General features: G+C 39.8%; 2 protein-coding genes across 5 annotated transcripts; one reads left to right on the top strand and one right to left on the bottom strand.

Annotated features, from left to right (window-relative positions):
• The first annotated feature begins 47,950 nt into the window (after positions 1-47,950).
• On the top strand, positions 47,951-88,494 carry VRK2 (VRK serine/threonine kinase 2). Of its 3 annotated transcripts, none has more exons than XM_053938338.1 (14): positions 47,951-47,965; positions 48,105-48,245; positions 57,024-57,079; positions 57,563-57,632; positions 57,989-58,076; positions 58,208-58,316; positions 59,553-59,645; positions 66,045-66,177; positions 79,195-79,315; positions 81,120-81,178; positions 82,342-82,526; positions 85,485-85,658; positions 85,922-86,128; positions 87,954-88,494. In XM_053938338.1, exons 2-14 carry the CDS (start codon positions 48,110-48,112, stop codon positions 88,191-88,193), a joined length of 1,671 nt encoding a protein of 556 aa, XP_053794313.1. In that variant the 5' UTR covers positions 47,951-47,965; positions 48,105-48,109; the 3' UTR covers positions 88,194-88,494. The 3 variants fall into 3 exon arrangements, with proteins under 3 accessions (XP_053794313.1, XP_053794315.1, XP_053794314.1); XM_053938340.1 differs by lacking the exon at positions 47,951-47,965 and adding an exon at positions 86,815-86,906 and having other exon boundaries at positions 48,013-48,245; positions 87,954-88,042; XM_053938339.1 differs by lacking the exon at positions 47,951-47,965 and adding an exon at positions 86,812-86,906 and having other exon boundaries at positions 48,013-48,245; positions 87,954-88,042.
• Positions 87,615-109,283, bottom strand: FANCL (FA complementation group L). Of its 2 annotated transcripts, XM_053938342.1 has the most exons (15): positions 109,177-109,283; positions 107,354-107,407; positions 106,303-106,363; positions 105,778-105,860; positions 105,487-105,543; positions 103,746-103,843; positions 100,147-100,243; positions 97,432-97,500; positions 91,875-92,025; positions 90,180-90,263; positions 90,017-90,062; positions 89,846-89,927; positions 88,969-89,085; positions 88,606-88,677; positions 87,615-88,289 (listed from the first exon to the last, which is right to left on the bottom strand). In XM_053938342.1, the coding sequence occupies exons 1-15, from the start codon at positions 109,273-109,275 to the stop codon at positions 88,254-88,256; spliced, it is 1,206 nt and encodes a 401-aa protein (XP_053794317.1). In that variant the 5' UTR covers positions 109,276-109,283; the 3' UTR covers positions 87,615-88,253. The 2 variants fall into 2 exon arrangements, with proteins under 2 accessions (XP_053794317.1, XP_053794318.1); XM_053938343.1 differs by lacking the exon at positions 105,778-105,860 and having other exon boundaries at positions 107,354-107,412.
• Between the last annotated feature and the right edge of the window lie 34,896 nt (positions 109,284-144,179).

Here is a 144,179-nt window from a genome sequence, read left to right as displayed (position 1 = left end):
GAATAGTGAGAAAATGAATTGACTTAAAGACATGGGTGGGTAAATAAGTAAAGCAAGTAAAGGAAAGGAAATAAGTAAAAACCCCACCCTGAAATTTCTGCTAAGCTGCACTGACACAAGCTACTGACTAGGAGACCTTTATAATCATTCTCTTCCTTCAAACTATGGAAAGCTGTTCTAAAATAAGAAGATTGTCCCTGATTCCCCAAAAGAGGAGGAAGAGTCATATTCCATAAGCCATTGTGGACAAACCCTTGGTCCTGACAAAAAATGACATCATCAGGATGATTTTTTCTGACTGATGAAAGAATTAATGTCTAGGTGATTTCACTCACCTCCCAGAACCCATGAAGCACACACAGCCAGTCAAAGGAAGGGAAAAAACCCAAAACTACAGTGCTTTCTCTGTTCAGAATTCACTGGGGATCCCTCACAACCAAACACACACACAAAACGACCTTGTTTGCCGACACTGGGATCATGAAAAAAGCAACTCATGCCAAAGTACAGAAGTTCCAACCAAGCCTCCCTGCCCTAGAAATTGAGGGTTGCAAACAGGCACTAAAAGCCCCCCTCGGCTGCCTTCCTCCTGCACTTCCCTTCTGAGAGGTGCACCAAAGACTGACTCTGCATGTTTTGCTCAAGTTGGTGATCTAAGAAATAAGCAAATCTGAGTATTTTTAATTTTCTCTCAAAATGTACTTGGGAACTGGTGACCTAGATTTAACCTCTCACTAAAATGAAATATTTCAGCTATTACCACTCAAAGCCACTCAAAGAATTTTAAACTTGGCGGTTCAAAAGAGTGCCAAGATTTTAAGCTACAGTGTATCACATCATGCCAGGGAAGGAGCAAGAGAAGAGAAGGATATAGAAGAGGCAAGAAAAAAAGAGTGTGCAAAACTAGGACTGATAAGAAGCAGAAATAAAGATAGAAGGGCAGAAAATACTACAGTTTTTTCTCCTATATCCCTTTCATGAACCCTGCAGTCCTTATCTTACTTCTGCTTTCTACATTTTTACATGCTTTTTTTTTCCCTCTGGCTGCTTCTTTCTTTCTAGGCATGATCACAGTACTCCTCAGTTTAAAATAGTAGACTCTTATCCTCAAACTGCCTACCTGAGGACACCATCTCGGAGTCTGCATCCCATAGACTTGGCAGAGGCAGGTTCAATACTTTTCATGCAACAGAGGCACTAGTCCCTCCTGCTCTCAGCACTGCAGCACAGGGTATAGAGGGGCTGCTGCTCTGTCTCAGGAAGGAATTTCTTAGGAACTTTTTAGTAATTCCATAGCCCTGTCCCTGCAGCAAGTGACAGTCAAAGCGCTGTTAGCACAGGTAAGGATTCTCAGCACCATAGGATCTGAGTGCCAGGGAGAAGCAAGGGGGGGCTGCTCCCAAAGGCACAGCCTCCCAGCACCCAAAAAAGGTCCTGTGACAGTGACCAGCTCAGTGATTGAGACAGCTCCTGGAGAAACGCTCACATGCATCCAGAAGGGAAGCCAGCAGGTCAGGGACCAGGATCAGCCAAGCACAGGTTCACCTGCAAGGCCTGAGCTTAAAGCAGCTCCTGAGCCCAGAGCAGGCAGCCCCCACAGCACCTTTCACGTGGCTCCTTTCACATCACTCATGTCCAAGGTTACGCAGCTGTGCCGTGGCACAGCCAGCAGTGCTCAGCACAGGCAGCTAAACTTTTACAAGGTTCCTGACACTAGGAGGGAAAATGTTAGTTTAATCAAAAGGATTGCTGCAAATCTCACTTTAATGTCATCCTTAAATAGTCAAACACAATTTTTTGTCTTCCATTCAAGTATCTCATATAATCCAAAGTCACAGGCCAGTTCTGGCAATAGCAAATGGCAGAATGCCTGGCTGTGTGGTCCTTTTGCCCTCAATTTTCTTCACCCTCTTTCTCTCTTTGTAATTCAGAAGGTTCTACTTTTTTTTTTTTTTTTTTTTTTTCCCTGAGTTACCTTTCAAATCGTGATCAGGTTTTTGGAGGAAAGAATACTAAGCTCACATAAATGTATTTGATCATGTAAGTACAGAACTTTTATTTACTTTAAATAAATTATTTTCCATAAATTTATGTTCTGCAAACAACATTTACAGAGTGTGAGAAATGCATATCCCAAAGCATCAGAGTGGCTAAAAAAGCAAAGTATGAGAAAAGATCTCTCAAACTTCTTGTGACATTCTAAATAGCGAGGAGGGAGCATGCATGGCCTCTTTTGTGACATGCAGCTTCTAGACTGTTCAAAAGAGGTATTTGGGCCAATGCTACCCCCCTGAACTGGCAGAGAAGCTGGGCAGATATCAGCTAATGGGTATCTCCTGCCCATTGTGGGGAGAACCCTCAGCATGAGCCACTCTGGACATCTCCTTTTCTCTGCAATCTGGGCTATGCCCTGAAGCTTTCATCCTCCCAGAGTTTTGAGTGTTTGAGTTTGCAGAGTGGCACTGCTTGGCCACTCCCGGAATAAAGTCACCAGCTCAGCTCTAGGATTCCATAAACTCCCTGCAGACTTGCTGGGGGATCCAGATTTTAGAGGCTCCCTGTTTGTTCTCTTTGCAAATACAGCTTTTCCCCCTGTCAGACTGTAGACACCACTGCCTGTTTTGGCACAGTCTGGTCACACAGAGACCAAAATTTAATGTCTTGACCTCACAGCTTAGAAAGGCTGAGACCAACAGCTTAGCAGGACCAACCACCCACCTTCTGGGCCAGATTCCCCATTGTTTTAATTCAGAGTAAACTTCTAAAAATTGAAGTTCTGTCAGTTGATCCTAATTTATCACTAATTGGTTACAGTCCTTTGAGTTAAAGCAGTCAGATTCTACTCCTATTAGCAGGAAAAAACCCAACAAAATTAAATCAATGTGAAACACTTGCTGAACTGCACCAGACAGAGCCCAAGCTGTTAAATCTGGAGAGAGTTTAGAGCTGTAAATACATTTATCTGTACCTCCCATCCACTCCCAGTTCCAGCAACACGACTGGCCACTCCCAGGGCCAGCAGAGCTCAGCTGTGCCCTGTGCCACACAAGCAGTGTCCTCACAGCTCCCTGCACTGGAGGGAAATCACTTCATCTCAGGCCAGACTAAGGACATACCACATTTTACTAATGGCCAGAATGAATTCATTCTTCTGAAGTCCAGAGGTGGATCAGGTAACAACATCAGGCCTTTGTGTGAGACTGGTTTACCTAAGGAGCAGGAGGAAAGTCCAGCAGGTTTGCTCAGAATCTGTCCTAGGGTGATTTGATCTGACAAGTTTGTCTTTTCTGACACTGAGGTTTTTCATTGTTTTGCATCTCATTTAGTCATCAGTAACAGCAGAAAAGGTGCGGGAAATGACTGTCAGTTTTCCTTCACATTTTACATCTACTCTCTGGAAGTGTGAAAGACTGTACAAGGTAGACAGGACTGGGGAAGCAGAATGCCAAAGTCCAGAATGCCGACTTTTACAAAACAGGGTGCTAAGGGGATTGGCTCCTACATGTGGCCTTGCTTTATTTCCAGGGGGAATCTGACTGGGATTTCCTGCACTAGGGATAACAAAGCTTTTGTTACAGCTTCTGTGGCCAAATGCTGCATTCAGGCACTGAGAAAGGTCTCTCTTGAAATCAGTGGGAGTTTTGTTTCTTTGCTGGCCTGCAGAGTTGGTTCCTAGGCAGATATTTAAAAGAAAATCCACTGAATTAAACACAGGTAAATAGCATCATCCTTCTGAGCTAGAGGTGAGGCAGCCAGTCCCATTCCCCCCAGGCAAATGCCCGCTCTGTTCATCTGTTTATCCTGGGGGTTTGAGGGCACTGACAAAGTGAACCCACCAAGAAATCAAAATGAGTGGAAATAAATGAAATTCAACTGAACTAAGGAATAAAATTATTACTATCAGCTCTCCACCTCAGATCTCACATCCCGCAAAGTGACAGCTACACCAATATAGTCAGGAAAACACCAAACGGTAAAAAAAAAAAAAAAAAAAAAAAGAGAAAGAATATATTGAAGATAACTGCTCCATGATCAAACAAAAGGAGAGGAAGTGCCACTACCTCCTTTTTAATTTGAGTTTCTGTAAGTGCTGCCACGTTAATTATTCACTAGCTGAGCTATCTTTTTTTAACCTAGTTAACATCAAGTCGCGGTAGATAATGGAGGTAGTTACCACTTATACTGGGATTTTACAAAACCGTAAGGGAGCTGTTTAAGGGTTCCAGATTACCGGGCTGTGGCTGGAGCTCAGGTCTGAGCGGTCCCAGCCGCGCAGACACTCTGCAAGGGCTCCCTGGTTACAATCTTTCCTCCTGCCGCTAGTCTATGCTGTTGTATAAAGTTCGCTCAGGCTGGGGAAACTCGCTCCAAATGCTGGGATGATCACTTTTGTCTTGTAGTCTTCTGAATTCAATTGCAGAACGGTTGGCTCTATTGTTCTGTTCTGTAAAGTATATTTAGCTTGCTTAATTAACCTATATTTCAGACAAGTCATGCAGGTATTCACCTAACTGTATATGCCTTTGTGATTAAACTTTGATGAAAGGGAGTCTAAAGTAAATTCCTCCATGGTGTGGTTCTGAAAAAGACACATAAAAAAAAATCAAAACATAATACTTCTGTCAGATGAATTATTATTATTATTGTTATTGTTATTAGTCTGAATTTTATCTGCAAAAGAGAAAAGAATATGGATCAGAATGAACACAGGGCTGAGAGGAAAAGGTGTTTCTGATTATGCTTAATAAAGGCTACTTCAACTGAAGATAGGTGCAGAGATGTAAAACTGTTCGATGTGAAATTTGGATGGGGTGCAGAGCACAGGGTTGCTACTCAGCTGTCAGAAGAAAGTTTATATTTCTCTGTGAAATGTGTGAAAACCCACAAAACTGTATATGTGTGCATTTTCTCCTAAACAAATACACAGTAGTGCTATTTCTAAATAAGAAAAAAAATCAATGCCAGGCAGACGAGCACTCATAGGCAGCTTTACAATGGCAAAGCAAAATGTGTCCATGAAGGAAAAAAAAGGGAATAGATAAAAAAAATAGATTTCACTTTCAAGCCTCTAGTGGATTCTTAAAAACAACTGAAGGAAAAGATCATTTTATCCACTGTTGGGAGAAAAATGCTTTGCCCGGTGTCCTTTAAACTTTCAATTAGAGCAACTTGAGGGTCACAAAACAAACATTTTTATGCTCCTCTGTTTTATATTAAAAGATATTTTTCACTAGAATGTGATGAAGGTTGGTCTGATGAAGCACTGGCATTATTATGATTTTAGTATATATTAATGAACTTTTAAAATGCAAATCATTGACCCACTAGGTAGTCTCATGGTCTCATAAATAGCAATCTTTTTCATTCCAGCATCCAAATACCTAGTTAGGAGCTTTCCAGAATGCACATTATAGGTGATACAGACCATAACAAGTACTTTGGCAAGGGAAAAAAAAGCTATTCCAGCCTATTGTGTCAATTAAAATGAAGGGATTTTTATGTTATGAACCATATGTTCAAAGAACATTACATGTAAAATTACATACAATCCTTCTGACTCTGAAGAACAAAATAATCCTGGGACATCAGTGTAATGCTTCTGGTGAAATTTGATACTGGTGATTTTTCCACTTAGCTTGTGTCAAACAATCATTTGGATGGCAGCCATTCCTTCCCCTGTGCTGTGATGCCACCAAAACTCCAGAGCAGGATTAGGGAAGGATTAGCTGGGAAAACAGAGCAGGAAGCAGAGCAGGGGTGAGATCCTTCTGGGACGGATGGTGGTGAGGGTGTGACCACTCCCTTTTAGCCATGAATTCCATTGGTGCTTCAGAGATGGGGTTTAATGACAGGAAAGAGACCCAGGTGGGCACACACAGCCTGAGCCTGACACTGAGCAGAGATGCTCAACGCCGGGGTAGCTGCTGCAGTGGGAGCAGCCACAGTTTTAAGGAAACATTTTGACACAATTAGTGTTAAACTACAGAAATGTTTACTAGTTTGTAAAATTATTAATTTGGTTTTTACTGATCTACTTACCAAATTAAGCCAATATATAAAAACTAATGCCTTCCCTCTCTAATTGTTATTAATAAAGATTGCTTATTTCCCTTAACAAGAATTCATTTTCTCTCCTCAAATTAATAACAGTCTGAGGTAATTCAAGCACCACAGGGCCTGATTCCAGGCTTATTTTCAGTCAAGTTAACCTGGAGTAGCTCCAGAGATTTCATGTAGCAAGAATTACAACTCAGAGGGGAGCAGAATCTATCCCTTCACCTGTAGGCTCTTTCTTGGAAGTTCTTCTAGTCTAAGCTCCACGTCAAATTCTCCCACAGGGAAAATGAAAACCATCAGCAGCACAATCTTAGCTTGTACTTCTGAAGCCCATGCAGCTACATTTGCTGATTTCCACCACGTGAGCATCTAGCTTGTCCATAATCATTAGAAAATTATTCCATGCACTTAAGTAGATGAAGAATTCTCAAGAAAGGGCAGAAACAAAACAAGGCCACCCTGGGAACGCTGTCTACATTTCAGTGGATCTCAGGATGTTCCTTCTGGAGGTTTGTGTGAATGTTCTGGATCCAGCCATAGGGCTGGCCTGGGATCACTGCAGCCCTGGGTGGGACTGGCACAGCACAGCCTGTGAGAGCACAGCAAGGGCAATTCACAACCTGTAGGGAAGGAGAAGCTGCCATCAGCACCTCTGCCTGAAACTACAGCTTTCTGCAGCCCTGGTGGGGACCAGCAAAGGACAGCCTGCGAGAGCAGAGCAAGGGCAATTCACAACCTCTGGGGAAGGGGAAGCTGCCTGAAACCACAGGTTTTCCAGGCACAGAGCAGGGAAAGGCTGGAAAGGCCTGCATCCTGCCTTCCCTTCTGTCACCAGCACAGCATGCCTGGCAAACTGGGCACTGCTGGTGGGGGCCCAGAGGAGTCCTGACTCCCACCAGTCTTTTCACAACTTTCTGCCCCAGTTTGGCAGAAATTGTTTGGCTTCTGTCCATGCCTTTGAGTGGAAGAAAGACTAAGATGAACTGCAAAGGAGCGTGTGCTTGCCATTTTGTTTGGTTGTTTTTCCCTTTCCAAAGCTCTGGCTGTTGCTTTATAAATGCCCTTCTGACACACACTTGTGATCGAGGAGGTCAAGGAACTTTTGCCTCTCAGAAATGTTGTCCTCAGTTTATCCACAACCTCTGTACAGTGAAAGCAGCTGCAATCAAATACCGTCCTGTTACCCAGCATTTAGCACAGCCCTGACCTGATAGTGCCATCCTCTCTAGGGAGGAGAGGTATTTAGACTCCCTGACAGCTTTATTCTGCCCAACTCTGTAGTACTGGATGTTGCCTAATTATATGTGGGCTGTGCTTTACTTTGTGCCTTTTTCCAAATTAAACCTCCCCTCATCATTTGGCATCCCAAAGCTGCATCTATACAGCATCTTCACCCGAGCATCATAAAAAAATGCTAAATGACTTATGTAGGTCTTCTCACTTAAGGTCATTTCAATTATGGCAACATCAACAGATGTATATGTTCATTAATAAAAGTGTGATATGTGTTTGTGTCCCTCTGAAAGTTCAGTCAGAAAATTATAGATTATACTGAGACACTCCAGGAATTGCTGCTCTGTAAGTCAAATGCTCTATTATTAAAAATGTCATCCCATATGAATTTCATAAATAGCAAAGCCAAGAACAGAGTAACCATTTTAAAAAGTCTAGAGGGGATTCCATAACAACATTTAAATGCATTACTACTCAAACTATTTGATTGGATTATAAAATATTTAAAACTGCAGCTGTACTTGCGGTGTTTAATGTTGACTATTTTGATTTTTGGAATATCTTACTTAAGAAGTACAAGTTTACAAAACTAGTTATATAATTAGACTATAAATATATAAGAAAATCTATAATCCATGAAAATACAGAGTTTCAAGACTACTGTGTATAGCTGGATTGTTCTACATACACAAATAGAAGAAAACTGAAAAAAGGACATTAAGCATTAAAGTTCATTTAAGACTTGCCCCTGGAACAAAGCAGGAGCTTATTTTGCCAGAGGTATCCTAATGACTAAAAATAAACACCACAAGAGATGTAGGACAGTGTGTGCTAAATAGATATTGGCCAAATTCTCAGGTGGTGTAAACTGGCACTGATCCATTGTAGTTAATGATTAGAGTGACAAGTTTTGGCTTTAATTTCTTCCTGTGTCCTCTAACATTTTTTCCCCAGGATCTCTCTTACATATGTATTAGGTATGTTTGGGTTTATAATTAAATCTTCATTGACATTTTAAGCAGAAAGGACAATTTAAAAACCTATTTTTCAGGAAAATAGCTACGTATTAATCCACAAATATATACTGATGCCCATATGTTATAGATATCCTTTCATATGCTAACTGTACCCCTTCTGCCAAACTATCTGTCATCTGCGCTGCTTTACCTGGACCAGTGTCAAGACATAATTCATCCACCAAAGTCATGTTATTGGTCACTGAACTTGCACAAAAAGCAGCCTCATTTCAGGAGTACAGTGACTATCCTGAGTCCCTTTAGTAATGGCTGATCTTTTGGCTGGGACTTCCTGGGTTAGGCTGGGGTTAGAAGCCCAAAGCTTTGCAGCTCCAGCTCTGGGATCATTCTGTAGGCAAGTGTTAAAACACACCCACATTCTTTGTGCCTGTACAGGACCTAGTGTGGGGTACCTTGGTTTTGCCACAGCTGTCCAAGGAATGCTCTAATGTGGAAGTTGCCAGAGGGACCTTGTTGCTGGTGTCCACTTGTGTCCTACAGGACAGCCCAGCTCATGAGCTCTGGCAGTGTCCAGCCCTGTCTGTCCTGGCAGCAGAGGACAGCGGACGGGGCCTTCTCCACTTGGCATTGCCGCAGAGGGCTGGGCTGGAGGTGTACACATGCTCACTGAGCATTTAAGCCTGTGCCACAGGGAATACCAAAGCTGTAGGGGTTACTCAGCAGGCTCATCCCAAAATACACTCCTATGGTTTAAACAGCAGCCCCCATTTTTGGCCATAAGAGCACAGCTCACTTCAACTTGAAGAGGCGCAGGGACATCCTCCCACACTCTCCATTCCTTTATATGACTTTCATTTCTCAAGACATTTTGGTTTAGGCTATCTGATCTGCACACATAAAAATTCCAAATGCCCTTCTGAAACTTCTCTAATTGTGCCCACCATCTAGGCTTGGCACAGAAACACCCACACGGCTCAGCAAGCCAAATGACCTTGCAGACCCTGTTTTCCTGAGGGACAGCCACCTGTATTTATTTCTATTAAACAGAAATTAACTTGGACCTCCATATGCAACCTCATTTGGCATAGTTAATTCCAGATTCCAGACTTACCATTAAAACAAAAAGCACTTCTTACCCATTGAAATCAGTGGAAATTAGGCTTCAGTAAAGTGCACAAGGCTATAACAAAGATAATCAAATGGCATAAGGATAATCCACTAATTGTTGAAATGAGGCGGAACATCTCCACGGCTTCTCAACAGCTCGCCCTGGGCTGAGCCGTGTTTGGAGTTCAGGAAGTTTTTATCATTTTAAAGTATGTCAAGCCTGTGCACTTGAGGGCACAGCAGGGAGCAGAGGGAGGGATTTGCCTGCCCTGAGGTTGCAGTTCTACTCAAGGAAATGAAGATCACCCAGTTCCAGGTGAGCAAGGGAATGCTCCTCGTTCCAGATGAGGGCATGCAAATCCACCAGGCCTTCAAACCAGGCCAGTGCCTAACTGGTACACATTCTGCTTCCTCACATGGCCTCTGAAAAACCATCCAGTCTTTAAAAGGACCACAAACTTGAAGTTTCTGTAATTTTCTTGGTTTCTATGTGATACAGAGGCCAAAGGCTACTGAAGCAAATTAGGATCATGCTCTCAGTATACCTTTAAAACTATTTTGTTCTCAGCCTGAAAGCAGAATTTGACATTTAGTAACCTCTGTAAGTCCAAAGAAATACTATTGACTTCACTGCAACTACTATAAATTTACACTCAATAGAAGTGACAGTGGAGCTGTGCCACAGTTTGGTCATTACTCTATGAATTCATATGATACAGAACAAGCCCAGAAATTATTCGTGGTGTTTGTATTTTAAATGCCTGGCTTCTTGGCTCATGGTCATTTTCATGAGTGGTCTCTGCCCTTGATGATTTCAAGTCATGTTTGAAGCATTTGGATCTTAAAGTTCACACTGACTTCTAGGAATATCACCTTTTCTCTGGCTGATTCTGAAGTTAGAGCTGTGCCACTCAAGAGGGAAGTTCAGAACAAGGTGCACCGGAAATTTGTACACAGAACTATGATGTTTTTTGTGAAAACATCACAAAATTCAAGAAAATGTAATACCAACAGAGCTCTTAACTTTTGCCTGCCTTTACTCCTCATGCTCTACCTATGTGTGGTCTTCTTGGGAAAAATAACGAGTTATTTGAAAAATATATAAGCAAACATTTACTTTCAGGTGTAGCATGACGGAACCTGCAATACCTTTCTCCCTTACTACAACTTCTTAGGATGATCTGCCTGCTTGTGGTCACAGGGTGGGCAGTTACACTGGAATAAGGTCAGTGCCCTCCTGTATTTATATAATATTTAGAATATAATGGACAGACATATCTCAACATTATGTACTTAAAAGTCTACTATACTTTTGCAGATGATCCTGTAAATCTAAGTTAGTCCAAAAACTATTTGAGAGACAAAAAGATCAGATGGAAAGGATCAGATATAAAAAGGCCCCAAGCTTCACTTTTCACCATTAAAGACAGGTTTAAGACTCAAGTGTTAGAGTGGAGGGGCTCTATTTTACCTCTGTGGAATTATTCTTGGTTTACACCAGCTTAGAATTAGTCCTCACAACTGGAAAAATCTATTCTACCAGGCTGGTGATGGAGGCATTGATCCCAAACAAATACAATGACCTTCTCCTTCAATTACTTTGGTCTTCACTAATTAAAATAATTTTGCTAATGAAAGCTGCGAAAATATTCACACAATCTCATGCAGTCAGTCTGACCTTCTGCTGATGCTTCTGATGATGGCAAATACTTTACTCACCAGAAAATGTAAAACCTGTGGAGCCTCCTCTACAATGTAAGAAGACAGAAAATCTGAAAATAATTGTTCATTAAATCCTTCAGTATTGGTGGCAGGTTCTGGAGACCTGTGCATGGTGACTTCAAGGTGCCAACACATCCTCCAACCTCACAGTTTCATTATTTCTTCTAACCTATGGATCCAGTCCATGGGTAAGATTTACAAACCACACCTGCAGATCCTCTGCAAATAGAGGTTATTTTTTATTGACAAAGTGTTCCTAGGGATGAAACTACTGACTCAAACAGGCAGTCAGAAATGAGGCAGAATCTCTTCTGAAATCAGAATATTGAAATCAGAGTACGAATGAAAACTGGTTTTTTGAGATATATTAATACAAATATCTGTAATGTATGGCTTAATGCTGGAAAATAATGCCAGTCACATGCTTGTTCACTTTATACTGATAAAATATAGGAGTTTCCACACACTCTTAAGAATTACGAATGTTAAGATCTCTTTTATCAGCACTAGCACAGATTGCAATGATGTTCTAAACACAAGAGAGCATTTTGTTTCACCATTCCATGATGCTGAGCAAGAGGAGCACCGAGATCATTATAGAATTCTCACACTGGTCATTTCAACATCTGTGTTCTACAGGTATCTCATTCCAAGTTCTGAGAAAATATTGTCATACTAAAGAAATTGTGTTAATCAAGCAGCTGCTTCCAATACACAGTTCCCATTATGACTTTTCACGTGTTCTGACACACTGACATGCCACTTTTATTTGTGGTACAACCTAAGGTCCACAGCTTACCCTTAGGGTTCTTCCAAGACAAAGCCAACCAACTGCTGGTTGAGCCATGTACATGGTAGTTCTTCCCAAAGTCAAAGAAAGGAAGACACGATAGAGGGGAATGGATGTGAGGAAGTCTTTGCAACACAGAAACTGCCAATCTCCAAAACACTTTAGATGCTGGAATCAGCAATTAAAAGTGCTTCAAAAATAAAGTTGGAGTTAAAGAGAGGATCATTGAAGGGATCAGCACTGACTCCAAAATTATAAATCCCTTCCTACAGTTTTGGTTACATTTCACATTAATCTGTACCTTCCAAAGATTTAGCTGCATGTTTATCACTATCCAGAATGAAAAATGTGTACTAAATACCCTGTTCCACTTTGAGAATTTCAACCTCTTATTTTGTGCAAATTCAGCAATCACAGTATTGTATTTTAACAAACTTCTTCCCAGAAAAGTTCAGATTCCCCTCAAACTTGGCACCATTGCCTTGCAAACAGGAGCAAGGATCACAGCCTACAAAGTCCCAGGATTTATTACAGAATGCATAGAAATGCATGCATAAAATTCTTGTGGTCAAGAAACAATGACACACGGCCTGGTTGGCAAGGTGGTGATCAGTCAAAGGTTGGACTTGGTGATCTCAGAGGTCTTTTCCAATTTAACTGATTCCGTGATTCTGTAATTTTTATTTTCCATTTACCAAAGTGAAAAAAAATTAAAAATATGTAAGACTGGGCAGATCAAGGGTACTGGCGTATTTAATATTTCCTAATTTTTTATTGACACCAATTTATTATCACCAATTGCTGCAGACAGAGCAGCAGTCAGACCCCTCCCAGGGTGAGCATGCATATTTTCTCCTCAGCCCATGTTAAGTAATGTCTGGCATATACTTTGAAGCAGGATAGTTTATTTCCCTACAAAATTTTTTCCTCCTGTCTTTAAATATTTGCCATTAGAAATCTGGATAGTCTGTTATATTTATATAAATGCCAGTCCTTAGACTTCACTGATATCTTCTGGCAATGAATTATTTATTCTATGAGTGCACTGTATACTCGTTTTTAATGTACAACCCTTCAATTCCATTGCAAGTTCCTTTTGCTCATATTATAAACACTGTGTGGTTGAAAATCAGCAGGGAAGAATCCCAGAAACCCCAATCCTAATAGGTGCAATATTAACTACACATCCCTGAACAAGTATGTGGTTTCATACAGTGATGTGTGTATTTTATCCATATTTACTATTTGTACAGCTGCAGCATGCAGAGAACCACACAACCCTGTGGATCAGGGCGATGTTGTTCCAGGTACTCTGCAAAGAGACTGTCACCTTCTTAAGGGCTTTGGTGCAGTACAGGACAACAGAAAATATAGGAGGGTGGCCAGATGTGTTCCATTTACAGTGCCCCTTCCAATGGCCTTAAGCTGCCATTGCTGTGCAAATTTATATTTTGAGTCTCACTTCTCTCCCTGCAGATGCTGAACTGCTTTCATTCAGTGAGGCAACAGGGCAGCTGGTATTTGGCTAAATTCCCTTTAAACTGGTGTGCAAGGAAGAGGAATGCAGTGAAGGCAGAGGAATGCAGGATGAGCTTCCAGCAAGGCTTCTCTGGTCCTTCCCACTTTCCCAGAAGCCCACCAGGAGCACAAAGGCTGAGGCAGCACCCTCATTTTCCAGGGGTAGGGCTCTCACCCACTCACAGTCAGGTGTTGGGGCTGAGGAGAAGAAAGGAGGTTTTGTTTGGGATACCCTTCCATGTTTTAAATAGCAAAGCACAGGAATTGCTACCTGACTCCAACTGGCTCTGCGTAACCCCACTGTTTCTGTCTTTCTGGCATTTACAAAGGATTGTGTGAGGCTACATCCTCCCTAAGCAAAGCCTTAATCAGTTTTCAGTCAGTCACTTTTTTTCTTCCTGGCAGCAGATATAAGGCCACACAGTCAAATAATGAACTTGTCTTTCATTTGGATATAGTTTATTAATGACAAAAACACTAATCCATTAATCAATTTAAAACAAGTTGGTAAATGAAAAAAATTCTCAGTCTCCTTTAGTTAAGAGGATCACATGCATCTTAAAAGGGGGCCATTATCTCCATGGGTTTCTCAGCTGAACTTAAAAATCTAAAAATTATTTTCATTCATTTCTCATTAATATGCAAAATTATTCAAATTAGATAGTAATTAACCATCTACTCAGTAGAAAACCTTTTCATGATAATTTATGATAAACTCAGTAGCAGCTTTGATTGAGATTGATTTTTGGTGTTGAGAAGCTATCGTGAATACAAAAAAGCACCTGAAAAAATATTTTTAAACACCTAACTTACAGCTCAGCTAATTATATGGGAACCATGTTCACAGATTATTTCAAAGGAAGGCCTATAGGCAAGATACTAATGCTGAATGAAACAGGCAAAACATCCTTTGGAGTTTGTCCTACATTTCATCTTAAAGCTCAGCTTTCTTCACATCTCCCAGCCTAATTCATTTAGAATGTTAAATGTTTAGAGCTGTTTAATTCAGCAAACGGCTACAGTGGAACCAGGGCTTTGCTTGATAAGGCTTACAGGATTGCTTTCAAGATAAAACTGGTTTGAAAATCAAAATGCATTCAAGACAAACTGTTGTTTTACAACACAGTGTTCCTGGGAATACTACAATGATTTGTAAAGAGACTCCAGGTCTGGTTTTGCAGATGGTGATGGGAGGTCAGTGGGTTATGGGGAGAATATGGTTTTGTTCTCAGTAGCAAAGATGAGCTTCAAGACTGGGGACTTGGTAGCTCTAAACACTGGGGACTGGTGTTCAGCAATGTGATTCTCCTGAGGTGGGAACACCAGAGGGAAAGCAGCAGTGACCTTGTGCTGCTGAAGTGGTGTTCAGGGACGGAAAAAGCCCCATTCTATACTTGCTGCTCCTAGTGGGAACTGCTGCGAGCACCCATGCCAAAGAGGCAGGACTACAGAGGCAAGGAGAAAAACTGGTATTTCTAAAGGCTTTTCCTCTGAACTTGATCACAGAACTAATGTAACCAACAACTGACAATCTCATAATTCACGTTTGCGGGATTTTGCGTTATTCAAATAATTACCAACAATATGAGGAGAAATGGGAACCTTGATGCCAAACCTCTTGAACCCTGTCATCAGGGAGAAGCAGGAGGGGAAGGATCAGGTTTCAGTTATGAGCTCTGGGACTGTCCCCGAGGTTTAGCTCCAGCCCAGATCCAGAGCTGTCTGCTTTCCAGGGTGAAATCAAGGCCATGCTTAAGCTGCATCTCACCACGTAAATCTTTCCAGTCCTTAAACCAAAACTCAGAACTGAGTAAACAAGTAACTAGCAGCAATAATAACTAGCTGAAAAAGGAAAGCTTTGAGCAAATTTCCACTTCTTTAAGTACAATGGCATCAGCATCCACACACATTAGGTCTTGGCTGAGTTTCATTTACTGCCCCACTGCAATGCCCAAAATCCTTTTCTTCATCAGTGCACTCTATAAAAGTCCTGGTTCATCAATAATCCCCAGCTGGACTTCTCAGCCCTGCATTATTTTTTACACTGCACTGTATTTGCCATCTCTTGATCTGGTACCTACACAAGCCAAAGCACACTGGATCTGACTGCACTGTTCCTTGTTATCCCTCCTGCCTACAATTGCTTCCAGATGGTCCCGTGCTACAATTACTCTATTCATTCCCCCCTGGAAGGTCAAGTGTGTGGCAATGGACAACCTTTCCCAAGAGCCCTCCTTTCTGCAGGCATGGAAGGGACCATGTTCATCCTGATCACATTCATCCACAGTCATGACATAAGAATGTTTTCAAAGGGTAATAAAAAACTCTGTCAAGAAGTTACTGATGACACCCAAGTTAGTATTTCCTCTTCAAGGGAAACAGTGAGGGTCAGCTCAGATGTGGAACAATGGTTTTAGGATGTTGAAACCAAAATTTCTGCTCAGGTGACATGTCACAGATGGGCCTCAAAAGAAAAAAAAACATTCTGGGAAAGAAAACATCATCGCTCAGCTGACACATTTAACTACTGGATCAAAGTGAGGGGAGTAACACAGGGAAAGATGATAAACAAGAATTTCAGAGGGACTGATGCAGTTAACAGTGCTTTCTGAGACAGCAGAGACTAAATCGCACAAGTTTGTTCCAAACTTCCACATCCATTGCTTTTTAATGACGTATTTTTCCTACATTTTGAGATTCAAATAAATCAAAGGTAGCCATATTTTTGACAAAAGCGGAAATAACAATTCTCTAAGCACTTATAAACCTGCTATTTTATTCCTTTCATTGTAGTGTCTCAGGGGATTTCATAAGTATGAACTTCTCAAGTGCTGAACCACTATTCAGCTTATTTTACTGGTGAGGAAATTGCAGCAAAGGACAGGTTTGGTTATGTGTCCAATCGGTCACACAGGAAGCTTTTGTCAGAAGTAGGAACAGCTCCTTAACATTAACCTTAACATTAACCTAATGCCCTTGGCATTAGTCACTGGGTGTTCTTTGTGGTTAGGAGCCAGCAGAGTTTAGCCAAGTGAGTCTAGAATTAAACAAGCCCTGATAAGCAGTGCTGATAGGCATGGTGAACCACAGGAGCAGTAACATCATACTTTGATGAGATGTGCGTTTTTAATCTGATGGACAAAAGCTGAACGACATCCAGTGGATGGCAGTCAGCTCCTGAGGTCCAGCTGTAAACCAAGTGGGATCTCTCTGATTACTTTGTACCACCTGAAGGAGAACAAAGCTACCCAAGCCAGCAAGGCAAAGCTATCAGACCAAAAAGAATCCAGCTCAGAAAGGTTCTGCCTCCTCAGGAGTGCTGGAACAACCCTTTTCCACAAAATGCCACACAGATCCTGGTGCTCAGTTTACCCGATCAAAGAGGACTCAAAATGAGGTGGGATTGTGCACAGCCCAGCTGTGAAATTGGGCAGCAGGGACACCCCAGTAGTTACACTGGGCGAAATCCCCTCAATGTTAGCCTATTTACTCCTTGTCAGTGAATGAAGCTGTAGCTTTTTTTTGTGGGTTTTCAGTTTCATTTCTTTCTGCTGCTTGTGGAAATGTGAAACAGTTAACAACCTTGTTTCAATAATATGCATTTCTGAGGGAGGAAAAATTGGGACCTAAGGAACCTGGCTTTTTTTCCTACCCTTATTATAAAGTCATTTTTCAAATCACCTTTCTGACACATTTGTCCATATTGATTAGCTGCTTTTAGAATGACATTGTCTGACCTGTCTAAATCCATCAATTGCTCTCCTGCTGATGCTTCATTCCCAGGCTACTTTAGCTTCTAATGGTATGGTATGAATATTATTCATAAAGTCTTTTTGCTGAAAAGATCAATAATCACATACATCTTACGCTTGCATTCTGGGTGTTGTTCAAGAAGCCCTTTAACTGGCCGCAGACTCTTCTATTTCCCTTTTATCACCATAGACTGTAAATGTTTCATTAGTAGCATTTAGAGAGTACATACTTGATACTATATCCCCAGGAGTTTCAAGTGAGTTATTAGGAACTTGTTCAGCATTAGGATTAATGCATATTCCCAGTAGTTTTCACTGCATTTCCATTCTGTGTGCCACAAACTCTACAGTTAAGTATGTTTTGTCCACTTAGAAACTGTTTGGTAGGGAAGGCATGCCTTAATTGTTCCCAAGACATTGGGTAATGCTGTACTGATGGGCCTAAGGTTGAACTAATAGGCAAGTAAGATGCAGTTTAGCTTCAGCAGGTTTTAAAGTACTAATGAGGCACAATATAATGAAGTTAAGAACTTGTCAAGACCGGCAGTTCATATAAAAAGTTGAAATAACATTTACATTTTTTTTCTTTAAAAAAAATTCCAAGATTACCCCAACACTTAGAGGATTTATTCAAGTTAAATATTTTCTGGACTAATAGAACTTCTAGAAAAGACTTTAAAACTCAATGCCCTAGTTGAGCAAGGGGAAAAATGTGTCTGCCTAAATATCAATAGGTCAAATATACTTGCAAAATACAGAGTTTTTTGTTTGAAGAAAGAGTGAGTTGGATATCCTGTATTCCAAACTGCTTTTTATGCAACTGCTTGTCTATATTTAGCAGCTTTGCAGGCTGGGAAATTTTAGAGCTTTAAAAAAACAAATACTGACTAGTCACCATTTTAACTTTATGACATTTTCCTGGAAGCCCTCTCAGAACAAAATCACAACATTCTAGGTATTTTAGTAACTACAGGATTGATTGGAACTTCATTGGATTTTAACTACTGCATGCCAGGCTGTTGTGCTCAGTGACATAAAATATTTCATTTTCATTCTCTGACATAAAATTCTAAGTGTCCTGCTGCTGAGATGTATCAATAAAATCAGAGGTTCAAATAGAATATTATCTTTATGCTGGTATGAGAGGGAAAATGATGCTTTAGTTCCCAGTCAATCAGTATCAAATATCTTCACAGTCACTAACAGACTTCTGCACACACTTGTGCAGAGCCATTACTTCAGGGCTCATAAAGTCGAACACAGCCTTTCTGACAAAGCTGTAGCTTTTTTTTTTTTTTATTTTTAGAACATAAAAATCTTGCTTGCATCAAAAAGGAAAATCCAAACTAATTTTTAGAAAGTCCACTTTAAGACAGGCATTGCAAACAATTAAAGCCCAAGTGTTTTGTGGAGAGAGATATTTCAGAGATGTTTGAAGAACGGTTATAATCTGCCCAAGTCCATTTTTTAATGAAGACCACTGGAGAGCTGCAGCAATGGGTAGGCTACAGGATTTTTTATGTTGTTTTATGTGACCACCTCTCTGGCCATGAAGCACATGATTTTTGTGGATAGGTGGAATGAAGTATTCTCTGCACTTGAAAAGCCTAAACTATTTTAATGCAGAAGGATGAACAAAATTTGTTTAATTAATTAGTATTTTGGCTTATATTACATTTACACCTTAAGTGTGATTTTTCATTCTAGCTTAGCTCACTACTTAAGCTCAGCACAGGCTTTAAAAATTTAATTTAAGACTGTACACCAAGTGTACATCCCCCCATTACCCCTTCTAGTGGCTCACTGAACAGTGGCTCACAGACACTTTTCTTTCATGAGACCTATCCTGCACCATGTTGAATTTCCTCAGTCAGCTGAAATATTCAAATCAAAGTTGCTGCTGCAATTAGAGAAAAAGAGGAGGTTTGGTTGGAGCTTTTTCATGTCTTTTTGGTAGTAAAAGAATAAAAAGCTGACTTAAGTGCTTAAATGTTAGAAAAAGAAAGTATGACCTACAGGTAGAAACCAGATCTGGGAGAAAGAGAAAGAAAAGAACAACTCCAAAAGATGAAGTGCTCAGCCTCCAGGCTAGGCTGCCTGCTGATTTCCCATGACTTGGTGTAGGAATGAGCACACACCAAAAGGCCATCAGACAACCAACTCAAACTTGACTTTTTGCACCTCTCAGCACCAGAATCCTTCAGTTACATGCTGTAGACAAGCAAATCCTCGCTTTCATAGGAATTCAGGATCTTCTTGAGTGACTCTCCCAACACAGGGGAAAAGGATTCAGGCTCAGCACTCTGCTCCTGAATAAAATCAGTCTGGTTTAGCCATTTTCCTGGAGCTCAGTGGGGCACAGGCAACTTTTTGCACCAGGAAGGCACAGAGATAATTTCTGGACATGTATTTGATGCTTCTCCAGGCATAGCACCAGCTCTTCTCTGTCCCTGCATACAGCCAGGCTGGGTAAGATGCTTCAATTTTCACAGACCAGACATCAGAGACTGCTCTGCAGGAAGGCATCGGGGAGCAAACCCTAACAAGTGAAAATGTGCAAATTTTTGGTGGTATCAATTGCTTCTTGTTCCTTAACAAGTTGTCCTTTTCTAAGGCAGATGTGAATCAGAAACTTGAAGAGGCATAAATAAACCTCCCCAGGGCTGGACCCTAATTGTTATTCTGGAGAATATTCCCCTTGGTACCACCAACACGTGAAACATTTCCCTCCCACACACAGAGATAGTAATAATAACACTTCACGTCTGCTGAGCCTTCACAAAATCATCATCTTTGCAGCTTCTCCTACTCACAAGTCAGTTTGAAAGTGCTGCTATTCTGTGCTTAACCTTGACCCAAAGGACAAAAATCACTGCACTGCAAGGAATGCTGCAGCACTTGGGCTCACTTCCTCCTTATTCATTCCTTACTTCTGTCCACCACAACATGGAGCTTTTCTATGAAGTACCAAGGAAGAGAGGGAGAAATCCAAGTAAAGGAATTGTTCTGAAGGGTTGCTGTAATAGAATTTATGATGCCTCCTTAGCAAATAACTGAGTAAGGCTTCATTAAATGTTATTGTCGGGATTTCCACAGTAATATCCTTTATCATCTGAGGTAGATAATATTGACAGTATTGCCAAGTAATTACAGCAACAGAGCAAATATATGGCATCGTGCCCTTACAATTCCTCTTCTGGATGCCCAGCATGCAGCTCAGCAAGCAAGGCTACAGGCCACTGACAGTACAAGAAATTGTTTTATTTCCTAATTGTGAAGCTCCAGGTTACAGAAATGCCACTCAGACTTGCTAAGCTTCCCAAATAAGTAATTCATTATTTCATAGCTCAGCACAGTTACTGTACAAGCTGTAATGCAGAGAGGAACTGGCATTTATTGGCACTTAGAGTATGCTGGCAATCCAGGGGAAGGCAGACTAAATTTGTTTATGTGGTTCCTTCTTTCCCCAACCATTTGATCACAGCAGAGGCTCAGTGTGGTTGTGGGAACTGCCAGTTCAATCAAAACCCACCTGTAGAACACACCAGCACATCCTTTGCAAGATCATCTTGCTCTATCATTGCCAGTAGATTTCTTGGAAATCTCTGGAACTCAGTGAATGTCCCTTCAAACGGTGAACACCTTGTCCCACCTTGAAGGTCAACCAGTCACATATATAAATCTTAGTCCCCAGATTCTATGCAATGTCACTTGGTCAAACCAATTTCCATTTTCATATTGGAAGTACAGTGTTCCTCAACATGAGACACTTTTAAGATGCTCCATCTCAACCAACATGACAATTTACTCTGATTAGAAAAGGTAAGGATTTTTTACTGTTTTTTCTGGAAAAAAAAAAATACAGTTATCTGCTCAGTGGACCAGCTACCTGGGTTATTTCTCCTACATGTGAAAACTGCCAAGTTGACAGCATGGAAGTCTAAATCCCCTATAGGACACACTTGTATAGTAAAGGAAACAGCAAGTTATGTCTCCCCACTGCTGAACCACACTGTTTCAAGCCTCCTTTGGAAGGACAAGCACAAAGAACTAGGATATAAATCCCTACAGTGCCCATTCCATGCCTGGTCTGTGGCTCTCACTGCTAAGCAGTGTCCCTTAGTGTCAGCTGTAGCAGTGGATTTGCACTACAAACATTCTCAGCCAGGAATTGGACTGCAAACCCATCCTCTCATTTCACACTGCAAACCAAAACAGTCATCATGCAGTAATAAATTTTGGTCACTGCTAACCCAGACCCCATCAAAGCAGTGACCTTGAAATGAAAAGGTCTCATCCTCACTCCCCTTCCTTCCATTTCTCCAGCAGAACAGCAACACTAAGAGTTCTTAGGATTGGAAGGAATCCAAATGTAATGAGTATGTCAGTGAACCTTGAGCTCTAAACTGGGAGCCAATGAGAATTTTTCCCTACCATCTCAAGGAAGATTAAAAACAACCCAAAAATCAAACCCTCAAGGATTTTGTTTTCAGCAACAGGTCAGGAGCTGAGCAATACCTATGAAACTCATCATCACTGACCTCAGGACATCTCTCACCACCAGTTGATAACATCCAACATTTCCTTATGGCAACCACCTTTGCTATATTCTGATTTATACGTAGAACATTGCAGATTTTGGAATCAGTCCACCGTAACTGACCACCTAAATTATTTGGTCCTTATTTATTTGAATTATTAGTTCAAATTAATTGAAGAAGTTTGTTCCTGAACCAATGCTGCTCTGTTAGCCCTGTACAGCTTGAGTCAAGTAGTAAGGTTGTTTGGAGTAGCAGAGTTTAGTTTGGGTTTTTTTCATGTCTTAAATTTTTATTTTAAAAAGTTATAAATACTGCATTAACTGGATTATAATATAGATAGTGATCTCTTCAATTTCCACTCCTTATGGTCTGGTTTTTGGTTGGCTTTTTTGGTACAACACTTGCTACCTTTTCACTTTCAGAAAATCAAACCTGAGAATTTAAAGTGAGATCTGTATATAACTATATGTACAGATATGTATAGATGTGCTATAAAAATTACAGCACAAATATCTACATATGCTGTGGGTTTTAAACACATTAATCTAAGGCTCTGAAAATATCCAGTATGTGAGCATTCTACTTTTAGGTCCATGGTATTTAAAATGGCCAAGGCTGGTTTTTGCATTGCACATAAGGCTTTTTTCTGTTAAAAAATAATAACTATAAATCTGTTTTCTCATGCCCAAGTAGTCCTTGATAAAATAATCATAAAATTAGAAACAAAAGAATGAGACAGAACAAAGCTTTTTTTTTTTTTTTTTTTTTTTTTTTTAAGATTCTAAATCACATACAAAACATTTGTTCTGCTCCAGCTCTTTGTGAACTAATTGGCTCTCCTGGAGGGACAGGTAATTGTACTTGACTACACAAGCTGTCCTGAAGCTCCCTTGGAAAGCTCCAGTAAGCTTCCAGTGTTAGCAGCCATCAAGGATTTCACAGGTCAGGCATCGGATCGATACAGCTAAAAGCAGCAGGGACTGTAATGTCGACAGCAGGTTTCAGAAAACGCTGAAAGTGCCAGTTTGTTCCCCTTCATGCAGAAGCTCAAGACAGCTTAATTAACCCTTGGAAAATACAATTTATCCAGAGGCTCTGTAGGTCTGTACTGGGCTTTATCGGTGAGCTGCTAGCAGAGATACTGTAGCTGGCAGCTCTGATTCCCATTTCCCCCTTTAATGCTGTTCAGTTAGGATGCAAACAAGCCGTGATTTTCGGAGGTGCTCGCCCTGTCCTGAGGAGCTGCTGCAGGAGGCCACGGGAGCGGCTGGTTTGTTAGAACTCGCTTGTGATTGCAGCAGGAGCCTGGCCCAGCAGGAGCATTGATCACTCACGTCTTGGGCTGTGTGTGTGTGTGCAAGAAAAAAAAGAGAGAGGGGGAAAGAGTCATCTCCCACAGGTCTAAATGCTTCTTTGCCCTCTTGTAAAGATGTTCCCTTGTTAGTTGTCTACTTTTACTGTCTTTTAATACCACATGGCCGTGAAAAGTACAGACAAGGTAATTTTCCACATCCCAAAACACCTACATTTTAGAAGACAAAGAACTTGCCAGGGGTGACAGACCAGTAAGAAGTTAGCTTGTCTGATGTGATATTCAAATTTGTGTCTCCAATGTCAAGCCAACAGGCTGAAGGGTTTTCCTTCCACAGCTCTTTTCAAGCTAAGGAAATCTTCTAAGACATGCACAGAACAACTATGAAAAAATACTTGAGATTCTGAGGCTCGCCAGTTTTAATACAGAAATCTGCCTGTGAATTCAGTTAAATTATTTATAATATAAACTACTTTAAAACATTAACTATACTTTGATTATTTGTGGTTTTAATGTCTATAATTTCAATTAAATAATGTAAATGTATCTTGTTCAGTTTATATTTACTTCCTTTAATGAATGAAAACTTGCTGCTTTTGTTCTGGAACAGTGAATTCTCACTGGAGAAAACAAGGTAGGCACCACTTTCTGTCTACTGGTTTGTTCCTGTTTCTGATGATAAAATACTCCCTGAATTGAGTAGGATGAGGGAGATAAAATCAAATTAGAAATTTGATTTTTTTACATGAGTGCACACATACATGAGTGCACACATGATCATCACATAGACACACTCAGAGACTTTTGGCATTAACTATGCAACTCTGAATCCATATTTGCCTCTTCAATAACCATTAAAGATATCAGAATTTACAATAAAATACAAAAATGATGAATAACAAGCAACAAAGATTCTAAAAAAAGCCAAAGCAGCCTAGACTATATCCATGATTGTTGTATTAACACCCTCACAAAAATGGCACACTAAAAGCACTTTATAGAATTATTTAATACATCTGTGTCATAGTTCCCCTGTCTAAGAAACTAGATATTAATTTTTCAGGATAGCTTGTGAGAAACCCTCTGTCAGAGGTAGTGAAAGATGCTGCTTGAAGGTCTGCAAGCAAAGGGAAATGACAGATACTTGACACATATCAACCTGGCATATTGCTACCTACTGGGGAGCCAGAAGGTTCTGAGGTGGGCCCACACTCACCCACATTCATATAAATGACAGGCAAGAAAAAATAAACCAGTGCTGGAATGACAAATGAAGGAGTGAGAAAGAGCTGGGCTGTGCCCAACAAAAGCAGAAGATCCATTGCAGAGGAAGAAGTTGGGTTTATTCATGCAAACGGTGGTTTCACATGAGCATCTTAAATACAGGCACACTGTGCTCTCCTCAAGAAGAGGGGATTGCAGAACAATCAGCAACAAAAAAAGATAGAAATAGGTGACAGAAAAGAAGTTTTATGGCTGCTTACACCAGCTGTGAGTCTGTCTCCAGAACTGGAGAAAACATCCATCCTACTGTTTTAAAGTCTTTACTTGCAGTTTGGACTACAACCAGCATGTGCTTGAAAAGACCACAGAATCCAGCTGGCTATCTCTGATTTGTGAGATTGAGCAGGATAAAAAAAGCATTGCTAAACACCTTGCCCCAGTTCTCAGGAAGGCTTGAAACTGGACTGAAAAACATGCAATATTTTGGTAGATAGTACTAGGGGAAGGAAATATGATTACTGCTAGAATATCAATTAAATAAGCGAACCTTTCTGACACTAGAGCACTGGAGTCCATGGAAAGATGCTGAGGTACACAGATAGGAAAAAAAAAAGCTGAATTCTTCTACCTCTGTCACTATTCTCCTTCAGTTTCTGTTTTTCCTGTCACTGTATATTTTTATTTTTATCTATACTTATACTTTTGTATTTACTGGTTTGGGGTTGAGGTTCTTTTGCAATATTACCACTGTAAGGGCCTGATCTGTACTGGAGCTCCTTGGTGGCACCACAACACGCAGCAACATCTGACCAGCTGTGCTGTGTGGGAGAACAAAAACAACATGATGGAAACATTTTCTTCAGGAAATGCAAATGATTTCTGGTGAAACACCATGAAGTGCGTCTTCTGACAGTTCCAGAATATAGGAGGTAAAGATCCTTAAAGAGGGCTCTGCTCTGATATATTCTAAGCAAAGTTATTCATTAGGACCTGGAAGAGCAAAATCTAAATCTGACATAACTTAGGAATTCAATTTTAATAATATCAACAAAGAGCTTTTACATTCCCACAATACAATTTAAAACCAAAATCCTCCTGTTAATTATCAGGGAGTACAGGCTCTCCAAGGTTGAGTACCTATTTCTGTTTAAAGGTCGGCACTTTAAGTGCTCTAAAATCCACACTCTTGCTTAAATTGCCTTGAAATTTGGTGTGTCTCATGGGGAGCCAGGGGAAGGTTAGAGTCATATGCTGAGGGTCATATTTGCCTGGGTTTTTCAAGATATGCTTGAAAAAGCAGCTTTTTCTAAGTGATAAAATTCTGATAAACTGGGGTTTTTTTCTATTCTTGCATATCCTTAGTGGATCAAACCACAGTTCTATACAACATTTAAGTATTTCTAATATTCAACATTTGTCACCCTGAACAGGGAGGTGTCCAACTTCCTGATCCTAAGAGACTATAGAACATCAGCATTCCGAAATCAATGGCTCCCACCTCACTGGCCAACTTCCAAATGAGCTGGAGAGTACAGGAGGATGTCTGATATTAACCTACTCTGTGCCTGGTGGCACTTTGCATTTGGAACTCCAAAGGAATTCTGAAACTAGCTGAGTTGATATGAGTGACAGAAAAATCAAAGACATTTTATCATGTGGGGTAAATACAATTAAAATAGTTTTTTTTTAAAAGCAAGTTACACATATGAATTCTTGGCTTAATGAGACAGGAGAAAAGGCCTAGAAATAGTGACTGGGGAGACTTCAATGTTTTTAGCAAAGTTACAGAAGACAAACTGACTCATTAGTTTTATATGACATATTTAAAATTCCTTTAGCCATCCCATAATTAAAAAAAAAAAAGAAAAAAAGCCCAAATGTTGGGCAATTCGGCATAATTGTGATTTCTCTGTTAGTAAGCAGGAATTTCTGATTACATAAAGCATCTGCTTGCTGATGGTGTTGTGAGGAAAATATGGTTGGAGCTGATGACCATACATTTCGTTATTCCCTGCAACAATTTGGTGAGGGGCTGTCTCAGCTCAGGGCATGTGGTGTCAGCCTCACCAGGAGACAACAAACCTGAGCTTTAGTGCTGTTTAAGCTCAGAAAGTCTTATATTTTATATAAAAGGCAGGCTTTATTCATGCTCCGTGCACTGGGATCTGTTTGTTTTAACTGAGAGCTTTGGAATTGGCAGCTTGGAAGAGGCATTTACAATCCAGTATCTTGGGCCTCTCCCTTCCCTTTCCACTTTAACATGCCTGTAATTTTGGGGGAGGCAATGCTACCACAAAAAAAAAAAAAAAAAAAAAAAAAAAAAACAAACAAACAAACAAACAAAACAAACAAAAAAAACCCCACCACCTTTCAAGACTTTGTACAATTTATGTAGAATAGGACATCTATTTATGTTTTATTGTGTATTAATCAGTAAAATGTTCTGAATAGTAATTGGCTCAATAACAAATGTGGTTTAAAAGATCTCCAACCTGTCAGTGTAGTCAGGGCGAATTAACTTAGAAGTTCAGGTGAAAAGAGTACTTGAAGAGAAAATTCCTATTGTGGTATTTTCCAAGAGGAAACTTGGCTAGCACCAAAAATGGGTTGTTTGAGGTTGTGCTTTCTTATGGTTGGACACTGGCGCAATGCCAGCGTCCCTATAAAAATGTACTTTCTCTAAATAAATGCTGTGAGATGTTATTAGGAACAGAGTAGAGCAGGCTCAAGTTTAATAACAAAGGAAAAAAACTTTATTAAACTACTACTAATACAGAAAACACATAAACTAAATCTAGGATGAAGACTTTTTAAAACACTCCTCTTCTTCCTAATTTTTAATAACACCTAGTTATGAAACTTTACCCGGGATTCCTGATCAAATTACTACCCTTTAGGTAATCTATACTCAAACTATCAAGAGAGAGAGAAGTCTCTCTTGCACTACAGACCCCTCAGGAAACACAGCTGCCCCCCTGTGTTTTCTTGTTACACATGGTAACTGCTTAGAAAAAAAATCTGCTAGTGTGACACTCTCCATTCTATGTTACAGTGCTCTCACCACCGTGCATGGACAGACTGCTCATAGGGCTCCTTTAAGGATGTTTTGCTACGGACTTAAAGATACAACAGTTCAGTTTCTCATCCTGGGACTACAGTCCCCCCCATTTTCTCCTGGGGCCGAGGGGTCTAAAAACAGGACTCATCTTCTTCCTGAAGACAGAGGTTATCACTATTCCCTCTTCAGCTTTCTTCGTTTCTCGCTATTCTTGTGCTGTTCGAAGCTGAAACAGGTCTCCCTGGGTCACTACTGCATCTCCTTAAAATGCAGTCTCTATTGCAGGACACTCTATTGCAGGACATTTTGGTTCAGTCTATGGCTAATAAGAAAAGTCTAGCTAAAAGCTACTTCATCATCTCTTCCTACTTAAATATTTTTTCTTCTAATATCTCAGGTCCTAGACTATCTCTCTTCTACTACAAATCAAAGAAGAGTAATACTTTTAAAAAAGCCCTCATTTCTTAGAAAGAGTTAAACGTTCAAACTCCCTAGACAGCTGATATCTCAGTCTAGTGTTCCGTCTCCCACGCTAGACATTCCCCCCCCTTCTCCTTCTCCTCTGCCGGCAAATTTTCAGGTGCCACCAGGCTCTCTGTCTCTTTCTCTCTTAGGGGGGGGGAGCAAAAGCATCTTTACTTTTTTCCACTCTTCTGTCCACAGAAGCTAGCTCAGTTTTAGACCCTCAGCCTCTCGGCTTACCTAAACAAAGCCGCGTAGCTTCCCCTCCCCCACCCAGCCGATGTCTGGGCAGGGGAGAACCTGCACTCTCTGACGACTGAAACTAAAAAAGAGAGTTCTCCTAAGAGTTCTTACTTTTAACCCCCTGTGTTCTCAAAGGCGTGTCCATACTTTCAGTAGTCACTCCAGGTGCCAATATCTAAACCTGACCACTGATTAGTTTAACCCAACTTCCTAGAAAAAATTCACTTCCATGTCAAACCACGACAGTTTGTACAAAATTTAGTCTAAGAAACTCCTGATAGGGGTATCACTTTATTTTGTGACTTTTTCTGTCACTGTTTTAGAGAACAAACTTTGAAAATCATTCCATAACCTTTTGGATTTGATCTAATTAGATTTTTAGTACTTCATTCATTTATTTCCCTAATGTATCACATAAAAATCATGCAAAATACAAGCTTATCATGTCACAAATTTGTTCCTTTTACTTTTTATCTTTTTTAAGTTTAGTGATTTAACTCCTCTCACCTCTCATCACTATCACCCACATAAGGTCAAGTGATTTTGGAATGCCAAAAGGAAGATCACCAGGGCCATGAAAACTGGCAGCCATTGCTCTATCCCAGAATCAGGAGATATAGAGGAATGGTACAGAATTAGCACAAATTCAGGTCAGGAAAATTCACCCTTCTGCTCCTTTTGCTCACAGAGAAAGAGAGAGAGAAAAGAGTTTTGATACTTTTGAAAGTTAACAACCCTTTGCAGCACTTTAGGAGATCTGGCCTAAACGCTCCAGGTGAACTAACTTTTCAAATTTCACCAAGGTATACCAAGACATTCCTGTGAAATGGAATGGCACAACATAAAGTTGTCTTTAGGCTTCCCTTCATTGCAACAGAGTGGCTCAGGCAGTCTCTGACAGAAGGGTGAAGGAATAAAAAATAATGATAATGAGATGATCAGCAGTTACCTGGAGAAGTCACCAACACATTTCTGTAGGGACAGAAGAGCTCACAAAACCAAAAGTCTCTGCTAACCACAGAAATTTGTTACCCTAGGTAACCACCCACAGGTGAAGTTAGTCCCAGTTCTCTTTTTAGAGGTATTGTGACTCCATTCTCTGACATTTTCAAGGCTGCCCCTGTGAAAGCCATCCTGGGAAACAAGTATATCTAAGAGGGGCTTTTTGCCTTGCTAGAAAGAACATAAGGACCATATGGTTGGAAAGGGACAGGCTTCAGTTTCTTTGTCAGCATGAGGACTGTGCACACTCCAGAACAGAATAAAGCTTCTGAAAGCTGTGGGAGAAAATGGTTACTGTTAGCTATTAACTCTGTAATTTTCTACATGTGCTGGGTAAGGATCCTGTGAAATAGCAGGAGTCTCTCTGTGGTTACAGGGACTATAAAGCAACCCTCAACAACTGTTTAGAGAGGAACCTGTTTTAAATCTTGAAAGCCTGGAATCACTTTATTTAGTCAGCAGTGGGCAAAAGATGGTTTAGAAATAGCTTCCTGGTGTGTCTGGAAAAACATCTGTGTTTCATCATACAATGGAACAAACATGGCATAGTTCAAAAACAGGAATGGGTTATATAGATGATGTGTTCATTATAGGTACAAATTAGGAAGCTCCTTTGGGAAGATCAGTCTATTCTGAAGGTCACTTTCAGGTCAGATTTATTCCAAAGCAGCTTCTTTTTTTACAGAACCTGGAACTAACACACTTCTTTAATAGACTCAGCTTTTGTTCAGCTGAGTTTTTATTTGTGTTTTCCTGTCTAAGTTCAGAAAAGCCCTAAACTTAGGCATAGTGCTACTGTCTTTACAACATGTAAAGCCTTCATGCTGCAGTGTTATACCTGGCGAGAGCCAACACGTGCCAGTGCTGTCACTCTTCTCCTGCTGCTGCTCTGAGGCTCCTAAGCTTGCACTGAATCCTGTATCCCTGCAGCTCTACTCCAGCCACAGGGGACATTTGGGAGCAGAGGAGAAGCAGCACATCTGTCCCCAGCTGGATCTCACAGCACAACAAAGCAGCACCACAACTTACAGAAGAACTAATGCTCAGCATGAGATGGAACTGCAAAGCTTTCCTGCAATGAAGTGAGACTGTGGAATGGTCTAAAAAAGAATAACTGAGAGGCAAGGTGGGGCTTTTCCAAGAAGAGGGGAGTGCAATGGGAAGGGAAAAGCAAGGGAAGCAGAGGGTGAACATGCTGGCAGAAAAACACACATGGAAGGGAAGGTCCATACATTTCTGGCTGTCCATACATATCTGTTGGTCTTTGATACTGGTTTCCTGTGGGACCCTGGAAGAGCATGACTCCCTGTGCACATGGAAAGTGAAGACAGAGATACTTCTGCCCCACAAGAGACTGGCAGGAATTTCAGCTCCTTGGCAGGAAACATTGCTGCTTATGTGGGCACAAACCCCAGTGCTTCTGTGCTAAAAGCAGGGAGTGAAAGTAATGCATGCAAAAGTTCAAATACTTCATTGTGGCAAGCCAGGCTGAGGAAAAATACACAGAATCCTATCTTTCCTTCTCTGAGCAGTTACCCAGAATCTCAGGAGTCTTAAGAGTTTATTCTGTCTAGAACTGGCAATGGAGCTGTGTTCCCCCTCCATGAAATTCTGTTCATCTGCAAAGAGCTCAGGATGCTCCATGTCCATGAAGGTGGCAGGACTCAACAAGAAGCACTATTTTTTCGCAAATTCTTTAAGTCCATAAAATAGGCAGTAAGTTTTATGGCATGGTCACAGAAGATCTTTAGACTGACAAATATAATAAGACATTTGAACATGGCAAGAAACTGTGAATACCTTCAGCCCATGCTTTTGTTAGGATTAGAATTTATGAATTCTGATTTTCAAACCTGCACTTGTGGATGACTGCCTATCATGTGAATGTATAATAAAAAGGTCTTGTTGGCATAAATGCTTGGAAGAATCTTTGAAACCTTTCACAAGAATAAATTGTGCAGGAAAGCTTCCCTTTTTTTAATAAAATAAGCTTTCATAATACTAGAACAGATTCTTTAGATGTTACACAAACCTTAAGTAAAATCCAAATTATTCTAGATATTCTGTTCTATATGTTACAATTTACTCAGTTGGTCTGTTCAGAATTATAGAAAAATGACAAATCATTAATAATTGTAATCCTTACATGACAATTTAACAAGGGGTAAAAACCAGAAACAAAGCAAAATAGTTGAAAGAATTTTCCCTTGATTTTAACAAAAAATTAAACTCTATCTAAAAAGTTGTTTTTTTAGTGGGTTGGAATACTACATATTTGTCTCAGAAGATACACTTCAATGAATTAAGATATAAAAATCTAATATTTAATTATGTTTTAAACATTTTTGTTGTTATCTAGAAATCATCTGATATATCACTACTTTCTTAAGCTACCAACAGCACTGACTATTTCAAAAACACAAAGCAAATGCACTTTAACACAGGCTTCTGGTTTGCTGCTTTTCTTGGAAATCAATGGTTTAATTTAAACAAAACAAAAACCCAACTACAACAACAAAACCCCACACATACAGATGTCCTGTGAAAAAACCGAAATTCTTATGAATGGTTATTATATACCTTGGATAGGCATCTGTGAAACAGATGCAAGGTTCATGAAAATTTAAATACTGATAAAGGTGAGTTTGTTTGGCTCCCTTTGCTACCTCACACTGCCAAATATTCATTAATTATGTCATCAGAGTAATTGTCTCTGGTACCTCAATGAAGCAGAGATCTGAGATGTGTTTGAGTTACACTTAAACCCTGGGAGTAACTTCAATACTGTGATCACACCAGGAACAGCACATGCTTGTACTCCCCTTTTAACTGCTTCCCATGCAAAAGTCCTTTATCAGGATTTTCCCCTCCTTTTTCTGATAATCCATAATCTTCAGCCTGCTGCAGACAAAAGACTTGCACTTCTGTAGTTTGATGCCTAAACTGCAAAGCTTTTGCTTCTTTTGCAAAGCTGCAAAACCTTCAAATTACTTCATATATGAGCATCCTGTGTCACTTGGGACAGTCCATCCCATACCAGTCCATAGCACATTATAACACAGGAGTTGTTTTTTAAAAATCAAAAACCCCGAACTTGAAAGTCTGTTGTGTGCTTTAACAGAAGAATAAAACTCTGAAGAGCAGCAGAAGAATAATGCACTTGGACTTTTCAATGCTTTGCCTACATTTTTGTTTCATCTGCTTGTGTTCCTTGACTCATTCAAATATCAGCAAGAAAATGACACTTATAAACACAGCCCTTTCTTTAAGCATTTATGGGTTTTACTGTGCATTTAGAACAAGCTTTTTGATATTTTCATTTTACAACCAATTAATGAAAGCCCACTCTGAGCTATGAAGAGGAAATAATGCCACATTCTGAAAGATGTTTTGCATGTGTTCTGCATTTATTACAGTGTTTTTACTTTAAAGCTGGAAAGAGAACTGCAAATAAGATTTTATCCACTGCACCTTAAAATACATCTTGGGGAGCCCTCAGGAAAATAAATGAAACATCATCCCAAGACACTGAAAACAAAGTTCCTTGAAGGTACAGAAGTCTTCAACATTCCTGCCCAAAAGGGTATAAGCAGGTAGGTTCTTTCCTGATTCTCTTTTACTTCTCTTTTTACAATGCCTTTAGACCTGTGATGTAAAACATCTATTACCCTTTTTCCACTTACTACACTTGGATGTCGTCCTTTGCCTTCTGTTCCCTGGATTTCACTGCAGGAATCAGGGGGTGGATGGCTGTCACCAAAACCTTCTCCAGAGGCTCAGCCTGTGTCTTTATACCCATGATTATTGCTTGCAATAGACTCATTAAGCTGTTTTGTCCCCAACCACAGAATCCAATTGAAAGGTGGCTTTTATGCTTTCTCTGTTTAGAAATAACCTCTTGTCTAATCCATAAAACTCCTCCTTCCCTCCTCTTCCCTTAAAAGTTCTTTTTTAAAAAAAGCTATTATTATGCCAGTAATTCTTCATTTTCCATCAGGAAAAAGATCTCTCCTTGCTATCACAACAAAACTTTAAAAATCAAGTTACCCTTGAACTTTCCCAAATGGCCTTGTAGAAAACATCCCAGGCTGGCTGATGAAAAGAACATAAATCTTTTAACACTCAGACACTTGAGTTCTGGCTTTCCCAACTGAAATGATAATGACTTTCCCACCATCCTGCCTCAGAGTGCTGCATTACAGTGCCACACACCCGCTGTGTCACAGAGGGCAGCAGGCTCCAGAAGGACAGAGCTCAACTGAGGAAGCCAATTCCTTGGAGAGCTGCAGTGCAGTCCCTGGTGAAGCTCATCAGCAATCCCAGGCACAGATCCATTAAAGCTCTCTGCACTGACAGCAGCTGCTTGCTAAAGGAGATGAGCAAAGCCATGGGAGCAGGAGGGTTTCCACAGGGCAAGGCAACTTCTCTGCTATGGGCTGACACCAAGTTTTTGCTCAGTGCTGCCAAGAGCCTCCAGAGAGGCCGTTCTCAAAAGAGATCAAAGGTGATCTGGGCAGTTACCAAGCATTCACTCTCCTTTAATCAGGAAGGATATACAGGAACACTGATAAAATTAAAGCCTTGCATTAGACAAATACAAAAGCATGACAGTATTGAGGAGTGCTCAGAGAGGATGTTTGGAATTACCTTACTCTTCCTTTTGCCAAAAAATAAGCCTGTAATAGTACAGAATAACTGGGGACAATAAATACCTCACAAGAACTAGAAATGAACTTCACTCCCTTGTGCATTTAGCTATTAAAAAAGAGATTTAAAAGCCACAGTGAAACTCCACTGTGGAGTCAAGGAACAAAGCACATGAGAGCTAGAGAATGACAAGATCATTGATAGCTTGAGGGAAACCTTGAGAACTCAGAAAGAAAGTGAAAATTAAGCAATCCCAATTAATCTAATAGTAGGGAACAAGTACCTTCTGCAGGGCAGCAATGCAAACCGAACTGATTTCTTTTTGGATTATGAAATTATGTTAAACTACAGAGCACAACTGCTGTGAACCCAAAAACAATGCATATTTCTGATTAACAATACAGTGTGTACAGTTGAAAGGCCTAGAAATTTCAGAGAGATGTGAAGGTTATGACAGCCAGTGTGATCATCCGTTCCAATAGTCACAAGCTGTAAAACCCTATAATGTCCACACCCAACTTACTTAATGGGGCCAAATTTGTGGCCTGTCAAAACTTAGTAGGATGGAAGAGCTGACAGGAATTGACTTGAAACAAAGGTTACTTTTATAGTTGGGAAGAAAGACATTCATTTCACAAGACTCCTGCAAATCTTCCATACTTCATATTTGTCGTGGTTTGACATGGAAGTGAATTTTTCCCAGGAAGTTGGGTCAAACCAATCAGTGGTCAGGTTTGGATATTGGCACCTGGAGTGGCCAATGAAAGTATGGACACGCCTCTGAGAACACAGGGGGTTAAAAGCAAGAACTCCCAAGAGAACTGTCTCTTTGGTTCCGGTCGTCAGAGAGTGCAGGCTCTCCCCTGCCCGGCCTCGGGCTGGGTGGGGGAGGGGAAGCCATGCGGCCTTATCCAGATAGGCCGAGGGGGCTGAGGGGCTGGAACCGAGCCAGCTCCTGTGGACGGAAGGGTGGAGAGAAGTAGAGATGCCTTTGCCCCCCCCAAGAGGGAAAGAGACAGAGAGCCTGGCAGCACCTGGAATTTGCCGGCAGAGGAGAAGGAGAAGGGGGGGGAATGCCCAGCGTAGGCGGCGGAACACCGGACCGAGATATCAGCCGTCCAAGGAGTCTGAACATTTAACCCTTTCCAGGAAATGAGGGCTTTTTAAAAGTATTACTCCTCCTTGATTTGTAGTGGAAGAGAGATAGTCCGGGAACTGAGATGTTAGAAGAAGAAATATTTAGGTAAGAAGAGATGATGAAGTAGCTTTTGGCTGGACTTTTCTTGTTAGCCATAGACTGAACCAAAATCTCCTGCAATAGAGACTGCATTTTAGGGGGATGCGGTGGTGACCCAGGGAGACCTGTTTCAGCTTCGAACAGCACCAGAATGGCGAGAAACGAAGAAAGCTGAAGAGGGAATGGTGATACCCTCTGTCTTCGGGAAGAAGATGAATCCTGTTTTTGGACCCCTCAGCCCCAGGGGAAAATGGGGGGGACTGTAGTCCCAGGATGAGAAACTGAACTGTTGTATTTTTGGGTCCGTGGCAAAGCATCCTTAAAGGAGCCCTATGAGCAGTCTGTCCATGCACGGTGGTGAGAGCACTGTGACATGGAATGGAGAGTGTCACACTGGCAGATTTTTTTTTTCTGGGCAGTTGCCATGTGTGACAGGGAAACACAGGGGGGCAGCTGTGTTTCCTGGGGGGTCTGTAGTGCAAGAGAGACTTCTCTCTCCCTTGATAGTTTAAGTATAGACTACCTGAAGAGTAGTAATTTAATCAAGAATCCCAGGTAATGTTTCATAGCTGAGTGTTTTTAGAATTAAGAAGAGAGGTAGTTTAAAAAGTCTTCATCCTAGATTTAGTTTATGTGTTTTCTATATTAGTAGTAGTTTAATAAAGTTTTTTTTCCTTTGTTATTAAGCTTAAGCCTACTCTGCTCTGTTCCTGATAACATCTCACAGCATTTATTTAAAGAAGATACATTTTCATGAAGATGCTAGCATTGCGCCAGTGTCAAACCATGACAATATTTAACAGTCATCACACAAAGCAAGCCAAAATGGTTTCAAGACACTTTAAAGTCACCCCAGTTTTGGAATGCTGAGGTATGGATTTGCTTCCTAGGACTTGAAATTCATCTGGAATGGCCTTCTTTTGGCTGTGCTGCTCCTTATCCATATGTTCCTAGCATACTGCACAGTACACATAGCCTTTCCCTGATGTTAGTACACTGCAAGCTCCTCTGCTGTGAGGGTAGCATTTACCTTGGCTGCATTATTGCTCCTTTACTCGCCTTGGGAACACATTTACAAAGAGCTTCTTTATAGATTTTCTGCCACCTATTAGAATAGGGAATGCAAGTCCATTTTCTTTATGCATATTGTACCTCTTGTTATGAACAGTTTCCAGGTGTTCCCCAGAGACGCGGGCAGGGCTTTCCTAGCTCCCATGGCAACACTAAAAGAAAACTACTAACTCTAGCTAAGTACCGATATTGAAATGCTAATTAGCTAATTGCTCTGTTTGTTTTCTCTAAACTACCTGGCCTCCCACCCCTCCACGCTGCCATTCTGGGACTAACATGCAAATAAAAACCCCTTAGGATCATGGGAGTATTTTTAGGAGATAAAAATGAATATAAATCAAAAACTGAACACAATAGAGGAGTCTAGATAAATGCCCTAGCTGAGGAAGAGGGAAACACATCCCCTGACTGGCTTTTAACCGTCGCCATCACCTAAGAGAGAACAGACTATATTAGGCTCTGAGAAGCAGGGAGATAGAGACAGAGAGCCCTGGTGCTGCCACCACGGAAGGAGCGGGGACAGCTGTTGTTCTGGACTTCAGCAACAGACTCTGCACACCACGCCTCCTCATCCTCGGGCCGCCTTCCTTCTGGCTGCCTGGGAAAGCTACAACCGCGGGGGCGAGCTCTGCGTCGAGCCCCCTGCCCAGCTGATCTTTTTAATAAAGAGCTGAACATGAATAAAGGCATTAGCCCTGTTCATTTCACCTCTCATTTGGATTCAGGTGCCCTTCACTCTGAAAGAGTAGGGTCAGGTCTTTAACACAGAGAAAGTGCAAGCCTGTACTTCTCAATCCAGACTGGATGAGATCTAGGCTGCACCAGGGGAGGTTTCCATTGGATATCGAGGAAAATTTCATCACTGAAAGGACTGTCAAGCACTGAACAGGCTGCCCTGGAACTGGTGGATTCATCATCCCTGGAGGGATTTGAAAGATGCTGTAAATGTGGAGCTCAGGGATGTGGTTTAGCGGTGAACTTGGCAGTGCCATGGGAATGGTCAGACTTGATGATCTTAAAGGTCTTTTCCAACCTAAATGATCCTATGATTCTATTCTGTGTGAAGAAGGGGATGGACTGGGATAGATTATTAGAGCTTAATGACCCCCTGATTAATTTGTTGTTGACATTTACTCAGAGGAAGCAGCAGAACAGAGAAGAGAGCCATAATCAAGGGGAAGAATGTCTCTGGAGACTGTCTGGGGTTTGGTGTGCATAAACAAAGTTAGTACAAGCTTTCAATGGTTACGCTAAACAGCTGTTTCATTATTTATGTAAAAAGTAGTAGCGTATGATGACTCGGATTCTTGGAAGGAAATCTTTTTTCTTTTCCTAAAGACATGCCTCTGGATTCCTGCAAGTGATATTTATATCCTTAAGGGATTTCCTCAAATGCCTTCCCATGGCAATCTACTTTCCATAAAGGCTTGATCTGATGAACCACTCAATTACAGTAGGTCATTGTAGTGATGTAATGACAATGTCAGGCACAGACACTTACATGAGGCAGTTTCAACTCAGACAAGTAGAAAAATTATAGTCATCTCAGCTGAATTTCTAGTTATTTCAGTCACAGTGTTTAATTTTGGAGTCACTTTTATCCTCTTGGTGAAATTTTCTAGGTGGAGCTTGACAGGGTTACAAACAGCGCAGTCAGCACAATGGTCCGTGCACCATTGGTAACACTGCTGGAAAGTTCCCTGCACCACTGAAGAATTCCAAGTTGGTCTAAACAACATCTGCTTCCCAAATTTGTCTGTTCCCAATGTCAGCAGCAAGCCCCTTCCTACCCAACCCACTGTGGGTACCCCCCATATGCTACTCTGCGACCCTGGCTGCAAGGTGAACAACACAAAGCCTTGAACATCTGCTTCTTGTCTCAGCCCCTGCCCAGGAGAGACTTGAGTAATCCACACACTCATGATGATGCCTCTCGTGATTTGCGCATAGTCTGTAAAAACTACAATGAGCTCTCCTTTGCTCCCTTGCTGCCAACTCTCTCCATTCTCATCTAATCTTCGTATCTTTGGGAATGTTGCTGTCACTTGGACTCTCTTCTGAATATCTGACTACTCAAGTCCCCTTTGACCTCACACATCAAACATTTCTACTTCATTCCCACACTTCAGAATATATGGGAGACCTAAAAAAGTATCCAGAGCTGCCAGAATTACAGCCAGAGAGCCACAGAATGGCCATCATGGCTCCTTACTGACCCTCAAACACGTGGCAGTGTTTAAGGAAACATTCAGCCCAACTTTCTCCTACTCAGCAATTCCATTACAAGGTGGCTTCAGAGTTAATAACTGCTTTGCTTTTCCATGGGAGCAAAATTTATTAGCACAAAAAAAAAGACTGTCAGACAAACAGCCCCTCAACACTTACTGCCTCTGGCACTAAATTTTGTAGTTCATTCATTAGAACATAGAGATGAGTCATGAATCCAGAACGTAGAGATTGTCTATGAGGCGCTGCACAAAAAGAGTAAGGGAAAGATGGCTTCTACTACCATGAAACATAGTGATCATATGCCTAGTGATCATAAGCTACATTTCAAAAAGCTGACACTTACACCTCTGTCTTTCTGCCGTGTTTGCTCTAGGAAAGATCCAGCCCTAACAAAGACCTGTGGATGCCACCATAACATACGTCTGTTATTAGTGCAGGTGAAAGCAATTAGGAAAAATGTAAATTGTTATAAAACTGCCAGACATTCAATAACAAACTGTTACAGCATTCAAATGACAGGAAAGCTCTGGCCTTGAGCAATCTGATTGAGCTTTGAAGACTAACAAAGCTTTAGTCCTGCTTTGTGTACTGGTGTTGGAACAGATGACCTCAAGAGATTTTTTTGGCCTAACTTACACAATTTTGTGAAATTGTATTTACCAAAGTGAAATGTAAATAGTCTTGAACTTTTACTCAGTATTAATTTACTCCTTTGAACTGTTACTTGTATATATGATACAATTAATTCCATGAGCAATGTAAAAGCCTTCATTAGATGTGCTGTGTCACAAAAATTTATGTATCATCTAAGGAATCAAATCCCCAATAAACAAATTAATATAGTACATTATACCCTAATGCACAAAGAAATCAGATATTTCATCCAAAATCTTTACAGCCACAGTCTTTTTATCATCACGTGCAATTCACAGACTTTCCTGTCTGGAGATGATGGCTTAATAGTAATTCTTGGATCTGGAGCTGTTCTTGCTTCCCCTTGCTTCCTTCTTAACTAGGGATGCATCTCCACCAGTATTTGGGTTATACCTTCAAAACCAAGCTCCTCATTGTCTCCGCTTATCATTCTTTGGTTTGTGGTACAAACAAGTTGTGGAGCAGTAGAAGTAACTCCATTTGGAGTGAATGAGGCTACGTGAATTTTGGAGTGAATATATCTGGAAAGACATTTCCTGGTGAGTTCTGGAACACTGATGCTGTACAGCTGAGCTGTCTTCAACTCTGCACATCAAGCAGTACTGAAAAATAATCTTGTGATTTACCTAAAGGGTGAGTAAATCTGATCCATATATTACTGAGGGAAGAGAAGCTGAATGTCATGGCGCACCCAGCTAATAGCAGAGCACTGGCAGAGCAGCTGATAGAAAGCCCAACTCCCTTCTCCCCTCCCTCCTTAGGCATGAAGATGGAACCGGAATGTCAGTAAATGACAACTATTGCAAGCTCCTGCTCAGGGGGCCACAAGTTCTCTGAGTGCCCCAGCATGGAAGGAACTGTTTATGGCTTTCTTGCAACCTCTAACACCCTATTTGCAACTGTGAGAGATGACTGCTGTAATTTGTCCTAATACCTGCCCCTGGCTTGCTCAGGAATTCAGTTTCACAGCTGGGTCTATATAATACCTTAAATATTGGCAATCCAGTCTCCATCCAGCAGTTAAAGCAAGTCTGGAGTGTACTGTAGTAAACCAAACAGCTGCACCCTACACAGAACAGTTCAGACCTCCAAATGAAGCACTGAAATGAATCTCCCCAGAGCATCTTTATTGCACAGGGAGATGGCTCCAGGAAGACTCTATACGCAGAAGCATTATTTTTTGATGGAAGGATCGTACCCAGGTTTTAGAAAAGCAGCTCTAACTGGTTTTCCTGTGCTCCACTTGTAAGCACTATGGACCCAGCTGTCCCTCCCACACAGCTTTATGTATCATTCTATGCATTATTTATTCTTGGAAGACGCACAACCACACAAACGTCAGAACTTGTTTTCATTTCAATTATGGAATAAGCTATTGATTCTATTGCAACAAAGGTATTTCTGTTTGTTCCACAGTCCTATGATCCACACACAATGAAAATAAATTTAAAAAAAATAAAAATGAAGTTCCAATTAAAATAGACTTGACATAGTTCCCCCCAAACATATTAGAGTTCTATATTGATTTCATGGCCTGTTACTTTTAAAGTGACTGCTGTTAAAACTTTTGTAAGACAGTTGCCTTAGCATTACAAAAGCACTGCCAAGTGTAGAAGTATGGAATTAGTGTACTTATGTTACAGAAAATGAAGGCAGAATGCTCATCTTCTTAACTTTATGTTTCTTTAACAGACACTCATTCTTCATTTTTTTCTTTCAAATGTAGGAAAGCTTGAAAGACTTAAACCAGGTTTCATTTAATAAAAGAAAATAAGACGCCTGCCACACAGAAAATTACTAAATTACGCTCAGTTTAGGGCTTCTCTTTTGCTTCGGGCTTTTGGGACATTAAGGCCATGATATAAATCCTGGTCAGTGTTTTTTTCTAAGTAGCAGAAACGAGAGTTTATTAGCATCACAGTGGTTGCCTCAATAATGACAAAACAGTTGCTCATTACTGGTCATTAGATTCATATTAGATTCATTTGCAATAGCAATACATCTTCTATTCATACTCGATTGCAAAACAACAGATACGATTTGACACCTGCTGTAGTACAGAATTCATTAGAAAGTAATAATACCAATAGGATTTCAATGGATGGATTTAGTCTTATGTTTCTGATGGGTCTAAAATTTGTCATTTAATGTAGGATTTATATAGGATAAATATCACAGCAGGCAGTCAGCTTCTTCAAATCATGTGCTCCAATAAAATATCACACACAGAAGCAGACAAGCAAAGAACAGATAGACACACAAACAAGCAAATTAACAGTACCATATGCAGGAACAGACATTAACTGTTTCTTTTGATATCCCTAATAGATAAATGTAGTTACTAATTTCTAGAGTCACAGAAAAGTGCAGAAAGCTGCATTTTCATCAAAAGATTAAGTCAACAAGTAAACAAGTTCAATTTTCCCTTGAAAACTTCTGGGATAAAGAACCCAGGATGCTCCTGAAACACTTGTTAAATGCCATTGTCTTAATTTACTTGCATAGTGCAAAACCATTACTGCGTCTCTATGCTTTGGAAGCACCAAACTAATAACAGTGTTTAAATGAGCTGAAATCTCTCCTTTTTCCTAGAAAATCTTATGAGGAAAAGACAAAATTATCTCCAAACATCAGCCCTTGCCTTCTTTTTTTTTCCTGTGCAAGGGATGAAAGTATATGGAAGCAACAGCTCTTCACATCATGAAACAGAGAGAGATAGGTTGATTGCATAATGTAGCCCCTGCATATCATAAAATAATTCACATTATAATACATTCAGCTTCATTATTACCTTTCCTGGTATTTCTGAAGGTACAAAACAAATATCCTGATTCTGTCCCCTGCCCAGTTCTTAATTCAACTATCAAGGTGATTAATTCCCTACTATTTACAGCTTATGCAAAGGAGTGTGCTCCTATCCCTCAGCAAACCTAACATCTGAAAAAACCATAATTTTGCTTACTCTGCCTCTGGAAAGAAACTTCTTCACAACTTCTTATCAAATCTGTTTCTTACAAGAACTGCTTCCCAGCAGATGGGTTCCTCTTCCACTCAATCCAGTCATAATCTAGCTCTGCTCTTCACAGAAAAACTGGGTATGGCCATTGCTCTCTGCATTGTTTGAGATAACTTTCATGATTTAACACTCAAGGACTGTAAAGATGAATTTTCAATGGAAGACTACCAAATAGGTATTCTAAATTTCATAATAAAACACTTGATCTGATACAACCTAGAATCAGACCTGACTTTTCTACACTTCTAAAATCACATTACCAGCCCATGGCCCTCCTGTGCTTCTCCTCTTTTTCCTCTAAACCAGCAGTTTCCAAAGGCACAGACTTATATTTTGTATCCTAAAATTCTGTTTTATTTCTCTAACACCAATACCCCAGTACCTCACAACTTCATATTCTTCAGCAAATTGTTTAAGGACACTTCTCTTTTGGTTTTGTTGCTCATGAAATTTGTAATACTGAATTAAACAGGGCACTGTTTTCTCAGGACCTATAGAAATTGTACAGTACTATTTAAAGGTTATTTCAATGTGTAACCTCTTTTCCCTGCTCCTTATAAAGCAGAATTTATAGAAAATTCACATACAATGACTCTGTGAGGAATATTAAAAACTAACAGACCTTGGTTCAGGCAACCATTAGAACGGAAGTTACTAGCGTAGATTTTCAAGAGTCCTATAAACACAAAAGAGAAGGGGGAGAAATGAATAAAAGTCACACAAGTAGGGCAAAACCTCACTTGAATAAGGCAACTGCTTTTAAAAATCAGCTGTTAAGACAATGACTAGCTTGATTATTGAAATCAGAGCCACAAACCATCAAATGATCCCGTTTCTCCTCCCAGAATGGTGATTCTGCACAAGGAATTGACTGCATGGCAGTGGGAAGTGGAGCACAGTCAGGTTCAGACAGTGCCTCGCTTTCCTGAACATGCTGGAAACACATCCCATCCCTATTTTAATAGATCTTTTATACACTGTTTGCTACTTCATCACTGGTTTTAATTTTTTAATTGAAAAAAACCCAAAATACACCTCAAACGAAGAAACCAAAACAACACCAAATAAAAAGGAATCTCAACAATCAGGAAAGTCAATGGCTCCCTGATTTCTCCTGGGAAAGACGGCATTGGCACCCTGCCTCTTTTTGTCTGGTTGGGATTTGAGAAATAACAATGCAAATATATTAATATTGCATGGTCAGGGCTACTTTCTATTAATATGCCATTAATATAACAACCTTTGCACTACATTTAAAGATCATGAAGATCAATACTTATTCTGAGGTCAGGGAAAAAAAAATCAATCTTGAAGTAAAATGAGTCATATTTAATATATCCTATCAGCATAATTAAGTTTATACATAAAAAGTAGCATTGATATGTGAATTATGAGTGCCATGACGGATGTTTCCCTTCTTGAACCACTTCATGTGGATAATCTCAGAAATGGATAGATTTCCACGGATAAAATGAAACAAATATGAAATTATTCCTGCAAGGTCAAGCAGTGGCCAAACCACGATTAGGATCCCAGGAATTACTCCCATGAGGGGAATCTTCCTGATCCCTTTCTCTACTCTGAGTACTAGACAGTCTGCTCTCCCTGCAAACACAACCCATTCCCACAACACCAATAAACTTACATTACCTCTTCACACATTTCTGAAAGAAAATAAAAATGGATAAGAAAACACTTTTTCTTCAGTGCTCAGCAATAATTGCTTTCTAAAGGCATGAGCAATAAAACCTCTGACATCCAAGAGACGAGGAACATGCCCAGGCTCTCCCCACCTTTGCAGTTATAGTGATAGGAACAGGGAGTAACATCTCATCCCAACAGCCATGAAAGTTATGAGAGAGCAGCATTTTAAAATTAAAATAATTCCTCAGTGAGAAGAATCCTGACCCTGACTGGGCTCATTCAAAAGCCAGGCATTCCTTCTTACCTTTTTCAGGGCTTTTGGGTGCTTTTGTTGCCAGGAAGTTTGCCGTCCTTGTATTAATTTCCTATTCTGGTGAGTTCAGGGCATAGAACTGCCTGCACAACTCCATGGAATGGGTAGCAAGGTGAGTGTTAAAGGAAGATAAGTTCCATAGGCTAAAGTAGCCCCTCTGGAAGTGTGGGAGTCTTTCATTCAGGCTACTTTACACTAAAACAAATGTCACCTATGATCACTGTCACTGTACTTTAACAGCACTTCTCAAATAATTTATTTCAAATGAAAGCTCCCAGATCTCCAATATTTTGTATTTTCTTTAAAGAGAGGATTAATTTCTTCCCTGCCTTTTACAAGTCTCTTCTTCTTTCTTCTGATCTGCTTAACACATAAACACCTCTAATGGATTGAACTTACTGTGAGATGAAAAATACAAGAACTGTCTACATGAAAAGCCTTAATCAGTCATGAGTTTGGTAAATGATGTCTCCAAGCCATCCATATTGAGTGTCCATTACTCCTGGACATAGCACATTAACTGACTCATTAGCTATTTCAAACAATATGGACTTAGCTTTGGGTGGGTTGCTCTGATAATATCCTGAGGTGAACTTCCTAATTATTGTAATTACATGATCTCAATCACAGGGCCAGCCACACAAAATAGAGTCAGGAGGTTCTGAAATGGGTGTCAGTGTACCCAGGCAATGACTGAGCTGAGCAACATGGCCCCTGGATGCTGGAGCTCCCTGGATACTGCAAGAAGTAATTACTCCCAAAGTTCTGAGGAACTGGCAAGGAGCGGCAACAATGGAGCTAGCCTGGTAGGAGCATGAGATCTGCGCAGATGCAGGGACACAAATAGATCTCCCAGCACAAACTGGGAAGCAGTCTGAAACTTGATGCCTTGCTATCAATGCTCTTAATATCGAGATGTTACATCTCCGGAGTAAATTTAGCCATGATATTTTAAGCATCAGTGAGATCTGGAGCAAAGCAGGGGAATTGAATGTGGGACTGTTAAAATGTCAGTGTTAAATACCGCAAAAGCATCACAATGCAATGGTGAGAGAAGCTACAAGTGCTCACCTACTGTAGGAAATTTAAGGGGTTTTGTGCATGTGTCACTGCGAGATTTCATATAATTGACTACAATCTTTTATATTCAAGCTCAGGTTTGAGCAAGGAGAAGAAAAAATTAAAATGAATGGAAGATGGAGTGAATGTTTAATGTACAGTGTTTTAAGACAAAGACAGCTTCAGGACAGGTTTTCTGTCTTATTAAACACTTAAAGAAAGCACAGACTCCCTGAGAATCCCACCACACTTTTTAAATGCAGTCCATGATAAACCAGCACAGCTGATTGTTATTCTCCAGAACATATGCTAGAAAGACATTGATACTGGCAGGATTAGTGCATTTTTGCTCTTACTAGCACATTCACATTTCTCCTATTAGGACTTTTGAATTTGGCAGTAGTGGTAGCTGTACCACCTTGAAGGGAAATTGCTTCCGTCATAATTAGGCTTTCCTGAAAAACCCAAACCATAAAACCGCCCACACATCTGTAGTTATTATGGCCATTCACCCCTTTATCGCCTCCCCAAACTGCTAATTTGTAGCAACTATGAAGAGGACACTCAGCTTTATTTATCCTGACAAAATGGAGAACTGCTTTTTTGGAAGGGTTGCTAATTGGTTGATTATAAGCAGGGAAAAAGAAAAAAACCACACCTCCAGTTCAATCCAACAGGAAAAGAGGATTTCTTAGTCACACCCAGAAAACACATGCATGTGATATTAAGAGGGTCAAAGGCTCTAGAATCAAGTTCTAATCTGCTTAGAGCTTGTCTCAGTAAAGCCTTTGCTTTACCAAAACTTTGCTGGTAACACACACCTTTTTGTGGGCCTGCTAGTTATAGCTGTTTATTAATAAAGATCTGGATTTAAAATAGAAACTCATTCTTCAGGAGTGGCCTGGCATGTGCAGGAACTTTTCTTTCAGGGTTTTTTTTTTTTTTTTATATGAGTCACATGACTAGTTTCTATTACATTCCTGAGTGGTTGTCTTTGAGGATTTTAACTTTTAAGAACTGATAAAAGCTTGAAAATCTTTAACTTTGCATCTATTCTCTCATTAAAAAAAAAAAAAAAAAAAAAAAAAAAAAAACCAAAAAAAACCAACAAAAAAAACCAAAAAAACCAAAACCAAACCACCAAGCAACAACAACAACAACAAAAAAAAATCAAAACAAGAAAAAAAAAACTAGCAAACAAAACAACCAAACAAACCCTCAGGTATTTCTCACAACTTGTAGGATAAATACCTTAAACTATCTTATACCACATGATAACATTAAATTGCACAAGTTGTGACAGAGCTCTAAGTTATTAAGATGGTTCATTATTCTTCAGAACTCTATGAATTATTCATACTTAACCTGTTTGTTTTTTTTTTTTTTTTCCTCTACCTTGTCTGACTTGTTTCACTTTCTTATTCTAGTGAAACTTTGTGGGCAGGGAAAGAGCTTGGAAGCAGGAAGCTCTTTGATAATGCTTTCATTTCAGTTTAATCACGTGGATACCTCTTTGCAACAGCTGAGCAAAGAAGTTTTCTCCTTCATCAGAGGCTTGTCCTTTGATTCCCAGGCAACTATTTCGAGGTAATTTTCTTCTGGAAAGATCCTTTACCCCAGTAACACATAATACTGATAATGGTGGTGGTTTCTTTATGCTGAATTGGGCATCTGTGGTTGCTTTTTTAATAAACCAAACACCACCCTCCTACAGTCTGTTTTGACAATTGTTGTTGACAAAATGCTTTATGGAGATTTTGAATTTGTTCCCTTTATGGAGCTGAGCTTTCTGCTGGTGATTCTTCAGCTGGTCTTCTAAATATCGATAAAACCACAGAGCCTGCAAGACTGATGAAGCCAAAAGGGTTGTTACATAAAGGCTTAATTTACTGATGGCAGTACGGGCTTTGCAGTCATATGTTATTACTTTTAAGTTTACTTGCAAATTATGTGGTTGCTGATGGTTTGGATTTTGATAATTCTTTTACAAAAGGCACAAAATCTTCCTTTAAAAAATATGCTTAAACTTTTAAGTTTTATACCCTCTTTTCTGGAAAAGGACTTGTAGTCATGGTGTGGTGGTTCCCCCTGAGGTCTGCCTAGGTGGTGTGTACCTGGGTGAACAAACCCTATCGATAAAGCAAAGCTTGCACAAAATGGTGGCTCGTGATCAAAGCTATGCCCTGGGATCTTGGCGAATTAAAACTCACCTCACAATGTCCTTTACTGCCAATTTACAAGGGGATGGGGCTGATCGACTCCTGGGTCAGCAACACATCTCCTCTGTCCTTGCCTGGAACCAGCCTGAGGTGGCCATTACCTCCTCCACTGTGCTGTTCTGGAGTGTTTTTGGGTGGAAATGATTACCGTTGACCTCTGCCAGGAAGATCCTGAGGGAAAACCGAAGTGGCCTGAGTGAAGCGTGGCACCATGACAGTTCTGTGACTTCACTGCACCTCCTGAAAGTGCCTGGAATACAGGCTGGTTTTTTGTTTTTTTTTTTTTTTTTTTTTACTCCAAATCCTGTCAGCTGAGATTTCCTTTTTTTTTTACCTCAGGCATGAGACCGTCTGATCTCCTCTATGCACGAAATATTTTTTTTAAAGTTCCTCCCTGGCGAAGCGCAGCCTCAGAAGCGGGAGAGTGGGAACGCCTGGGGCTGATGGCAGCGGACGCCATCTCCCTCATGATCTCCCTGCTCCATCTCCTTCCTCCTCCGTTCCCCTTAATGTCCCTGCTCCTTCGTCTCTCTTCTCCCGGAGCGAGGAGCCGGAACGCCCGGGACACACCGATTTCTCCGGCACCATCTCCGCCCTCCGTGACCCCAAGAGGAGGCGGTGGCACCTCAGGGCGGGGCCGATGGGAGGCGGGAATGGCGCGCGCCCCGCCCCGCCGCGCTGAGGACCATGAGGGGGCGGCTGCGGAGTCCCCAGGCCCGGCCGGGGCTGTCCCGGCCCTGCCCCGGGTATCCCCGCCCCGGGTATCCCCGCCCCGGGTTTCTCGGCGGGAAGACGGCGTCCCGCCACCCGTTCCTCCTCCTCCTGCTTCTGCGGAAGTGCCCGGCTGGGAAGTTTGCGGCCGGGGGGGCTCTGTGGAGGTGGGTGAAGGGGAGCGGGCTGAGGGACATCGCCCCCTGTTCCTACTCCGTGCTGCTGGGCAAAGCACATCGAGGGATATTGTATCTTCTGGCAGCAGTTTTTCAACAAACTTTCTCTTTCGTTTTCCCTTCCCTCAAGGTACGATGCCGCCCAAAGGTCCCGGCAAAGGCAAGCTGCCAGTCCCGCTCCCTAAAGACATGATCCTGAAAGACACCGAAGGAAAAACCTGGAGGCTGGGCAGTCAGATCGGCCAGGGAGGATTTGGCCTGATCTATTTAGGTAAAATACTGCTAATAATAAGAGGGTGACTTGCAAAACGCTTTGTAACTTCCTGAAGTGGAAAAGGCAGTAACTTTAAAAAGTGTGGTTTATATGCTGGTGGTGATCCTTGTTCAAGTGTGGTTTTCTGAGCTGTTGTTCCTTCTCTATTCCTGCTCATGGTGCAGAGTGCTCTCCATGGCCTGTACAGCTCATTTTGCTGGATACTAATGCGATTTTCAATGGATCTTGGGTGGGGCAACCAAGGTGCCACTGTGTCAAAGTACTGCCAGGTGATGCTTTTCAAAGTAAAAGTGCTTTTCTTAGCCAGGGTTTTGGCCTTATGCCAGCCTCGTGCTCTGTAGCCCTCTTTCAGTTTCTGGTTATTGGAAGTGTTATTTTCTGTCCAAGAGTAAATTAGTTTGTATCCAGGAAATAAAACAGTAACAATACTTAGCTGGGTGCTGCCTCTGAATTCACATCTTTTCAGCAGAGGTGGAAATGGTGTATTTACTCTGGCCTAGATAAGTTCCTGTGGTTCCTTCAGTCAGTTTGTGCTCTGTGAGGAGTGAATAGTTCTGAAAGGCAGTTTGTAAAGCATTCTGGGTCACTGCAGAGGGTGTAATGTATGTTACTGCTGCTGGTCTCTGTGAAAGGGCAAATCCTCTGTTCAAGGCAACAAGGTCTCTGTGAAAGGGCAATCCTGTGTTATGAGCTTGTGTGGTTTGGTTTTTCTTTTTTTTTTCATAGTTCACAGTGTCTTTTTGGAACTAAGTTGAGCTTGTATGCAGCAGTGAAAAATCACCTAGAAACCGTTTACTGCATTGTCCCTGAAGCCTAACATGATATTTTTTGAATTACAGAAATGTTAACTCTATTTGGAATATTAAGGCTTAAAACTTAATAAGCAAGTCACTCCTATACACAATCCAGCTTCCTTTTATGTGGAAATCAGCTACACATACAGTAGCAGTACATCCAAGAGGTTCCTGTAGTGAAGTTTCTGGTTTGGTTTCCTCTGGAATTTCTATAGTTCACACTATTCCTCACTGCTCTGCAGACAGAACCAGTGGGGATGACAGGGGTTTCAACTAACGGAGGAGATAGAGAGGTATCAAAGGGTAGGGCACTTGTTAGAGTATTTTTTTTTTCCTTTTGGTGTATCTTATTACCTTATTATGACCACCTTTGAAGCATTAGTTGGTTACATTTGAGAAGTGCTGTGAGTTGGGCACATGAGAGATGTTGCCATGAGAAAATGGACCTTAGCATGAGCTAAGAAGTAAAGGTCTCTGGGTATTTCCACTCCGAGATAAAGGACAGGAAGATGGGAACCTGCAGAAGTCTCCCACACACAGAAAGGTATGAGGGAACTGGGGATGCAGTGCGGAAAGCAAGTTTGTAGTGAGTGTAGCTCTCTGTGTGTAGGACCAGTAATACTGTGTTCCTGAAACACTCAGAATATGGCTCTGTCATTTCCTGCTGCAGCCAAATCTCACGGGACCTTGAGGGTGGCTTAGCACGTGAGATTTAGACAGTTCCATGCAGATTTGAGTTTTCTGCCTGATCACAGAGCCCACCAAGGTGATTTTTTATATTGAAGTGGTTGTTGCAGTTTGGCTGACACTGAACTGAGGTGGAGAACAGTCAGTGGATTGGAATGAGAATATCAAGGGACTCTTGATATTACTATTCTCTGTTTTTTTGTAAAAGACAGCATGGCTGAGGAAATGCAGCTGCCACTTTTGTAATGGTATTTGTGTTCATTTAATCCCTCCTTTCAGGAGGAACAGTGAATGCTACCTGCAGCACTGCGCTGAAGGCTCAGATCTCCTTGTAGCTCATCAATTAAAGAGAAAATGGACATTTATTCCTAAGTATTGACACTGAAGCTTTCTCTTTTTTTGCCCACCTCTTGATCTCTCATGTGTTTATACTAAAGTATACCATTCAGCAGCTTCTTGGGGCCTTGATGCTACAAAAATCAGCTGTCTTTGAGAACCAGGGGGAGTGAAGTAGATGACAAATTTTTGTGATTAAGATACAGGTGCTTGGAGACACCCCCTTTTCTCTGTGCTGTTCAGACCTGTTTTTAGAATGTCTAGAGCAAGGTGTGAGTGGACCACTAACTTTCAGAGAAGGAGCTGTAGAGAGGTGGGAGACAGGAGGTTTGATTGCCTGCCAGGTATGACGAGCACAGCCCTTTTATGAAAGAAAAGGTTAACTTTGCCAGCTATATCTTTTAATAAGTATTTTTACAGTAGCAGTGTAAAGATTTTGATGTGGTTGTTATAGCTTAATTTCCCATTAAGGGTATTCCATACTCCATTAATCTATAACAACGTTCTTGAGAAGTTTTATGGTATCTCTGCAAAATCTATTTACTAGGGGTGCATTTTGTGGAAGAAGGTTCTGTTCACTAAATCAAAGCTGCTGAAAGCCATTTACTGACCCTGGGTCCTAGCATGCAAATGTAGGGCTTTGGAACTTCTAATTGTGTGCATGATCTTCAGGTTCTGGTCTGCCTCACAAATGCTTTCCCTTGTTTTCTGATTATTCTTACTCTTTCCAGTCTATTCCAAATTGTTGTTTTCCTGGTGCTGATTTGCTTTCAGGTAGAGCTGTTACCCCTTTGATAAGGGGAGCAGAATGAAGAGCACCTGTGGAAAGCTGTGACATTGGTGGTCTCACAACTGCTTTGTAGCTTTGTAGCCCTGTGGAGAGCAATGGAAAATGAACCATGAGCTGAGGAGCCTTACATTCCCTCATTTATCTCTCTGATCACAGCCAGTAATTAACACCAATCTTTATATAAATCATTCTCTAGTCCTGCTGCAAGGACTCTATTAATACACAATTTGGACTGAAAATTTAAATGTAGAAAGGTCACACAATGTTTTGTTAAGATTCCTCTGTCACGTGAAGCCTGCTGCTATCTACTTGCAGGCTTCTTTCTCATGGAAAGGGATGGTTCTGAAAAATAGAAATGTTTTTTAAAATTTATGTACAAATGTTTGTTAGATGGTGTCCTTTACAATAGAACTTACTACACTGTAAATGTATTTTAATTTTATGAAGCTCAGAAAAATAAGTGTTGATAAAGTTGTCATTGAATTGTACCCCACTTGGAGATCAGTACAGCCAGTGCACTCTGCTTTCCTTTTGAGGTTTTTTTCTCACATTTTCAAGGAAGAGGGAAAGAATTTCTTCCTAAGCAGTAAACAGTGATTAAATGTATGAATATGGTCTTTTCATACTAGCAGTACAGTGAGCCCTGCTACTGTTGGAGGTAAGGAGAAGGTCTGGTAGGGCCTATTCTTTTAAGCTTGGGTCATAGTGCAATCTCACTGCTGATATTATGGAAATCAGGCTGAGGTGTGAAAGAGAGTTTGTTTCTGTTTGAGACTAATTTCCATGGATAATTTGTATAGTTGTGGGTGGGAATGTACCTCTGTCAAGGAAGAGAAGCATCAATGGAAGTACACTTGGTCCTATTGTTCATTCCTTGGTTTGCTTGGGAAGCTGCTTTAACAATTGCCTCTGGGGAAACAAAGTCCTTCAACAGTTGCCTAAATTAAAATAATGCAGCAAATTAATTAAAAATGCAGTAAAATTATACCAAAAGATAAATTCAGCGTGATTTTTATTAGCCCAATGGAAGGATGGATCATAATGGCAAAGCCCTGTAATTGTAAGCACTATCAGATAACTCAGGATAGGGATGGATTTTTCTCAACTTCAATATGTTAAAATACCTGCAGATGTGAACCTTAGAGTGAAAATAAATTTGTTAGTAGACAAGCACCACTTCAGGAAGGGTCTTTGTGTCTAGTCACTAATATTAAACTGTACAAATAGAGACACTGCAAGCGCCCAGCTGTAGGCAAACTAAATCATAAACTTAGCATGATTTTGCTACTCAGAGGCTACTTAGGGCTGACTGACCTGCACCATCTCTCACAGAGAAAATATTCCTTACCTTTACTAGTTCTTGCTGGTAAGTACTTCCTCTGGAATCTTCCCCCTTTCTTTTTCATTCCCCTGTAAGCTGAAAGTCCTAACTTGGAATGTGTAACTCATTTTCACACAGTAGCCAAAGCCTGTTACAAAGCCTGCAGAGGTCATTGCTGTTACACTGTAGTGTTCTGCCACATCATGTGTTGGCGATTCTTCTTCCACATGCTGAGTAATGCTGGGAGGTCAGGAGAGCAGTTTTGATTGATTGAATTTATTTACTATTTACTTTCAGTGGGGAATGTAGGAGGAGCTTTGGAGGACAGCTAAGGTACCTGTTGCCTCACAGAGGGCACTCCTTCAGTTGTCTTTGGCACCTGTACCCTGCTGAAATTGTCATTGTATCTTCTGAGTGGGCACCATGTCAGACCAGCAGATGGGCTGCAGCAGAATCATGCCAGAAAACAGTTTGTGCATCAAGTTTTAAATATTAGAGGCCTGGGCTCCCATCTGAGAGTGCTGTAAGAGCAGGCCATGCAAAGCTTTTCTGCCTGGGGTTAAAGGATGTGTCATCCCTATTCCAGCTTGGAGTAATTAACTTTGAAAGTCAAACAATTGGCTTCCATTAATGTGGCATATAAAACTCCGGTGAGTCAGGATTAAGGTTTCAGCGAAACACAAGTAAGAAATGTTGTGAAATTTCTTTACCAGTACTGCTTGCTTTTAACTTGGAGGCATTTGGAGTTACCTGCAAAACAACAGAGCAGTTGAACACTATTTTGTCCCAAAATCAGTTTAGTTTGGTCTTCCAGAAGGTGGGTCTTATGGAGGGTTATCTATCTGTAATCTGTATAAAACCTCTCTACATTCTTAAAGCTACCTGGAATAAGACTCTAGAATAAAACCTGGTCAAAAATGCTGCTCAGCAGAGTCTGTCCAGGAAATGATGCTGCATCCATAAAGTAACAGAGAAGCAGATTTTCCTTCGGCTGCAATGAAAGTGGGGTTTAAACACCCTTCAAACACTGAATGTTTCAGTTTTTGGGAAATATTGGATATTGCAGTGCCAGGGAGGGGGAGGCAATGTGCTTTGTTTGCCTTTAAATGTCTGCCTTAGAGCCTTCCCTATGTAGGAAATAGATGAAGTTGTGTTTAATAGCAGATGCTGCTTTTTGCTTACTTGCATATATTTTGTTTTTAATAATTCTTTTGCTGCAGCTTGGGTCCTTTTTTATCGTTAGATACTCTGAGCAACACTCCTTCCCTGCTTTTACTCATTGAATTTAATAGCTCTTGGCTTGACTTGAACAGGGTCAGAACTTTTCCAGCTTTTTTTTATAGGTAGCCTGTAACTTCAGAAATGTGGTATTTTTGAGATTAGTTTTGATTTCTGCAAAAACTAAGCTGATGTATCACTCCTCGGGATCAGCTAATGAATGGAACAAAGCAAAAATAAAATAGTAGCAACTAAAGAACTTCTGAAAATATTTTTATTCATGTTTCCCAAACAAATATATCCTCAAAATATCCAGCAGTGGCAAAGACACCAGCTGTGGACAGGAGCAGGGCTATTTCTCCAAACTGCCAAATCAATGCTGTTTTCTTTTCCACTGTGTAAACTTTGTCAACAAAAGTGGTTCTGTGAGAGCCATTGAAAATATTTCACCATATTCCAAATGTGACTGCCACAAATTAACTGCTAAAACTACAACAAGCACGTTTGAACTGGCAGAGGGAATTGGCACATTCCTCTGTCAGGCTGCAATTGTGCTGTGTGGTTGTAGGAAATGGCAGCTCAGCTACAAACACCCTTTTGTTACCATAGCTTGTTAACATTTAGAGAGTGCCATTAATTAAGGATGTGGCACTCAGCAACAAAAAGGATGAAATCCATGGTTAAAGTGCATGATAAGGCCACAACTGCTGTGCTGGGTGAAACCAGGAAATCCTGGACATGGGTTGATTCCAGGTGAGACTTCTGTGCAGGCATAGCAGTTGGAAATCATGGCTAGAATGTGAATCTTACTGCACTGCTTTAATTCAGAGGGCATTTTAGAGCTGTGTTCCCCACACTGGTGTGGTAGCTGTGACTCTGGATTGAAGGGCAGGAAGGGAAGGCAGAGCTGTGCCCTTTGCCTTCTGCAAATGTTTTGTAAGACTCCTCTTGGCATGAGGTGAAAATAGCCACAGCCTCCTTCATAACTACATCCTGCACCAGTGCTGCCAGTTATGCAGACAATGGTTTGGGTTGTGTGCCTGCATCAACACCCCCCTCCTTAAATATCAGGGGTTGTGCATGTCTAGTTGACAAAAGCAGCATAAGCTGGAAACTTGTGCACTTGTTATGCTATTTTAAGGGTTTTTTTTCAAACATAATCTCACCATATAGTGCTCCTGGTACCCTCTGTGAATACTTATCTGCCATCCGAGACCTCCTGCCTATCAGCACTGCTCTCCTGCAGAGTCTCTGCTCACTGTCCTTCAGTCTAGCATTAACTGATTGTAATATTATAAATAGCCATGTGCTACCACACAGAACGAGGCTAGCACATGGCTAATTACGAGTATACAGTAATTAACTATGAGCTAAACTCGCAGGAGAGTATGTGGTGGTGGTCTATGAGGTATGTAATCAGACTGTTAAACCTTGGGAGCCTTTCCAGTCTGTTAAATAACTATACATAGTAATGAGACAATTAAAAAAAAAAAGTATTTATGGACAAAAATATAGTCTGTCTTTTTTCTGAGCTGTGACTGGAGTATTGCTGGTTGACATCTGAATGGGTAATTAAAGTGGTGTAGCAAAAGGTGCACAGACAACTTCTGCTCATCTGTATGGATGAGACTGATTGTCCCAGCATTATCTGTGTAAGAAGTTTAGTGTTATTCCTGGGGACTGTTGTGCCTTGCTCCCTGTATGTGCAGTAAAAATACCTCTTCTTTTGTACACTTGAATGGAACTCATTATGTGGGGCACCTGTTTCAGTATCATGTTGAGCTTTGATGTTTCTCCCTTTTCATTTTGTAACCATTGCTGGTTATGTTTGGGTTTATTTTCCTTTAGGATGTGTGACTTTCATTGTGACTCCAAAAGCATCCAAGGCGGCACAGTGTAAGAACCACAGGGGTGAAGCCCTTTTGCTGGTCTACCTCCTGTTAATTGCTCCTCTTCATTACCGTGACAGCTGTTACTCTGTTCCAGATTACCATGAATGAGGCCTCTCTTTATAAAATGTCAAGAAGTCTACAGGGAAGTTAGATTAGCCTCTTTCAAATACATTTAAATTTGATACTTCCTTACACCTATCAAACCTCTGTTAAGTAACTTGGTATTGAACTACATTTTCTTATCCAGAGGTTCTTTTCTGAGATCTGTGCCAGGGAAGGCAGCACATCAAATTCTGTTTGGGTAATGTGATGTTGTTGAATGCAGTGAAAACATATGGGATGTGCTCCTTTTGCTAATGTCTTTTATTAACACATATTCTATATGTGCCAGAGAAATATGAAAGACATAAATGCCTATGCCTTAATTCCCACTTAACTACAATAATATGGTAGGAGCAAAATGTACCAAAACTTCCCTTCTAATAGATTTAATGTGTGTTCTGGATGTGACTGTTACTTGTGTGAGACTATGGATAGTTCACACCTTTCAGATCTACTGTTTTAATATTTTAATTTTATTGTAATGTGTTATTAGTACTGCAACATTCACATGGGGAAGTGTCACTGGGGAGCCTTTGGGTGTTTGGGGTGTGTACCCTGCCAGATTCAACCCAGATGCTGAATAGAATTGAAGGAAGATGGCAGCTGAAGGCATCTGTTCATTGTAGAAGTATTTTTATGCCCTGACCATCAAAAAAAGTAAGCTTGGATGGTTTGATTAGATCCAAGTTTACTTGATTTTTATTATGCGGATAAAAGGGGTCTATTTTTGTGTGTTGTGTGTTCAACTCATGGTTGAAGTGTTTCACACCTGGACTGTTGTTGGTATTTGATCATTATCAGAAGTTTGAAAGGGACACTTATTTCCTAGGAATTGTATTCTTTTTACCTTTTTTTCAGTGATGATTCTAAAAGATGATTTAGTCTCATTAAATTTTAATCCCAGTGTAGCTCTATGTAGCTTCAGTAGTATCAGAGAGAGCTGATAGTTCTCTCAGGGTCAGAAGAAAATAGGATTGTATTGTCTGTGCACAGAGGTTCTGTCTCCTGGGCTGTAATTGGCACATGTAGTCAATTATTGTTTTGAAATCTCTACTTTCACTGAGAGGCACAATCCCTCAACTCCCCTTTAGGCAGGTGGTGGCTGTGCTATCCCTAACTTAGGCCAGTGTCTAAATAATGCCAGAATAGAAATCAAGGTTCTAGGGCTAAATTAATTTGTGATAGAGGAAAGCAGACAATCCTGTCTAGAGGCATAATGTAGGTCAGAACTTTTAAGTGGTGTCTTTGTCACGACAGTAGATTGACAGCAACCAAATACAGTGGTTTTCCAATTGGCTGGAATGACTTCAACAGGGTCTGTCCTAATGGAATGGCTCATTGTGATGCCAACATACACTGAGGACATCCTGCTTATTCCTTAATTAACATCCAGGGGAAACTTCTGAAAACAGGGCTTCAAATTGCTTCTCTACTTGTTGATTAAAACTTCTCTCTGTGTGTTGGTTTTGTTTTATATTTCTTTGAACTTGGCAAAGCTCTGACCTTTAAAAGCAGGAATTCAGACTATCTTGTGGTGTGTATTTTTGGTTGCCTGACTCAGTGTTAGCACAGTCTTTACTTGCAATTACATTTTGTTGCGTACAGCTTGATCTCCATCTCTTTGTTCCTTTACAGCATCCCCTCAAACTCAGGTTCCTGTAGAAGATGATGCAGTACATGTCATTAAAGTGGTAACGTGTAGATCTCATTTCTAAATAATTAACTTGCATGCTGTTCTTTCTCATAATTATCTATCCTTATTTTCAGCATTGGGTCTCTCTTGCATGCTTGCTGCTTTTGGTGCTTTGGGTTTTTTATATCCTTTCCCTGCTTGGGGATATATTTGGCATTTCCATGACACACAGTATTTCCTTGACTTGGTTTTTTTCCTTGATTACAACCCCTCAACAGTTTAGTAAGGAAATTTAGACTTGATCTCAAACACACCTGATCACCAATATTTCTGAAAATAGTGTCTTAAATTATATCTGAAAGTATCTGTGTTGGTTATGAAAATGCATTTCCAAACAACTTTTCTTTTTAGCTACTTAATAAAATTAAATTTCAGGTGACATGGAATCTGGGATATGGGAGTATTTCTTATGTGCTTTTCTTAAGAAACTGTTGACTTTCTAATGCTTTTTATGATACCAAGTTTATTTGTTTCTCAACAGGAATATCTTGAAAATGGCCCCTTGTTTTCTGAGCTGAAGTTTTACCAGAGGGCTGCAAAACAAGAGCATAGTAAGTAATGTCTCAGCTCTGACTCAGGTAGGTGTAAGGATAAGTCTGGGTTTAACTACTTTTGTTAAGAACTGTTGCTTTTGAGCTCAAAAGTCAGCTCATTTCATATACCCTGAACCAGTGCCAGTTGGTGCTGTGGTAGGATTGCTGTAGGTTTTGTTACTTGGATGTTGGCCTTGTCCTTTCTGGTCAGAAGGGAGAACAGAAGCCAACCAGCCAGAACAGGGCCACATTTATTATGTGCACACCAAGGAACAGACTCCAGAGACAGGCCAGCCCTAGGACAGAGAAAACACCCCAAACCTGGAGTTCTCAGCTGTCTTTAACCCAATGTTATGTTCTTATTATTATTACAGTAAGAAAATGGATGAATCTCAAAAAAATAAAATGTTTAGGAATTCCAGTGTTTTGGGGATCAGGCCTGGCTGAGTACAAGGGAAAAAGGTAATGAGATAAATGGTAATTAAGCCTCAGTTTGACTGATGACCCATTTCCAAAAATGGAGATTGGACAATCTGACACAAATTTGCAGTCATGTCTTAAAGGATTCCTCCCTTTTCTGTATTTCCTGATAGCTACAGGTTCATGGTCATGGAGAGATTGGGGCAAGACCTTCAAAGAATCTTTGAAGATTGTGGAAGCAGGTTTAAGAAGGAGATTGTTCTGCAACTTGGGGCACGAATGGTATGTTCTGCAACTTGGGGCACAAATAGCACAGAGAAAGAGAAGAAATTGCTGTGTCTCAAATTTGCTGAGTTCAACTACAGAATCATCTTGCTAATACAGCTCCTTTAGGTGGCTGCTGAGTTTAGAATTAAACGTGTAAATGCTATCTATTTTCTTATTTCTCTGGGGTTTTTTAGGAAAAAAAGTGTTCAGTGGAAAATCAAGACTCCCCTACAGACTGAAATTTGGTCACACCAATTTTTTTTTTCTAATAGGTTAAAACACAGACCATCCACTTCAACCTGTGTGTCTAGACTGAGATGTGTAAACCTATTCTCATGTTTCAACATGTATTGATTTTTTTTCAGTGTCTGAAGGGTATTGTATTAGACTTCCATATTTGTCAAAGTTCACAATTGCATGCCTGAATGCCAAATTTTCAGTGTGTTTGCTGAACGCACTGATCATACAGGCCAGGCAGGATTTGGCCAGTCTGCAAATACCAGTTGTGTTCTCAAATGGGTGTAGACTGGACATTCCAACAGGAAGTTACATATGTGCTTTTTAGTAACATGATTGATTTGTGTTGTGAAATACTGTGAAATACTGCTATTGCTGAGCAGAGGTGGATAGAAAATGGAGTAGAGGCAATGGTCTTAAGTTAGAGAAGAGGAACTCTTAGACTGGATGCATCCAAAGCATCCCTTTAACCAAAATAATATATTTTTTTTAATTGAAGAGCTTTCATAGTCATAAATTGATAAACTTGTAACTGTTTGTGCTCTCTAAAAGTCAGGATTGGCTTGTCCTTGTATGAGTTGCCCAGTGCAAATGTGTTTTTTAATAATAATTAGAGCTGTTGTGCCTTAGTAAGGAGCTGGAGGTGTTGATGCAGGAAGGCTGTGACATCATATGCTGGTCATGTAATAACTGGCAGGATCAAATGTATGCCAAACCTTTAGAACTGATGGAATATGATCTTTCTAAGAGCTTGGTGTTCTCAGCATGTCCTCTGGTATGTGTAAAGTACTGGTTTAATTCTTGCTCTATGATTTAGAAGCCGGTACTCGGGTAGTTACACAGGGATCAAGCAAATTCTGGCTTTTTAATGCTTTGCCATCATTAGTCCAAGCCAAACTTGTCAGCTCAGTCGGTGTAGCCCTTGGTTCCCCTAAGTGAGAAATATTTGGTGGCAGTGTTAAGGGCAGAGTGGAGAAGCTGATGTTCTCTCCTCTGTTCTATACTCTTTCCTAGTTGGATACTTTGGAGTACATACATGAAAATGAGTATGTCCATGGGGACATTAAAGCAGCAAATCTTCTTCTGGGCTACAGCAATCCACACGAGGTGAGTGTGTTTACTTATCTGCACTTTTACTCTACTGTGTTTATAACTATTGAAGAGTTTTAAGTTTTGCAAATGTTTTGCTTTCACAATTCACATATCAAAAGGAGTTTGTGCATGAACATTCACATCCCCTCACAACAGATCTGAGAATGGCTCTGTGGAGCTTGAGGGCCAAGAAAGAAGCCGGACAAGCTGTGCTTTGTTCCCTTTGTGTTCTGCTGACTGAGATACTGTTATGGATGACTAAACTAATGAAGAGGATAAATTATAGTACCTAATTGCTACTCTAGGTTATACCAGTTAAAGGATTGGATGTGGCCCATTGTACTTTCATTCTGGGAAGTTCTAGATTTCTAATAATGCCATGAATTGTTTCCATGCCCTAACTCTCCTGTCCTGCTCATTGTAGTGGATAGAACAGGTAAGCAGGATTAAAGTTGCTGTTCTCTAACACTTTGAAGCCAGCCTTGAAATGGAAGTCTTTGGGTGAAATGTTTTGAAACAAGTCTTTTAGTCCTGTCGTATTCTACATGCTCGTCTGATGTCTTTTTTTTTTTTTTATTCAGGTAATAAAATCTAAGTATGCTTTTTAAATTGGAAAAAAATAATTTAGGAAAAAAGGACATCTCCAACTTCACTTAAATATAATTAGCTGTAAGCAATACTTTTTTTCAATTTTGGTTTCTCTGCTGCTGTGATAAAGAAACAGATCTTGCAAAGCAGCTCACTGCCATTGTAGGTGAACCACTTGAGTATATCTGCTCTTTTTAAAAGCTTCAAGTTAAATGGCTGAGTCAAATTTAAGTTGTCAGCTTTCCGAGAGACATCATTTGAAACGCAGCATGACTGTTTAAGACAACCCTGGGTTTATACAGTGGGAGCAGCCAGTGCATAATCACAGTTTATGGTGCTCTGCTGAATCCAGGGGAGGAGGCTCTTTAGAGCCAAATTGATCTGCAACCATTTGCATAACTCAAATGACTTTTCTTTTGTCTTGGCTATTGTATATTTTTATATGACAGTAAGAAATACTGCTGTTTTTCAAGTTGCAATCGCTTTGGAAGAGTCCATTTACAGTAATCATAAAATGTTAAGACTTGGAGCTGACTTGGAATTGGACAGATTGCTGGACAATTTTCTGATTTGTTTCATGTGTTATTTGTATAAAGATTGTGCTGTACTTGTAATTTGCTTTAATGATAGTAAATTCATTGACAGATTAAAAATAAGGAGCTTGTGAGTTACTGGACAGAGGTTTTAGCCTTTATTTTCTAGGGTTTATTAAATAAAAGAAATCAGTAGATGCTCCAGTTTGAATAGCTCCTAACTCAACATATACAAAGTGTATGTCACTGCTGGGAGGTTTGCTGTAGAATTTTGTTTCACCAAAATTTCTCTTCCACTGAAATTATTCTATAAAACATTTTAAAAAGTTCCCATTCTAGTTCAGAAGTGCTAATGGGAAGAATTTCTAATATTTGCTTGTATTTCTATGGTTTGAATTGAACTTTCATTCCTGTATGTGTGAAGTGTTTGTGCCACCTTTCTCGCTCTGCCAACACAGTGAATAACTCAATTGCCTTGGTCTTGTTTTTTTTTTTTTTAATTATTTAAAAGGTAAAATGATCAGCCTAATCTTATAAATAGGGAGTGAGAGCATCTAGCCTGTGGCAAACTTCAACTCAGGAATACAAGCCCAGGGGCTTCTGTAGCTCCAGTGGGAGTTGGCATAATAAAACTGCCTGACTAACGATTTCTGTTGTGCGGTTTTTCAAGAGTTCAATGTCAGTAGGTTTTTCTCTTTAGGGTCTAGAGATATAGAATATATCTAGGGTCTAGAATATATTTTCTAAGAGAAATTATATTGTAGGTGTTCTGGAATTAAAGAAACTTGTTTTTAAAAGAAAACAAAAACTCATCTCTTAAAAATAATATTTAATTCAATTCAAAATATAATTCCATATTCTGTTTTGGTAAAGAGAGATAAATCTCTGTTCAAAAAAGCAGGTGTACCTTTATGCTAAACTTTATCTTTCTTTGCAACTGCAGAAAGTCAGTGACAAATTTGCATGTAAGAATACACATCAACAGTTACTAAATGACAGGAAAAATGCCATTTTCCTGTGTTAGACTTCCTGCTGCTGGTCTCTCTCTCTTCTGTAAATTAACCTGGTGAATTTACACCATAGCCAATAAATAAGAGTCCCCTTTCTCAAAGGGCATGTGAAATCCATACTGCTATCCCCTACTTTCTGTGGCACAGCAGAGAAACAAATAAAGTAAAGGTGCTGTCACTGTGTGACCTCCAAATGATGGTTAGAAATGGGGAGAGGCTCCCAGTGAGTGACCTCAAAGACCTGCACGTGTGCTCAGCAGGAGGCAGCGAGGCCATTCCCTGAGTTACAGGTCACAGGATCAATTCTGCAGTCAATGGTTCTGAGCACGGACTTGCACAGGGACTGCCAAAGCAGCAGTGATGGACTGAGGGGAGTGCACAGCCCATGAATCTCACAGAGGCCTCAAAGGAAACTTGAAGTCATCAGACCTATAAATTACAGGTGAAGCATAGTCTCAGCGCTGTGGAGAGTTAAAGATAATTTGTTGCGTGGTCCCAACTGTTTGTATGATAAAGCAGAACAAGCAGCATTGATAGAGACTGAAAGAAATTTAAATCCATTCATCTCATTTAAAGTGTGATACTAGTAAGAGGGACGAATGGCCACCAGACAAGAGCTTAGAATCTGCATTTTAAATAAATAAGGTTTGGGAGATCACCTCTTGCAATCACCTTGTAGTGTTTTTTCCCCATGGATTTTATGGGCAGATGTGTTGCAGACTTAAGTCTGTTTGGGTTTAAAAGCTGTGAATTTTAATTGCATGTGCACCTCAGTCCTGATTTTAAGTGTTTCTTAGACAAGAGTTATATTACAGAACTCTGACTTGATTATCAGAGATAGAAGAATACAACATTGTTTCAGAAGATACAGAAATCATGCACTGATCTTTTGGGAAAAAGTTGCATGAAAGCAATTCTGACTTCAAGCTGCTTTTCATTGTGAGGTGAATCGTGGTGATTCCTGCTTTTTAGCCCACTGGGACAGACTTGCTAAAGTGCAGGTGAATTGAGAAAAATTCAAATCTTCTCTGTTCTCCTTGTGCCCCTTCCCCTCTCTCTGTTGATAACCATAATGGACCTCAGTCTGCCTTTACCCTTTTTGTAGTCCAGTGCCAGACTGAACCTGACAGCACTCTGGCCATTAGCAACCAATCTGCCTCTTATTAGTAGGTATCTACTTAATTATTTACAGGCATGATGTAAACCTAGGAATGGAAACACACTGAGAAAATCATTGTACTTCATCGTTCCAGCAATAAATCTCCTGCTCTGTCCTTCAAGATAAAGGGAATACCATGAGAATCCAAAGGGCCAGGCCAATAACTACCCAGCTCAGTGCAATTACATATCATCACGTGTCCAAGTTGTAGGAAATGTGTATGTTTAGCAGATATTTAGCACTTCAGACACCAAGCACTGTGAGGGAGTCATGCACAGAAAGAGGAGAGAATGGCTGAAACTCTGGCTGCTTGTGCTCACAAATAATTATTTGTGCCTGTGATAACTCACTTGACCAAGATGGGCACATTAACGTGTGCATGAAATTAAAGGTGAATATGTGGCTTGTGGTTTGTAACAAAAATATATTAATAATAGACCATGCTAAGCCCTGCAGAGCCTGGTGCAAACTGGGCTTTGTAAAGAAGAGAAACCTGAACAAAAACAAGAGTTAAAATAAGTGAGTGGGAAGGAGTGTACAGTGTACCACAGCTAAACTCAGCTGTTCTGGCCTTATGTCCCTGCTACACCTTCATCATCCACAGTACCTTATCTCATTCCAGTATCCTGTTTGTCTTGATTGCTCTGCTCTGTTTTTTTTTTTTTTGTTTTTTTTTTTTCCTTATTTGTTTTTTTGTTCCCAAAAAAAGCATGCAGATAAAAAATATTTATGGTATTGAAACACCTACTAAAACTGCCTTAATTTTTCTCAGTATATTTCTTTAATACTCATCTGCTTTTCCCCTTCCCCATACCCTTAAAAAATCCACAACAACTATAAACTTTAAATGAGCTACTTCTACCATGTTCTGAGCAAATTTGGAAGAGCATGCAGTATTACATTATCAAAAAGTGACAACTAGCTATAAAGAACTATATATCTTTTTAATGATGAAAGGGTTATAATGAGAATTGATGAAATGTAATTAATGGTAATTTAAAATAACACAGTCATTCTGATAATGGTTGTGGCAAGGTTGTAACAGTGCCTTGCTGGTTTTGTACAAGCTGAGGGGGATTGATTTTTGTTGGTGGCCAAGAGGCTTTGCCTTGAGAGGCTGTCATGTTTATGGAAAAAATCTGATGTGAAAATTATGGAAGTGATAAATGGCCCAGCTAGAAACAAGCTGAACTGGTAACTCATGGCCAACTTTTGAGGAGAACTGCTGTGATCAGATGTCAGGATCACCCTGCATGTGAGTGGCTTTAAGAAGCAGTTGCTTCTTTATTTCCAGATCTTTCCATCTTCAGTCAATGCAGGATAACTTAAATTTCCTTCTCACTTCTAGGGGATTTTCAGTATAAATTGAAAACTGCTCTGGTGATATGGCTACTGAAGATATTTTATGTAAATCCATTGGTTAAAAATGTACTGCATTATGGAGCTGCCTTAAGAATAAAAAAGTACATAGTTACTGGGGCGGGGGGGAGGGTTTAAGTTTGACTAGCAAATATTTGTGGCTGCTTTCTGGGTGGCCTAATTTTCTTTCCTAACAGTTGAAATCTTATTTTAATGTAAGGCATAACCTTAATTTTTAAAGATATTTTATCTTCTGTCTATATGAGATACCTGCTGAGTCTGGGAAGGATGCACCTCCTAGGCTCCTCTCTCCTTCCCAGCCCACAAAGGATGCTGAAGACTCACAGAACTTGGTTTTTAGGGTAGTTTGAGTAAGTTCTCTGACTGTGGGCTCAGTTAGGGCAGCACCAGAGCATCAGAAATACGCCAGAGAATGGATGCAGGTGAAAATCAAATCAGTCAGCCCAACCAAGCTGATGCCCTGTCCCAGATTTTGTAGCCATCTATGCCTCTGGTCTTTAATTTTGTATCCCAGTTTGGCTGGGCTGTCAGGTGAGAAACATCATCAATAATCTTAAAAGCCACCCCCCTGCAGGAAGTGAGCGCTGCAGCCCTGCTTACACGCTCCAGATAAGCTCAGGTCCTGCAGCAGAAACAGTAAAACCAAGAGACCAGCAATCCCAGGATTTGAAGCTGCCTGGAGCACAAACAGGAATCAGTAGTTCAACAGAATGTGCTACAAAGTAATGCGTTAAGTTTTCTTGAGGTATTTTGTTTGTTTTTTGCCTTTACTAGAACTGACATAATTAAATAGCAAATGAGTGCCAAGAAAGTTTATTTTAGAGTTTTTTAGGATAAACTGTTTTGTAGCTAAAGAGGAAGCTAAGCTAAGATTCAAATAAGATGTTTTTCTTTATCATATAATAAGATTTGGTAGAAGTGATCCATGACTCCAGATGATTTTCAGCTTTTGCCCCTGAAATCTGTGGATGGAATGGTGAATGTGTCACTATTACAGTATACACAATTTGGGCCCAGTTTGTTTTCTCTTATATTGATTTAACTCCATGTATTTGCTTCAGAGTAACTGAGAGACCACAGTTTGGTTCTGTCTCTTTTTAAAATGCATTCTAAATTCAGGAATGGTTTACTGGGATGGCTTTCTGGGTTGAGGAGGGCTGGTTTGTTTTGCTTTGTTTTAGCCTACACTTTCAATAGTTTATGTAGGAAGTTAGTGACAGTGGCATTCCAGAGGGTTGGATTACAGTTGGGCCAGTGCCCAGCAGCCCTGTGGCCACCGGCCCTGGGGCACTGGAGCTCCATGTCTAGTCCATCTGGAGGAAGGTGCACAGTAGAGTTGAATTTGAAGAGTCTCAGCTGCTGGAAAATCCAAATGGGGAAGTGAGTGTGCCTGCTTAAGTATGGGGAGGAAGGGGTCCCATAAGCAATGTGAGGCTGCATAAAAGGCATATTGCAGTTTATGATGTCTGGATGCCCACCTGGAGGGCATAGAGCTCAGGAACAAAATGAAATGACTGAAATCCTGCTCGACTCTGAAATAAGAGTAAAGTAGTGGAAGGATTTAAATGGGGAGGGCAGCTGTTATAGCCCCCAGTTGTACATATTTTATCCTGAGGCACCATTTGGTTTAATAAAATTTAGATCTAAGGCTGTTCTTAACCTATCAGTTTCTTAAGACTTAATTATAAAGGTTATACTTACAAAGGACAAAAGCATTATTCATTTGTCTGTTCATGTCTTCCAGGTTTATCTTGCAGATTATGGACTTTGCTACAGATATTGTCCCAATGGGAACCACAAACAGTATCAGGAAAATCCTAGGAAGGGCCATAATGGGACAATAGAGTTTACCAGCATAGATGCCCACAAGGGAGTAGGTAGGTTTCTTTTTTTTATTTCAGATGAGTGATTATAGAATGAGTAATCAGGCTGTGAGTACTGCTGTACACAGGAGAAGCAGTGTTGGGGATTGCTCAGCCCCTCGTGTGGTGGCCTCCTTGTGTGCCTGGGAATGCTTCCCCAGGGCTGGGGGAAGGGCAGCAGGAGGAGCCCTGAGAGGCTCTGCACACACAGCACTGGAGCAGCCCTGGACAACCCTGAGAAGAGCTCAACATCAGACTTAATTGGTTTATGTTGGGAGGACTGGTTTGTGCTTGCTGTACTGTGCAGAGGCAGGATTTGCTAATGCTGCATTGTCACGGAAAAGGGTTTGGAGTCTGCACTGTCCTTTAGGGAAGGCTGTGTCTGATGTCACCATCTGTGTTATGGGAGGGTATTTCAAGATGACATTCCTTCTGCAAGGAGAAAAACCTTTTCTGAAGCCATAAAGTGTTAACTTTTTGAAATCTTTTTCCAGTAGCCTTTCATATATCTTACTTATTTAAACTCACTTTGATGGTATTGGAAACACATTTGCAGGTAAATTACATACATAGTCCTTTTATTGGATATTGATTGTACTGCCTTGCATTCCAAGGCAGACTTAATTCAACAATTCCCTAATTAGTTAAAGTCATAACCTATGTCTTGTATTCATTTACCATTAATTAAACCTTAGCTGTTTATTACGCTGCAGTCCAAATCCAATAGCAGACCCATAGAGCCATGGAAAAGGGACTGGGAGGTCAATATTGAAAATATATGGTGTAAAGTCCCACTGATGGCTGCATTGTTCACAATCAATATGGTCAATGCAACACAACTTTCTTACTTGCTATGTCAGCAAGACAAAAAGTCAATTCTAATGTTATGCTAGTGAAAAAAATGGTGATTATTGAAAAACTTTGACTCTTGCTACAAAAGAGTGTTTTTGTTAACTTTTCTTTCTACTTTCCCCTCCTTCACCCCTAAGATCATCTCAAGCAGGAGGGATGGTTTGCTGCTGCCAGCTTGGTGAGCATCAGTGTCACGAGTGATAACTGCAGGAATTTGTGCTTGTTAATAGCTGCTGAACTGTTACCTTAAACTAATACTTTCTAACGAGTTTTAGTTGGCACAAACAACTGTATATTATTGCTTTTTCTATTAAAAGGACCATTGATCATGTAATGTAGAGGGTCTTGATAATTTGCTGGAGCTGTTAAAGCCTACAGTCGTTTAACTCTGGTCATTAGGAAAAATGAAATAAGACTGGCAAGTATTTCCTGCTAAGACAACCGCACCATTTCACCTGCTAGAAAATATTCTGTGATGAGGAGACCATCTGTTTTGGACTCTTCTGGCCTTTCCAAGCATGCAGGCTGTTTTCTGGAGACCTGACTCTGCCTGCTTTGCCTGGTAGTGTGAGTGGTGTGGCTGTGCACCAGTATTTGATGTGGATGCTCTTTGAAGGGTAGGTGGAAGCTCCATTGGTGGGCAGGTGGAAGACATTGATGGGCCTATTAACAAGAGATAAGGAAAACTGTCCAGATGCAACTGCTACTCGGATGGTAATAGGAAACATCTTGGTGCTCAGCCTCGGACATTATCCACCCCTTTTCCTATTTCCATCTGCATCATGATGAAACCTTACACATAGTCCTCACTTAAGACTAAGTTTCCTTGTGGTACACAACGGGTTTCCCCATCCTTCTGTATTACCCACCAAGTATAACCGGGTCCTTGAGCAAAAACAATCCCACGGATGGGTTTGTCTTTGCCTGGGGTGGGATTAATCCAAACAGTCTTTCCTAAAATACCTTTCATATGTACCACAGGGACTTTATCTCCATCCACTGTGTGCAAGGGTTCAGATTGGGCAGGACCAGCTCGATTGATGGACCCTCGGGTGTTGACCATCCAGGTAGCTTTTGCCAAGTTCAATTCCCAATTCCTGAAGTTTCCCCCACCGAGTGCCTTCAGGGTGGTCTTAAGCAGTCCATTGCATTGTTCAACTTTCCCGGCAGCTGGTGCATGATAGGGGATATGATATATCCACTCAATGCCATGTTCTCTGGCCCAGGTGTTGATAAGGCTGTTCTTGAAATGGGTCCCATTGTCCGACTCAATTCTTTCAGGGGTGCCGTGTCTCCACAAGACCTGCTTTTCTAGGCCTAAGATGGTGTTCCGGGCAGTGGCATAAGGCACAGGGTAGGTTTCCAACCATCCTGTGGTTGTTTCCACCATGGTCAGTACATAGCGCTTGCCTTGGCAAGTTTGGGGAAGCATGATATAGTCAATTTGCCAGGCTTCCCCATACCTGTATTTCAGCCATCGCCCACTGTACCACAGAGGCTTCATCCGCTTGGCCTGTTTGATTGCAGCGCAGGTGTCGCAGTCGTGTATGACCTGTGAAATGCTGTCTATAGTAAGGTCCACCCCTTGGTCACGGGCCCATCGGTATGTTGCGTCTCTCCCCTGATGACCAGAAGCATCATGGGCCCAACGAGCTAGGAATAATTCTCCCTTATGCTGCCAATCTAGGTCTACTTGTGATATTTTCACCTTGGCAGCTCGGTCTACCTGTTTGTTGTTGTGATGCTCTTCAGTAGCCCGACTCTTGGGTATGTGTGCATCCACGTGTTGGATCTTCACGGTCAGCTTCTCTACTCAGGTGGCAATGTCCTGCCAGATCTCGGCAGCCCAGATGGGTTTCCCTCTACGCTGCCAGTTGGCCTTTTTCCAGCGACTCAGCCATCCCCACAGAGCATTAGATACCATCCATGAGTCGGTGTAGAGATAGAGCCTCGGCCACTTCTCTCGCTCAGCAATATCTAAAGCCAGCTGGACAACTTTTAGCTCTGCAAGCTGACTCCTGATCCACCTTGTCCCTCAGTAGCTTGTGCCACTTGTCATGTGGGGCTCCACACTGCAGCTTTCCATTTCCGAATAGTGCCTATGATTCAGCAGGAACCATCTGTAAAAAGGGCATATTGTCTTTCAGTTTCCGGTAGCTCATTATATGGTGGGGCCTCCTCGGCACGTGCCACTTGCTCCTCTTCTTCAGAAGACAATCCAAAAGTCTCTCCCTCAGGCCAGTTTGTTATGATTTCCAGAATCCCAGGGCAATTCGGATTTCCAATACGGGCGCGCTGAGTGATGAGGGCAATCCATTAACTCCATGTGGTGTCTGTGGCATGATGTGTGGAAGGAACCTTTCCTTTAAACATCCACCCCAGCACTGGTAGCCGGGGTGCCAGAAGCAGCTGCGTTTCAGTGCCAATTACTTCTGAAGCAGCTTGAACTCCTTCATAGGCAGCCAAGATTTCCTTCTCTGTGGGAGTGTAGTTTGCTTCAAACCCTTTGTAGCTCCGGCTCCAGAATCCCAGTGGTCGACCCCGAGTCTCCCTAGGCACCTTCTGCCAAAGGCTCCAGGACAGGCCATGGTTCCCTGCTGCAGAGTAGAGCACATTCTTTACCTCTGGTCCTGTCCTGACTGGGCCAAGGGTTACCGCATGAGCTATTTCCTCCTTGATCTGGGTGAAAGCTTGTTGCTGCTCAGGGCCCCAGTGGAAATCATTCTTCTTGCGGGTGACCAGGTAGAGAGGGCTCACAATCTGGCTATACTCGGGAATGTGCATCCTCCAAAAGCCTTTGGCACCTAGGAAAGCTTGTGTCTCCTTCTTGTTGGTAGGTGGAGACATAGCGGTGATCTTGTCGATTACTTCTGTTGGGATCTGACGACATCCATCTTGCCACTTGACTCCTAGAAACTGAATTTCTCGAGCTGGTCCCTTAACCTTGCTTCGCTTAATGGCAAAACCAGCCTTCAGCAGAATCTGGATAATTTTTTCTCCTTTTTCAAAGTCTTCCCCTGCTGTGCTCCCCCACACAATGATGTCATCAATATACTGTAGATGTTTGGGAGCCTCATTCTTTTCCAGTGCAGCCTGGATCAGTCCATGGCAGATGGTGGGACTGTGCTTCCACCCCTGGGGCAGTCGGTTCCAGATGTACTGCACTCCCTTCCAGGTGAAGGCAAACTGAGGTCTGCATTCTGCTGCCAAAGGGATGGAGAAGAAGGCGTTCACAATATCGATGGTTGCATATCACTTTGCTGCCTTGGACTCCAGCTCATACTGAAGCTCCAACATGTCTGGCACGGCAGCGCTCAGTGGTGGTGTGACCTCATTCAGGCCACGGTAATCCACCGTCAGTCTCCAATCCCCACTGGACTTGCGCACTGGCCATATAGGGCTGTTGAAAGGTGAATGGGCCTTGCTGACCACCCCTTGGCTCTCGAGTTTACGAATCATCTCATGGATGGGGATCACAGAGTCTCTGCTGGTACGATATTGCCGATGGTGTACTGTTGCTGTGGCAATTGGTACATGTTGTTCTTCAACTTTCAGCAGTCCCACAGCAGAGGGGTCATCTGAGAGACCGGGTAAAGTATTCAGCTTTTTGATGTCTTCTGCCTCTACAGCAGCTATTCTGAAAGCCCAGCGATGTCCTTTTGGGTCTTTGAAATATCCATTTCTGAGATAGTCTATGCCAAGGATGCATGGGGCCTCTGGGCCAGTCACGATGGGGTGTTTCTGCCACTCATTCCCAGTTAAACTCACTTCAGCCTCCAATACAGTAAGCTGCTGGGATCCTCCTGTTACCCCAGAAATAGAAATGGATTCTGCTCCTACGTATCTTGATGGCATCAGGGTACATTGGGCACCGGTGTCAACCAAAGCTGTATATTTTTGTGGTTCAGACGTGCCAGGCCATCGAATCTACACAGTCTAATAGATCCGATTGTCCCTGTCCTCTACCTGGCTAGAGGCAGGGCCCCTCTATTCCTGGTCATGGTACATGTTGCTCTCTTCCTGTAAATAGGTTCTTGAGGTTCCTTCAAGAGGATCAGTTATATCATCATTCCTATATTGTCTGGAATTCTGTGTGTGAGAGACTGGAGCAGCATTGACTCTAGATGAGCTTTTTGTGTTAGGTGTTCTTTTTAGTTCACGTACTCGAGCTGCTAAGGAAGAGGTGGGTTTTCCATCCCACTTCCTCATGTCTTCTCCATGCTCCTGAAAAAAAAAACAGAGGTTTCCTCGTGGAATGTATCTGTTCTCCTTGGCTTGGGAACGCTGGCTTCTAATGGCAGAGACTCTTGTTGGTTCTGGTGAAATATGGTAGACTTCTTCCTTAAGTTCCTTTTTCGTTTCTGATGACTCTCTTCAATCAAGTCCCAGACTTGCTCAGCCAACCTTGTTTCCACAGACGAGACATGGGTATGAAATGGGGCGGTGACAGTATCCTCGTAAATTCTTAATTTATTGGCTAAGACGCCCACCCTGTCCTCGCCTTTCCTCCACTGCAGTGTTGCCAGGTAACGGGAGTACATCTCTGGTCCAAGCCGTGCAAATCTCAACCACATTTGCGATGTGCATTGGACACAATCTGGACTCTTAGGAAATCTCTCGTCTTCTGAGAAAATTATCTCCAACACAGCCAATTCCCTCAGGCATCAGATACCTTGTTCCATGGTGTTCCATTTTCCTTAGTGCACCTGGAGGTCTTCTTTAAAAAGCTATCTGTCCCTCACACTTGCGAGCAGTCGCCGCCAGAGGCTGAGAGTTTCTTGGGTTCTCCCGATCCCCTGGTCAATGACCACATCCCGGGACAGTGATCTTGATTTCTTCTTCTGAACGGGGGCAACTACTATTGGTTCAGGCTGCTGTGGTTTGGTGATGGTTTGTGTGGAGATGCTGACGGCACTTTCGGTTCCTTCCTCCTCTGTGTCAGTCTGTGTAGGCATAGACACCCTTGCTTTGCTTTTGGTTTCCTCCTCCGTGGCAGTCTGCGTAGACATGGACACTGTTGTTTTGCTTTTGCTTCCTTCCTCCTCTGTGACAGTCTGCGTCGACATGGATGCTGTTGTGGCATTTTGTACGGACACGGACACTGCTGCTTTGCTCCTTGTTTCTTCTTCCTCAAGAAGACGCTGCATCACACGATGTATGTTTTGCTGCATCACACTATGTAGTGTTTTGTTTCTAAGCATGTTGCAGACTGTGCAGAGAAGACAAAGCAGAACTAACAACAACATTATGCTGTCCTTGGCATCCAGAGGGAACTTAACATTTTCAAAAACTGCTGTGTCAAGCCTGAAAGGTTGGAAAAAATCAATCTTTACCCCTCCCCCCAGGGGCTGGGTGTGGTTGCCGAGGCCTCAGACATAGCAGCCTAGATTACGACAAGCAAACAGAATTGAGCACATATTCCAAATCATGTTCATTGCCTCGGAGGTTATAATGCAATAGACATAATAGATCAATAAAGCAATTCTCATACCATACCCTGGTTTACACATGAGCATTACAACTGCCAGATAATTCCCCACGTTCGGGAAAATATACAGTGCTAGGTATAAGACCCAAAAAAGCATGTTAAGCATCATAATGAATAGGTACTCTCTACAATACAAAATTGTAATTCTGACTTCTCTGAGTACCTTCTTGCCCCACATTGGGCGCCAAAAATATGTTCTGGTTTGAAAGCAAAACCAGTGAGAGACTCCAAGTCAGAAATACAATTTACTGGGAAAAGAGAAAAAAAAAAAAATACACGCAATGATACAAAAGGAAGACCACTGGCAAAGTCAGAATACAACCTGACACCCGCTTTGGCCAGTGTGCTGATGGCAGTCCAAATTGGAGTGGCTGCAGTCCTCTTGGAGTGGCAGATGTGGTTGTTGTGTTTTCTTGGAAACCTGTGGAAAAGGCTGCCTTTCTGTCTAGAAATTCCTGGATTTATCCAGGTGGGAATGCCTAGCTTCTCTCCCTGGGCAGAGCATCTCACAATGGGCTGATGTTATTCTGAGTCACGAGGTGTGTTCTTAATCACCTGTTAAACAGAACTGGCTCCTGGAGAGTGTTATCTCTGAGTCATGAGGCAAGACATTGATGGGCCTATTAACAGGAGATAAGGAAAACTGTCCAGATGCAACTGCTACTCGGATGGTAATAGGAAACATCTTGGTGCTCAGCCTCGGACAGGACTCCACTGAGATCCAGAAAGGTTCCTACCAGTGGCCACTGCAGAGAAACACTTAGGGGTGGTGGGATTGGTCTATGTTCTGACAGCCTCTGGTAAGGCCAAGTGGGATGGATGTGCTGTTCCCATGGCAGCTGCATCCTTGAGCTGTGTTTGGAGTTCTCCTGGAAACAAGTAGGGCCCAACCTGGCCTCTGCCACAGGATCCAACCTACACCATCGGCATTCCTGGATTCGTGGTAGGATCCCATCCCAACCAGGGTGTGGGTATTTGGAATTGAAACCCTTTATATTCTGATTTCTCTGGGCACAACTGCATTGTTTGTTTTAGTGTCACATTGGAGTGTACTCACTGTATTCATTTTTAAAGACCAACCTGTATAAACAGTATTGCATTTTGGTTTGTGGATTGATAATTAAGGAGAATTATATCTGTACTCAGTGTACATTTAAAAAGTTGTTACATAGTTAGTGTTAAAAAGTAATATTTGGATCAATGCATCCTATGGATTTTTGTAGATTTTCTCCTCACTGAGGCATGCAGTCAATACCTAATTTCTCTGGAGATTTACTGCGCTTAACATATTGAGGTTCTTTTAAATACTCCAGTCCTGTGCATTGAGTGTGTAAGCCCAGTTTTAATTTGCTATCATTGATGAACATAAGAGTATGAAGTATCTATGCTGAATTCCCTCCAGCATATATTTGTGTTTGCCATCGATTCCAAGCTGAGTCCTCTCCCTTCTCTCAGTGTTTCAGAGGAACCCAGAGGGGTGTTGCCATCTCTTGCATCAGTAGAGACCCCACTGAAGTCTGTGCAGGACTGATCTCTACATCTGCAGTAGTAAAAGCTGCTTCCCACAGGAGTGGGGGCTTTGGACAGGCTTCTCTGTGCCCCTCACACGGGATTATGTGCTCCTTGAGCTCCATCAGAGCCCTGGGACACTGGGTTTGTCCAGGGCAGTGCCAGCCTTGGGCTGATGGCAGGGAAAGCCCTGCAGCCCTTGTGCTGGTTTTTGCTCAATGCTCAGTCGGAGCTGTTCAGTGGTGTTAAAAACACAGCTCAGTGCTGGACCATTTTTCCTGTTCTGCTGACTAAAATATGTGCAGGGTTTATTTTGTGAGGAAGGATGTGCATGAATATAAAGACCTATGCCTGGAAACACATTCTTTGGGAGCCTGCTTCCAGAGAACAGAGCTCTGAGTGGCTCTGGATCAGGAGGTTGATTTGGCATCTATCCATGCATAGTTAGGATTCAGAGGGAACCTGCAGGATTCTTTTTCTTTTTTTTTTTCTTTTTTTTGTTGGTCAAATGAATTATTGATCTGCTGCAGTTTGATATGTGTTTCCCAAAGACTGTGTACAGGACAAACTGTAAATCCTAAATAATAAAAGGAAAATATAACCAGTCTGACAAAAAATGGGTGGAACTTTGCAGTGGGAAATAAATAAAAAGATGGTTTAGTTCCTGAGAGTTGGATTAGAAATGTGTGCCCAGCAGAGGAGGGAGCAGGTGGTGGTTTTAAGTGGATGAAGAGTCACTAGCAAGGAAAAGATTGGATAGGCTTCTACAGTCACCTCTGGAAGCTGCCAGGAATGTTCAGAAGCAGCAAAAATAAGAAGAGAAGCATTTACTACTCTGTCACATCTGAGGACTGTGCCTGGGAAAGAACTGTTTAATTTTGGCTGTTGTTCTCTACACCAGGAATTCAGAAAGGTAGTGAATCTCAGCTGCTTGCCCACCCCTACTTGTTAGGCCCTTACCTTTGTGATTCTTTTTTCTGCCACACAGATGTGAAAGAAGAGTTAAACTTGCTGTCCCCACTCTTCTGCCACATGTTGTCCTTACTGCAAGCTTGGAACCTTTTGCTTCTGACCAGGTACCGGCATCTCCTGCCAGCACCATTTTATCTCCCACCCAGATCTCGTGGTGACGTTCCCTTGCACCTTCCAATCTTCCCACTACATGAACTTCTCCCCATCAGAGCAGAACCCCCAACCCTGTTTCTTTCAGCACATCCCATTCCACCAGTCCTGATGATTCCCTCCTGGCAGCTGTGCTGTGTGTTCCATGCCTGTTCGTCCCATCAAGTGTGTATCTGTAGGATCCCAGTTTGGGAGAGAGAGCATGGCTGGCACAGGAAGTGTCCCTGTCTGCCATGTCACAGCCTGGGTTCTCTGGAAGAGCTGTACTCCAGCTGTGATGGTGTTATGGATTTTTCTTTCCAGCAATCCGTGGTGGTGGTTATTGTCAGGAAGTACTTGAGCATGTACTCATGCCAAGCAGGGCTGGGCATGAGGAGAGCAGAGGTGGTTCCCAGCTGGCTTTTGCCCTGTCTGAGGCTGGAATTCCACTCTGTGGAATGGGCTCCAAGCACTAAAATGTATTATTAATGTAATGTATTTCTCTAACCTCTTCTGTGGAGCCATCCACTCTTCCATTGGTCCTCATCCTGCTGCAGGGAGCTCCTCTGACTGATCAGGACCTGGGGGAAGGAATACTTCATTATCTGCTTTTTTGGGGTTTGTCTTTTCATTTCTCCTACCCCTAATAGAGGCACTGATTTTTGTCAAGTCTTGTATTTGTCTGGTTTTCGATCATCTCAGCCTTGAGTTAAGTTATATGACTTTGTATGATACATTTTTGTGATAATTGTATTTCACCATGATCGTGTTAACCCTCCTTTCTTTTATGGGCTTTTGCATTACTGGCTATGGTGTGAGTTCTCTTTGCTTGTGAGTTACCATAAATTTGTGTCCTGTAATGCCAGTGAGAATTGAAAGTGCCACTGTGCATCCATGCAATATGAGCAACCAAAATGATCCTGTTTATGAAAAGCTTCTAATCCAAAAAATCACTAACAGTGCTAATTAAAAATAAGAGACTATTTCATCTGTCACTTGTTAGATCTTTACAAAAGGCTGGAGAAAATCAGTTAAACAAAGGTCACAGAGAAACCTCCCATTTTTACTTCTGTTTGAGAGGAGTTTCTGGGAGCAGTGGAGTTTTGAGAGCATATTGTGGCTGATGTGATATCCCGGATCCATTTGGAAATAATAATCTGAATATAAATTAGAGTGGAGATAGCTGCCAAATTCAGTGTACAGAGATACATCATCTATTTTCTTCTGAGGTGAATTGCTTCAGTTATTTTGAGTTATTGGACCCTGTGCCTCTGTGTTGAGTATGTTTGTGATATATTTAAAACTCTGATTTCATTGATGTGGTTGTGAGTTCATAAACTTCAGTGGAGTTGTTCCTGATTTATCTTGGCAGGACTGAAAACAGAATCAGGCCTTAAATCTCCAAATTAAAAAATTAAATTTTAAAGACATTGTGAAGTAAAATACCACCAAAATGTTCCCATTAAATACTACTTCATATGAGACTAAAACAATAGTAAAAAAATCTTGTGAGTAGAAAAGCAGAAATCAAACATCTATTAAAAAAAGAAAAAACAGCAAGTTTTTTTTAGCAGAGAAGTATGAATTTGATTTAAGTAAGTACTGGTTGGAGTGTACACTCTTGTAACTGTGACAAGTTATCAAGAAGAATTGTTTTCTTTTCACCTGGCTGTCATATTTAAAGTGAAGGCAGATTGATTTCTCTCCATTGATGTTTATCAAGAATTCCTGTAATCTTCAATTGTGTGAGCAGATTTATTTTTGCAAGTAAACATATCATTGAAATTTATCTATTAGTGCTCGATTTGACATGAAAATCTAATCATTCCATTGTCCATAGATAATACTAACTCGCTAAAGATTAATCAATTACTTTTTAACAAGAATCTAAATGATTTAAAAGGTTGAGGGCTTTAGTTTATATGGAGCAGAGGGAAATAAGCAAGTACAGCCAAAGAATCAAATGCTGACATTTTCCAGTGGTTCTACAAAAACCCCATGTAAGTGTCTGTATTTAGCAGCACTTGTGGTGACCTGGGAGATGAAGCCATAAGGGAGTTACTGTCTCCTGTGGAACATTTCCTCCTGCTGCTGGGCAGAGGTGCTTTAGTTCCCTGACCTTCATGTTGTTCCTGTGCTTGCTGTGGCTTTGGGCAGGTGTCAGCCAAGGCTTTTGCTTTGTCTCAGGAGCTGCAGGTAAGAGGGAATGTCATTAGTCATGGCCAAACTGTGAAGAAACTTCAATCTCTGGGACTGTTTTGTCAGAAAATTACTTTTCTTGGGAAAAAATAACTCGGGAAACTTGGGAAATATGATTGATTTGCTGTTATTTATCAATGAATATACCAGTGAATCCCCCCTGTGGAAAAAAACTGTCCATTGGAATTCTGACTATTTTCCTCAAAAGGCCACTTTCTGTAGCCTCTCTCACACAAACAGGTGCCAGAAAGGCATTGTGAAAATTAGAGGATCTGCAGTCAAAAATGCTGGCTTATATGGCTCAAATCTGGAATTGCCATAATGGAAAAAAAAGTTGTGAACATGTGTGTGTGAATGGAATTGTTGCACAGTTACTGGGAGATTTATGGCCAGAGAAATTACTACAGAGCAGCAAGTGGTAGAGATTGTGTTTTTATTTTAATATGGGAGCCAAGTCTTGCATTAGGACGCTGCTGAATCCAGGGCAGGAAATAAACGACGCCCAAGGGACAGCGCAGCGGTGTTGGAGGGGGCCTTTAATAATCCTGAGCCTAAGAGCAGTTAAGATAGGGAATGTATAAAAACTAATCTGCTGCTTTTACAGTAATGTGTGTACAGGAACGAGGGACAGTTATGATGTGTTGGCGCCGTGGCTTTTAGCAGATGACTTCTTAAATTAAAAGATAAGTTCACTGAGTGACTTTCTGGAATTTATTTAATGAAGGCCCATAAAATATGATATCTGTTTACAGCTGGATTAACAACACACTGCTCAGCTACTGGTCTTTACACTGGATAAAAAGTGCCAAACAAGTCTGAACTCTTCTTTCCTTCTTGCAAAGCACAAATTCATTTTGGAAAAGCATAAATTTTACTTCTACATCTGTCTGTCTTTAATCACAACAAGCAGTTTCTGGTTTTGTAGATTTCATGTGGTTTTGATGTGCAAACTGTAGGTTGCAAGTCAAAGAAATCCTGCAGTGCTCCTGCTTGTTCAATTTTAGCAAGTTTGGTTTCCTCTGGGTAGCAGCAAGCACTAGCAATTCTGTTGATATTGCACTTTTCCCCTCCCTCTTTCTCTAGGAAAAGCCAATCTATAGATTTAACTTCAGTTTTTCTGTGTAGATGATGCTCAGGGATGGGGTTAATTTTTGATTTAATTTTGGCTCCTGTATTTGTGTCTGCCTGTGGTGTGCAGAGAGTAAGTTTTTCCTGAAATAACTTCCTTTTTGGAAGCAGCAGTGGGAAGTTCACCCAGGACTTTGCTAAACAGCGAGTGCATTTTGGGTTGTGCAGAGCTCTACTGGCACTGCTGGAGCCAGGAGTAGGCTCTGGCAAGTCAGTGCACACTAGATGGCACTTTTGTCCCAGCATCCGAAATCAAACAGCTCCACGGGAGAGCAGGAAAGGCCATCAGTGTTTAGTCTGCTCTCACAGAGTCCCTGCATGACCAATGCGGACCCCATGGACTTCCTGGAACATGTGTTAGCAATTTAACAGCAGACATTTATTTCTTTGTTTTACTGCTTGGCTCTTTGAGAAAGTGTTGGTACTCAGTTATGGGCTGTCTGGATCATGTCAGAGGCCATGGGGATCAAGTCCATGTGACAGGCCAGACTGAGGAAGGATGGAGTTGGAGGAGGTGAGGAAGCTGATCCTCACTTGAGCAGGAACAAGCCACTGCCTGTCTGTGGCCTGTGGCCAAATGCCGGGGCAGTTCAGGTCTAATACAGCTGAACAAACAAAACACTTTGCCTATTTGGCTTCTCCATATTTCATCAGCACCAGTTCTATCAAAGTCTTTTCTATTTCCTAAGAAGAGGTTCCTATTCTTAATTGTATTTTTTTTTCCTCTTTCCCCCTCCCCCTTTCCCACATTTTAGCCCCATCCAGACGAGGTGACCTTGAAATCCTTGGCTACTGCATGCTGCACTGGTTGTGTGGGAAGCTGCCCTGGGAGCAGAACCTCAAGGACCCTGTAGCTGTCCAGAGTGCAAAAACAAAGTAAGGACAAACTCCCCCACACATGGGCACACCAACCTGGAGCCCTGCAGCATCCTCACTATTTCCCAGCTCTGGGAAACACAGCTTTCCACGCTGTAGAACAGTACCTTAGGAGAAAGCTAAAACAATTTTCCTTAATTAAGAGAGATGTTGGAAGCAGTTAAAATGGGAACTTTATGTGCATGTCTACCCTCCTTTGCATGTTTATGTCTGTGCTGCTGTGAGGAGAGGATGGATTTCAGTGCACAGTACACAGGCATTTTGTCTGCTGTGTATTTTTCCAATACTATTTTTTTTTCCTCAAGAAATCATTTGTAAATTAGCATGGGCCTTAGTGCACATACAGAAGGTTGTTGTGTGGTTCCATTAAACTTCACAAGCGCCTTGTAGAGACCATAGTACAAACATCTCTTGGAGGTTTTTCCACATGTGCACTCAATTTATTTAACTTTCTATATGATACTGTTTTTCAGATACTGTTTTTCTGTAGGCTTTTAATGTTACATAAGCCTACTGCCACTACAAACAATTAAATACCAAAACACTAAGGAGCTTGGTGAAAATCTTTCCTTTTTCCCAGCATGACTTGGAGCCCACTGGAGCAACAGTGCATCAGTGTTTTCTTCCTCTGCCCTCCCAGCTGGGACTGGAGGGAGTTAACTGCAAGTGGTACCTGTAGCAGGCTCCACAGCAGAGGAGTTACCCAGAACTGTAATATCACAATAGCAGGAGGCAGCAAACTTTTAAGTAGGACAGGTCACACCAGAGGTACCTGCTGGGACTGACCAGTCCCTGAAATCAATGTGGGGCAGTGGCTCCCGGCACAGGGAAGGGTGGCTGCAGCCTGCACACAGGCCGAGCACAGCGGGGGATGTTAACACCCTCTGCTGTGTTTAATATTTCTCCTTTAGAAGTTCTGATCATTACACAGCCCCCCTGCAAGGTAACACTATACAATTCAATGGGAAATCAATTTAATCAATTAAGCTGCTCCACTGATTCTTCCCTTTCCATTAACCCTTGGATGGCTCACGTTTCCAGGATGCTGGGCAAAAGGAAGCTTCAAGGAAATGCACAGAAAATTACACAGATTCCACTTATCAGAACTATCTTCTTACTCTAATGAATTGCATTCCTGGAATTATGTATCTTGCCCAGCTTATCCTTCTTATCTATCTTAATTTTCAGATTCCTCTGGGTGCTGGACTGCCCAAGATGAGGGCTGGTGGTATTCTTGCTTTTAGGAATTGATGCTGAGCTTCTTTGCTGTTCCTGTTTTTGAATGGACAGGAATTACACCTGTGGCCCTACTTTTTATGAAGTGTGTGGGACTTTAGGTGATGTGACTTCCCTGTCCCCTTGTGGCCCTGCCATACCTGGGTTTAACTTTGGCAGCCACGTGCTCCATGGCAGAGGGGACCTGATGCTAAATGGTAGGAAGGCAGGGCAGAGCTGCTGCTTAAATTCCAAAATAGAAATGGTAATCATCAATCTGAAATTAGAACAAGCCATTTGGCTCAAAGGGCTTTTGTTTTTCCTTCTAGAAAGTTTAAAATATGTGCAAAGAAAAACTTAAAATGCCATTTTAAGTGTCAGCCTGGTCTTGGTGAAACCAGTTGTGTGCGAAGAGTTAAAAATGGAGCTGGTGAGGGAAGATCTGGGTTCAAAAGCAGTCCTGTGAATGATTAGCTATCCTGGAGGTCCACTCCCTTTGGAGCTGAGACTTGCTGTCTTCCTAAATCCCAAATGAGGAATCACCTGCTCCAAAAGCACATTAAACTGTTGCACTCTGGTGTTGTTTCAGACTTATGGATGAGCTCCCAGATTCAGTGCTGAGGTGGGATTCTCCTGGAAGCAGCTGCAGTAAGTGTACTTGCACCTGTACCCTATGGCTCTTCAGCCTCTTCCTAAACACAGTTCAATGTCTGACTCTGGGGGGGAGCAGAAGAGAAGGAAAGTAACACAGATTGAACAAAGTCTTTGAAAAAAAAGAATCTTGCTCAGTCTGTGCTGTATCCCATGAAGTGACATAAGGGATCTTGGCCATATGTAATCCAAGGTGTTGGGAAGCAGTGACTGTCTTGGAAACAGAAGTAGCTGTTAGCATGGAAATAGTAAGCAACTGTCTACCAAAGGTTTATTGCTCAGTGCTCAGAGTTTGAAAAAGCAAATGGATACACAGTTTGTCTGGTCTTGTTTCTTCCTTCCCTGAAATACAAAAGTAACCCAGGGAAAACACCAAAGTCAGTATCTATTTTTTATTTATTCCCTTATTTTCCTAGCACTTTTGTATTGGAATTACTGGAATGCAGTGTGTATTAGGTGAAATTTATTCATGATGTGTATACATATTTAATAAATCTTTCCTGCTGGGATTTGACCAGATGCTAATATCTGGTGTAGCGCTCCAGTTTTAGGATACTCTTGGGTCTTCAACTGAAAGAAAAGTTTGAACCCCCCATATGTTTTTCCTACTAGCATTATTTCTGCCCATTCAGTGGTTTCCCTGTTTTTTGAACCACTTGATGGAAAAATGTTGCTGCTGTTGGACTGTTTTGGGATGCAATCAGAAAAACAATAGTAGTATTTGAAGTAAAAAAAAAAAAAAAAAAGTTGCATTTTTCCAAAGCTTTCCCAGTATAGTATCTATGCGGATTAAAATAATACTGTTCAGAGTAATTAATATTTAAAGGGATATTGTGATCTATCAAAGACTTTCCTCTTTTACACAGAACTCTCAATACCTGTTGATAAAATGTTTTTATTTTTATCTTTGGATAGCTATCAGTGCTGGGGGAATTAGTGCATGAACATAACGAGATGGAGCACTTCAAGTCTGGCTTGTTTATCCAAGTCTGTCTTCTCCTTTTCTCTTCCCAAAAAGACAAGACATTGACAGTTCTGTGTTTTGAGTGTGCCTTCAGCTGAAATTGTGTTGTTTCATTTGGCATCCATGTTGGAATGAGATCCTTTCTGAACTTCTGGGGTTGCACTGAGTGAAATTCACACTCAGATCTGTTCTACAGGTGAAATAGCCAAGTTTCTGGCCTATGTTTCTGGCTTAGCTTATGCTGAGAAGCCCAAGTATCAAGTGCTGAAGAAAATCCTGCTGGATGGCCTGGAGTCAAGTGGGATGCGCTATGACGGCCCTCTGGAATTTTACGCGGCAGCAGCATGTGCACGGAATCACCTTGCTGCTAAGGCGTCCAGAGTGAGTGAGACAGCTCTGGGAGCATTTCTGACAACTCCTGCCTCTTGCCTTCCCTCTTGGAGAGGAGTAAATAGTTAAAGCTCTCAAAATGAGACTGACACAGCAGTTCTTCTGCCTTAAATACACCATGTTTGTTAATTCCTGTTTCCCCTGGCTTTGCTAAAAAAGTGGAATGTCAGCCCTCAAGGAGGAAGAACTGCCATGAGTCCTTTTGACCCACAGGCTCTCACTTCAAAGCAGTAGGTCTGTGGAGAATGATTTACTTTCAGGATAATGGGGAAGTCACGGACTTTGTTCACTAGCATCTTGAAGACAGGCCTGAATGCCAGGTTTTTCCTTCGTCCCGGATTAAAAGCAAAGTTACCTTTATTAGTGACAGCATTTAATTCATTTTCTTGCTTTCAGGTTGTTCTTTGTCATTTGCCTTTATCCTCCTGCAGCCCCAATGTGGAGGAGATGTTCCTGTGGCTTTAGCTGTGCTGTTGGTGTGCACTGGCACAGTATTTTCCAAGTGACACAGCTCTCCTGTGCTATTTTCCTGCAGTGCTCTAAGTTAAAAAAACCCAGCTTCCCTAAGCAGAGAGGGAGGTAATTAGCAGTTTTGCTGGGAAATGTCAGTCCAGTTGTTCCTGTGGAAGTGCCCGTATGCAGCAGCCCTGTGCGGGGCTCTGGGGCATATGCAATAAGGCAGGGTCAGGGTCCCATCCATTTTTAATATTCCTGGTGAACTTTGGACCATCACAAGTGTATGTGAGCCAAGAATGCAGGATGCAAACTAATGTGACTGATAGGCTGCGAGATGAATGGTGATTCAAGTATCAGTGCACAGATGGTTCTGATTTGCTGAGTTTTGTAGCTGCTGCAACTGAAGACATAAAATATCCTTCTAGTCATAAATTAGCTCTTTGGAAGCAAAACCTTGGCACCAGAGCTTTACAACCTTCAATTAGTAGGGAAAGAAGTATTTGAATGTCTGTGGTATTGACATCTGTAGGCCTGCATAGTAATCATTCCTAATAGAAGAGAATATCTGTTTGAGGGGGTTTTGCATGGCTAATTAACCACCAGTGAGAATATGTAATTTTTTCATGATCTCCTGATTGTCACCTTTCTCTCATGATGCAATTAGATTTTATTGTAGCAAGTGCCTCACAAACCAATTGTCAGCACTATTTACGTATTGTGGAAGGCAGAACAAAAGTTCATGTTTAATGAAAAGGTACTGGGTTTTGATCTTGGTAATTACAGATACTTAGTTTAGCACTTTTATTGACTTTTCTAGTTTTACCTCCCTTTTCTTTTTAATTTTAACAAAACCAAAAGCTATTTTGTTGACTGGACTTGTGTGGCTGTGCTGGTGACCGCTGTGCCCTCACTCATTTAAGAAGTTCTTTTAAGTTTACACTGTTTTGTGAACTGACTCGGAGCATCAGGTAGCTGTTAACTGATCTCCAGCTGATCCTGCTGGATCTCTGTTTCACAGGAGCCTTTGATTTCTCAGAGTCATACACTAAATAGTAAATTTATTTCCTTCTTTTGCCTAGTCAAAGACTTGACAGTCTGTAGCATAAAAGATGATCCCAGCCTTGCAGGCTGCAGGAGCTGCTGCAGCACTGGATATTTGCAGGTCATACCCCCCTGGAAAATCCCTGGCTGAGGAGTGAATGGTTATCACCATTCCTGTGCTGCAGGATTCAGTGGGATTGGGTTTGAGGGCCAGGAACAGGATCAGGGGGAATGCCTGGGTGTTACTAAATCTTGGCACCTGTCAGCACTTTCTCAGGGAAATCTGTAATGCCAAGTGTCTCACTTCTTGGAGCAGTGAGAACAGCAGGATCACCTGTGTATTACTGAAGCCTGTTCCTTCAGCCAGTTCTGCTGCTGACATGAGCCAGTTTCCTCTAAGCACTCACTGCAAAACAGCTGCAGAAAGGCAATTTTAGGGTTATTCAAAGGATTTAAGGAGTACTTAAATACAACTAGAGAGGGCAGGTAACTGAGCTCTCTTGAAATTTAATGCTATTTTCAGGAAATGCAATGTTTCAGTGGCCTGGTGCACTTGATGCTGCAGCACTGACAGTGCTGGGTGACAGGCAGGCTCTTCCCAAATCATCTCTTTGTGGCACTGCCTGGAGTGATCCTAGGCCTGACTCTTCATCTCAGCATTCCCTTTCCCTCTCTCCTTTTCTTCACCAAACACTTCTCTCATTGAAGACACAACCTTGGAACAGTGGGAGCCACTGCAAACAAGCCACTGTCTCCTCACTTGTTGCTTGTGAGCAGGATCTGACTCCAGCTGATTTGTCTGATTCCTCCTGTACCACTTTGGTACACAGGAAATGAGGAGATTTGGGGTTAATTCCCTTCTGAAGAGCTGTGAACACCTGTAAGAGAGGCTCCTGTAGCATCAGCTCCTTGATGATGTGAAGAGGATTGCATGGATTTTAGGATATTGCTCCCTGTGTAGAATCTGAATCTAATCTTGAGGTGGCATAAGAAGTGTAGCAGTGGCTATATCCTGATTCTTTGTTCCAATTGCACACCAAAGATAGGTGATAAAATATTATTTGCATTAATTCCCATATTTGTTTACCACATTTTTTGGCTCTGGATAAATATTTTCAGCTTTCCCCCTACAGTGAAAATGCTGATGTTGGGGCAAAAGGAAAGTGGGGTGAAAGCCAGGTCACTGCTTGCTTGATCTTGTAGAAATTAGACTAAAAAATAACTGCATTAATACCAACCTGTAATTTCATTAGGATGAAATATGGTCATTTTTAGATGTAAACTGACTTATTTTCACTTCTGGAACTTTAAGTGAAAACTTGGTGTTACTCTAAGTCCTGTTTGGAAAGTGATGTGGTTGTTTAAGATGTGTATATATGGTGAAGATCATTATTTTTCTGTGTGAGATCTGGACTTCTTTTCACTGTACGAAATGCTTACTATGCACCCCAGGTTCACCTCCCAAAGTCTCCACCAAAACCAGCTCAGCAGAAGGGAAAAAAGTCAAAAGGTGAAGAACCTGCCTGTCAAAACAAAGTGTGTGTGGGGGGGACAGGCACACAGCTCCTGGGAGAAGGAAAGCCAAGTACATGGAACAGGAGGCGTCCCCAGGCAGAGCTGTGGGAGGTGAGGATTTGGGCATGGCAGCAGCACCCAGCTCCCCCTGTTCATTAGCTCCATGTCCATCTCATGGGCTGGAAAAGAGCCAAGGGCTCTGTCACAAACTCTAGGAGCTGGCAGATGCTTGCTAGCTTCCAGTATTCCAAAGATGAAACCTGAGTCTCTGGTAGCCCAGGGCCTAAGTGCCAGGAGGGCAGTGCCCAAACCTGGCACCTCCAAGTGCTGGATCAGGACCTGGGCTAACTCTGAACTTACCGCATTCCTTTCAGCACACAGAGTTACTGTCTGCACCTCAATGGGCTCCCTTGCCCAGGCCTTCCCTAAATCCGGTGCAGCAGAAGGAAGACATGGGGCGTGAGGACCACTCAAGCTGCCTGAGCAGGCTCCACACCCAAGGAACACGCCAGCAGTTCCATGTGGAAGAGAGGCCACCCAGATTTTACACTTCATGTCAGGAGCCTGAGGACCCAAAAAAGGTGAGGGGTTTGGCGTTACCATAGAAGAGTCACAGTGCCTTGAGAAGGAAAGGTGAGCTTTTCTAAAAACAAGAGTTCCAAAAACCCTTGAAGGTTCAACTACGTGTACACAAACTCTGTTTGCCTCGAACACTGAAGGTCTGTGGGTAATTGCCTGTATGCACTATGGGCCAGCTACCACTGCAGTTTGTGCAGATGCAGAGCAAAGCCCTGCACGTGGACACAGATTGTTATTTCCCAGCTCTTCTATCTCCCTATGTGGACTCTATTGTTTGCTTGGTAGAAACTTTGTTCAGTAGTTTCTTTCTCTGTGTAGTGTAAAACTTCATAGCGCTCATTACTTAAGTCCTTAAATTCTGAGTTTTACATCAGAGGATTTTAGCAGTTAACAAACTCGCCTTGAATATTATTGTTAATTTAGTGCATAAAAGGGCTGAATGAATAGTTTCAGTCTTATTCTTCAACCACACAGGAAAAATTTGATCTGTTTTAGTACAAATAATACAGCACCACGTCCATCTCAGTGATCACCCTGTGCTCCTGTTCTCTGGAGCTCTGGTGTATTTTAGTGAGTGGATTCCACCCTGGTTTTCTTTCATATAAACAAATAACTTGGTTAAATGAGCACAAAAATGCAACTTTAAAGGTAGCTTTATGATTAATCCAAAATTCTTTGCTTCAAGCAGTCTGATCATCACTGCCTGGAGACTCCGGTACAAGCTGAGAGAGGGAAGCAGCAAAAGCACAGCTGTACCTGAGAGCACCAGGCAGGACAGTGGTGAGCAGAACCATCCTGGGAGATGTTTTGGCTGACAGCAGGGGAGATGGAGTCTGACAAGTCAAACACAACTTTGGAATAGGAAAATATTCCAGTGTTACTTCCTAGTCCTCAAATGTAAAGTTTTTGCAGAAAAGGGACCAATCACTGGGCTAGTGGTTAGATTATATTTGTGTTTGGATTTAGTTTTCTAATGGAAAAGCTGGTATTCCAATAGGATTAAACATGCTGTTTCTATATAGAACCATTCTGTGGTACTCACTGAATATTCTGCATAATAGGGGGGACTTTAAGTGGGTGTCAGATAACATTTAAGCCATTCAAGTGAGAAAGTGGAGAAGGAAAAAAGTCAGGATTCTCTTAGCTTAATTTTGCAAAATTCCTCTCATGGATTCCTCCTAACTCTCAGGAGCTTGGTAATGGAAAGCTCTGTAGGAAGCCAAAGCTGTACCTGGCACTAAGGTACAGTTGAAAAGAGTTAAGTCTTGGCTAATTGAGAAGTGGGACTGTGGTGTTTGGGGATTCTTTTCAGAGGTGGAGGCTGGCCAAGGACAGCATTGCTGCTGATGTAGAGGTAGCCCTGGCACCCCTGGCCAGCCAGAACAAGTCCCACTCTACAAGTTTATGTTCCTTGTGATGGGCAGAAATTCGGCTTCACTGTGAAATGCAAAACTTACACAAATCAGACCAGCACATTCACACTTAAAATCACGTCTTGAGTTTCCAGGATAAACCTTTATTAGTAGGAACACAGGAGAGACTGAATATATTAAACATTTTTGGATACAAGTCAAAGATAAAGAAGAATTTCAGCTGTAGACTTCAATAGTAAATATAGATATGACTCTTTAGGAGGTGTTTAACCATGCCTTATGTTACACATTTACCATAAAATATCCATACAAGTACAAATTCCAGAGGTAAGACTCTGTAAGAATTGTAATGTTTTCTCTAGGATAACTTAAATACCACAATGGCATCTCTGGTTTTTTGATTCACATCTCACCTCATATTAGCTTTATAATCACTGCTATTTTTCCCCTGCAGGAAGACACTGCAAGAGAGCTGCCACCATTTGACCCTTACAGAATACTCTCAGAACCCCAAAAGAAACACAATCACCTTGTAACTCCAGTTCCTGCAGCAGCATCCCAGGCTGGTGCTGACACCACTCGTCCCTCTCTCTCTGTTGTGTTTAAGCTGGCATTTGCCGATCAAACCTACCCCTACACTGCAGCTGTTCTGGTGCTTCTGCTGCTCATTGTCCTGTCCTTGTATCTGCTTTGATGTTGCTGTTCCAGTGTCTTCAGTGGGAGCGCAGTGGTGCTCCCACAATGCAGCTTTTTCCTAGAGTTTCTTCATTGAAGATTTCAGTGTCAGGGGCTTAAAAAGAAGTTTTTAAATAATCCTGTCAGTACATGCCTTGTACAGGCAAGTTCTCATCTGCACTCAGTAGTTATGGATTCTCTGAGCTATTTGTGTTGGCTTCTGTTATAAATGTTGGGATTCTTTTTGTTGCTTGTAAGTGAACCTTTTGTTATGGCATAAAAAAAGTATCATTAAATACAATGAGTGTGGTCTTTAATTACTCTGGCATTAGTGTGAGGCTGTCTTTATACTGTGTCAGAAACCTTCGGTTAAACACTGGTGCATTTGCCTTTTCCACTCTAGTTCACTCCTACTCCTTGGATTTCCTTACCTTATTACAATAGGGACATTCACCAAAGATGACATCAAAACTCTGTCTGCTGGTAGGAAGGCCTTGTAGCCACTGCAACACAAGAAGTAGGTTAAAAGTCACATTGGTTTCATCTCCAATGTAAGAAACACCTATTAATTACCAGAGTTCAGCTGATGAACATCTGACAGGGCACATGCAAAGTCAGACTGTGATTCCCTTTCCCAGACAGCTCATGTAGGAATTGGGGGTGACAGGACAAGTGACTGCCACAATGTTCCTTATGGGCTTATGGGCTTATTGCTTAATGCAGAATTTAAGTGGCCAGTGCTTGTTGTCCAGAATGTGCCAGCTAATGACAGTTTGTGTCACTGGTCACTTTACCTCATAGAGACAGGCCTGGTGGAAGGGCTGCCCACAGCGAGGATCATCACACACTTGGTCGGGTGCGCTGCCATCCAGCCGATAGGCGTAGCAGATCCCACAGTCCTTGGCAAAGTCCTGGAACACAACAGCGCAGCTGAAAGGCAGGGGTGGGCTGCTCACACACAAACACCTTCACCTGTGGTTTTGCTTTTGCAGCTACTATTACCATTTTTTGCTTTTAAGACATACATATTTATGTCACAATGGCTTAGAGTGACACTGGGTTCCAGGTGTGCAAGACCTGACGGGGTTATATTTCATCCCTTACTGAATTACATCTCCTTCAACAAGCACTTTCATACTTTTGGGCACTTTTTGTTTATTAAGCAAATTTGATTTGTCATTATAATTTGACATTAGACACAAACCCTCAGTCAGATCTTAATTTAGAAGTTTCATGAGTGAAAGCAAAGCTCGTAATCCAGGGTTAAAGCATTGTCAAAAATTAGTTCCCAGTTTGTTTGAAATGCACCTGTATTTGGATGGCCTCTTGTCCCCTCTAAGCAGCTCCATCTAATTAGAACTGAAGTCATCAACATCCCTAACAAAATGTTTGGACTTTCCACATCTCATTAGCCACTCTGGAACTTCCTCTTTTCCCTTTAATAGTGGAGCCTGTTATCAATGCCCTATGAAGGCCACAGGGAAGTGTGCACCTCTAATCAAAGGTTAACAAGCTCTGACAACTGTTGCTTGAAGTTCAGAAGTCCGTGTGACAATGTATTAATCCAATTACCTCTCAAAAGTCTCTGATTGTCCCTGGCTCTTAGAAAGTGACCATTTAAATGTGGCTTTTTCAGTAATAACAACTGGTCATTAACTAAAACCAACTTACGCTTTTTTCCAACACAGCACGAGATGGAAAATCAATTCCTAGGAGCTCTCTCAAGTTTTGTAACAAACTGATTTCTGGATCCCTGTGGGTGGGAGAGGGGGAGAGAAAAATCCACACGAGGAATGGCAAACACCATTTGAGTTTCCAGCCTGGTTTACTGGGGACACTCACCACAAGTGCATGTTGTTGTTCAGTTTAGTTCTCAGAGGGTTCACTTCTGCAAGCAACAGACAGGAATAATGGCATCACCCCAGTGAACCTCTCAGGTTCCAGGTAGGGATTGGGATCAGAGATCTGAGTCCAAAGGAGAAACCAGTGGAATTTGCTACCTTACCGTGATCTGCTCCAAGGAAATAACACTCTGGAAGCATGTTTGGATGGCGAGGATCTACCTCTACGTTCACCGAGACATTGTTCCCTGCGAGGTGAAAGCAAGGCCATGGGGAAGCTTTGCAGTCAAGGATTTGAAAAAAGAACCATTTTTAAAGGCAGTTTTAAATTGGTTAACTCAGGCTGGGTTTCATAGGATAAATAATAACAAAGTTGTGAGGTATCCAAATGATTGTACAAAATATCAGTATATATCAAATATTTACATTTCCACAAACTAATTAAAAATAGCAACTGATTAAGAAAACCTGTCAGGCTTGCATTTCTTTTAGACTTGGCTAAACCTTTACACTTATTCAGAAATAAATGTAATCAACCCAAGTTAGATGACAAAACCCATCCAAAATCTTGGTGAAACTTTAGAGACGTGTAACTTAGTAATTCGTCTTTATCTTTTACAGTCAAAAAGAGAAGCCCAAACCCAATATTAAGCAGCAGAAGTCTGTCCCCTCCCCAGCAAATTCCAGGACTGAGACAACAATACTGTATTTTTGAAACAGCAAATATTTGGCTTTACAAGACACCCCACCATCCCTGGAAGGGCTCTGTTCCTCAGAGGGAATGGAGCAGCTCAGTGGTGCTCTGGATCCAGTTCCAAAACATCACAGCAGAGTCTCTTCTGAAACAAGCACAGGTAAAACCCAACCTTTTCTGTAATTAAAGCTGTGTTAAGCTTTCCATCCTGGAAGAGGTGGGAATGAATGAAATCAAAGTTCAGAGGTAGCTGAAGGTTCTCTGTGCCTGACAACAAAGGGTTCAAAGCCCTGTCCCTCCTCTGCTCCAAGGCACTTTTTGAGGCTTTTCTTCCCTTTTCCTTGGCCTGTGGCAAAGGGCAGCAGGACCAGGACAAAGCTCCTTGACTGCACACAAAGTGGCATCTGACCCATGGCATTCCAACCACTTGCTGAACTTTTCCCGTCCTTCCCTCCACTCCTGTGAAGCAGCTTCCCTCCAGCTCCTTCCTCCCTCCCTCTACAGCTGTCAGGGACAACGTGGGTCCAACTCTGTATTCTCACATTTCTACAATTTGCTATTGATGATGTGGATTTTATATAACTATAAAATTCCTTATCCTATATATATTAAGACCTTAAAATGCCAGACGCCATTTATAAACTGGGGTACATTTTCAGGTGTTCACAGGGAAGACTTTTTACTTCTCTTTTATTTCTGTCCTTTCCCCTTGCCTCCTTTAACCCCCTTTTTCCCCTTGGGCTGCACTCTAATATTCCTTCCACTCCAGGATAGGATGAATCTAAAGTGTGAAACTCTGGAATTTGTGACTGAGGTAAGGGCTTCACCTAGGCTGTTGTTTCACAAATCCTGATTTTTACAGGGTTACCATGTAAGTACTCATCTGTTAACAGTTCCATGTTCATAATTCACAAATACACAAGGTTTTCCTGCAGAAATTTTCATTTATCTGACACCAGAAAGTTGTTATGAATTTCTCAAACAGGATCAGCTTGTTCTAGAACATTTTTTTCAATATGCAGAAGAGGAGTTCTGTCTTTGGTTTTAAGCACTGCCTTTCCTTTCCCAAACCCAAAGAAGCAACATCTGATGAGACAAGCAGAACAAAACAGCTCCCTGAGTTTTACTTCTCAAATCCACTGTATCCCTTTAAATCTTTTCCTACCTATTGCAATTCTTCTGGTTATAGCACTCCGTGTGGGATTTTCTGGCTCAAGCACCCATGTCTTCCCATCGATTTCATCAAGGGCATCCCAGAATTCCTTCAGCGACTCCAATGCTGCCAGGAACTGATTGTAAATGTCTATTAGGGAGTTCTAAGAAACAAGAAATTTAAACAGATTTCATTGGGTTTCCATCAGCAACCTGAGAGAATATTTAAAAACCAATTTATTAATTTAAGGAATGTTGAAATCCACGTGTGTGTCCCAGTGTATCGTGATAGCATAAAACAAGGAATATCACCTAACAACCTCATCATTATCTCAAAATTAAGCAGTATAAAAACAGGTGCTTAAGGTCAGCTTCCAAACCCTATAAATAAGGCACGAAAAGGAGAAACTATCTAATAAGCAGAGGATTACATGTGGGGGATTTCAATATTTGAAAGTGGATTACTCCGAATCAGAAATATCTTTCATTAGACAGGACAATATACAGGACAGCAATGCAAAAGAAATATTTTGAAATTATCAGTGGGCAAAAAGAAGTCACCATTTCCCCAGGAAAAGACTTCTGCAAGAGGAGAAAACACTTGGTGGTCAAGGGAATCCTTTGCAGGTGCAGATCACCCTTGAGGGACAGATTTCAGGTATCTTGAGGTTCAATAGAAAAAAGCAAATTAAACATTCTGTTCTCAGACAGGCATATTTCTATGAATGAAACAAAATATATAAGGAATGGTTTCCTTTAATCTGTAGTGATTATATTCTTCCTTTCTCCCCTGGACAAAGAGCAGCAAATTATCTGAGTGTTCTCAGATGAAGAAATAGAATTTTTCTACATAATAACTTTTTATATTTTGTGCGTGTGTATTTTAGAAAGAAACACCATAGCTTGGAAATAATTTTTTCCTGCTGTTGTTAAATTATATGAAAGTAGGAAAGCACCTAAGCAGAGAAGTGTGAATTCTGCCAATCTCAAAATGTAACGCTTATTATCTTTAAAAGCATTTTGTTACTTTTATAATACCTGAAGTGATATAATAGTGTCAGTCACTTAACCACATCTTAGAGTATAGTATCTTCATCTTAAGTACTATTATTTCCAGTATTTTAATAATTTTCACACAGTCCTGAAATGTGATCTTTTGTGCTCTGATGACACTTAAATTAATAGCATAATTTTCTGGTACTTGCAACAGTTGCTTTCCATTTTGATTTTTTACGTTTTTCTATATCACATACAGATAAATCCTCTAATAATCATTTTTATCTTTATCTTCTGGGAATTCAAAGGGTTTCACTAGAAAAAAGAAACATCAAGGGATTATAACCCACAGATAAGTTTTAAAATCCAATTAATTTTAATACTAATTGTAATTTTGCAATGATGTTCCTTAAAAAGGTAGTTAAATCTTCTTTTTTCCTACACTGTTCATTTGATCTTATTTGCATGCTTCACTGATGTTGCCAGCTGTCTCCTGTTCTATACGTAAATGCATCTACAGCTATTTAAAAACATCACCTGCTTGTCATGCAAACCATGAAAACCCAAGATTCCTTTTTATTTGATTAACCAACTAATTTTTGGTTGCTGCCCAGCACTTTTAGAACAGCCTGAGATCACACTTTTCTTTGGTCTAAATTACACCAAGACCGCTGTTAATAATGTCAAACAGCACAACTCTGTTTCATGGTCTCCCTCATACAAATGAATTAGAATTTGTGTGAAATATGTCAAAATTCTTTGGAAAACAAGACATTCCTCATTCAGAGTGTCAATGCTGCTCACCCTCGCTGTAAAAGCGCTCACAAAGCCAAACTGGCTCCTCCATCCTCCACAAACACACTGGCTTTGATGGGTCCCAGGAACTGTGACCCCAGTGTCACCTCTGTGTTATCAGACTCCATGGATCCCACATCCATTCACACCACTGACTTTGTCCAGAGAAAATCAGATACTCTGGACCTCCCTGACTCCAAGGGGAGCACACCTTCTCTTTTACCAGGAAAGTATCATGTGATTTCTCAACCTCTTTATTTCCGTTTCTGTCATCTGCACCTCATCACCAGGACCTGCTCATGCCAGTTCCTTTCTTCCTTCAATTCACACATTCTCCCAAGTCCACCCTTATTGCCCGTACACCATTCCCTCCAATCAAAGGAATAAGAAAGAATGGGAAAAAAACCTCACTCTACTCTTGGTTCTTATATCTAAAGCCACAGAAGCTGGGAAAAATAGAGAAAATCTCGAGTCTGTGCCTGCCAAAAAACCAATAAAGCCTTTCAGGAACTTCTAAGAAGTGCTGTAACCTATATGGCTGTTCTGCCAAATTTCAAGCATGTGCTCCAAATCTTGGATGAACTAAATAGTAATCAAATGATAGTAAAAAAAAGTTCTAATTAAGGTAAATACAGAACAATTGCTTGCAAATTATTTTTCAAAAACAGATAAAAATGCAATTTTTATTCTGAGATTTTTTGGCTAAAATTCTTCCTAACATAAAATTTGCTTATCCAAAATTAAAACAACTTCAAAACCCCCTAATAAGAAAGATGAAATAGCCTAAACTAGAGGTACCATTACCTTTCTGCCTTTCATGAATTAATAAATAAAATACAATTTAATAAAGCAAACAGTCATTAAATGGAAAAGGGATCACCTAAAGAATTTATGATTCCTTAGATTTGTTTGGAAACAGTTCCTCATGAACAGCAGTTTAACAACTTCCCCTCTCCTTAACAGAAATCAAGCCAAGACACAAGCCTGAAATCTTCATAAAGTGTCTTGTCAACCATCTCCATTTTCTGCATTTACAGCTGGTGCCTGTGAAGTTCCTTTGGCAAGAAAAAGCACAATTACGATGCTTTTTATTGTGTTTTCATCTAAATAACCCAAGAATAATCTCATTCCCACCACTCCACCTTCTGCACCTTGCATTCCCTTTTCCTTGCTGGCTGCTGCACGATCTCATTAGTCATTAATTTCCAGTCCCATGACCTTCATGTAGCCAGCCATGTAGGCAGTGGTCAGTCTGGAAACCTCACCCTGACGTGAAACACCCCGATTCTCCAGAACTGCATTTCGAGCGTGTGCTAAAACTGGAGACAGCACATTTATCTGGTTCTTTAGAAAAAGGCTATAACAGAATTAAGTAGATGTTCTTGCACTTGTCATTGAGAAGCACTCTGCATTTATTTGGCACTTAGAGCAGGAGCAGGAGCAGCAGCAGCAGCATTGCCCTTGGTGCTGATTTCTTACTACTCTAAAACGTCTCCTCTGAGCCAGAATCCACTGGCTGTTGCTGCTCATGCTGTGAGACACCTGCACTGGCTACTGGGCTTGTCATGACGCACAAAACCCCACCATCTTCAGCTTGACATTGTGCAAGTTATAATTATTCATCCAAATGAATATGTCAGAGCAGCAGCAGCAGACCTCTCATCAGAGCAAAAGAAAAATACATCAAAACATTATCAACACAGCAGGAAGACAGGGACCATAAGGAAAATTACCCATTTTTAATATGAATGCCATAAAGCCATGTCTATTATTATACGGAAGGGAAAAAAAAGGAAAAAAAAAAAAAAACAAAACAAAACACAACAACCCCTCAAGTTTAAAATCCATGAGCCTGAAATAGGCAGCAGCATACACAGGGGGTGGGAAAGAAAAATCAATTACCTGCAATCTATTTATATTTTCTTTCATAGCAGTTTATATTCTAATGGTGTCATTGCAACAATTTAGTTAAGCCTTTTCAATTTATACTTTAAAAGCGTAATATTAAAAGTTTAAGATCAATTGGTACCAAAACACCACGTTATTTTACTAGAGAAGAGGTATAGCCTGTTCTTTTTCCCTTTTAGGAACCAAAATTTTCATGCACTTGAGTACCTGCTGAATTCTGCTACCAGTGGTGTTGCAGCATTATCTAAGCTTAACCCATATTTTATCACGGTGTGAGGGCTGCTCGCCGCAGTGATTCCCACACATTTGGAAAATAAACACAATTTACACAATTACCAAAGCCATTTGTCCCCACAAGTGTTGGGTTCATGTCACCCACACACATAAGGTCAATTTGCAAAAGCTGCTGTACAGCTAAAGCATTTCTGTCTGCTGGTATTTGGTTCAGGATTAGAGCAGGCTCTCTGCAGCTCATGATTTCAGAACAGGCTCTTCACTTACACACAAACACCTTTTGTTCATGTGATCAAATAGTCCCCAGGTAATTCTAACTGGAAAAAGATTTTAAGCAGCAGTGTTGTATATTTAACAGAGGATTTTTCCTTGGCTGTAGTGCCAGTATCAGTATATCCACCCCCTTTTTTAACTTGTCAAAGGCTGCTCCATGTCAGGTTTTTCCAGAACATTTTATTAAAACATGAGTCCGTCTTTAAAATTACTAATAGTGACCACAGAGAAGCAGTCAGGGATGTTTGAAATGTTGTTAATGTGAGCTAACATAAATTGCAAGGCTGTAAAATTAATAAAACACTGTTGAAAATACGTATTAAGTTTGAGGTTAAAAACAGCACATGAAATGTTGGCTGGAGTGTAAGGACTCTAGTAAAATTCAAGGGAAAAACATTTATTTAAACTGTTCCAAACCATATCAGAGAATCAAAACCTAAAATTACATCAATAAATACATTTTTCATTTGCAGTGGTTGATCCTTGAAGTTATTTCCTCTCAATATTAGTGGGTCTGAGGTAACACACAGAACCTTGAGCTCTGCAGAAAAATTATAATTTTTTATTAAGCCCAGTTTAAACTCATCCTGCTGCAACCTCCCAGCCATGTTTCCTATGTAAGTTGTTATTTATTGCTGGGTAGAAACCCTTGTAAGAGTTAAAATTATCAGGTGCGATCATTTATGTAAAAACTAATTTCCCAATTTAAATGAAATATCAATTATTTTCTACATTCAAATTAACTTGTATCTGAATGGTCACATTTAAATTCATTTAATATAGCACACATGCGCTATTCAGGAAGAAAGGTATATGAAATAATGTGAAAGACCCACAAAAGACAGCATGGTTCTTCATAGCAGCAACATCAGTTAAACTAAGAAATTAGAATTTCATTAAATACTTTCCTATATTGATCATAACTGGAAAAGTTTTATTAAGTTATGAAAACTCTATAGGAAAACAAACTGGGGAAAACTCTATAGGATAACCAACTCCTTTTTTCCATGTCTGTCAACTTTAGAGGGTGTTTCTTTTCTGGAAGACAGTAATTTTTTCTACATTTCACTTCCTTTTCACTTTCCCACCATAATTCCTAGAAATTTTTCAGTTATATGAACATCTTAAAAAAATCCCAACAAGTACATACAACATGCAAGATATTTCTCACAGCAAGGAAGATATTCAAGGTACTATGATAAAGAATATGGAATTCAGTGCTATTACATTTTCATAAGCATGTACAGAAATAAAATGCATACAAGGAGAAGAGCTGGAGTTAAAAACCAAAGCCAACCCCTTGTTACCACCCCTCCACTGCATATGTATTTTTATTTTAAAAAGCTGCCTAGTCCAGTAGTTACCTGTGGCATCCAGGAAACAGCAAATGGAACAGGAAAATCCACAAGGCAATCTGGTGGTTCTGTGGGATACTGAGGGAGGGAAAGAAAATACAGTTTGGGATTTTTTTTCCCTTAGTGATTTAAAGTCAGACTGATACTCAGCTGCCAAATTTGATAACAAAATATGAGCACTTCAAGCATCTTGAGAACTTGGCTCTGAGAGGAAACAGTATGTAAAGCATTTTCAGGAATAGTTATGAATGTTAATTATAATTTAAAGAAGAAAACAACATGTAAATGTTTTATATATCAGTATTTAGTAAAGGCAGGAGAATCACAATTTTCTGTGTTCAGTGGTCACAAAGGAACATTAAAGAAACCTTAAGAAACAAAGCATGAAATATTTTTTTAATTTCTCCTTAATTATACATACTAGAAAGCAAAGTTTAAAATATCAAACAACTCTTCCATGAGTCAAGAACTAATTTTCATTTAAGCTGAACTATTTGTTCTGAATGGTAACATTTTGGGTTTTAAAACTGAAAGTAATCTAGAGTACTTTATTTAAAAAGAGATGAGTGAACATAGACCCAAAATGAAAAAAAAAACCACCTCAATCCAAATTGAGGTAACAATAAGAAAATTTTTAAAAGGCTGTATTAAAAAAAAGAACCTATAAAAGGTTTGATAATTCTGTGACATCTTAGCTTATTACAGTTACAATCAAATGTGTATGTCAGAAATCATCCTATTTTTCTTAGACCAATTTAAGCAATTATTAAATACAATATTTATATTGGTTTTCTGAGCATGCAGCTAACTTTATCTAGACAAAGCATTTTCATACCCCTTGCCAGATCATTCACATAATTACCAAAAGTGTCTTAATTACTACACAAAAGGGAAATCCTTCCAATGGCCTATTTGAAGCCTTGAGGTCTGACATGCTCCTGCACTGATCTTAATCAAAGAAACAGCATAACAAAAATAAACACACTTTTATTAAAGCATGTTATTAAAAGAAATGTCCTCCCAAAAAAGACTTCAGCCAAGTCTTCTCAAATGTAGTGTCTGTGTGTATGAAGGCAAATCAAATCCCCATGTCACCAAAACAATATTTCACACACAAATTTTGTCTGGCAAGTTTAAATGCCAGACATGGTTTAAAAAGGACAAGCAACTGATCCTTCATCATCAAAAACACTTGAAAACAAAACGAAAGGAAATGAAAAGAAAAAAAAAAAAGAAAAAGGATTATTACTTATTAAAACAGGCAAGTCTGATAATCTAATATTTTTATTGTATAAATCTTTAGTTGTTAGATGGTGCTGTCTTCTGCTATGAGGAGTATTCAGCTATTTTATTACTAACAAAAAACCCCACAAGCTTGTACAAGGACAGAAAATGGAAATCTCCATTCCTTCAGGGCAGTGCTAAGTTAAGGCTGAACAGAGCCAATGCACCAGTGTCAGTGTTTGACCATGGCAGCTGCTTGGGAAAAAGGAACATTGCCCTGTAATTTTTTCTGCATTTCTATGCTTTCAAGCAGTTAAAATACTTTACTTTTTTTGTCCTAAGAGCAAGAAAAACTTAGGGCAACAGGTTGCACCAAATTTCTAGTGTCACACAAAGCATATTTATTCCTTATAAACAACACAAACTGGTTCCTCTCCTTGCACATTAAATAGACCATAATTGTACTTCCTGATGGATCTTTTCCCATCAGTGTATTTAATAATGGACTGACTAGCAAATTAATTATGCACTCATTACTCTCTGCATGTAGGACAGTTCTACTCTTTCTAAAAATCCACTTGAGAAACACTCATTCCCAAACAGTATTTTTCCCCTCCTTTCCCCCTTCAAAGGTAAAGCTTGTTCATGTTATGTGAGACTAAAAATACTTTGTAAAGGAATGTAAACTTTGTAAAGGTTTGTAAAGGAATACAGGATGCCTATGAAGGTGGGATTTCATGCTACAATACCGTGCCCCTTCCTCATGCTTTCAAGATTATAACTTGAGATGATGGACCACAGATAGTCCCAAACAACATCATCCAGACACTTTCAGATCCCTTTTCCCCCTGGACTGATTTTCTGAAGACAACAGTTACTGCCAGGCAATTGTCACCACACAGCCTGGATATTCACAGTCTCTGATGAGAGATTTATGCCTTGAAATGAGACATTCTATGAAGAAACGTTGTCATTTGGGTTCAGTGATAAGTACCAGGAAGAGTTAATTTTTTTTTCTGCTTCTGCAAATACCATGGGTTTGATTTGCAAATACTGTCAAAATTAGACATTTATTTAGACTAAAAAGAAATAATTTTTCTGACTTCAGTTTTTCATAAATCTTTACATCTCTGACTTCAACAGCAAGACTTGTTAATAACCAACCCAACATCCTCTAATTCTTGTTCTGTGCACAGTCTCTGGATGGAGTGATAATGAAGGAAAGTCTCCCAGGTGGCTTTGTCTGTAATCCAGTAAAATGAGTGCAATATCAAAGTGTTTTTCATGTGATGCACAGATGCATCTTACAGATAACCATAATCCAATATTAATTTTAAATATAGTTAGCCCAAAAACTCAAGAAAAAAAGTATTAAGTGACCTATCACCTTGCAGAACAGACACACCAGCAAGCAAACCAACCCTCTAAAATCACAATGAATTAAGAACAATCAATATATTTCAAGGAAGCCTCAAAATCTTTTGTCCCACATCAATTTACCTTTGCATTTAACTTGAGACTGATGAGATGCTGTCGACCACAAGAGTCTTCAGCTTTTAACTTGACTATGGTCAGCCCAGTGTCCACATAGGCCACTCTGGAAGAGAGAAGAAAACTCTCAGAGCACTGCAGAAAGCATAGTTTGAAAGGTCTGCAATACTCTGATTAGTCTGTTACAAATATTAATCAGAAGGAGTCCTATATGTCAAGCATTTCTGCTGCTGCAGATTTACTGCTGTTAATACACCAGCCTAGTGCTTAATGCAGTCATATATCTCTGGGTTATTTACAACATGTGTCACGGCTCACGCTGTGGTCAGTGAGCACCATGTTTCAGTTTTCCATCACCAGAACCTTTGACACACATAGCATGTTCCTGTCAGCCTCTACTTATGTACACATTAAACTTCCTGTCAAATTTTTGATCCATTTCTGCAGTTTCTTACTCTATGAGACTTTTATGCTCTTGATTTGCTTTTCTCTTCAATGAATTTCTCTTTTATTATCAATACTATTATTGTGAGAAATTCAGTGCATATTGGTACATATTCCAAAATCGATTTTCTGCAGAAAATAGTACCTGAACAGGTACAAGATGAGTTATTTGTGATGATTTGCCTTCATTTCATGACAGTTTTACACTGTATTCATGCACCCTAGCAAGCAGAAAGTACATACTAAATGTGATAAAGTTTTAAAACTTCTCTTTGCTCAAGATGTCACTGGTTTGTTTCTCCCACCACAATGAAGTTGGATACATTTTTAAAATATATTGTTCTCTACAGGTGGATTCTGCTTAGTAGCTTCAACAATTGCCAAAAAGGTTCAAATCTCTCCATATATTTACCAGTAAACTGGACATGTGGATATTTTGGCATTTTTACTATGTCATTCCTGTGTAACGATAAAAAGCAACCCAAGATAATTGCACAACTTATCACCCAGACTGATGGAAAGGCCTAACAGAGTTCAGAGAGAGCATCTGCTTGCTGGCCTAAGCAACATTTATTTTTTTTAAACCACTGCATGCTAGAAAAAGTCACATGGTTCTCTCAAGTGAAGCTGGCAACAGAGTTGTAGAGGCTTGTGGAAGAAAAAGTAGATGTACACTAAAGGGTTGCACATCCCCAGGAAGGAAGTGAAAAGATGAAAATTGTCTACATAAATGAAATAGCCTCAATAGGAGGGAACTGAAAAATACAGATGGAAAAAGCAGTAGTGGTAGTAAGAAGGGAGAGAGAGATAATTTCATGTTTAATGCTGATTAATGCAATGTTAAAGAGACCTGCAGATTTCTGGGAGTATTTCTCCACAACAGCTGAAAGACAGACAAATCTTGATAAAAGTGTAATTTAACTGGAGCCAGTTAAACTTGATATACTTTGAGAGAATTAGAGGATTCTTCCTCTAACTGGGGGGAAAAAAAATCATTACTCCTACTTTGTTCCAACTTCACCTCAAAAGTGTATCAGAGTTTTATAAAGATGAGAAACTACCTCTATACCAGTCCTCCATCTACTGCTTTCTGGGATGGGGACTTCCTAAAGCAGCAGCTAAGGCCCAGCATGGATACTGCAGTGAAAAGTCTGCAAAAGTGTCTGCACCAAAGCACAACTGGTGCCTGCAGGACTGTGCTACAAAGATCCACAGCAAAGGAAAACAAAATTTAAAGGGATGCTAACAAGGTGTCTGGGATTTTACCTGTTCATTCATCTTGTTTGGACCACTTCAATCTTAATTTATAAGAAAGTATGGATTCTTTTAGTTTAAAGTCACACTTTTTGTATAAACACATAAGGAATTGGGTACATAAGTGATACTTCACTTCTACAGACTTTTATTCTTCTGTAGGCTCTGCTATTTTATCACACTAAAAAAAAAGAAAAAAAAAAAGGAATAAAAGGAATCAGCATAATGATGGAAAGCCTCAAGTAAACCTCTGAAGTCCAGCATGACACACAAATGACTGAAAGCACAGGACCAGGCAAGATTCCCTGGAAATGGAGAAGGCAAGAGAAGATACTTCATATGAAATAAATGGGAAAGTATCAAGCATAAGATTTTTGAGATTTGAGACATGGACTTAAGAAATACTGGCAATCTTTTTGAATCCCCTACAGGTGTTCTATAGCTGATAATTTGCCTTCCCAAGACACTAACTCAACCAGCCTGATTAAGGGGAAGTATAAGAAGAGCCTTTCTTATAACTTTACTCCTGCAGTAGTATCTCTCTTTCCCCAGTCCAAATCTTTTAATTTTTCAGTTGGATTTGGGTGCAGTCAGCTTCCAGCATGACCCAAAACTTGCTAGGAATGAGTAAATCTGGGGTACACAACAAGCAAGGGTTTTTTCCTAAGAAAAATCCTTAAATAAAGCTCAAGGTGTGAGCAGTGATTGCTCCTCACTGCCAGCACCAAACACAGGCAGTTCTGCTGAAGGATCATTGCAGAATATTCTTAACTGCCATGCAAATAAAGCATCACTTACAACTCAAAATCAGCCTCAGTTAAGAGGCTTTCTTAGAGAGTCACTTCAGTGTTAAAAGCACTCTGAAATCAAAGGTGTGACTTGCTAATGGACTTCACATTGCCTGTCCAGGTTATTCTCCTTTCAAGTCAGAATAAATCTGATGTGATTCCCTATATGTAGCATAGTCCTTTGATCAGTGACTGACTTCCCCAACCCTTCTTCAAGATTTTGGGGGTGTTTTTTGGTTTGGTTGGTGTTTTGGTTTTTTTATCCATTTTGGGAGAGCAAACATAATTGAAAATTTACTTCCCACGTGTTTAAGAATTTTTACCTAATATTCTCAGACTTGAGTCTGTGAAATTTAAATAGAGTACAGCACAATTACATATTAACAATGACAACCACTGACAAAAACTTCAGCTGATTTCTCAAGGGTGTTTTAAATCTTTAAATAAAAGTGGGCCTTGAAGTGCCCACTTAGTGTTAATCACATGTAGTTTATCTACATAGAAATCAGGTGGGAAAACTCAAAACTGTTTTTACACTTAAGGCTTCTTTATTTCCTTTAGAACAAGATACTCTTGTTAAAGTTTTGGGTTGAGAGCCTTTCACATTCTCTCCCCCACTCATGATTTTTTTTGGGTAGATTTACCTTTCTGTGGAATAAATAATAAATTCCTCTAAGAAGATCCTTGTGCTGAAAGAGCAGGTTCTTTAAAAATTATTATGCTAATTCTAAAAAAAGTAAGAAATGTCTTTATGAAAGCATAAAGGTAAATGACTATCAACCATAATCTATAGGGTTAGTCTTAACCAGCTGTAAAAAATAGGGAAAAAGAGAACTCTAGATATTAACATTAAATATGTTTAATATACCAGTAGTTTATAGGTCAAAGAAGAAATTATTTCTTAGCAGTGTATCACCCTTCAGCTCAGTTATTTGAGACAGAAAATATCCCTTCAGTTAATAACAGGTTTGTTCGGTGTTTTTAATTTAAAAACAAAGCAAAATCAGTTTTTGAATAGGGTAAATGAACAGAACAAGTACATTTGATATGTTCAGCTCACAAATACAAAAGAGGAACAGATATCCTAAAGATGATATTTGTTAAGATCTAAAATGATCATACCTATTCCAGCCCAGTATTTCTAGATCTCTGACAAGACAGGTGTAGTATTCTGGAGGCCGTGGGATGTGCAGGTCTTGTGTGTTCTTTAAAGCAATTTCCTGTTTAAAAGAACATTAAAAACATCATTAGGAGCAATTTCAATATTTTTGCATCTATTTAGCCATGTGATTTTTGCAATTCATTTGGAAATATTAAGCTTATGTAAAATTAACTGTACACTGCATTTGTTTTGTTATAGCCTCCAGCTAAAACAGACAAAGAAGCTGTTTGGTAAATTACTTCAGATACTGGTAATGAAAACATCTGCAATTTAAAAAAACCCCACAGATGTTGACAACGGAGTCTTCAGATGCAAATATCAAATGTGCCTCTTTTTCAGCTAATAAATTTGAAGTCAAGTATCTTGACTGAAAGAACATTTCAAAATAAGGTTCTATTAAGCCCACAGCTGCCTCCTGGGCTCCACTGCCACAAAAGACAACACATCTAAGATATTCCCTGTATTTTATATATATATATATATAAACTTTATATAGCAATCAAAAAACAAAATCAATTTCTCAGTTTTAACATCACAGCCTCCCTTGGAATAAGTTTTGGTACAGACACTTATCAAGAATGTAGTAATGTTTCAAAAAGAATTTTTATCAAAAAGTTAATATTACTGTGTAAAATAAGCCCTAACCATGTGTTTCAGTTGTGTTTTGCTACTTATTCTTTAAAAGTGCATTTAAGCTAAAATTATGCTTACAGAACACATACATTTATAACATTTAGAATAAAACTATTAATAATTTAAATTAAATAAATTTAAATTAAAATATAATTTATAAGACAACTTTAACAATAATTTCTGCCAGTTCTCCTACACCGTCATCAGTGTTTTCATTCTCTGCAGTAACTGAGGATCACTATTTTGCTATTTTGAATGAATTACACTTTCACTGCGTTCTCATTTTCTGAGTGCTTGTGTACATAGGCAAATAGATTGGAATAACTACTGTAAAGTATTCCAAAATAGACATTCTTATTTAGGCCTATTCCAAGCAGAGTAGAGCAGCAGTGTAATGCCAGGAGGAATTTCTGCTGTGGTTTTGAAGAATACTTCCTGTGTTTTATTCCTAAAGTAAAGTAGGTTGGATGAAGCATTCATCAGCAAGAATGCTCATAGTATAATGTTTCACTAATAGATAAGAATTCCCCGTTACGTGTTTATTAAAGGGTTTGCTACTTTCCACCCCCAGACCTGAAAAACTTTTAAAATAAGAATAAACAGCAGCCTCTGAAATATTGGGGAAAAAAAAAAAAAAAAAAAAAAGCTTTCTGCATTTACTTGTCAAATTGTTAGATAGGTGAAAGCAATCCACTGACTGTATAACCCATTGTATAATTACAAGCCTGCTTTACCATCTAGAGAATAACAGGAATTCCAAGAAAATCACTGTAAAGGGGATGGCTCTACACTGAGATCCCTTGCTGGGATTTTAAATTTTCTATAGCACTCCAACTTCCAAAGAATACAGTCACTTAAAATCCTAAAGGATATTTATACAGCTATTACATGAACAGCATATATACAAAATCACCTCTTAAAAAAAACCCAAACAAACAAACAAACAAAAAAAAAAAAAAAAAAAAAAAGTAGCTATATATCTATGGAACAGTAATCTGTAAAACACTGAAAGTGAAACCCAAAGCTCTAAGAACATCCCTTGTTCCACACATATATTCTTCCACTCACCAAAACAGTTTTCAGCTCCACCATAAAGCTGACAAGATCTGGGCAGCTGTGCAGTCTCTGGAGGAAAGAATCAGTTAATTTTCTGTAACTCATAACTTCTGGTGGTTCAGCCCAACAGTTTTTCTGGTATTGTCAAACCAAACATAAAAACACCAAGTGTATACCACATGCTAAAATTTTCAATTACAGAAGAGAAGTTCCAGGGAACTTTACTGAGAATTAAACATCCCCTGGCATCATTTATGTATTCATTGAAACCACCTCCATGAGATACAGTGTCTCAACCAGCACCTGTGGCAAAGGCTCCTCCTTGGAAACAACGTATTCCTTGGGACTCCAAGGCTGCTGTATCCTCACTCCAAAACTTCGTTTGGCTACCGAGATGTGATTTAGATGCCAAGAATGAACAGAGTCTATTAATATTTAATGTGAATTCTCTCCCTTGCATTGTGAACAACTTGTAAAAAAGTAAATGCATTTAAAAAAAAAGACAGAATCTGTTTCTAATTGAGAGAGTAAAGAAAAGTTCCAGTAAAATGTCAACAGTCATTTATTAAAAATTGTTCTAGCCTGATCTCAAAAAAAAAAAAAAAAAAAAAAAGAGTAAAAGTTGAATAAAAATAAATATTTACAAAATTCCATCAATTTCTCATTATATTTAAAAATAAATCTTGGCTCTACAATGAAAGGAAGGTTCTTTAACCCTTTCAGAATAGGTGTGTGAGCACAAGATGTCACAGAATCACTATAAACAAAGATTTAAGACTGTTTAATAATAATAATAATATTTAAGTACATGGTTTTAAACTTGTATACCTGCTTTAAAATGTGCCGATACCCATGCAGGATCCTCTTCAGACACCAGCTGCACTCTATCCTAGACAGTTTTGTACAAATTTCAAACTCTCAGTACATCATTTTTCAAAGAGAGCAGAAAGCCTTCTATACACAACAGCTTTTTTTTGGAAAAAAACAAAGGAAGGAAAAAATACTTCAAAACTGCTTTGAGTTTTGTGTTCAAAGTTACTTAAAACTTCCAAATGTCACTATGCCAAAGCCCATTAAAAATTAAGCACCAACCTGCAAAAGCCGAAAACAACAACATAATTCTTGCAAGCAAGTGTTACTTCATAAAATACACTAATATTTAAAACTGATAACCTGAAAATGTCAAAGTTACCTGTAATGCAGTTTTAATTACCCCAGCCTAGAATGCAATAAAGCTATGGAATACCACATCTGCTCCCAGTTTGGAGTGGGCTAGCCTAGGCAGAGAACTAGGCTATACAAAGTTAAAGGCTCATCCATGTATGTGGATTAGCCTCTTTCACCCCACTTCCCACACACTGCTGGGATAAACACAGAAATAAGAACAGGACTTTTATTTAAAGGTTGGGCCATACCAATTAATACATAGAAACCGCAAACAGAAAATGAAATTAAAAAGCTCTATTAACCATCATTGCTTAAATTGCTTACATAATTGCTTAAATTTACAACTTTGTATTGAATTTGCTATTTCCCAAATGGTGACATATAAATGATCTATAATACAAATTATATTAAAAAATACAATTTTTTCCCAAGTACATTGCTTCATATATGTAAATACAACCAATTAATTACAACATGTTTCAAAATTAATTAACAACAAAATATTTTGATATAGGCAATACTTATTGTCAGCATTTATTAACACTGATGCTGTGCAATTTTGTTGCAAGGTTAAGCTGAAACCAATGAGAATTAATTAATAACACTGATATTGGAAAAAAAAAGAATAACTCATTTTCATATCCATTATTGCTTTTATCAAAATTAACTTTGTTACATCACACTTAGAAACTGCTACCATAAATTCTCTTACCTGGCATTTTTCAATTGCAAATCCACTGGTAGCAGTATCCTGATGTGGAAATTTCTACCCTTGAAAATAAGTATTTAGTTAATAAAAAGGTCAGAAAAGAATAATATTAGACACTTGTGGGAATGATTCCCCATCAGATCAGCTACTAAGAAAGAAACTTTGTCATTTCTGTCTTTCTGGAGTATTATTCAGAATCTCTTTCCTTAGGGATAAAAAGCAGTATGAGTGACAGGTACAAATAATGTTAATTTTAATTCTGAAGCTGAAGTACTCTTGACCTTTAATTCACAATATTCAGTAAAAATTCTTCAGCACATCACATTTCATAAAGCAAACATAACACCTTTCAGGAGAAAAATAAATCTTATCCAGATCTGGACAGGACAAAAACATACAATTTAATCCAAATCATGCTACTGTACATGAAAGTTTGCCTTCAACTCCAGTAAAAGACAAAACAGATGCTTATCATAAAAGTAACTACACTAAAAAGAACCTTGGGCACTGATCCACAGCACATTTCAGCAGAGTTTTACAAACTAAACAAAAGCAGCCCCAAGTACATAAATTTAATTTTTTTTCTTGTTAGTGCAATCCACATGAGGCAGCTTCTAAATCCCCCCTACTTGTATTTTCAGTCCTTATTGAGGTTGTCCTTCTACTTTATTACGGGATGAGCAAAATAAAACTGAAATACAGAAAATTGGTGAAGCCTCGAAGCAAAGGGAGCAGATAACTTATCTTAAAACTTTTATTCCAGACCCTACCCCAGCTCAGGACACCTTGAAGTTGGGAGTACTGGATCCCCAGCACAGGCAAAGCATGGACATACTGGAGTTAATCCAGGGAGGAGCTCTGAAGGTGACCAAGAGCTCAAAGCTTCTCTCATGCCAGGAGAGCCTAAGGGAGCTAGGAATATTTAGCCTGGAGAAAAGAGGGATCATGAAAGACTAAAGAAGGTACAGCCAGATCTGAGTGACATACACTGACAGCTGACAGAAATACAGGGAATGTCACCTAAACAGAATGAAAAAACCCTCATTAATACTTAAGGAGGGATTAGAAATTGGAACAAGCCATCTAAGAGGTTGCACACTCTTGGAGATATTCACAACCCAACTGCAAACGGTCTAAAGCAGCTACTTAAGGCAGAGGACCTCCAGAGGTTGCTTTCAATCTCAATGTCAACTACATTTTTGACAATGCTAGTGGACACAGCCCGTGTCTTTTGCCATCTACTCAGAGGAGTAAAGCCCCACGCTATTTCTAAATTAAAATACACCCGTTCAGAGCTCTGTGTATGTGATATTTTAAGGAGCCACAGCTGCACAGTGTCAGTGAAGGCATGCCCCTCACCCTGCCTTAGGCGCTGTTCTGCCCCCTGCACCGCGCTTTCCACATCCCGAAGGACGATGCAGCCGCTTCAGCTGAAGCCTCAAAAGTAAATGAAAGGAAAACACCCTCCATCAGTCATTTATGTCAGCTTTTACCACAGGCCATGAACGTGGGCATATTCAGCCTTGCCCCAAAACTACTATTGTCAGCGCAACTAACCCAGCCCAGAAGGGAGCAGGAAGCCATTCCCTGGGCAGACCCTGCGGGACAGTGGCGAGATCCCTCAGGGCAGGGAAACTGCATTCCCCAATTCACATTCCCGGTGGCTCAGCCAGGAGCCCCGGCAGGGCGGGAAGCGCTTCCCCCTCAGAGCCAGGCGCGGCACAGCAAGAAGCGGTCTCCCTCCCCAGACCCGGCAGGGCGGGAAATATCCCCCCCTCCACCTCGGAGTAAGGTCCGCCGGCCAAGCGGCGCCCGGGCCACGGTACCTGGGCAGTGACAAAGCCCTCGTAGGCGGTGCCGTGGCGGTCCTGCGGCAGCAGCAGCGGGCAGTGCCGGAACAGAGCCCGCGCCCCCGTCCCGGCCATGTTCCCGCCCTTCACCACCGCCGCCGCCGCCGCCGTTCGAACGCGAGGCCCCGCCCCCGCCGGCGGGCGGCGCACGCGCCTGAGGGGGAAGGAAGGGAGGGGCGGGCTCATGAGGGACGGCGCGCGACGCTTGAGGCGGGCGCGCACCTGAGGACAGGAGCGTGCTGCTAAGGGGCGGACACCCGAGGAGAGGAGCGCAGCTGAGGGGACAAGCGTGTCACTGAGGGGAGGAGCGCAGCTGAGAGGAAAGCACCTGAGGAGAGAAGCACACTTGAGTGGGGAGTACACCTGAGAGGAGGGTTGTGTCGCTGAGGGGAGCACAGTTGAGGAGGGAGGAGCGTACCTGAGGGTGGAGCACACCCGAGGTGAGGGTTGTGTCGCTGAGGGGAGTACACCTGAGGAGAGGGAAGCGCACCTGAGGGAAGGAACACATTCGAGGGGTGAGGTGCGTGCCACTGAGGGGAGCGCACCTGAGGAGAGGCGAACACCTGAGGGAAGAAGCGCACCGCGCTGAGGGATGCACACCCTCAGGGGAGGCGCGTCTCGAAGGCGGGAAACATTGAGGGAGAGCCCCTGCGGCGTCCAGAGCTCCTGAGGATCATCACTGTTTTCTCTCACAGCAAGGAGGGGGTCCTGCTACTTTGAGGAGCATCTTTTGCAGAGTGCTGAAGAAGCACGGCTTCCCTAGAGTAGAGCCGGGGTTTCCTCGCTATTTAGCACATCCTGAGGGGGCTGGATTAAGTAAGGACTAGCTGTTGAGTAAGGATAACTATTAAGCAAGGCTCATAGTAGTCAGCTGACTGTGTCATGGAGATTTTCATTCCACCATGGCAAGGGGTTACTCGATTTATGCATTCTTTTCTAGGGGTCAATGTCTCCTACCATAACACTTTTAGGGTCATAATAGCTCTTCTGCCCTCTCACACAGGTGCTGGAATAAAAACCTTCCTCTCTTTTCTGGGTAGGTTGCTGCCAGACCTGGCAGCCACAGTATGTGGGAAAGCCCAAGGAGAGAAGCTTAAAACTTTAGGGTATTTTGTGTGTGTTTTGCAAGGCATTGAAACTTTGCACATCACTGAGGCTGAGCATCATGTAAGACTCAATTTCCACGCAAATAGGCATGTTTAAGTAAGAAAACACTGCTTTTTGTCTAATTAGATATATTTGAGCAAAAAAATATAGTTTTATGAAGAGATAGGTGACTTACCATAGTCACCTAAGAGGTGTGTGGCACAAGCAACTGTACCTGTGTGGGACAGGAGGTGGATTGAAAGAGAAATTAAGAAAATGGCACAAATGTTTACAACTGCAGCTAAATCCTGTTCCCTTAGCTTGGGAGACCCATTCACAGAGATTGCATGGAAATAGAAGAGTCAAAAGCAGTGCAACCCTTTGCAGCTTTATGTTGTTGTAGAGGCTATTGGAAATATAATATAGAATGCACTAGGAGACAATAGATAGGTGAAAGAGTACCGAGATTTGACATGTAAACTCATCATGGTAAGATTTTCAGGAGTATTTGCTACTAAATATCTATTCTTGCCACTGTTTAACGTTTTTTTGTACCTTGGAAGTGTCACTGGTGATTTCCAGATTTCCAGCAAACTATCAGTGTATCTGAGAAAGAAAGATTCAGTTGTGTGCAAGAATGTTGCTTTACTCACCCTTTTCTGCTCTGGAAAACCTTGGACAATGCAAGATTGTTACCAAGGCAAGAAACATTTTCTAAACATACACATGATCAGGTTTAAAATACCATGGTGTTCAGCCCTTCCGTAGTGTGCTCCCCTGAAGCTGTTCCTGTGCATTTCACTACCCAGCATGGCTCACCATGAGCAGTTAATCCAGTGTTTCATAGCAATTTGTATCCCTTGTGTTATCTATTAATTTAATTTTGACCAAAACATTTCTCCTCTTGAGCTGTTTTCTCTCACTATGCATTGCACTAGAAATTACCTTATTTAATTGTGAAGTAGCTCTGTACTTTACCAGGTCCACCAATCATTTCTTAATTGCATCAAGTGCAAAACTGAAGGCAGGGTTTTTTTTCTTCTTTTTTTGGCCATGCTTATCTGAGTCTCTGGCTTTAAAAAAATGCCAAGTCCCTTTAGCCAAGTGCATTTATGCAGTAAATATTTATGCATAAAATATTTTACTACTGGGGTCATTATCTTATACTGCACAGTTGGAAACTTTGTTAAAAAAAAAATGCAATTACTTGAAGCATCATGTTACTTTGAGCTGGCACACAGACCAGCATTTTTAAAGCAGAAAATTTGAAAAACAAGATCAGTGAGAAGTTGGACAGTTCTGCTCCTCAAGAGAAAGGAGCACTGATCTGATCTTTCAGCCACAGGCCACATATACCAATTTAATTATAATTATTGTTTGACAGAAGAATCATAATGGAGTATGTTATTAATTACTTGTCTATTCAAACATCATATTCAGCCAGTTAAGGCATCAATAAAATCATGGCTCCAGTGGCAAAATAAGCAGTGTACAGAGCAAACACTTGAAAGCACCAATTTCTGGGCTAAATTTTTTTTAGTTAAGTCATCCCACAAACAGTCAGAAAGAAAGTGCATTCATCAGTCAGAATGCACATGGAACCACATTGAAATAATGTGGCTTTTTTAAGAGCTGATTTTTTTTTTTATTTAAGGATGTTATGAAAGGCAAGAAAATAACAGTGCATTGTTCTCCAGCATTAGTGTCTCCAACAAAAACCAATCCATTTAAACCCATGCAAAATGGCTAATACTGTTATTGCTGTCCTTTTTCATAACTCAGTGTCATTTTATTCATCTCACCCCTAAGAAATGACCTTTTATGTGCACATCCCCACCTTTTCCCCTGAGTGACAGAATCTCATCCTAATCCCATTTCCATTTAGATGTTACAGGAAAGCATTGTAGACCTTGGACGCAATAAGTAATCATAATGGAAATATAATAATATGTTTATGAAATCTGGATTTTAGAATAGTAAATTGAAAAATTACAATAGTATTTCAAGCCACTGAAAGTCAATATTACTAAGAGCAAAAAGCCATCGATCAAGTGTTCTCAAACTTTTCTAGTTTAGATTATTTTTTGATACAAAGCATCTCTATTTCAGAGAGCAGCACCTCTCCCCTGAGGTGATTCCTCATCTACCTAGCAGTCCCACAATCTGGTGTTATAAACAGGATTTAATATATTTTCCTACAAACAATCTTTTTCTAGCATGGCTTTATCTTCTAAGCAGACCTAAAAAACAGAGAACAACTTCCCAGGCCTCTCCACAGTGCACTATAGACCCTAGTTTAAAGATTCCAGCCCTTATTAATTCTTAAAGGTAAAATAATATGTTAGAACTCATAATTAAATACACCAAAAGAGTACTTTGAGTATTGTGTAGTTGTAGGTTTTTTAAAATAAAGGTAAGTTTCTTCCTTGTGTCTAAAAGCTACGAAGTTGTGCATATAGAAAACCACTGAAACTTAACTGAAGTCTTAGATAAAAAAAAAAAAAAAACAACACTCCAGCCTTGTCCTCAGCTAGTGAAGAAGTTTTCCTCTCTTCAGTTTTCCACTGTTTTAAAGCACACCTCTGACTCACCAACAGCCATTTTTGTGACTCACTGAAATTTTCTGTGACTAAAGCAGCAAACCACGGTTGTTACCTGGAAAGGGTTTTATTGGACTTTTGCTCCCCCTGAAAGGCTCCTTGCTGCTGTCAAGGACTGTTGTGCTCTCCCCTTCCCCTGTTCCTGGCATTCCTGGCCCTGCAGCCTCTTCTCCCTTATGCCAGCTCTGGTTCCCAATCAATGCCCTTGTCATTGATTGTCAACACCCTGTCACAATGGGCCAGTTTGGTCACTGACCAAAAGCTAATGTGTTTTTTTTAATTCTTTTTAAGCTGGCCTGGTTTGCTGACGCTGACAGAGGCACTAGAGATGACATGAAGAAAGCATCAGGAGGGCACAACCACAAGGCAAACCATCCTTTTTGGAAGCAAGATGTTAGATCAGACAGTGGAAGAGCACACAGGTGAGAACCACCAGGCTTCCCCTTCTACCACCATCCTCCCAGGCCACAGTCTCTTACTGGCACAGTTTCCACAGACACTTCCTCCTTTGCTTATCCCTGGAGTGACAGGACAAGGGAGAATGGCTTCGAAGTGAGACAGAGGAGGTTTAGATTAGGTGTTAGGAAGAAATTATTCCCTGTGAGGGTAATGAGGCCCAGGCATAGGTTGCCCAGAGAAGCTGTGGCTGCCACACCCCTCGAATTGCTCAAGGCCAGGTTGGACAAGGCTTGGAACAACCTGAGATAGTGGAAGGTGTGCCTACTAATGACAGGTTTTGGAACTAGATGGTATTTAAGGTCCCTTCCAACCCAAACCATTCTGTGATTCTATTTGCATAGAGTTGTCTTACACTCTACTTTTATTTCTGGCTATTTTAAAACATTTTTCATCATTAACAGCTCACAAACTCAGGGACTCTGGACACCTCTCCCATAAAACACCTCAGTACAAAGCAGTGCAGCTGTTCACAGAAGTGTCTAAGCAGCAAACACCTCTGTTCTGATGATTTTGAATGCAATTATTCTTCTGTATTTAAAGAACTTTAATATCATATCCAAACCAAGAGCAGTGATTGATCTATTAACAGTATAAAATGATTAAGTAAGCATTGGCTATTTTAAAAATGTCTTGGGACTAGAGGGCTCTCAAAGCTCACATTCATCTTTGTATATATAGGCAAAGTCTTGGCACTCTTTTTGGCAGATGACCCAGCAAAATGACTGATGTATGAACATTAATGCATTCACATAAATTAACTCTGCACATAAAAAACACAGAGCCTTTAAGCCCAATTACATCTTCCCCAATTGTACAAATACTCCCTTTGCAGTCAGTGGCAGCTCAGGAAGATGAGGCCAATCCATATGTTATATTGATTCTAAAGGCACAAGAGTATGCAGTTAATCCCTTTCAAACCTTGCAGAGCACAAGCTCTTGGAGATCTTCCAGGCAGCCAGATTGAAAGTTGCCTTTCAGAAGCAGGGGCTGTGTGTTGTTAGAGATTCCAAAACATGCTGGGCCAAAATCTGGCCTTGCTTTTACCAGTGTAAAATAGGACTATTTCAGGAGAGATCTGTATATGTGCACTGGTATAAAACTGATCATTATCTTGCAACTGATCATTATCTTGGCCATTAATGGCCAAGAAAAGCAAAGCAAAGATCAACAAATCAAAATGTTTTCTTCCAGCTAGAAGTCTTATAACATCTAAAACATGTCAGATGTCAGACAGTTTATGACAGTTTTTAGGGTCTGTTGTGCTCCTAATAGGTTTTACGTGAAGATAATTCAGATACCTGGGTGATGACTGATGTGTAGATCTTCTCAGGTAAGTCAAAAAAGGTAGGTTAAAAATCGCAAACCCACCCATGAATCTCCTATAGAGTTATGGCTTGAAGCATCCAGAAGAGTCATTACAGATGAGAAACGCCTTTCTGTAAAGCTAAAGGTTGAGCACCTTTAGATGCATTCACACTGCATTTCTCTCCATTAGCAGCTACCAAATCTGAGTATTTTGAACTTCTGATGTTTCACCTGGGTGTTGGCACTGCCTTTTTGTGGGATTTTCTAACTACAATACACAAAATACAAACCCACGTCTCCAGCATAGTTCAGAATCCAGGCTGACACCCAGAATCCAGTGCAGAATCCTCAGATTTTACAGTGTAGCTGGATCATGCAAGGTTGCATGAGGTTGAAATGAGCCAGTTTACAAAATGAATGTATCTGTATGGTGTTGAAGTACTTTGGTATGGCTAAGTTACAACCCTAGTGCCCATTTAAAATCAATGTTGTCCAGCAAAATAAAATGAAATTCCTATTATCCAAAATGAGGGAAGTCATTAAGACAGAACTGTATCACTAAGCAGCAGTTTCAAGGTTTCTTCAGCGCACTTTAGAAAACTTGCATAATAAAAACAAATTTTGAAGCAAAACTAAATATGTTATTTTGAAAATATCACAGTGAAATAAGCATGAAAACCAAAAAGGACCTAACAAGTCACAGAAAAACCCAACCATTATCCACAAATAGCAGTTGATAAATTGGGGCAACTCCATTATTTGTCTTAGAAACAAAGGAGATACAATTTTAAATTTAGACAGAACAATAAGTATTATGTGATCAGTAGCTTAAAATTTCATTGTAAATGCACCTTATGAAGAAAGTTGCTATTTGCCTAGATCAGTTTGTGAGCCACAAGATGCAACTCCAGGGATTTTGCACTAAGCAAGAAGTTTATATTATAGCACTTTATTCCATTTAAATTTATAACAGTTTTAAGTAAATGCCTAAGAGGAGCACAGACCATAAGAGTAGAGAATACTGTGCAGAAATTAGAAAGAAAAGAGGAAAATACATAATGTATGATGTAAAAAGAAACAGATAATGAAAATTAAAAGGATTTTACTAGAGAAAACAATTTCATTTTATTGTAAAGCTCTAAATGAATAAAATAAAGTCTTTGAATGTGAAGATGATTAAAAAGACAAAATCATTAGCTAAAGATATTTACAAGTTTAGACTTTCATTTTGATTGTAATTTTAATTAGCTGGACACTAGGGGGGATGAAAATGAAAGCCTACATCATCTACTTACTTTTTAAATTGCATTCCACCTTAATTTTCTGCTCTTCAGTTCTTAATTTTCTCTATTTTTGTTCTAACTAATCCGGTTATCAGAATAAAGTGATTTTCTCTCAGCCAGGTTTAACATTCAGTATTTGAGTCTGTGAACCAAAAGTTCATCCCACTGCTTCAATTTTTATTCTTTCAATAGCAGTAACTCTCCAGGAAACTTTTCCAGTCTTTTGTCTGTACAGCAGGGTGCTTTATGTACACATGACAGTTATGCAGCTAATAACAAAGGATTCTATTTTAAAAATAATTATGTTCCATTTACACAGTTTCCCATGAAATTTGCTCATAAAATGCAGGATGCACCAAAAGATTAAATGCCATTTTCCTGTTCATTAAAATAATTTTTCTAAATGGAACCCAGTTACTTGCCTTTTTGTCTTGAAGGAACCACATGTCCAAGCAGCAGTCAGTTTATTCTCAAACAAAAGAACTAATTCCCTTTGGGGTGTCTCTGCAGTGCACAGTTACTCCCAGATTGGCGCCCATCTCTCAGGCCATGGACAGACAGACAGATACCCCATTCATGAAAAGCTGCACTGAAGCAGATCACATTGCCTTTTCCAGAAAAGCTCTGGAAGCACAAATCCAGAGCTGAGGTGACTGCTGCAGGTGCATAAGCAAGGCATCTATCACTGTGTGAGCATCCTCACTATCAAGCCTTATTTGAAGGATTCCTCAGCTCCTGCCTTGCCCTGAAGAGGCTCTGTTATCAAGTCACATGGGATTCTTCTGCAAGCTGACTTATAAGACACCTTGTTGTGGAAAGGGTTTAAAGGGGCCATCAACACTCGGGATTTCATCTGCACTGACCATGGAAGGTGTTCTGTAAAAGGGAGCAAAAGCTGTATTTCAAGCCCTTAACCTTGCCAGGTCAGCTGGTTTGGGCTAAAAGTAGCTACCCTGCAATTTATATGTTCTCTTAAAGGTCAGCAGGAGAGTTAATATTATCTCAGTACGTCCTCCTTCCTTTCTGAATAATTCCTTTTAGGAGAAATTCAATCCTAAAAGATGCCTTATACAACATTCTTATATTAGCTGGGTGAAACCCAGAAAGGATAGTTTGATCTTGACAAGATAATTTTACCTTTTTGTTTCAAGGAATTGATTTGCAGGCCTTCTTGCCATGTTTTCTTCTTCTAAAGAACAGTGAGGATTCACTCAGGGCCTTTTTGTAAGAGAGTTTCCACTGAGAGTACAAACAATCTTCAGCAAAGCCTACAAATAGCTTTCTGTACCTGGCAGTTCTTCTCATTTTAGTTCAGATAAGCATTGTGCTTTTGAAGTGAATCTCTGATTGTCCTCATGTTCTGTGCTTTGATTCACATCATGATGTGGTATTGAACCACATGAACCAAATTCCTTTTGGATTAAACTCAAGTGGAAAATGCTGAAATGCATCTAATGCACTCCAGCTGCAAATGTCCAGTCAGCCTTTTAAATCCAGCTACAGCTTTCTTAAAAAAAAAAAAAAAAAGTGCCATGGATATCACACCCTCCTCACCACATATTTTACTTTAACTTCACATTTCCTCCTTCTCTGCTAATGCAGATGTAAGTTTAAGGATAATCTACTTCAAATTCAGAACTTCTGTATTTGCAGTTTTACTTCTCTCTCTTTTATGGAAGTTGATGTTCATCATCTAGTCACTCTCTCCCAACTAATTCTAATAGGTTCAGAACTCTCTCAAGATACAGTTGTCTGTTCCCTGGGCAGAACAGCCAATTGCAAATGTTTTATTTAAAACCAAAGGTCCAATTACAGGACCAATTTATGATCTCAGTCGAGCCAGTATAAATCTGATCTAGTTCATTGACTTTAACCTGACTGCAGTAACTTTATTCCAGATTTGCTCATGTGTAATGAAATTGAGTTTAGACAATGGCTCTGATCATTACTTTTTAAAGAATTAACTAGTAATATAAGTTGCAATACAGAGTCCTTCCACCTTTGGAACAAGGCTTCCTAATTATCACTTGTGGGTCAAAAGCATACACCCAGTCCAACACTGCTTTAAGGACAAAAGGACTTTAAAGATTTTGCTTAAGGAAGCACAAGGTGGGCATGGCAAGACATGAGGATTCCAGCAGCACCACGTGAAAATAAGGACAAAATATTGATTTATTTTTTTCTCCTCCTAGTCATTCCATTATAGAAACATAGTAGTTCTCTGATGCAGCATTAAATATCTGATAGAAACCTGTATACAGTTTGGGTTGTGTTTCTTAAACACAGAGGTAAAAAATACACTCATTTCTTGGCCACTCTGCAGCATGTGGTTAAAAAACCTGAGCAGGCACATATGGCTTCCATAATGCACAGTACTGCACAGTCATTTTCCAAATCAGAACTCAGAGTATGTCTCCAAGTTTTAGGTGTAGACTCCCCTTCAGATATTTAGCACTTATACCTCCTTTTCTCTGTTTTTTCAAGTTATTTAACTTTCTGGAATTTGCTTAACAATCACAGAGAACTTAAAGATTTTTATTCAGTTCAGGGTTTTGATTTGAGGGCATTTTTGTTTGGTTTGTTTTTTTAAAACCTTATGCAGTGGAGTAGTTTAAATTTCCTTATTTCCTAGGGTTAAAAAAAAAAACCAAAAAACTTTAAAGACAAGACAAACTCTGTCAAAGGATGAATATGGTAGTGATACTCTTCTAGGCTTTCCTAATCAGTCTACTACTCTGGTTTCTGTGACAGCTACTTGTGAATTGAGACTAAAAGAATAAATATCCCCCTTTTTAGACTTACTGGCTTAGACTAAGAGGGAACAGAGACAGAAACAGCAAGAGCTGTGGATAAAACACATAGGGATCGAACACAGGGTTAAACCAGAATTCAGTTGTTCACACTCAGATGACACTACATACCATATGCTAGGTACATAATATTAAACATATACTATAGATACAAATCTTAGAGCTAAAAGTGAAATACTTGACACTGACAAAACTATCCTACCTGAGAATCAGAATTTATGCCATAACCTGGCATAGCTCTATCAACTTATGAGCTTATGCTGGCCCTGGACTTAAGTCTGTCTTTGAGTGCTTGAAATTAGTTTCAGGTGCAGTAATCACAGAAAGAAAACATGTGCAGGGACATAACTTTTTTAAGAAACAACAAAACTGAAACAGGTTTAGAGAATTATCCATCAAATTACATTTTTAAGAGTGGCTATTAAAATGTTGATGAAAGAATATAAGATGATGAGTCAGGGACACTAAAAGACCAAACACATGGTTCTACAAGATATTACGCTCAGTAGTAAGAATTTCACTTTATAGCCCAATGTGATTAAACAGAATACTGCTGAAAATGCAGATGTTGTACTACTACAGTAAAAAAAAAAAAAAAAAAAAAAAAGGTTTTTAAAAGATTTTTCTAATTAAATCATGACAGATCACAAAGAAATTAGGGAAGAACTTTGCTAAGAGTGCAGGCATATAGAAAGATTAGGATTTAGGGGTGGTCTTTGAAGTTTTCTTTTTCAAACTACATGGCCTTGAAGCTATTGAAAGCTTGACTTTTCTGATGAAATCGTGCAATGTTAGAGTTATGTTGTACTACTCAATAATATGTGTGAGCTGTTTGTAAGGAAGGATTATTTTTAAAGAAAATTGTTTTCATATTGACCTTGTATTTGTAATTCTAAGGCAGCTAAAGCAAAGGCAACATTCCCAGCAGTGAAAATTCCTGCCAAGACTGTAACATTCAAATCTCAGTTAACGTGTTTAAAAATGGCAGTGGTAGTGATAGAGAGAAAAGCACAATAATTCACCAGTTTTTCAAAACAGGGGGGTTAATACACAATAAATTTTCAGCAAGGAGAGCAGGATTTGTCAAAACATCATTTATATATGAGATATTTTTATTTTAAAATAATACTGATTTCTTAGGCATTATACAAGAGACTTTCTTAACTAAAAGAAGTTTGAGCATTCTGTAACATTTTTTAGGGTTACAAGCACATGTCAGTAAATATTCAAATAGTCCATTGCAAGTGAGATTGCAAATGATGCTTGATCTTAAAACATTCCAGTACCTGCAGAATTGTGTCTTCTGCATTCCAAAGATTTTCCTTCTGCTGTTCAATCTGCTGCCATTATGTACTGTATAAAGGAAGTGCTGAACCATAAGAAGTCATGGATGAATATGTTCAAGTATTCCATGCACACACTTAGATCCATTTGTACAAGTCAAGTCCAGTGTTCTTTCACTATTTTCTTCTGTATAGCCAAATTCCTCCAGGCTGAACAAAAAGTGCATTTCTGTTGAGTCTAATCTTCTTTCCCCTACAGAAATTCCACATTCTGATTTGGGAGCTGAACTTCCTCACTGCCCAGCAGGTGAGTAGTAATTACTTGATTCCATGCTGTCCATACCCTTCAATGTCTACAACAAGATACTCCTAAAGATCAGATGAGGATGGAATTATGAAAAATGCTAATTCTTGAAAACCTCTTCTGAAAAGAGCTGAAGGAATAAATTCCGTGTAGAGTTAGACTTGCCAGGCTCCTTGGCTGATAGCCCAAACTGAAAGCTCTCTTGTGTTTGGGAGTCTAAATGTCATCCCTTTACCTCCTGTTCTTGGGAGCCACTGTAGGTTGTTTGCTTTATTCCTGTCTTTCTTATCTCTAAAGCTCTTGTAAGTTTGTTTGTTGTTTCAGCACAGTGACCATATTATTAACCCAGGCAGAAGTGTCTGAATTAACTCCAAATGATTGAGCCATCTGGAGAAGTTCAGTTTGTATTAAACTCCGAGAGTTAATTGGGTTTTATGTGGCAGAGCTGCTTCAGGAAGTTCATTGGGTCCTATAGAAATGTGATGTAGATTTAATGTACCCCTATGCATTAAAGCCTCCATCATACTCATTAACTGTGGTTTGTACATCCATTTTGGTAGATAAAATTGTTTAATCATATGCATTTGCAGTGGGCTGTTATATCTAAGTGTACTTCCTTTTCCACTGCTTGTAACTTTAGCCAGTGGCATCTCTTCCAAGAAAACTCTTTGGCTTCATCCCCATAACATTTTAATTGCTCACTAATGAATCATGTTTAGTATCTGAGCATTGGGTAGCTGTTAGTTTCTCTGCATATATTTACCACTGTGGCATTTCACACAATTTGCAAAACTATTGCTTCTTCTAATATCATAAACTATTTCTGAATTAATTTACTTATTATCCTTTAGAGATTGCAAGTGGTATGCAGTCTTTCTCCATAGCTTTTGATTCTGGAATATTTTAAAAATATTCCAGAATATTTTAAAAAGTATTTAGACTTGAATTTTGTCTTATTTGAGGAAAACTGATTTTTTACTGACATGCATTTCAGTTATTTTCCAAAGTTTGCTATTTCATTTTAGAATTTTTTTTTGGTTATCAGTGTAAATATTCACAGCTTTTGTAATATCCAAATTACTTGATAAAATAATCTTGTAAAATTTATTGGAAGATATTCACCCTCCAAACAATGCCATGGAACCCAAAATGTAGCAGATTTTAAAAAATATTTTATGAGAATATTTGTTTTATACTTATCTAGACTGTATTTATTTAAAATTTTGTTGTAATAGTGTTTTTATAGTTATTTTAAGAGAAAAATATTGTCAATTATTCTTACATACTTTCTCTAGATTTTTTTATAAAGAAGGAATGACATTTTTATAGTAAAATAGACAAATTTATTATCTTCCTCACAATACTTATAAGGCTCAATTAAAAAACAAACCCTGAATGAAATTATTTTAGGCCTGACTTCTGAATGTTTCATGAGTAGGATATTCACATCTTAAACATTCTGCATTGTCACATGTATGTTTAAAATATCCCTTAGTGGTCTTTCCATGCTGCTGCTTTAAAAAGGAAATATTACTGCTCCAGTAAATTTGGGGGGAAAGATAAATGTTTCTTTGATTTTCTTTTTCCCTAACTTCCCAGCAATTCCCGGCAATTTCTGGCCGCGGGGAAATATGTGATAGATTTGTAATCTTCTGGGTTTATGACATGCAACAGTGTATGTGATTTCTCTTTCTTTTCTCTTATTGTTTTACAGTTCTCCCAGGAAAATTTGGGAATGCTTCAACTGCTCTCAGGGTCGCAAAATTCCTTCCAGCACGAGGAACAAAGGTAAGTTCATATTCTCTACTTTTGTCAAGATCCCATTTACTTATGACACTTTATGATTAGGACAAGTGGGTTTTCAATTAGACAAAGTTCTCCCCAAAACCAATTTTCTGCTCCCATTCAAAAGCAGAGATCAAGGTCATGACCTTGAGGCCTATGCTCCTCTCACATCTCAGCACGTTCTGACTTACATGGACCCTCAACAAAATTCTAGCTGATACACATAAAGGCATTTCTTCCCTTTTTGAGACAACCCAAAACATGAACCCCGACCATTTAAACAGAAGTTAATTGGAGAAATGACATGTGCTCAACATACATCATCCTTAAACACCTGATATTTTAAATCTATGGCAAATTTCAAGAGCATTTTTACTGTCCTCCCTACATTACCTCACTTGGATCATTTGTCTTTCAAAGGACTAGTGAACCTTAATTTGCTTTAGCAGTTTTGAATGGATTTTTATTGTTTCTTACCACAGCCTTTCAACTCAAGTAATTTGAAAACTAAATATGAACTGCAAAACTCAATCAATCCTGTAGTATTCTTTTAATATCAATTTCTATATAATTAGCCCCCAAACTGTGTTCAATTACTGACAGTTATTCCCATGCACTTTGAGGGACAACACTAATTTCACAGTTAGCAGCATTTAAAAGGAAGGTGATTCAAACACTATATAAAAAAGTCCCTGTCTCAAGAGCTTCAGAGCATTGTTGCAGACTTTATGAGATAAAAAGGATTCCACTGGTACAATATCAGAACTCAGATTTTACAACCGCACACACGTGTGTGTGATTCTGTCTGGCAGGTAGTTTATGTCAGTATTCTTTAAATGCTAACTAGGCTTATTATAACTTTGGCTGTGTCCTTTTAAAACCAACAAAATTATGGAAAAATCCATAAAAACTGATGCACCTGATAAAGACTAATGATTAAAGTGATGTAATTGGGATTTCTCACATCCAGATTTTTTTCTCTTAGGTTGTCTTACAGATATTTGAAGCATCTCTCTTTTAACTGTAACAAGGTGTAACAAACTGTAACAGCTCCTGTTCCAGTGAGGTCACTGGAACTATCAGTCACTTCGTAGGGATAAATTATTTTTGTTATATCCATTTTGTTGTTGGGCTCTGATGGACCTTGTGACAACTGGAAATTGTATTCATATATGTGCATACTTAAAAGGTTATCAGTAGAGCCTAGAGCATTGACTGGGTACTCTTATTATAGAGTAGTAAATATCCAAATAAAGAAATAAATCAAATGACACCTTCCTCAAATAAGAGTTACAAAACTGGATCTAACAAACACTGATAGGCAACAGTCTTCAGAAGATCTTCTAAATTATCTCATAAGTGCTATGAAGTTTAAGCAGATGAGGCAAGGAAACAGAAGAGTTATTGTCAAAACAGCACACAGACACTTAACAACAAAAATAACAATATTTTGTTGGCAAATGACAGCCAACCTTGGCTCTAGTGTATATCTTAATGATCCGAAGGGAAGTTATATGATAAATAAAATTGTGTGCGTTGACATTTCTGAACACACTGTATAGCTGAATAAAGACCAGTAAATAAATTCATGCAAAAGACAGATAAAAGGTTTTTATGATTTAAAAGTAAATTTTGGGTAGAATCCTGGAAACACCAAGAAGTGTGTTGATTTATTGTTAAGATTCCATTCTTTATAGGAGACTCTAATTTCAAAGTGAAATGCTGATTTTTACCTTTAGATTCTTGATTTTAAGGTGAATCATACCAACCCACAGTACTAAAGTACTTACAGGTTTTTGCAATATTTTTTGTTGGGTTGGTTCACTTTTTTTTCCAAAAAGCTGAGCAATAACTTTCTTCACCTTTATGGCATAGGAATGCCATCATAAGTCACCAGGAAAAGGTCAAAATTTTATACAACCCTAAGAGTCAACTACAGATCATGCCAGGGACTACTTGGGTAAACATGAGGGACAAGATGAGAATGTAACAATAAAAGAAAATTCCAAACCATGCTCAGACAGTAGCACTGGAAAAAAACAAGACCTAACATGGGGGGAAAAAGGTGACCAAAATGCAATGGAGTCCCTGAAGGACACAAGTAAATGATGACTCATATGCTGAGCAGGACATGTCTTTGGGGACAAAGGGGAGCTCTGCATGTGTGAACCCAGCTGGGCAAGGTGTGTTAAAATGTAGAATAATCCAAAGCCCAGTGAAGGCTATAATTTTTTTTTTCCTGACTTGGGAGGCTTTGGGTAATGATCTCAGAGGTGACAGGAACAGCCTCAGAAGCTTTTGTGGACTAAGAAAAGGTAAGTTTTCTCCAGGATTCTACCACTTGTACAGGTGCAGGTCAAGGAAAGGTAAGATTTCTCCAGGATTCCACCATTTCTACAGGTACAGCACAAGGAAAGGTAAGATTTCTATAGGATTCTTGCATTTGTACACGTAAAGGGTTGAAAATCTCAGTGGAGGTAATGACACTGAACAGTCCACAGCTTCACAGCAGTAGTTATCCTCTCTAAAGTGAATAATGGCTGTGAGAATTAGGGGCAAAAACTATTAATAAAAAACATTGCAATGTTTCTGGTAAGAGCTTGTACAGTGTATCAAGTAAGGAATAAGCATTTTAAAATTGGGTTGCACTAATCTAGCTAATTGCAATGATGTCTTTAGCATTGTAGATCTAAATAATTATGTGAATAATGTAATTTAAAAAATTTTTAAAATATTTAATGCATTTACACAAGAGATCACTAAGGATATCATGTAGCATCGACAGACATTTTAAAATTGAAAAACTGAAACAGCAAAAGATACAATTCAGTTTTCCAAAATTGAGCAAAAGACAGAAGGTCTGGTTAAAAGAATGAGGCACAGAATCTTACAGGGAAGACTGAATTGTATTGTAAGTTCACCTGCTTTTGTTTACCTATTGCAGTGATCCTGGTATGTACCAAACAATATGTACAGCAATATCCAGGCACAATATAGTGAGTTAATAATGGAGCTTCAGTCTTAACTGTGAATTCCCTTGCATTACTTGGTATATTGCTGATACAGATAGGGTTTTGTGGCTTAATTCGTGGCAGCACATAGGGTGTCAGCTGGAAATCCATTTTGTCGTTGTAGAACAATATACCGAATATAATGAACCCATTCCCACCTTCTCATTCTTTCCTTACAGTAGGAAGCCAACATTTAGAAACCCATAGCAAACAAACACCTGCTAAGCATAAATCACGAGCACAAACACAGCGCTGGACAAGTTCAGAGAGATACAATGGGAGAAAAATCCGTGGAAAATCTTAATAGTCATTAGGAAAATCTAACATTTGTTTCACAAACTGACAGGTGGCTACTGAATCGACTTCAGAACAACCATAAAGAGAGAGCTGGTTATTATGCCAGTAAAACTTAAACAGCAGAGCTTTTTAATAAGCTGCACTCTGTTAGGAGTACACTGAGGGAACCCAAGCAGGAAAAAGCAATAATCACCTCTAGCAATAACAAGAGGATCAACTAATATCCATCATAATTTCTCCCTGTTTTGCTTCTCCCTATTAGTATGACATATAGTAGAAGTAGAAGCAGCCTAACAAGATACTGAGCAGAACAGGTGCAGAAACTAAAGCGTCTTCCATTTAGAGAGTCAGCATTTTTCTTGGAAAAAACCTCTGTGTGCTGTGCAGGTTGGAGCCTGGGTTGCCCATTGCTTATACCCATTGTGTGATGTGTGCACTATTTTATCTCTTCCTGCGGAGTTTGGTTGTGACATACATAACACATGTGCCCATAAAGTTACCCAGAAAGGCACTGAAAAGGTTCAATATATGTCATGGCAAGCATATTTCTTTGTTAATTCCATAAAGACAGTCTGGAGAAGCCAAGTCTCCTACAATTTTTGTGTCCGCAGTGGGGAGAAACTAGCACATTGCATGCTATCATTATCACAGAATTATGGTGCACTATGTAATACATTCACTCTTGCCAGAGAATGATAGTGGAAATGGCATTGCCCCATTACTAATGCTTAATGTATGACCAATCAGAAGCTGAAAATCATATGACCAGTGGCAGCTTATGCCATCCCATCAGTTCGTAAATTGGATGCAGTTTGTCAGATGGACACAATATCCCTCCACTGTAGGTGGTCTCTGTTTCATTAGGTTTCAGATTGATGGTAGTGAACAATAATCCAAAAGTGTGCAATAGGTACATCAACCTCATTTTTCATTAGCAGTACTTCCCAAACGTATTGGGAGCAGGTACAAAACATAGATTTTGTTTGGCTTACTTTGATCCATGCAGAGACTATTGGGTATCTGACTTCACTGTCGGAGGCTTATAGTTTCGGTTAGCAGAACCTGGTACAGCAACTGGATGAGGTGTTTTTGATATAACCTATTCATTTAGGTGTGATGCAGAAATAGTGGGTGGCAAAGCTGCTAATTTTTTTTTTTATGAAGTAATGAGCAACCAACAATTTATTTACATACTGCAGTTACTAGGGGACCTTTTTGAATTATGGGGTAGATACAAGAGTGGTAGTGATTTTTTTTTTTTTCTTTATTTCCCAAGCAATTAACAGAAATGGTGCATTTTTGCAGCTTCTAAAAGAAATCAAAAGACTGAAAGTCTTTGCCAGGGTCACTGAAATGACAAACAAGCCAACTACAGCTGTATCTTACACAGTTTTGACTTATAGGAATGTGTTTTACTTCACAGTGAAATAAAGTAGAATGCAATGTTGTTCAAATAGTGAGTAATTGAAAACCCATTTTTAAAGCAGAGACTTTGAATCCCTGCAAATGACATAATATTTATAAAGCTGGCAGAAAACTGATATTAGACTCTGCAGCAGATGAGTAAGAACTGCTGTCATCAGGACTGATCCGGTACCACATGCTTTCACTATCTTCAATATAGTTCTCTTCCTAATTTGTATATTAACAAAGTGCATGTACATTATTAGCAAGTTAAACATACTTATTTTAAAAATAAAATCAAAGCTCTAAGGAATATATTATGCAGGAAAAATAATGTTTTAATGTTCAGATGAATGGATTTTATTATGCAGAAGCACATATGCTGTTAATCATGTAACATCAAGCTACACATGTAGTCAAGATAGGCAATATGGTTTACTCTTCAGATGCATTTCTTATCTCAGTGTATGAGAAGTTTCCATCCATAATATTTCATTGTCTCTTTCTAAGAAATGTACCTCTAGGCCCTGAAGATTTAAAGAATCCTCGTCATTTACACAGCATGAGCATGAGCTCTGTTCAGTGTGGGGCTGAGCGGGGGAATTCTGTGTGTGCGTGTATTTGGCATGAATTTCTATGGAATATATGGACGCAGGCTCTCACATCACGCCACTTTTCCAACAGCATCTCTTATCATTGTTTAAGAATATCTTTTCACTTTCATGCTTTTCTCTAGTTATTTAACATAAGTGAGCAACTTTTTTTCTGAAGTTCTAAAACATGTGTCCATTGCCCTGGTTTGCCAGCCTTGAGCAAATCTCTTTAACAGATCACTTTCAAGATGATGATACATTGATATTCAGCTTTAATTAGTGTCATGAAAGAGAAAAAGCCCTTCAAATGTCAATGGCTTGCAAAAGTTGTTGGAGCATCTTCTTAAAGCAAATCTGAAGGCCTGGCCTTCAGTATTTTTTTTCTTTCTTTCACATGATCCTATTACAGGAGTTTTTTTGTAAACTGGTGTTATAAACGATTATTTTTAGTTAAGAGAAGCACCAGGAAAGATTAAAAAATGGATATAAAGACATTCTGGTTCTTGATCTTCTTTCTTCTCATCTCAACCTTTAGAAAGTCTTGCTGGAAGAACACAAGGAACAGCGGGAAGGTTTCTAACAGGTCTTTGAGACCTCCTTGCAGTCAGATCCCAGGGGAGCTAGAACAGTATACCTCTGTGGTTCAAAAACTCTTTGGGCCAGAAAAAGGGGCCTTTATCTGCTGACATTTCAAACATATTCAATCAAATATTGATCTAGAAAAACAGCCACTTTTTCTCTAGCAAAGAAATTAAATTAGTGCTACCTACTGAAGATCTACAAATGGTTCTCCTGAAGATAATGATAGTACCCTAGGCTGTTCCTAGGATCAAAAGTTTTTATGGACACCAAACTGATTTAATATTTTCTGTAATGCATGGAGAAAAAAGGGTGAAAGATCTGCGTGCCAATAGTAATGTGCTGGAGATTATCTCATGTGGCGAGTCCTTGCATCAAGGAGCCAGGTAAGTTTTTCAAATCCATCTCATCTTTCGAATAAAAGAAACAGAATGTAGCCCATTTCACCTTAGACAAAGATTTTCATCACCAGAAATATCTGACGCCTCTTAAAGTTGGTGCTGGTAGCACATGCTCCTCTAAGTCACAAACATTTCCTGTCTCTCTTGTGCTCTATTTCAAGATGTACCTTCTGTTGCATTGGAAGAAGTGAGAAGTCTCTTCTTCATACTCTAAACACTAACAGACCACAAAACATGTCTAATGTGCAACAATGGGAGAAAGATTCCTTAAAATATATTTCAAGTCCCATTGTTGAAACAATGTCATCATTTGTATTATGAAGAAAGGTAGGCTATACAAAAGAGCACAAGGATTTAATGATTTAATTAGTACTTCATTCTATGAATTTACTGGAAAAAATAATGAGGCATTAGTTCCTATTAAAGCGTTTCTCACATTCTCACCCACAAAATCATGTCTTGGGGATTTAACTACACTGAGACAAAGAACTGAATTGTTACATGTCAGCTCAGTCAACGGTGGATTTATCACTTCTCTCACTTCTTCATGAAGTGCATCCAGTTAATGATGTTTTGAAATTCTGACACTTTACATTTATCACTAGACATATATAACTGGACTAAATCTATGCACAAAGAAGAGGCACTCGGTATACATTTTATAAGTATATCAAAACATCTCAGAGGTTTTGAAAGACTGTCTTCAAATGGAGTTAGTTCAGTGGTTTGAAAATTCAAAGCTTCACCAAAGATTCAGCCAGTTCCATCTGTTGTTTGGTTTGTCTGGTTTTGGATTCTGTTTGATTTGTTAATTAATTCCTGTGTTTAGACTGTCTGTTAAGTTATTTCAAATAATGGTAATTAAATATTCCATATGCATTCACACAGAATTGTTCAGGTTAGAAAGGACCTCTTGAACAATCTAGTCCAATGCCCTGGCTCCAGCAGAATCAGCGGGAGCTGCTTGTCCAGGACTGTTTCCATCAAGTTCATCTCCACAAAGGGCCTCTAAAGCCTCTTTGGGCAGCCCATTCCAGTGTTTCATCATCCTCACAGGAGGAGAGTTTTCTTGTGTTTACAGTTTCTAATTTGTCTCCGTTATCTTTTGTGCTGTCAGTGGCACTACCAAGAGGAGTCTGGCTCCTTACTTCTTCACTCCCTCTCCTCACATATTGATGCACATTGAGATTCCCCCATCAGCCTTCTCTTCTCCTGGCTGCAGCCCCAGCTCTCTCAGCCTTTCCTCATATGAACAAATGATTTTAAATCATCAGATAACAACAACAAAAGAAAAGAAAAAAAAAAACAAAAAAAAAACAGTGTACATACCTTGAAACCATTGAACAATGCAATACACATTTTCAAGGAATTTAAAACCACAAAAAAATGGTGTGTGCCACCCTTTCATAAGAATTTTTCCATCAGTATTTTGTATGCAGCAGATAATCCAGCAGTGAGGTAGAGATTCCTTATAAAAGGACTCCTTTGTGTAAAAATATTTCCATTCTTCATATTTAGCTCAAAGAGCTCTATGTCTAAATTAACCTGATCTAGTAAATAAAAATTGCCTTTCTGGCTTTCCATGTATATTAGGGTATCCTTGTCCCCATTTATCTATTAGAACTCATTGAATATATCATAAAAATATGGATAAAGGTAAACTGTTTGTTCATTTAAGTCTAACCTTTGAACCTTCAGGAGATTTGAGGATATTAAGCAGTCAGAAAGCTGGAAACAGAACCAGAAATTTCATGTCCAACAAACTTCCTGTATCAGTCAAAAATATTTCACTTAATTTTTTTCATGGATTAATCCAAGTAGGAGCTATAAAAAAGAGAAAAGAATGAATTCTCAGTTTTCACCATAGTAGAATTTGACATCAAGTCCGTGATATTCTGCAGCAGAATTGGTATAGTTTAATATATTTTTTTAATGAACTGGAAAAAAGGATGAGCATTGAGGTGATGAAATTTGCAGGTGACACAAAATTATTCAGGTTAATCAAATCTGGAGAGGGTAATAAGAAACTTCAGAAGAAAATAAACAAGTTAGGTGAATGATCAATCTGATAGCAGATTAAGTTCCATGTTGATATATACAAATTAATGTAATTTACAAGGTTGGAGTTTTTAAAATCTATTTTTACACCTTAGCAAGTTCTAAATTAATTGTATCAAAGGAAAAGGACCTAGAGAGCATTGTCAAGACTGCAATAAACTCCTCTATTTGGCATGCAGCTATAGTAGAAAATTTTGGTACAGGAAGGAAGAATAATATGAAAAAATCTTGAATGTCATTAAATTGGTTGTTCTCTGCATTTTAAATATCATGTGCAATCCTGGTCACCGGCTGCAAACAGAAGGTTTGCAGAAATAGAAGCAGCTCTGTTCTCTGGCAAGTATGCAAAGGATAAGGAGGAAAGACTGGAACAACTGGCATCCCCAGCTTCACAGAAGGACTCCATGGTAGATATGATAAAAAGCCAAGAAATAATACCTTGATAAGGATATTGAGGGTCTTGTCATATGATAAGAACACTCATGGAAATTTGAAGCAGGAGACATACTCTTCAAACAATGTGGAGCTTGTTGCTGTGGGATGTTAGTTTGGCAAAAGTAAAAAAAGGGATTGGACATTTCTACGAACTCAGAGGTCTTAAACTCTGGAGATCAATTTTTCAGTTTGTTTTTTTTTTTTTTTTTGCTTTGCAAAGACATTTCTGCAGGAATTCCTGTTACCTAGTACATTGAGACTCTTTAATGATATTTTTCCTTAGTGTTTCCTTATGATGATAATTCCTGATTAAGGAATTCATGATTAAGAACTTCTGTAATAAGATAGAGAAGACTAAACTGAGAGTGAGTGATAGAGAGGAGAAGAGCTGTTAGGTAAATAGAGCCTAAATGCAGGTAATGGACTTTTAGTATGGGTCAGCCTAAATGCAGGTAATGGACTTTTAATATGGGTCAGCTGTCCTTTAATTGTGAGCTAAATATAACTGAATTCATAGCCTGCAAGCAGTGACACAGATGGCTAAAGAGCCATCCTTGAGGTAATTCAGCAGCACACCAGCCCTTCTGAAGAATGTTCAGAGTATTTCTTTAAGGAGAGTTTTCACTGGTCTGTTTAAGCCTGATTACTATTGAAATGGAATCCACAGGAGCAATTAAGAGTCAGCAGTGCTGCACTGTAACCAGGGAAGAAGCCCTGTACAGAAGAAGCCACTATACAGAGTGGTGAACATGAGGTTTAATAAATAGAAATTCCAAGGGATTTTCACAGGTTTAGTGGAGTGGTGACATATGTTATCATCTTGCTCACCATAGACTGGGATATGATTTTACACTGTCATGTCACATCAGTCCATGATAACCAGAAGCCATTTATTTCCTAACAAAATACTAACTGGATATGACAACCTGTGCTGCCTCATGGTGAGGTTATGGTAGCATTTACTGATAATGTGAAGTATAACTTGTGTCATCCATTATATCTTTTAGTAGAAATTCAGAGCATTTCTAATGTAAAAATAATATCCCAGTTTTTTTGTGTGTCTTTTCTTTTTGCTTGGTACTATAATAAGAATTTCTATCACTTGCATATGGCTTACACTAAAATTTATATAACAGTTCTTAAAATAAGAATTAATATATCTTCAAAGTACAGTAAGTAATTAGACCACGCTGTTATTATAAAATTCCTCACTGTTTGGCTCAATTTTTTGCAGAAGTAGGGTATTTGTCTGTCTGTGTTTCTGCTTATCTATTTGGTTTCTTCTGCTTTTATTTTTCTAGATAGGATATACTGGCTATATTTTAATGCTGCAGAATCTAAAATGAGCCCTCCATTAAACTAAGAATGCATAGTTACCATTCTGCTTTTATTTTCCTCAGAAAACATAAATAATTAAACTTGACTTCAAATAAAAATATGAAGTTAGCCTTCCTACTGTACCACAAACATTTTTCCTTTATGGTTTGTCTAGAGGGATGGTAATCCTGTACTCTTCCTAGAAATTATCGCATAAGAGTTCTCTTCATTTTAGTCCTTTTGCATGGTGGATGCAGACATCACAATTTAAAAGCCTTTTCATCAGGCTTCATTCTTGATTTCTACTGTAAATTCCACAAGCTACAGTAGTTTAATGCAGAAGCATAGATGTCCATAAAAAGCTGGAGGGAATGGTGTAAGTTATAATGCTGTTATAAAACTGTCCGTGATATTAACACACACTGTATATTAAATACACAAAACTGTTACAATAACTTGAAGGTTGAGACAAACTCATGAAAACAAATAAATTCTTTAGGACAGTAGGCAAAAGGTTGTTCTTTGCAAAAAGATATAAATACAGTTGTACAGCAGACCAAATTAAACCCCTCAAATAAAAAGCTTTTTCCACTACTCATGAAGTCTATGCACAAAAATCTGTTCTCAAAATAGATTTTCCAGGGAGGTCGCTCCCCTCCATGCAAATTTAGGCTCCTGATATGTACTGGGGGGAAGGCAATCTCCGTATATATGAGATGAGTGAAAGGACCCTTCACTGAGCAGTTCAGAGCAGAAGCCTGATTCAGGTGCTCTCTGACACTCTCCTCTGGAGAGCACTGTCTTTCCACATGGAAAATCCTGTCTTTCCACATGGATTTTACAGGAAGGTTTTGGAGACTGACCTCCTCACTGGGACAATGTTCTCAGCTATTGTCAAATATCAGGAAGATGAATATTTCCCTGTTGCCTGCCACATTTATACCCTCCCAGTCTGGTAAATTATGTGAAAACAAACTTCAAAAATGGTGTGTAAAAATGGAGTAAGACACAAATTCATGCTCATACTCTGCTCATAGTTACATTATTGTAAATCCAGAATAACTCCTTAGTTTAAAAAATAATTACCCTATGTCATGTGAGAGTAGGATCTTCTGTGACCAAAAGTAAGAACTTCTCTGCATGGAGCAGCTCAAGACAAATAGACTGGTTATCCCATAAACTAGACGGGGTTTGTAATACTTGCAAATGTTTTCATTTCTTTAAGCAGAAACAACCTTGTTATTGAGTGTCATGAAGAACCAAAAAAGGGAAGAAATCCAGTTGGTTCTGTCTTGGTTGGTTAGTTTTTTATAGATTACACCACTGTAAGCAATGTAAGCACTTCTCTCCTCTGCTCTGCAGTTTTGGTCAGTGCCATCAGGGAAAATGAGCTGATTTGCCGTGCTGAGCTGGTTGGTAACGTTAGAGCAGTTACCAATGCAGCACTAAAGGATGTGCAAAACCTCACTGTTTTAACATTGATTTCTCAGGCACACATTACAGGTCTTTAATGTGAGGTGCTGAGACAGACTTAGTTCAGGGTAGCACTCAAACTTAATTTACTGAATTATGAGTTTTTTTCTCCTCAATTTATAGCATTACCATCTGAGTGTAAGACTATTTTACATGGTAGGGTCTCTCATTTTTTGGCCTAGCATAGTACCTGGCTTTTAAAATGCCTCCTAAAACCACTCCACATTCGCCTTTTCATGGTTTTTTTGTCTCTTGAAATATGAATAGAGGGAAAGTACAGATGTGCTTAGGCACAATTGCATTGAATTAAAGGTGGCTGCCATTTTAGGTAGTCCCAAGGTCATGAATAACAAAATATGAAAATTTCATCTCTTTCCTGTTGGTAGAAACCTTAATATGTTCCGTGACCCTGCACTAGATTCAACATATTAAATGAGAGCGGCTTAATACATCTCTCTGTAACACGTATTGCACATTATGACAAGGAAAACTTAGATCAAGCTTCTCCTTTGAAGTTTTAATGGACACTCCAATTTGACGACAGCAACTCATCTATGCTTGTAATAGGTTTGCAAAGCCTGGAGCAGCTCCAGTCATTTTGGGCTGTAGCTCTGGATGACAATGAACTCAGGCAACTACAAGATTCCAATGGCTTATTCAAATAATCCAGCTCTGGCCTTACCAGGCATGGCAAGCAAACTTTTAAATACTTTTCTCCCTATGAAAGAGTATTTCCAGTTTGAGCTGTTCATAAGAATTTTGTACTGTAATAAAACTGCAAAACCTTCCAGTCTGAAAAGGACTGATCAGTTTATGCTCCTTTGTTCCACCCTTGTGCAAGCCAGAAGAAGGGGAATGGGGAAGAAGAAAAAAGAGAGAACACAGCAGGGAAAAGGGAAAGGAAGACTGGATCTTGGAGCTGTGTGTTTCTCACTGCTCTGTGTAACTACATCAGATCCTACCTGAGAAGTCCACCATACTAGACGTTTTTTCTGTGGAGAAAATTCTATATGAAATGAGGGTTTTTTTTTAAAAACAAAACTTAAATGTGAGTTTGCTATTATGACCCAAAGCTTGCTAAGATTTATACAAATATTTACCTCCCTGCATTGCAACTCTTGATTTTGGTGGAACAGCCAACCATGTGTACAGACAATAATTTGTGTAAGTCTCTTTGACAACGAGCATCTAAAGGCTCAGAACTAAATTAATTCTCTCTTTGCATAGGAAGGATGAAGCCAAAATAATTCTGTTTGTCTGGAACCGTGTGTTGTAACCACAGTGTTACGTACCCTGTTGACATGAGTTTCAAGTGATTAAAAGTGCTTTAAAAGGCAGGGAAAGTCATTCAACATCTGTAAGATTGAAAGAGGAGAAGGCAGCACTGTACATTTAAAAAAATCAATTATGTAATAAGGATGTAGTTTACCACGAGAAAACATAAGGCAATCATTTTAGCAAGGCTGTTCTTCCTGTTAAAACATGGGAATCTGCTCCTGTCCAGACACAGATCTTCCTCTCTTATCCCGTGAGTCAAAGACAACTTTGATTTCCTCAGTGAGCCTTCTTCCTGGGTGGATGTGACACCACATTATCTTGGCTTATATTTTTCTTTCCCAGTTTAGCAGTTATAAACACCTTTCAACATTAAATAAGAGCAGCATGGTAATCCAGATAAAAGAAAATTCTTCAACCCTAACAGTCTGACTCAGATTTATATGCCTGTTTCAAATTTTTGTTCCTCATTCCAAGACTTGCAACATTTCACAAGTACCGTATAATGTGCTACTTGATTGGCCTTTCCAAGGATACAATGTGCTGCAACACATTGTTCAGGAGTTTTATAGGTAGGCATCCCTACCACTTCTGGTATTCATTGAAAAAATATATCATAGGCTTCTCTTTCTGTGCTCTACAATTTTGATGTTTCTTAATATAAGGTTGTCTTCTGAGATGTCAAACTGGTTTTGAATTATTTTATGGTGTTCTCAGTTAAAACACTGTCATGTAAATCAATCACATCCTCAGTTCTCTGTCAGGGAACTGCAATCTTGAAGTACAGCCTTCAAATGGAATCAGTACTGCTACTAGATTTCACTGTAGGAGAATAACCATCAGTCTGGGATTTACTTGTTACTGTCCCAGGTAAAGCCTTTGCCAATTACTGCAAAGGATATGAACATTCCAAGTGAGGTTTCACTTGTTTAACCTTGATCCCAGCTTTGCCACTTATCACTGTTAACCAAGCAAATATCACTATTACGGTCCTGAGCAGCTTTCAACCCCCTCTGTGAGGTGTCTTGTAGTTTTTCTCCCAGCTGAGCTGTTTTCCCAGCAGGTTATGGAACTGCACCATATCCAAGCTGACTCTGGACAAGGAGGAAAGCAGCTTAAAACACCATTACTGATTATTTTCTTAATGTTAAAAAGTTTCTTTAGGGATTTTATAGAGATCCATGCTTTATAAATTATTTCCTGTGTCCCAGAGCTTTAAAGTTTACAGCTGGTAGTTAGACCACAATTTTTTAAACATCTTCTGAAAAATCACCCATATGTATTTCCACATATTGAAACATACCTACAATAACTTAGTTTTGAAGTAATTTCTATCAGTCTTGTAACATTAGTAAAATATTTATAAATGTACCTTTAAGTGTCACAAATTTATTCTCAGAAGTCAGTAACTGGTGATAAATTACTGGTCAACAATAATGGTGCATTAGCGTAATCCACAATTTTGGAGACTTCAAAGCTGCAATGCAGTTGTTTCTCCTTCCACAGGCAATATATATGTAATTTTGCTACTTTTCCCCCTTTCAGATTCATAATGTATTTTCTGTTGTCTCTTTCAATGCCCTTAAATCTTGAGGGGGGCAATCTTGAATTACATGCATTAGCTCTATTATATTGTGAACATGTATGATTCTGCACCCACAGAATGAGGAGCTGCTGTGTTCTTATATGCCAGCTACTCTTTAACTGTAAAGACACCTACTATTTTATTGGAACTATTCTTGCTTTATTACTGTAAACAACTTTGATCATAATGATGCCATTTGAAAGAGCTGATCAAGCTGAGAAAAATGACACCACAGTCATAAAGTCACACTAAATTTTGCTATTAACATTTTATAGTGCATATAAAGAAGGCGTTCCAAGTTGCAACTACAGACAAAAGAGAAAATTAATTTTACATAGAAATGTAGATTTAAGCAATAGCAATATACTGGCACAATCATTTGCACCATATTTTTAAGCTCAACAGATGACCCTCTCTGTAGATAAGAAAGCCTGCTGGTTGTCACATCTTAGTTGAATCTGTGCTTGCTCTGTGGCAAACATGAGAATATATTACATCCCTTTTCCCTGCAACAAAGATAGGATGATTGAGTTAGGAGGAAAATACAGAAATGTCATATAGAACAATTTGAAAAGTTATCAGAAAGAAAACTCGGTTCACAGGAGAGCTCTTGATAGAAAAGAAAGCCTTAGCTGAAGGCTGAAACACTTTTTCCAGCAAAACTGATCACCTAACCCCTAGGATAAATTTGCTTTCTGAGATATATGCAAAGCATGGAGTGTGGACACAACTGCTGAAGTACTATTCTTTGGTCACAGTTGAAAAATAGAACAGACTGGCATCTGTACTGGGAAATTTTGTTAACAAGAGTTTAGTTCAGGCTTAAAGGTAAAACAAAGGGATTTTGGTACAACATATATTGTGAATTCACAAATGAACTGCAAGTGACAGATCCAAACAGTGAAGTAACTGCTAACTATATTGTAATACAGAGCAAACTGTCACAGGGTGAGAATAAATGGCCGTTTATAGGAAAGATAGGCAACTGTTTAAAGGTCAGTTAATGAAGTTTGATGTACAGGGTTGGAAGCTGCTTTTCATTAGGGTAATTTTCTTCAAACACCTCCTCAAGCAGCAATAAGTGGGAAGTCCTTGGATGAGGATATCTAGGTATTGCTTCACTACAATAAATGGCAGGGGAAAAGCTTTGTCACAGGAGCACTCTTTATTCTTTGTGGTTTCCAGCTTCAGGAACAGCCTTTTTTTACATATTTTCAGTTGCCCATAGCTATGACAGTGATTGCAGTTTCATGCAATGAGAGCTTTTGTTGGCCTTGTCTTACTGCAGCAGTCTGAACTGGAGTTAGGGGGCCACATATCCAGCAGTAGGAAAGTGTAGCAGAGGAGATCCAGTTCCAGCAACTCTTGACTCTCTCTTTGAAGGGCAAAATGGACTGGAAAGGAAAGAGGATGAACTTCAAAAGTTCAGCAGGCAATTTCAAAGGAGTCCAGGTTCACAAAGCAACTTTGGTGGACATCATGGTCTGAAGATATAACCATGAAAGTGGAATAAAAGCATCTCACTGCAATCTCTGACATGGGCTACTTGCCTTACTGGTTTCTGAATACTATACATTTATTTTGTATACTTATTTATATAAACTGTGAGCTTTCAAGTCAAAGGGCTACTTAGGTCTGTGTGCTTTTCTAGGTGCACTGCCTTCACTTGGCCAAGCCCGAGATTCAGCAGAAAGTCAGGGCATTTAACATTTAAGAATATCAGAATTTAGGAATATCATTTTATGGACATTTTAGTTTTTCCTAATAATGTAGAAAGTTCCCCTGTAGAAGTGAAAAGTAGGAAGTCCACTGTTTTGAGAATACATTTTTGTTTCATTGTTAAGGCCTGGTAAAGGGAAAAGAGGCATTTTAAAAAAATACCTGGTAAACTATTAAGTTTCCTAAGTTATGAAATCTCTCAATACCAACTGTTGAAACTCTCTGACCTAAACCTATTAAGTGAGCAAGTCTGCTGAAGAGAGTGTCTACCAGTGTTATACCTTAAAAATAGCTTATGTAAAAGAGTACAAAATATCTTTGCTAGAAGCAAGACTGCTGTCCACTAATATTCATCCAGCAGCACTGATCCTTTTCTATTTTGTAACTTTTTTTAAAAATGTAATTTTCTAGAATTATGCAATTATCAGTAATTTGGTGATTTGGTTTCTGCATTTTGGAGACCTGTATTTTTCTACTGTTAAATGCAAATGTTGGTATCTGTGGCTTTGGGATCCTCCTCTCCCTGATAACTTAAAGAGTTCTCTATGTACTTAAGCAAGTGAAATAGCTGACAAACAAAACCGTGAAGAATTTACTATTTATGTAGAGGAAGAATTCTGTGTTTGACTAATGGCACACCAAAGATAACATAGATAAGAAGGAAAAGAAACTGCAAATTTTGAAATATCAGATATCTTGCATAGAGAATAAGAAAAATAAAGCATGGGGGCTAAAAAGAGAGGAAAGGAAATAATTTTTTCTTAATTGGATCTAGGGAACCTGAAGTCATAAAGCAGGAAGCTTTGCACCATTCCTCTGACATTCAAGTTTGATAAATGGCAGCTTGGTTATTCCACATCTCAAATGTCCCCATTCTATATAAACAGAAAGTTACACATTAATGTGTAACAAACCTGAGTGTGTCTAAACTGAACCAAACCAAACCAAACCAAACCCTAAGCAGGTCTCTCTAAAGCCATGGTAAGAAATGTGCTGATGCATGTGGAGAGACCACCTGATTTCTTACTCACACTTTTATGTCTGTAACAGGTTTTTGTTTATTCTTCAGGGCAGAAAGGCTGCAATTTCTCTTGCCTTGAGCTAAATTCTCTAAAACTGCTAGGCAGGAAATATAATATCTAATATACTACTATTTCTCACCTCATTATATTAATATAGTTTCACATACAATGAGGCAGAAATAATGAAGAAAATATGCTGTAGCAATGAGTCTTTATGTGACTACTTTTTTAATAGAGTCTTACAACACAGTGCATTTTCAGGTCCCATAGATGAGATTTTCTTTCTATATCTATTCTAATACATTTAAGTGTACTTTTTAGGGAAGAATCTAAAACCCAGCACCACAATGGCCCTGAACCTCAGCTGTCACAGGAAAGCTCTCAGGCCTGCATGAGTGGTAATCAGGGGGTGGAACATCTTTCAAGAAAAATTTTTGCTAATGCCACAGAATCAGTAGCTTGGGCTGGTGCATTAAAGAAGGGCCTGGACTTCTCTAAGGACTTATCTGAAGGCCGAAGTTTTAAAAATACTGTTCTGAAACTACATTGTAGTGACCTTCACTTTACATCCTTGCTGTAAAGGTGGTTTCAATACCAGAATCATTTGTGGCCCATGACAGGCACATACCTGAAGCTTTCACAGTAGAAGCCCCTTTGAGGGCTGTATTGACTTCAGCAATTGCAACAAAGGCTGTTCAACAGTGTCACATAGCCTTTTTCAAGGAAACAAATATGAAATATTTTCTTATTCTATACTGCCTGTATTTCTCTGATACTTTGCTCCTGTGAATACCTGAAGCCCTCCAACAGTCCATGGCTTTTAGGAGCCAGGAATCCCAGCTGTAAATGGGAAATCTAGGCTGAGAAAAGGCCCTGATTGGCAACCCTGGAGGCTGATGACCTCCATCTATCTGTAAGTGACAGAGCATAGGTAGGAACTCTGTTTGCTTGCTTCTGCAGAGCCACCAGTACGACCCAGAGGAGCCCACGTGAGGCTGCCAGCTCTGTTCATTCCTGGATCAAACCCAGAAAACTCACTTAATCTGGGCCACAGACAGAGTTGTTGGATAGTAACTCCTCTTGGTAACTGCTAACTAAAGCTGAATTCAACCCAAAGACTTAGAAACTTTCTTGTAAAGTATTTGTTAACTCAGTGCAGCTGGTCTCCCTGGATATACTTTTCTAAAACTACACTTCCAACTTAGTTGTCATTATTCATGAGGCTTTCTGGAAGTGCTGGTCCTTGCACTTAGTTTCATCATTCATTTTCTCCATTATATTCAATCTGGAATTGCATCTGCTACTTGTAGATTGATAAATACTGGCTCTATCTCCTAAGGGCTGCTACAGTTTCAAAATCAGATTGGTTGCTATTATTATTTAAGGCAAACATATCATTAAAACACACATACAAATAGTGCAGACTAATACATTATATATGAGGAAAACATTTTTTTGCTGTATGAAAAACCTTATTCCAAATTTTGCAAACTCTAAGCAAGCTTACAAACCTTTAAACCATTCTGTTGGGTGTAAAACATAAAAGCTATTTGACCATTACACATACTCTTTCTATCTGTTTTCCATGAACTGGAATTAAATATATTTACATCGTCCTTGTTTGGAACATAGTTTTATAATTGTGTGGTTTAAGGATGATTTTTGTGCAGCATAATGAAACAATTACATGTATTAAAGTTGTTTTTCTGTAAACTTTAAGAATTTACTCCCTTGGATTAATCTACTTTGCTTTACTTTCTCCACTGTTGACTACTTTCTCCACAAACAGTTTGTCTTTGAGGCATTTTTATCCTTTTGTTTTCAATACTGTCCGGTCACAGTACCATAAAAACTTACAATGAATCCTGACAATTAAACAAGTCTAGATTGTATTTAGTGATTATTTGACCCTACTGGATTTTATCAGCACTACTCATAGGGAAATAGGTGTGAAGATGAGATTTCCAGATGATGGTGGGTAAGTCTCAAATGTGAGAAAGGGATATTCCAGAATGATGACACTAGTCCTGCATCATGTACACACATGGTTTAATGCAGAAATTCCATCTTCATCTGACACTCTTTGTTGCAGCGTTTTATGTAGTAAAATGGTACAGTAAAACTTGATAGTAAATAACAGTAATAGTACAACTATATAGTAATAGTGAAATAGTAGCTAGTAATAGTAGAAAAAAAAAGTGATAGTAAAACCCCCCTAGATGGTAATAGTAAAATAGTAAAACTAGATAGTAATAGTAAAACTTGATCATAAGATGCAATGAATGAATTAAAAACAGGGTAAATGGCAGAGAACAAACCATGAAGTGATAATAGATGCAAAAGTATCTCAATGGAATCTCATTTTTAATACATTACACAGTAGGAAAAATTGGCAGGTTTGCTTGTCTTTGCTACAGGCAAAGCACCCTCAGGAAGTAACTTTGAGTATCTGACTGATTTTCCAGGATGGGTAAATTAAGGTTCCTTCCTTGGATAATCTAATATGGATTGTTATAGGACTAGTGCAATAGAGGACTGGAATACTGCTCCTTAAGACATTGTTGCAGGGTGTATTTCCCACTTGTGGAGCAAGTGTAAAAAGGAGAAAAATCTGCCAACTATCAAAAGGAACAAAACAAAAAACAAAATAGATATAATAACATTTCAGTAGAATCACATACTCTTTTAACTATCAGTGAATCTCACAAAAGGCTTTCCAGAACTTTGAAGGATAAAACGCTCTCATATGTTGGCGTCAGACAGCTCCGCGCAAGCTGGGTGTGATGCATTTCAAATGGAAAAGCTGTCCTCTCCCAGAAATGAAACTAGATCCTGGCCTGTCTGTATCACAAATAAATACGTAAGTAACTGCACAGTAATTGCCAGGCAGCAGGGAGGTCACAGAACAGAGGGATCCATCCCTTTTGGAGCAGAGATGGCTTTCCCAGCCCCATGGCAAACACACATGGAAATTTGGGAAATGGAAATTCCACTCTGGATCATATCAGCAGTCCAGTGCTCTGTCTCTACAGTGAATGGCCAGAACCAGATGCTTCGGTGGAATTTGCAAGAAAACCCATAATGGACAATTATTGGATAATTTCTCAAAGGGGAAGTTTCTTCCTAATCCCAGATAGCTAATGATTGGTTTATGCCCTGAAGCATGAGGGTTCATACATCTCCACCCCCAACCATTTTTATCCTATCTAAGGTATCCCTGGGCGCTCTCATTATCCAAATAAGTGTATAATCCTTTTTGAATCCTACTAAGCTCTTGGGCATAATGATAGCTTGTTGCAGTGAGTTCAACAGGCTAATTATGCATTGTGTAAAAAAAGTATTTCTTTTTATCAGTTTTAAATTTGTTTCTTTTTAGTTTAATGGATGTCACTTTGTTCTTACATTATGGGGAAGAGTAAATAGGAGCATTCAATTGACCTTCTCCATACCATTAATTATTTTATATCTCATTATCATGTCCCCACTTTTTAATTTCCTCTTCCAACTGAACACTTCTCATCTTTTAAATCTCTCATAATATGGAGGTTTCTCCTTGTCTCTGTTGCCTAACTTTGGGCTTCTTCTATTTCCTCTACATATTTTAAGATGGCATGACCAGAAATTAATATTGTATTTGGGGAGAGTGTGCCAACAATGTGTATAATTGCAGAACTACAATATTGTCATTGTTGTCCATCCCATTCTTTCTACATTCTCACATTTTGTTTGCTTTTTTAACCTCCACTGCTCATTGATCAGATGTTTAATTGAGCTGCCCGCAGTGACCCTCAGGTCCTTTTCCCAAGTTGTTACAGTTAATTTAGAAGCCAGCAATGTGCATGAGCAATTCAATCTGTTCCTTCCAATATGTGTATTTTCATATTTGTCAATGCTGAATTTGGCTGCCATTGCTGAATTTGGCTGCCATTGTGCAGCTTATTTGGTCGCATTGAACGTCTCCGCAGTGCTCTGTAGTGCTGACTAACCTAAATAATTCTTTGCCATCCAGAAAGTTTTCCACCCTCCCAAATGCTTTTTTCCAAGTGACTGAATTTATTTGTCAGAATCAACCATAAGACAGTGTTTCTAGTGTGCTATGTGTAGTCTCTGGCTGGAAATGTGACTACTTTTGATTAAGTATCTCATAGGATACTGGGGTTAGAGTAACTAGAATTTCCAAACACAAAAGCTAAACCCTACCTGGAGTTATACATGAAATTAACTTTGATTGCCTAATGAGTACCCATTTGGACACACATCACAACCACAGTGAATTTCCACATGATGTGCAATCTTTTGTGCAGTCATAACTATCTAATAGCACCTTATGCAAAGAGACAGAAGTTTGCTGAGAGCTGTGTGTGAGACTTTAAATAATACTCTGCATTTCAGACTGCACATGCCAAAGTTGCAGACTGTCCCTTCCCAGTTTGTATTTTGCACTGGTTAATACATGGCCTCTCTCTGGTGGCAGATCAAGGTGCCACAGCCTGGAGGTCAGCAGGAGATTCTGGGTCTTTAGCTCTTGTATTTCTCTTATGCAACAGAAAGTCAAAAAGTTTCTCTTTACACGCACTTTTTTTTTTAATATTACTTAATCTTCATAAATAAGATCACATTCAAGTTTTAAGAGTGACCTGAACTTAAGGATTGGACAAATTTAAAACAAAAAGAAGTTTCTGCAAGTAAACCAGAGACCTAAGTTCTCAATTCCAAACATGTACTGACAATTCAAGTGGAGCATTATACAAAGGCAATTTTTGTTTACAAAGAGTAAGAAGTTTCTTTGGAGAACTATTTTTTTTTTTGCACATGTACTGCTTTTACAAAAGAAATCAAGGTAATTGCAATGGTAAAGCTTGCTTTTATTTGTGGCCTCTTGCAACCCACTCCCC

The sequence above is a fragment of the Vidua chalybeata genome, chromosome 3 (assembly GCF_026979565.1).
Source record: "Vidua chalybeata isolate OUT-0048 chromosome 3, bVidCha1 merged haplotype, whole genome shotgun sequence".
Classification (NCBI taxonomy): domain Eukaryota; kingdom Metazoa; phylum Chordata; class Aves; order Passeriformes; family Viduidae; genus Vidua; species Vidua chalybeata.
This window is presented reverse-complemented; position numbering and strand designations above follow the sequence as displayed.

What these genes read in the sequence shown, in the direction of transcription:
- VRK2 (XM_053938338.1), top strand. Translation starts at nt 48,110, where the DNA reads ATGCCGCCCAAAGGTCCCGGCAAAGGCAAGCTGCCAGTCCCGCTCCCT. An exon ending in GCTGAGTACAAGGGAAAAAG is followed by an intron (nt 58,077 to 58,207) that starts GTAATGAGATAA and finishes ATTTCCTGATAG; the next exon opens with CTACAGGTTCATGGTCATGG. An exon ending in AGCCTGAGGACCCAAAAAAG is followed by an intron (nt 86,129 to 87,953) that starts GTGAGGGGTTTG and finishes TTTCCCCTGCAG; the next exon opens with GAAGACACTGCAAGAGAGCT.
- FANCL (XM_053938342.1), bottom strand. Translation starts at nt 109,275, where the DNA reads ATGGCCGGGACGGGGGCGCGGGCTCTGTTCCGGCACTGCCCGCTGCTG. An exon ending in TGGAGCTGAAAACTGTTTTG is followed by an intron (nt 103,844 to 105,486) that starts GTGAGTGGAAGA and finishes TCTTTTAAACAG; the next exon opens with GAAATTGCTTTAAAGAACAC. An exon ending in AACAACAACATGCACTTGTG is followed by an intron (nt 89,928 to 90,016) that starts GTGAGTGTCCCC and finishes TCCCACCCACAG; the next exon opens with GGATCCAGAAATCAGTTTGT.